Source organism: Alnus glutinosa, chromosome 2 (genome assembly GCF_958979055.1).
Source record: "Alnus glutinosa chromosome 2, dhAlnGlut1.1, whole genome shotgun sequence".
Lineage (NCBI taxonomy): Eukaryota > Viridiplantae > Streptophyta > Magnoliopsida > Fagales > Betulaceae > Alnus > Alnus glutinosa.
In genome coordinates, this window is record NC_084887.1 from 3699781 (window position 1) to 3843959 (window position 144179).

General features: G+C 34.3%; 9 protein-coding genes and 3 pseudogenes across 16 annotated transcripts in view; 11 read left to right on the forward strand and 1 right to left on the reverse strand.

Annotated features, from left to right (window-relative positions):
• The first annotated feature begins 269 nt into the window (after positions 1 to 269).
• LOC133861205 (protein DETOXIFICATION 40-like) lies at positions 270 to 5775 on the forward strand. The gene is given in 7 exon segments (XM_062296935.1): positions 270 to 509; positions 512 to 917; positions 1839 to 1895; positions 2165 to 2400; positions 3128 to 3246; positions 3879 to 3965; positions 5655 to 5775. Coding segments are annotated over 7 exon segments (1188 nt in total). The 5' UTR covers positions 270 to 292; the 3' UTR covers positions 5721 to 5775.
• Positions 5776 to 19523: 13748 nt separating this feature from the next.
• Positions 19524 to 37254, forward strand: LOC133860702 (uncharacterized GPI-anchored protein At1g61900-like; annotated as a pseudogene).
• Positions 24370 to 91440, forward strand: LOC133860698 (putative disease resistance protein RGA1). Of its 5 annotated transcripts, none has more exons than XM_062296273.1 (10): positions 24927 to 25567; positions 27707 to 28338; positions 30134 to 33340; positions 33443 to 33537; positions 87483 to 88072; positions 88258 to 88509; positions 88668 to 88679; positions 89303 to 89446; positions 89621 to 89665; positions 90641 to 91440. In XM_062296273.1, the coding sequence occupies exons 2-3, from the start codon at positions 28033 to 28035 to the stop codon at positions 33323 to 33325; spliced, it is 3498 nt and encodes a 1165-aa protein (XP_062152257.1). In that variant the 5' UTR covers positions 24927 to 25567; positions 27707 to 28032; the 3' UTR covers positions 33326 to 33340; positions 33443 to 33537; positions 87483 to 88072; positions 88258 to 88509; positions 88668 to 88679; positions 89303 to 89446; positions 89621 to 89665; positions 90641 to 91440. The 5 variants fall into 5 exon arrangements, with proteins under 5 accessions (XP_062152261.1, XP_062152257.1, XP_062152260.1 ...); XM_062296276.1 differs by having other exon boundaries at positions 90754 to 91440; XM_062296274.1 differs by having other exon boundaries at positions 87483 to 87916.
• On the forward strand, positions 41366 to 46742 carry LOC133861289 (protein DETOXIFICATION 40-like; annotated as a pseudogene).
• Positions 54294 to 60680, forward strand: LOC133860701 (putative disease resistance protein RGA1). Its single transcript, XM_062296280.1, has 3 exons — positions 54294 to 54676; positions 57615 to 60373; positions 60503 to 60680. The coding sequence occupies exons 1-2, from the start codon at positions 54374 to 54376 to the stop codon at positions 60309 to 60311; spliced, it is 3000 nt and encodes a 999-aa protein (XP_062152264.1). The 5' UTR covers positions 54294 to 54373; the 3' UTR covers positions 60312 to 60373; positions 60503 to 60680.
• Positions 63982 to 73235, forward strand: LOC133860699 (putative disease resistance protein RGA3). Its single transcript, XM_062296278.1, has 6 exons — positions 63982 to 64305; positions 66089 to 69156; positions 70107 to 70580; positions 71219 to 71366; positions 71543 to 71590; positions 72585 to 73235. The coding sequence occupies exons 1-2, from the start codon at positions 63997 to 63999 to the stop codon at positions 69092 to 69094; spliced, it is 3315 nt and encodes a 1104-aa protein (XP_062152262.1). The 5' UTR covers positions 63982 to 63996; the 3' UTR covers positions 69095 to 69156; positions 70107 to 70580; positions 71219 to 71366; positions 71543 to 71590; positions 72585 to 73235.
• Positions 81954 to 86593, forward strand: LOC133859534 (putative disease resistance protein RGA3). Its single transcript, XM_062294958.1, has 2 exons — positions 81954 to 82414; positions 83312 to 86593. The coding sequence occupies exons 1-2, from the start codon at positions 82109 to 82111 to the stop codon at positions 86576 to 86578; spliced, it is 3573 nt and encodes a 1190-aa protein (XP_062150942.1). The 5' UTR covers positions 81954 to 82108; the 3' UTR covers positions 86579 to 86593.
• Positions 91441 to 95606: 4166 nt separating the features above from the next.
• Positions 95607 to 103148, forward strand: LOC133861165 (protein DETOXIFICATION 40-like; annotated as a pseudogene).
• Positions 103149 to 109674: 6526 nt separating this feature from the next.
• On the forward strand, positions 109675 to 112168 carry LOC133861796 (high mobility group B protein 3-like). The gene is made up of 7 exons (XM_062297607.1): positions 109675 to 109802; positions 110438 to 110545; positions 110696 to 110753; positions 111069 to 111113; positions 111409 to 111489; positions 111633 to 111728; positions 111942 to 112168. Exons 1-6 carry the CDS (start codon positions 109753 to 109755, stop codon positions 111726 to 111728), a joined length of 438 nt encoding a protein of 145 aa, XP_062153591.1. The 5' UTR covers positions 109675 to 109752; the 3' UTR covers positions 111942 to 112168.
• Positions 112169 to 113620: 1452 nt separating this feature from the next.
• Positions 113621 to 119428, reverse strand: LOC133862074 (large ribosomal subunit protein uL6c). The gene is made up of 3 exons (XM_062297937.1): positions 119270 to 119428; positions 117331 to 117639; positions 113621 to 114094 (listed from the first exon to the last, which is right to left on the reverse strand). Exons 1-3 carry the CDS (start codon positions 119302 to 119304, stop codon positions 113758 to 113760), a joined length of 681 nt encoding a protein of 226 aa, XP_062153921.1. The 5' UTR covers positions 119305 to 119428; the 3' UTR covers positions 113621 to 113757.
• Positions 119429 to 121346: 1918 nt separating this feature from the next.
• Positions 121347 to 126818, forward strand: LOC133860703 (glutamate receptor 3.7). Its single transcript, XM_062296281.1, has 6 exons — positions 121347 to 122321; positions 122892 to 124240; positions 124638 to 124915; positions 125116 to 125147; positions 125627 to 126033; positions 126260 to 126818. Exons 1-6 carry the CDS (start codon positions 122066 to 122068, stop codon positions 126677 to 126679), a joined length of 2742 nt encoding a protein of 913 aa, XP_062152265.1. The 5' UTR covers positions 121347 to 122065; the 3' UTR covers positions 126680 to 126818.
• Positions 126819 to 137896: 11078 nt separating this feature from the next.
• Positions 137897 to 144179, forward strand: part of LOC133860782 (glutamate receptor 3.4) — a 6965-nt gene continuing 682 nt past the window's right edge. The window contains exons 1-7 of one of the 4 annotated variants that reach the window (XM_062296403.1): positions 137897 to 138095; positions 138875 to 139257; positions 140441 to 141780; positions 141991 to 142268; positions 142767 to 142798; positions 142924 to 143333; positions 144095 to 144179. The exon at positions 144095 to 144179 is cut by the window's right edge and continues 682 nt beyond it. In XM_062296403.1, the coding sequence (XP_062152387.1) occupies positions 138945 to 139257; positions 140441 to 141780; positions 141991 to 142268; positions 142767 to 142798; positions 142924 to 143333; positions 144095 to 144179 (2458 nt within the window). In that variant the 5' untranslated portion in view covers positions 137897 to 138095; positions 138875 to 138944. Of the gene's footprint in view, positions 138096 to 138456; positions 139258 to 140440; positions 141781 to 141990; positions 142269 to 142766; positions 142799 to 142923; positions 143334 to 144094 lie in introns of those variants that run through there. The other 3 variants (XM_062296405.1, XM_062296404.1, XM_062296406.1) reach the window with 3 other exon arrangements.

A 144179-nucleotide genomic window follows, 5' to 3' on the forward strand; every position in this document is an offset into this window, starting at 1 on the left:
GCTACATGGATCGAGCTCAAGCTCCTTTTCCACCTCGCTTCTCCGGCTGTTATTGTTTACACGATCAACTACCTCATGTCCATGTCCACCCAAATCTTTTCCGGCCACCTCGGTAACCTCGAGCTCGCCGCAGCTTCTCTCGGCAACACCGGCATCCAAGTCTTTGCCTACGGCCTCATGTTACCTAATTCAAAAACAGTAATTCTATTTAGCAGATGTGGGAGAAAAAAATCAAGTGTTTAATAAATTATATATATAAATTTTTTTTTTCAATTCTTTCAAACAGTTAGGAATGGGGAGTGCGGTGGAGACTCTATGTGGGCAGGCATATGGAGCCCAAAAGTACGAAATGCTAGGCGTATATTTGCAAAGATCAACCGTTCTCCTCACTTTAGTGGGTGTCCTCCTCAGCATCATATACATCTTCTCCAAGCCCATCCTGATATTTCTCGGCCAGTCGCCGGAAATTGCTTCTGCCGCCGCAGTTTTCGTCTACGGCCTAATCCCGCAAACTTCCCATACGCAGTAAACTTCCCCATCCAAAAATTTCTCCAGGCTCAAAGCATAGTGACGCCAAGCGCATATATATCAGCAGCCACGCTAGTCATACACCTTTTGCTAACCTGGGTGGCAGTTTATAAGATCCGGCTTGGCTTGTTGGGCGCATCGTTGGTGCTGAGCTTTTCATGGTGGATTATAGTGGCGGCACAGTTTGTGTATATAGTGAAAAGTGAGAGGTGTAAGAACACGTGGAGAGGGTTCTCTATCCAAGCTTTCTCGGGCTTGGGAGGGTTCTTCAGGTTGTCTGTGGCATCTGCTGTGATGCTTTGCCTGGAGACGTGGTACTTTCAGATTCTTGTTCTGCTGGCTGGTTTGCTACAGAACCCTGAGCTGGCTCTGGATTCTCTATCCATTTGGTAAGACAAGTTGCTTTCTTATTTTGTTTCTTTTAAGATGCATGCATGTATAGCTTCTTTTGTTTCTTTCTCTCTTTATCATCATCATCAGTAATGAGGTGAGCTGGCCACACTGATGTCCTACCCCTCAATTGATCTACTTGGGCTTACTTACCATATTGAGTCATTGAGTCGCAATCTTTTCATTTGGCATTTACCATTTCAGAAACCATTTGAAATTTGAACCCCCTCCATAGATGGGGATCCAAAAGAACAAAAAAATTTAATTGAATGTCACTTTCACCACTTGCCTCACCAACGCCACTCAGTTTCCCCACCACCTCGTCTCTGCCATCGAGTTCCTATCCCGTCGATCACCTCTCTCATCGGGTAGGGGTGGTTTGGCCACGTGCCCTCAACTGACTTTTGGAGTTGCTGAACAACCTCTAGTGACTAAAGGGGTGATCGACCACCATGCGCGCTATTGAAAGATGATGGGAGAGGCCAGGTGGCGGGATAAGAACTCGATAGTAGTGAAGAGGTAATGGAGGAGTTGAAAGAGAGGTAATGGTAATATTTGGAACCAGATTAAAGTTATTTCACCCCGTCAAATTAATGGTACTCATGTAAGTTTGACATGGCCTTATAATGATTTAATGGTTCTTGATTACTAACCATCGAAAATAAGATTTTATATAGAAAAGAACCATTTGAACAAACAAATTGATCGAAAACCTTTTAGGACAAGGATTTTTCTTTCTCCCATTTTTTGTTGGTGCATGGAATGCTGCTTGGGAAAAGTTGGGTAATTGGTTCTTTCATTGTCTGTGAAGGTCAAACATAATTTTTTTTCTTCAATAATTAGCAAAACTTTGCTTAGTTTTAGTTTTTTATTTTTTGTTTTCTTTAAATTTTTATTTTTTAATGGGTTGCTAATTGCAGCACAACAATATCTGGATGGATTTTCATGATCTCGGTTGGATTCAACGCAGCTGCAAGGTTAGTCTATTATATCTTCTATCATAATTTAAACGTCTTAGTTTTTTAGGACGTCTTAAAATGTATATTCACTTAATTAATAAAATTTCTTAGGCTAACTAACACAGTCTCTCACAAACAACTTCTCTTATATATATATATATTACTTAGCCCTCATAAACTTTAGCTAGAGTAATTAATGCTACATTGTATTACATCTCTATATCTCACTTGCAATATTTCACTAAAAACAATGTATATATTAATATTTCCTGGTTCATGACAAGCAGTGTGAGAGTGAGCAATGAGCTTGGAGCAAGAAATCCAAAGTCGGCAGCATTTTCTGTGGTGGTGGTGACAGTGATCTCTTTCATTATCTCTGTCATCGCAGCGTTAATTGTGCTTGCTTCGCGCGATGTCATAAGCTATGCCTTTACTGAAGGTGAAGTTGTGGCCACTGTCTCAGATCTCTGCCCACTTCTAGCCCTCACCCTCGTCCTCAATGGAGTTCAACCTGTCTTATCAGGTACATATATTGCATAATTATCACCGATTAATATTGAAACCGGTTTTTAATTAAGTATGAGTTATACTTGAGACTTATATCATTTGATATCGATCAAACTCGCCGTCACATCGAGTACGGAATTGAATGGGTTGTAACTTTGTAGCCGAGTCTCGGAATAGGCAACCTATAAACTAGATCAAAATTTCTTAGTACCATTTGTGAGTATACTAATAGGCGAGTGTAGTCGCCAAAAGAAAAGGTCTACCATCGGGTCAGTACCGATAGGATGGACAGCCGTGGATGTCGGCTGTGGAGCATAATAGTATATATGTTACGATCTTAAATGTCCTACATGGTTTAAGTACAATCTTAACCATATGTTTATAAGCTCTTGGTTGGGTACCTTCCACATGCAAGCCAAATTTTAAGGGTGAGTTCTAACTACTTAAGGCTTGTATCATTGCGACCACCCCCGATCGATGGCGATGAGTGCGGGAGTGGTGTGACTATACCCATGATTTTTTGGTATAATTTTTTAGAGCTATTATATTATTCAGAAGGAAAAACAGTAATTCCTCATTTTGAGAGCAATAATGGTACTTAACAACCAAATAACGAATTAGCTATTTCATAAAACATTGTATAATTACTTCTTATTTTTTTGTCCTAACTAGTGCGCGCAGAATAATCATTATTACTTATTAAAAGAAGGTCTAATTTGATAGTGATCAATGACATTTTGCAGGTGTAGCTGTTGGGTGTGGATGGCAAGCTTTTGTTGCGTACGTAAATATTGCATGTTATTACGGGGTTGGAGTACCCTTGGGTTCACTTTTCGGGTTTTACTTCAAACTTGGTGCTAAGGTGCTTCTGACTTTTTGTTGATTTAGTGCTCTTTAATTTGGGGCATAATTACATTTCTTCATTTTTTTTTTATTTTTTTTTATTTTTTAATTCAGTCTATTAAATTGATATATATTCTTAGAGCAAACAATTTTCATATATATTTTTAAATGCATGTAAGGCATACTTTATTAAAAAAATATGAGAATTACATGTTTTAAGACATGCAATTTAATAGACTTAGTTAGAAGAATTTCCTTTAACCTAGTTTGAAAGAAAATTTTGTCTTTCTTCAAGTCTAATAGCCCCTTTTCACCAAATATAATTAAAGACGATCTAGATCCTTATCAAACGTGAGAGTGTCTCTATGGGGCCTATTTGTCCGAGTAGACGGACGAGTTGCCTGAGATTTGTTTAGGTAAGTAGGTTCCGTAAAATCTCTCTCATATTTACTGTCTAAATTACTAACCATTCGAATGAAAAAATTGCTAAAAATATTTAATCAATTAAGGAAAAACCAAAAACCAATTCGTCAAATATATTAATTGTCCAAAATATTAACAGCTTGAATGAGAAAGAATGTTTGTTTGTTCTTAAAGAGGGCAGAGAAAATTGATGTGGTGGAGATTGATTGAGGTGCATGTATATTACAGGGGATATGGCTGGGAATGATTGGTGGCACGGTGGCGCAAACTCTCATTTTGATGTGGATAACGTTTCGGACGGACTGGAATAAAGAGGTAATTAATTAAGTCCCTTCAAAGTTCAAATCCTTCTCTCTCTCATTGATAAGTAAATGCAACAAGTTAATCTTATCATAGTATAAAGCTGTGCAAAATATTGTGATTTTGTGCTTTCCCATATAATTTTAAGAGTAATGCTCGGTATATATTCGACTTGATCTAGTCCTATTCTTATTTTATTGGGTTGATGTGGTACTAATCACTATCAATTTTTATCAAAAAAGAAACAAATTTAAAGGCTGATTATATTGGTACTGTCATATCAGCCCAATAAAATAAGAGTTGAATGAAAGTTGAGTATTTAGAACTACTCATCATATTAATTAGGCATATTTAAAATTGGGTTAGGTTGGATTTGGGTATAACTTCTCATATTGGGCGCTGATTGAGCAACAGAACCAGGAGCAACTCAACGGAAATTGAGGCTTAAAAAAAAAAAAGTTAAAACAAGGCCTTTTTAATTTTATAATAAATATTCAAAATTTATTTAAAAATCATTATTCTAGCTTTTTGAGAAGTAAAATTACTAATTAAATTTTCATATTCAAGTTTTGGTAATACATTTTTCTCAATAGATAATATGCCTAATCCATTTTTATCATTCTTATAAAATATTCTATTGTAACTAGGATTTAAGTGGTTGTATGCTAAAATCAAGGGCATGGTGATGATAAGTGATCAGAACGTAATCCCAACAATGATAAACTAAAATGAACGGCGTCTGACAATAAGTATAAAATATATATAAAAAAATAAAATCAATAATGAAACCATGCCTAATCCATTTTATCATTCTTATAAAATAGTCTCTTGTAACTAGGATTTAATTAGTTGTGTTAAAATCAAGGGTGTGCTGATGATAAGTGATCAGAACTCGAACAATGATAAACTAAAATCAACGGAGTTTGATAGCAAGTATAAAATATAATAAAATAAAATAAAGAATTTAGAATGAAGAAAGAAAAGATTAGAAGTGATTGAAGAAAATAAGAGAAAAAAGAAAATAGAGTCATGTCTTTGTTAAGATCTTTTAAGATTTTAAAAATCCGAAGTTTATTTATTTATTTACATTTTTTCCAAACCATTACAGCATGCATGTCAAATGCATTTCTCTCATTTTATTTTTCTTGAGGCCTTTCACCTTTTTTATTTTTTTTAGACAAATTTAATATAAAAGGCATTTTTTTGGGGGGGCCTTTTATAAACTAAGGGGCTTTAGGCATAGACTTATAATTTGTTCTACCTTTAAGACGACCCTAAATACAACAATGGACCAAAATTTCTTGTAATTGGCAATTTTTTTACAATTATCTGTCTCTTGCAATTGTGCACGCAATTGTAAGAGGCTCCCAATAGAGTTCGCCTGTCCAAACAAGTGTTTGGACAAGTAAGTCGTTCTAGACTCCATCGAAAGCCTCTTACAGTTAAAATCGAGCAAGCTACAATTTGATGAGAAAATTGTAGCCAATCCAATCCATACAACAATAGTCAACCAAAAAGATTGTGATGGTTAATTATTTGATTGGTGTCCACATATCTGAGAAAAATATTTTATAATTATAAGCAATCCTCTCCCTATCGGTGACTAATATATATATATATATATATATATATATATATATATATATCAGTGAGAGGCCATTTATTGTTTATATCAAAATAAATTCAATATATGTTAAGTTGCAGGTGGAAGAAGCTACCAAAAGGTTGAACAAGTGGGGAGGACAAGAAGGAACCACTTTGAAGAACTGAAACAAGTTTTGGAGTTAACCTGATCGATCTTGATCATTTGTGCAGCCTGATGAACGTACAGCGTTTGACTAAAATTATATATCTTGTACGTAGCTAGGCTCCCTCAAAGTATACTAAATTTTCTGGGATCCTTTTTGATCTATTAGATAACAAGTGCAATTTTTTTTTTCTATTTTTATTACCCATTTGGTAAAAAATTTAAGAGAGGTCTTGAATTTATAATAGGCTTAAACTCATGTCTTAAATTTATCAAATTAAAAACTGACGTCGTATTAATGTCAAAAATTATTCAAGAATTAAATTGAATCTTTTTTAAATTTTAAAGACAAAAATTGATCCCCATCCTAATTGAAGGGTTCATAGTTATATTTTTGCCAAAAAAATTTGAGTGAGTTTTTTTTATTATTATTGAAAATGTACGGATCAGCATCAAAGCTATATTTTAGCCAAAAATTGGTACTCTCATTTTTTGATGACGGGATGAGACCGTTGAGTAAACCAGGATCTTGTCAATGAACACAATTACGAACCAATCCAAACATATAGTTGCAAAATACCTAATTCATCAGGTTCATAAAGACCGACCAATCTAAACGGCATGACTAAGAACTTGTAGTGGTTGACTAGTCGTACTGGGTTTTGAAAGTTGTCTTCTACACAACTTCACTTCTTATCTTTAGCTGATGGTAACCTAACCAAATATTTATTTCGAAAAACATGCTAGCTCCTTGCAGCTGGTCAAATAAATTGTTGGTCCTTAGTAGGAAGTACTTGTTCTTTATTGTCACTATATATCTTCAGCTCCCAGTAATATATGCACAGGCTCTTCAGGCCGGAAAATGTTAAAATATTGATTAAATGATTAAATTTTTTTTCTTACTATTAGGTTAAGCTTTTAGGATAAGTGACGATTAATTTAATATGATATTAGAGCCAAAAGATGGCTTAACCAACGAAAGGTTCTCACTCTGTCCCCGACATTGTTCTCCGGCGATGCCCCTTGGGCATAAGGGGCCACCATTCTCTTTATTTCTTCAATCAAAGAATCTCTTGAATATCCGCAATGATAGATTGTTCTTTTGGGTAAGAAAATTCTGAATTTTAATCTTAACTCCTTTATTTACCTCTTATTTCAATTAAATATTTCGCGTGTCGGCGTCACTTATTAAAAAAGGAGTTTGAGCACATACTAGCGTGAATAAAGCCCATGTACAATATCCGATAAGGTGATTTGTGCACCAACGCAGTTCGTAGCACCAATTCGATGCAGAACTCAATCTCCCACTTAGGAGATAATCCTGGCAAGTCCTCAAGAAATAGGTCAGGATACTCCTCACTGGGATGTCCTGCTACTTTTCCTCTACTTCGGGCTTAATTAATTACAACGCAGGTTAGGAAAGCTTTAATTGGTCTCCATCTTCAATACGAACATACTGGCATATTTAAAAAATATTTTAAGTGAGATTTGATAGCGTTTTGCCATGATCACAACTTAATTACCAATTGGTATTATGGATAATTTTTTCTCATTCTGAGTGGCTTTAGAAATGCGCCTCAAAATATTTTGTCGCTGAATTATATATATGAATGTGTAGAAATTAATCATTAATTCAATATATATATACACACACACAAGGGACAGCCGTTGAATAAGCTCATACATGAAAAGTTCAATGAAGAATGTCATTAGGATACGAACAGAATAAAATATGGGAGGGAAATAAATTAAACTACCTACCATGTTTGATCAAGTCATTATATTTGAAGGAAAGTTATCAGAGACGTGTGGCTTGAAATTTCAACCAAACATGCACCTTGATCGTCAGGTATCTATGAAATCTTAGAAAGTATATATAAATGGTTTAACTTCAGCTAGCGCTAAGCAAGAAAACGAAATCCCACAAATGGCGAGAGATTTTGGTGCTCTACTTGGTGCCCATGTCGATGATGCAGGCATTGCGTTGGAGAGCTCAGGTGGCCTACTTTTGCTCGGCATGATTATCATGTCCCTCTCAATTATATCAATGGCCATCTTCGCTTGCAGTGATTATGACTCTAATACATCTCGCAAAAATAAAAGTGAAGCACCTCGCAAAAAGAAAAACCGTGACGGAGTCAACTGCGGTGATTGTGATTTTGTCAATTGTGGATGTGGTCCATGTGGAGGTGATGATGGCGGTGGCGGTGGTGATGGCGGTGGTGATGGTGGTGGCGGTGGTGGTTGCGGTGGCGGCGGTAGTTGAAAAGAATGGGATAATTCATTATTGCTTTTCATCTCCTATGACAAACATTGTATAAGTTCTCCCACATTTTTGCTAAGCATGTCTTCTGTCTTCTATTTGCTATTTGTAGCATAAAAAATAAGTTTTGATGATGCCATTTGTTTGATATCTCTCTCTGTTCCTTCCCTGCAAGAAAATGTTAACAAGATTATTTGACGTGTGCTGATCTCGGCAATTTCAACATAGGGACTCTTGAATATTCCCTTTTTATTTTATTCTACTTTTGAGGCCGGCCAAGCTTGAATATTGAATTCAAAGGTCCAAACTAACTTTTATGAATATATATCCATTTGAATATAATTCCTTTGACAATTGTTTGGTTATATTTTCACCAATCAATTCATGAAGCCGGCCTATGAAATGTATCAAATTTATAGAAGTGTGGAAGAATAGGCTCTCTATTCAAGTAGAGCCTATATCCAGGCAAAAGAAGGTTCGAATGGACCTCTTTACATTCCTCTACTCAATAACGGAATCAAAATTCTTATCAAGAGGGTCAAAGCATGAAGATAAAAACTTTGTAGCCTAGACCCTCACAGTAATACTCAACCTTTTTTTCTTTTCTAATATTTTTATAGTTTTTTTTTTCTTCTTCTTTTTTTTTTTTTTTTTTTTTTTGAAGTGTTTATCTGAGTTTTTTTTTTTCAATTTTTTTTTCTTTTTAATTTTCCCCAATTGTTGAGTAACAAAAATGAAGATATATATAATAACTAATGTTTTCAACATTGATGGCTTCCGTGCTTTTTTGGTCAACATAACGTACAAAACTCCGTTGTTGGTTTCTCTTTAGGCAACTTTCGCAATAATTAATGATAAATGGTAGTGCTTCTTTCGGTGTTTGTTTTTTAAGAGTTTTTTTATATTGACATGACACCATATTTTTAATAATAAAAAATTACAGTTTGATTTTATTTTCTTGTTTTTATTAAAAAAAATTGCATACAAACGTTTCAATTAAGATAAATGATAGAGTTCTTTCTAGTGTCCTTCTGTGGTCCTTTTATGCTGACATGACACCCTGTTTTTAATAAAAAAAAACTACAACTTAATTTCTCTCTCTTGTTTTAATTAAAAAATACAAGATGACATGCCAGTATAGAAGGATCCAAAAAAAACACTAGAAAGAGTTCTAACATTCCTCTCCAATTAAATTCCTTGTAATATTGATTTCATGGAAATCTCTTACAATTCATATTTATGGATTTTTTTTCTTTTTCTTTTTTCAGTTTTACCTGATCAGAGTTTTCAAAGAATTGAAGAAAGAAAATAGATAAGATTTTCTTTTAATCTAGTATATCAATTTTCTATTAAATTGATATGTGTATAAAATAACCATAATTTTTACACATATTTTTAATATATTTTGGACAACATGTCACCTTAATTGAACCATTCATCAACCTTTGCTTCAAACCAACCCACCATCTTTGTCTTCCCAATCATTCGCCACAACGCATCAATCAAGCGCCAAGCTCGAGAGCATATAGTTCAATACAACCTTATAAATTTTACATGAATATAAGATGTGGTATGCATGCGAATTGATTAAGATGTGGATAACGTTTCAACATGCATACCACATCTTTTAATTCTCATTTTGATGTGGATAACGTTTCGGACGAACTGGAATAAAGAGGCAATTAATTAAGTACCTTCAAAGTTCAAATCCTTCTCTCTCATTGATAAGTAAATGCAACAAGTTTATCTTATCATAGTGCAAAGCTGTGCAAAATATTGTGATTTTGTGCTTTCCCAAATTAAGCTACTTAAGCCTTAAAGCCCATATATTTTTAAGAGTAATGCTCCGTATATATTCAATTCTCATCTTATTCTTATCTTATTAAGTTGATGTGATAGTGACTATCAGTCTTTATCAAAAAAGGAACAAATTTAAAGATTGACTGTCACTATCATATTAGCTCAATAAAATAAGAGTGGGATGGAAGTTGGTATTTAGAATTACTGATCATATTAATTAGGCATATTTACTATTGGGTTAGGTTGGATTTGGTACTTCTCATATTGGGCTCTGATTGAGCAACATATAGAACCAGGGGCAACTCAATAAAAATTGAGGCTTAAGGAAAAAGTTAAAATAAGGCCTTTTTAATTTTAATAATAAATATTAAAATTTTATTTAAAAATTATTGTTCTAGCTTTTTGAAAAGTAGAATTACTAATTAAATTTTCATGTTCAAGTTTTGGTAATACACTATTCTCAATAGACAATATGCCTAATCCATTTTATTATTCTTATAAAACAGTCTATTGTAACTAGGATTTAAGTAGTTGTATGCTAAAAGCAAGGGCATGGTGATCATAAGTGATTAGAACTCATAACAATGATAAACTAAAATCAACTGTCTAATAGTAAGTATAATATATATATAAAAAAAATGAAATCAATAATGAAACCATGTCTAATTGATTTTATCATTCTTATAAAATAATTTACTGTAACTAGGATTTAATTAGTTGTGTTAAAATCAAGGGCACGGTGATGATAAGTGATCAGAACTCATGACAATGATAAACTAAAATCAACGGCGTCTGATAGCAAGTATAAAATATAAAATAAAATAAATAATGGTAGAACCAAGAAAGAAAATATTAGGAGTGGTGGAAAAAGAAAAAAGAGAAAAAAAAAATTGAGTCATGCTTTAGTTAAAATCTTTTAGGATTTTAAAAATCCTACGTTTATTTATTTATTTACATTTTTTCCAAACCCTTACAGCATGCATGTCAAATGCATTTATCTCATTTTATTTTTCTTAAGGCCTTTCACCTTTTTTTTTTTTTTTAGACAAATTAAGGAGCTTTAGGTGGAGACCTATAATTTGTTCTACCTTTGAAACGACCCTAAATACAACAATGGACCAACATTTTTAGTAATTGGCAATTCTTTTTACAATTGTCTATTCTTTACAATCGTGCACGCAATTGTAAGAGGCTCCCAATGGAGTTTGCCTGTCCAAATAGGTGTTCGGACAGGTAAGCTCTAGACTCCATCGAAAGCTTCTTACGGTTAAAATCGAGCAAGCTACATTAATTTGATGAAAAAATTGTATCCAATCCCAATCCATACATCAATATAAGATTGTGATGGTGATTTGATTGGTGTCCATATATCTGAGAAAAATATTTTATAATTATAAGCAATTCTCTCCCTATTGGTGACTAAAAAATAGAAAATAAAAATTTGATATGTATATCAGTGAGAGGCCATTTATTGTTTATATCAAAATAAATTCAATTAATATATGTTAAATTGCAGGTGGAAGAAGCAACCAAAAAGTTGAACAAGTGGGGAGGACAAGAAGGAACCACTTTGCAGAACTGAAACAAGTTACGGAGTTAACCTGATCGATCTTGATGAACGTACAGCGTTGACTAAAATTATATATCTTGACGTGTGGTGATCTCGGCAATTTCAACATAGCGACCCTTGAATATTCCCTTTTTATTTAATTTAATTTATTCTACTTTTGAGGCCGGCCAAGCTTTAATATTGAATTCAAAGGTCCAAACCAAAACCTTTATATATATATATATATATATATATATATATCCATATCCATTTCCATTTGAATATAATTCCTTTGACAATTGTTTGGTTATATTTTCACCAATCAATTGTAGCCTATGAAATGTATCAAATTTATAGAATTGTGGACTGGGACGAATCTAGAAGTTCTTATAGACAAGGGCTAGTGGCCAATTTTTTATTTTTTTTTATTTTTTTTTTGTACGGACTAGTAGACTAAATTTTTATTTTTTACCTTATAATTTTTAATTTTTTAGAAACTTTTTTTCCCACCTTATATTTTTTTTTTAGGAAATTAATGGGGGGAAGGAGGCATGGCCCCTGCTAGTCCCCTCTTCCCTCCGTCCTTGCTAAGGACAAAACTAGAAAGTGGATTTCAGGAGGGCAAGACTATAGTAAAATTATCTTCAGAGGCCAAAGTGGAAAAACAAGAACCAAAATATGTTTTCTTAATAAAATTAAAAGCTAAAAACGTGCATTTTTGACAATTTTATTTTTGCTAAAAGACTAGAGGGGGGCATGGCCTCCACAGCCCCCTTCTAGTTCCGTCACTGGACATCAGTTTGTAAATATAATAAATACTATAAACAATTTATATTATAATGACTAATTTGATAAATTTTACGTGAATTATTATATCAATTTGTACAGGGGTAGTAATAAAAACTATTTAGGCAAAAGTCAAGATATAATGGGATGAGTGCGTCGGATGACTTAAAAATTGACCACAGCTTTTGACAATATATAGAAAGTTTCAAGCAGCCTACCGAAAAGAAAAAGCAATGAATATATTTGACCACAGCTTTTGACATATTCCTAAGATTAATGACAATCAATCCAGGCAAACAAAAGTAAATTGTATATGTTATGAAGTTGGATAATCGATCGGCTAAAGCTAACGCGGCAAAGTTTTTCTCCAAATTGTCCATAGAAAATTCTTTTAATTTAGACTATTAAATTATTATTTACCTTTACAACACGAGATTTTTATGTGCATATTTTGTAATGCACGTGAGAAACTGAGAATCGTATGTTCTGTTAATCCTATTAAAGATGCACGTGAAATTATGAAAATATTGATACAAGAGTTACAAGAACTCAAGAGACAAGAGTTACAAGTACTTAAGAGACAAGAGTTACAAAATGATAAATTAGATTTATTGTTGTTAATATAAAAGTAGAAGAAACTTGTAACGTTCAGACTATTTTTTAATAAATAAAGTCTTGTATACAATTAAATAAAACAAGGAAAGATGTAGCCAACAAAAAAGCTTTGATGTGTAGATGTAAACCATAGGTCGAACCACTTTAATTATCAATGTCTCTCTTTCTTATTCTTAATTCTTCCCTAGATTATTTGTTCTTACAAAACATGATATACTTTAATAACATACATTAATTTAATAAACTGAATTCAAAAAAAATTTCCAACTCAATGTAAAAGAAAAGTTTGTTTATTTATAGCGTATTAGGGTGACCTATAATGAGAGTGGCATCCCAACATATTGTTAGGTGGGGTTAAACATCAATCCTATTGCTTTAAATCACGCAACAAATCACGTGAGAAATCTAATAGCAATGTCAAAGTTCACTTTCAAGAAGCACATGAGAAAGCTTGGGAGAGTGATGCCGTCCCTCCCACTGGATTCTTGAAAGTGATTTAAATTTGATGTTGTTGTTATTGCTGCAGTTGTTAGTAATCAAGGGGTGATGATATTTATTCAAACAATTTTTAGTAAAGTGGCATAAGCTTTTGTAAAAGTCTTTCAATTCATTCTCTCTTACAAAACATCAAATATCAAAGAAACTTGTCGAGGGTGCCAGTCGGACTCACTCCGATGCCTAAATTAGTATTTTTTTTTTGGAGAATTCAGATCAAGTCTGTATAATAATAAAATCCTTTGAAGAATACCTAGTGGTTTGTTTTTATTTATAGATGAGATTTCGACAATCCACTCCAGATTAGGTGTGCATTGATCTCTTAACTCTGAAATTCCTTCCTGTCACGCCCAGGATTCGGGCAATCCGAATATCCCGGAATTTGATGCTCTCGAGATAATTCTGACCTCTCGTGAAATTATTGATGAGCCTTAGCTTTTGTTTCTTGATGGGCCTAAGCCTTAACCTTCTAATGTAACTAATTTTTCAGGATTAATATAAGTAAATGGGCTTGTGATAATTAAATAAGCCCATTTACTAATTGTTGGGAATATTTCCTAACAATATTGATGCTGATTGTGCTGAAAGGATTAACTCCTTGGGCGTCAATTTTTGGTGAAGCAAAAGCTGCTATTCTTGCTGTGGGTCTAGCTTCTTATTTTGGTAGTTTTCCTCTTATCTTGGAGGGAGACTCTCTGGTTGTAATCACAGCTATTAAGAATCCAACCCTCATTGCTGATTGACAGATAGTTATTGTTGTTAAGGATATCTCTGCTGTCAGAGATGGGGTTAAAAATTTTAATCCGATTAATGGGTCAAGGTATGAATGAGAAATGTACGTATTAAGATAGGAGGATCAAAGTATGAATAAAGAATATATTAAAATTGAAGATTAAGGTAATATATATATATATATATATATATATATATAAAATTAGTATCCATTCAGTATTAACAAAAAGAAGCAAAAGAAAAGAAACAAAATAATTATTTCTTAATATATTTCAATTTTTAACTCAAACACCTATCAAAATGGAACCCGACGTTCTGTCACAGTTGTGCCACTTCAGCTTCTATGTTACTGGCCTTGTTGCGTTAAAAACTTTTTTAAGTTTCTCTTAGAGGCTATTGCTCATACCTAATTTTTTTAATGTCAAATTTGGGTTGTTGCTCACGATAAATTTGGGTAGAAAATGATTTTCATTATAATAGGGCCAAGGGATAAGCCATTTTTTCTTTTTTTTTCTTTTTTTGGGTGTGTGTGGACAGAGGCCAAGCTTGATTATTTGGGCCTAAATTTATAGATTTAGTTAATTATATAATATAGTAAATAAAATTTCAAAATTGTGGGGAGGGCCATGGTCAATATCTGTCCTCCCCTCCCTCCCTGCCTGCTGCTCTTTCTTCTCTGCCTGCTTGAGATGTTCAAAAAGTGTGAAGAAAAGCTACTCTATAGCCAAATGGCCTGCTACCCATAGTTTTTTTTTTTTTTAAATATTCCTTGTAATTTCCTTGCGTTTTCGAGGACCATTATATCTTTTTATTGCTTAGGAAGAAATAAAATAAGCAAACTCAAATAACACTATGTGACTCAAAAAGTTATCTCTTCGATCTTTTGGTGGGGATGGGCCGGATGTCAGCAAAATCTTGTCTAGATATTGTGTTTTAGTGCAAGATTAACAACTAAATTTCTGCAAACGATAAACAACTTTTAGGTTCACAATTTTGTAGTCCAATTCGAGAGACCATCCTTATTCCTGTAAATTATTGGAGATATGTTCAACAGTTTTTTTTTTTTTTTTGAAAAGAGCTTGTAATTCCATTGAAGAAGAAACGATTAACGCTCAGAAGATACAAGACTCAATATACAAGCAGGAAGATTACCAAACCAAACATGATTTCGAGGATGGAGAACAGCCAATTTGGCTAAGTTATGCGCCACCATATTCCCAGCCCTCCTCACGTGACTGACTGCCCAACAATCAAAACCTCTCAATATTTGACGCGCCTCCCCTATAAGATTGCCAAGATAACCATCCTCATCACCCTCCCTGGAAATAGCACGGACCACCTCCAAGGCGTCGCCTTCCAAAACCACGTTCTTCAAGCCCAAAAACAGACCGAATTCAGCACAAATTTTTGCTCCAAGAGCCTCTGCCACCGCAGGGTTCGAAATATACCGGTGAAAAGAGCATCTAGCCGCTAAGATCTTACCCTTGCAATCTCTGGCCACAATGCCCACCCCAATCAACCTCTGTTTTCTATCAACCGCAGCATCCCAATTCAGTTTGTAAACTCCTTGTGGAGGTTTAGACCACTGGTGAGATAAAGGGGCTGGATCAGGATGAGACAGAATAAAAGAAGAGTCACGAGCATTCTTGTAATCCTGAAGGGCTTCTACTGCTCCTCTGATCAGACAGTTGGGAGGGGTAAAAACTCCTTCAAAAACAAATCTATTACGCCTGGACCAAATCCTCTGAGCAACCATAGCAAATAGCTCCATGTCTTCTGCGTCCATCCTCCCATTCAAACTACCAAATAAAGTCAAGAAATCATCATTCCCCGAACTACTTTTTTGAATCCGAGGAGGACATTCGGACCAAACCGCCTTAGCAGCATCACAAAGCCACACAGCATGAGTACTGGATTCCGATTCTAAACCACACAGAGGGCAAAGCGGATTCTCGACTAGTCTCCTTTTCCATAATTTTTCTTTGGTAGGAAGGATATCGTTGCAGGCTCTCCAAAGAAAAAGTTGCACTGACCTAGGAATTTTCAAATTCCAAAGAAGTTTCCAGCACTCTTTGTTGTAAGAAGACCTCGAGCTATTGCCTAGATGCCTTGTCTCCCGCTCCAGATCAAGGAAATAAGCACTACGTACAGAAAATTGGCCATTCTTGTTTCCCACCCAGACCAAACGATCCTGCATCAACCGGGGGCTAATGGGAATGTTGCAAATCAGTTCCACCATATCAGCCAAGAAGATTTGTTCCAAGAGATGAACATTCCACCAGTTTGACTCAACATCAATTAACTCACAAACTCTGGCTTCCGGATTCAGATTCTGCACTTGAGCTTGAAACTGATATGGCTTAGGAGGTGGAATCCATTTGTCATCTTGAATTTTGATATTAGAGCCGTCTCCTATTCTCCACATTAGACCTTCCTTCAAGAGCGGAATGGCCTCCCATAAGCTCCTCCACGCGTAAGAGGGACGAGAGCCCAAAGAGGAATTCAAGAAATCCCCTGATGGTTAATACTTCTCCTGGAAAATTCTGCCAACAAGTGTATCGGGATTTTTGATGAGTCTCCATCCTTGTTTAGCCAAGAGAGCATTGTTGAAGCTTCTCAAATCCCGGTACCCTAGACCCCCTTCCATCTTATGTTTCCCCATTCCACCCCAGGCCATCCAAGCTATTTTAGAGTCCTTGTCCCTATGCCCCCACCAGAACCTCCCCATCAACGAATTTATCTCCCGACAAAGCCTTTTAGGAAGTCTGAATACACTCATCGTGTATGTAGGAATAGCTTGAATGACAGCCTTGATAAGGATCTCCTTTCCTGCATGAGACAAAAATCTTTCCTTCCACCCATTGATACGTTTCCAAATTCTCTCCTTGATCCCATTGAAAGTCGAAACTCTGGATCTACCGATCAAGCTAGGCAAACCAAGGTACTTCTCATAGTGAGCAGTGGAGCTGACTCCCAAACTTTGAGAGATTATGCTTCTGATGTCCGCCTTGGTGTTCCGGCTAAAGAAGAGACCAGTTTTCTCCCGATTTAACAACTGACCAGAAGCCTCCTCATACTTCCCAATTAGAGCTTGAATATGACTCCACTCCCTGATATTAGCCCGGCAGAAAAGAAGGCTATCGTCCGCAAACAACAAGTGGTTAATTCTAGTACCACCCCGAGATAAGGGCACTCCCAATATTCTACCCTCCCTGGCCGAAGACTGGAGCAATGAACTTAAAGCTTCCGCGCATAGAATGAAGAGGTAGGGGGAGAGGGGATCGCCTTGTCGAATTCCTCGGGACGGGGTTATAAGACCTTGAGGCTGACCATTGATAAGGATAGAATAGGTTACCGACCGAATACATGACATTAAGAGATCAACCCATCTGTTAGCAAACCCTAATTTTCGGAGTACACCCTCCACAAAGCTCCATTCAAGCCTGTCATAGGCTTTGCTCATATCCAGTTTTACAGCCATATAGCCCTCTTTTCCTTTCAACCGGGTGTCCATAGTATGGAGAGTTTCGAATGCCACCAATACATTGTCTATTATGAAATATATATATATATATATATATATATATATATATATATATATATATATATATATATATATATATATATATATAAACATTAAAATGTTCCAATTTAGGAGTGGATTAAGATCCTAACATTTGAAATGAACGACTTAAATTAAGCTATTATACCCTGTACAACACCCTAAATATTACACGCAATTTGGATCCTAGGCTGATATCTAGAGATTCTTGTGATTACCATGAGGATTTAACCATTTGCATTGATATTGGGTATCGATTGTTAAAGTATTGAGATAAATGGTAATTTATTATTTTTTTATAAGTTTAAGATTTTGAGATAAGTAATAATTTAATAGGTATCAAAGTCATAGGTCATTAGTTCTAACCCTGTCTCTGTTATTTACCTTACATTTTAATTTAATATTCCACGTATTGGACTTTACATATTAAAAGGATGTTTGAGCTCATATATGAGGGGGAGTATTAAAGTATTTAATTAAATGATTAAATTAATATTTTCAATAATAAGTTTGAGCTTTTGGGATTAAGTCACCTATTAAAAGGGGAGTAATGCTAGGAACCGTTATTTTATCATTTTTTTATTCTTTAAAATTGATGTAACTCTTAAAATTATCATTGGATTTAAGATGAATTACTAATCGTGAGTGAGAAAGGAATTGAGGCTAATATCTGATTTAATAATGACTTTAAAAGCTACATTAATTTTAAAAGGATAAAAAAATAATTTCTAACATTATTTAAATATTTAAGCACACACATAAGGGGTTAAAGTAATTTTAAGTAAGTAGTAAAATTTACTATTTTTAATACATTTAAATTTACAGAATAAATGATGATTTGACATTTATTTATACGGTCTGTTCTAATAATTAGACATCAAATCGTATCTCTATTGAGGTTAAAGATTTGAAGACACTGAGATTATTTTCTTTTATCTCTCACTTTGTAACCCCATAGGGATCCAAGTAGAAGAAAGAGATTTGGAGCTACTTTGTTTTATTCTTTTTAAATCTTACGTTTTTTTATTTTTATTTATTTTTTTAAAAATGGAGATTTGTTAAATATTTGGATAAGACAAAAAGATAAAAAAAAATAAATAAAATTTTAAAATCCTATTTAATGGCCCACAAATGTAGGACTCTCTCCCCGTTTCAAGTGGACTGAGAAGATCTATGTTATGGTTTAAGTAAAGATATTTAGTAGACAGCTATACAATTAAGATGATGTGGCAATAAAAAACAACATTTAAATTAACAAGAGCATATTAAAAGAAAAATCAAGAGTTGACCACATTATCCCAGTTGTCGTATAGTAATTTACTAAGGGTTTTTTTAAGTTTGTGATTTCAAAAAGTGTGATTTTAAAATATGCGATTTTAAAAAATAATTTTTAAAAAATACAATTAAGCGTTTGGCAAAATAGTAGGTTAGCTTTTAAAATTCTGCATTTTCAAAAAAGTACATCATTACCTGAGATTTGAAAAAAAAGTTTTCTACGTTTTAAATCGCAATTTTTTTAAAAACGCAATTTTTAAACGATTCATTTTATTTGATTTGGTTTAAAATTACATTTTTTGTTTACGAAATCGCAATCTCAAACGCCCTTTAAATATCATTATTCTTTACTATTATGATTTTCTTTTATTTTATTGCATAAAATGATGCACATGATGTTCAGTCATTTAAAATTTTAAATAATGTGTCAATATATATATATGTTATTAGATGTATAAAATATAATTCAGACCACGTTTTTCTTAGAGCATTTCTAGCAGCTTCCCTTCCCTTCCTATCTATTTTTTCTAAATGTAGAGAACAAAACTATTTTTTACTTTCCTATAAAAAAAAAAAATAAAATAAAATAAAATTCCACCCTTCCTTTTAGATTTCCCTATATCAATAAAATATTATTTTTTTTACTTTTAGTTTAATTATTTAATTATTTATTTTATTCTCTCTCTCTCTCTCTCTCTCGTCTTCTCCATCGCACAATGCAAAAACCCAAGCCCCTTTCCCCCCAGAAATTAGCCAAAGCTGGGTTTGACCAAAGGTGAATCAATCCTACGCGTCTTGCATCGAATCAATGGCTACAATCCTACGCATCTTGCATCGAATCAATGGCTACAATCCAAGATGACCTCTCACCTCTGCCTCTCCCCTTCCAATTCTTGTAATGTTATTAAGCTCAACCACGCAAAGCAACCGTGCACGTGCCTCCTCTCCAAGCTATCACGTGATTCACACGTGATCACCTCTGACATAAGGAGCCTCACGTGCTACCCTCCACACGTGTGAACTGCGAAGTTGGGAGCAGGTAGGAGCTAGATCTAGAAGAGCCTGAAACTCCCATTGCAAATTTGCAGCCACTCTCACTGTGACATTTGTTTTCACATTCTAAAGTTCTCAATGTTTTTCTCACATTGTTTTCTTCACCAATTCTATGGTCACATTTCTCTTTGGCAGTGACTAAGTATGGAGCAAAGGGTCTCTTGCAGTCTCACTCTTCAACTTGCTCTATTTCTTCTTCTCTGTAAGTTCTTCCATAGTTTATCTCTGAGTTTCCTTTACTGTTTTACTACTCCTACTCTGTGATTTATGTAAATTTTCTCTTGGGGTCTTCACGAAATTGCTATTCTTTGAGGGAAACTACTTGGTGCTTCTGGGTTATTTGCTGCATTGTGAATTTTTGCTTCTTTTTTTTTTTTTTAATTGTGTGGTTTCTGTTAAATTCTCAGTTGGGTCATCTTGGCATTGCTATGCCTAGGAGGGAAATATTGGGTGTTTATGGGCACGTTATATACATTGTGTATCAGGTACTGTAGATTGTGTGTATTTGCGTTTCTTGCCCAAGTCAGATATGGTTTGGATGTTCAATTTCAAGTGAGCCAAGATGCTATACTCTCATTTTTGCCTTTTTTTGTCAATTTGGTAAAAAGATTTTGTTTTGCATCTTTTTTTTATTTATTTATTTCTTTTTATGAATAAGAGTTTGTTTTGCATCTTTGTAGAAGTTAAAAAATAATGTGGGAGAATATGGTTAGTGTAAGTGTAAGTGTCATTGCATCGAACAAAAGAAAGCTCTTATACTACAGAGACTTTGTACTTTTCTTTTCCGGACTCTTATTCATTCAAAACACAGCCTTAAACACACATGTTTAAGTATATCATTGCATAAATCTGGCTAAATCAAGTACTTCTAATGAGGTAACGGAGTTGTTGGAACTACATACCTGAATGTTTATAGAAAATTCATAACCTCTAGCTTGATTTTGTTAGCTCTAAATATTAGGCTAAAACATGATCTTATATCTAGAAGTGTATCATCAATGTGGATGATGCTTAAAGGTAGTCACTTCTCCTACATTAGGAGATTTTTGAGTACTGAACTGAAAACATTTTCTGCATTAATGCGGCACTGATGAGCTGCCTACCATTTCTTCGTTTACAGCTATATTTTTTAATATCTGTAAAAGATATTAACCTCATTGATGAATGACTTATACTAAAAAGTGAGCTAAAAGAAAAGATTTGTAGGTTCATAATGTTGGGTACATGAACAGACGTAAGGGAAATCAGGAAACCAAATGAATTATCATTTTGATACATTTATTTACAAAAAGAAAAAAAAAGAAAAAAAAAAAAAAGAGAAGCATTTTGATAAGTATAGATTCTTTCTTACACCTATAGTTGATGTCCAATAACCTATTGGAAGGTATAACCGCATAACATTCTATACAAATGGATCATGAGTATCTGTGAACTTACATGCTACATGTCAATTTGGGCTGTTTATGGTGGCTTTATATGGACCCAAACGATTATGTTTCCGTTTGTATAATAAGTAAACCAAGAGACCAAACAGCAAAAATATGTGTAAAACATGAAAAATAGCTAAATGAGATATGCTATGCATTGATAGTATTTAAAAAGAAATGTCACATTGTGTAAATAATTAAAATATAATTATGAATTCTACCCTTAATTAAATGTGCACTCACAGTAAAAACTTTATTCCACTATGTCCTACCATACAAGGTTTCTTCTCACTAAGCGAGTTACTCACTGAGCTGTACATATACCTCTATGCAGGTCTGTGTGAGACCCATTCTGCCCCCTTTATTGATATAAAAGAGTCTCTTCTTATGGAAACAGAGGTCAATGCATTGGCTCCTGATATCTCTCCAAGTGCAGACTCTCAGCCCTTTCTTCCTCTGTTAGCTCCTTCACCATTGATACCATTCACAAATTCCACTGTGCCAAAATTATCAGGTTTGGTTTCTCTTCCCTTTATGGCTACTGCTAAACCTTATAATCTAATTCAACGTATTTTTGCTGTGGTTTCATGTACATGTCCTCAAACTAGTTTGTGACATGAAGAAGCTTTGACTTCCCCATGCATTTAAATTGGACCTTAGTTAATCTTCTCTATCTTGCCTTCCTAATTCTCTAAGGTGCATTTAACATCGAATATAATTTAAGTAGCTCCATTATGTTGTTTGTGTATCTTTATATGCACAGATCAATAATGTCATGGAAGAAAATGGAAGCAATCCTGAATATTAATGTGAAAAATTCAATGAATGATGTATCTATGAAACTGAAGCAATGCTATGATCCATTGTAGTCTTTTTGACCACATAGTGAAAACACAAATACCCAACTATGAAAGCCGGTACTGATGTCTGAACTCCAAAGCTCATGGTCCCATTTATATATCTAAGCGGTACCTTCTTATTCTATGTAAAGTTGAACCAGTTCATTTTTTTCATTGGATGCTTTTGAAGTTCTTCATCATAATGAAAATCCTTCCACTAGCTGTTCCATCAAAATGTTTAACTGGATGCTGCTGATTATCTTCCAGGACTCTGTGCATTAAATTTTTCGGCTTCTGAAAGTGTGATGAGCATAACAACAACTGACTGCTGGGCTTCATTTGCACCATATTTAGCCAATGTAGTATGTTGTCCTCAATTTGATGCAACAGTAGTGATTATTATTGGGCAGTCCAGTAAGTACTCTAGGATCCCTGCTCTGAACAAGCTAAGCACTGCCTCTCAGATGTTGAGAAGATCCTAGAGAGTCAAGGGGCAAATGATAATCTACAAAATATCTGTTCGTTTCACCCAGAGAACCTCACAGAATTCTCTTGCCCTGTTACGGATGTTGATGAGTTTGAGCGCACTATGGACTCCTCAAGACTTATGGTTGCTTGTGGAAGGATTGATCCTGTAAATGAGTGTTGTGACTAAGTTTGCCAAAATGCTATACTAGATGCTGCTAGAAAAATTGCCCTAAATGTTATGTCAAATACGGATGGGTTCCCTGTCTCACTTGAACACTCAACAAGGATTGATGATTGCAAGAATATTGTCCTCCGGTGGCTGGCCAGTAAACTTGATCCTTCTTCAGCAAATAGTGTTCTTAGAAGACTTTCAAATTGCAATGTAAATAAAGGTTAGCATGAAAATAATAAATAAAAAGCAAAAAGAAAGAACATGTATGTCTTAAAATTTGCCAAGACTTTGACAAAGGCCTCGTATTGATATGTTTTTTCATTATGATCTCGAAGAATCAATTAGGATTACTAAATTCTAACTTTGACTTGTTGATCTTCAATTTTGTTTTATTACTTGGTTCAGTCTGTCCATTGGTTTTTCCCAACATGACAAACATTTTGAAAGAATGTGGAAATGTGATAAATAGCCTAACAGCTTGCTGCAAAGCCATGGAGAGTTATGTGTCCCATTTGCAACGGCAAAGCTTCCTCACCACCTTGCAAGCCTTGAATTGTACTGCATCACTTGGCATGAGGTTACAGGAAGCTAATATTTCCTACAATGTTTATAATATTTGTCATATAAACCTCAAGGATTTCTCTCTTCAAGGTCAGTTGAACTCTATACCACTTAAATGAGCAAAAGCATTCCTATCTCAGCCTGGTAGAAAGAAATGATTCTAATAAGTTTTTTTTTTTTTTTTTTTTGTTGATTCGTTGTTGATGCTGGTGGAATCTACTAATGGGATATGCCAGTAGGATCACAAGGTAATGCACTTATTTTGAAAATGTTGTTTTCTAGCTATTTAAACATGCATCATAATCTTGGAGGTTTTAGTTTGATATTCCATGTGATTATTTTGCTTGCATCTCAAGATTTGTAGGAGAGGCATTTATTTGACTTCTTTGTGTAGGTTTGCATTTAGTGTCTCTTGATCTTCTTAGATGTGAATCTTTTACTTACTTTGATTACCTCATAAGATTGGTTTTCTGATAGTCTACATAAGAAAGTCTCTTTGAAAATCAAAGACGCGAAAATTTTCCTGGCCTTGCTACCTTCAGCTTCTGCTACACTGGAAACTTCTGTTAATAAATATGAGCATGGAATTGCATGTCCCCCATACTGCCCTGCAAAGAAAAGAAAAGAAAAAGTGTTGTTTAAATCATCTTAATGATAACATTGCAGCTAGCTCCTTGGCCCTCTAAATCTTATGCACCTGCTTCTACCTGCAATAAAAGTATGGCTCAAATGTTTAATCTTCTTTTTTCAATGGAATCTATTTTTGCTTACAAAGTTCTGCTTCCAGTTTTTACTCCACGTAACCCCACTTTCTTTCTTTCTTTCTTTCTTTCTTTTTTTTTTTAATTTTTTAATTTTATTTTATTAATTTGCTAGCTGTACATTTCTTGAGGACAACATATTGTTTTGCGTTTGCACAATAAGTCAAACTTGGCAATAGATTAATACTCTTGCATTCAAACTTGATGGCTCTCTCCATTTCTTTTTATTTTTTTATTTTTTTATTTTCTTTCTTCCTTGAATTTTTTAATATTTTCTTTATGGAATTTTTATGGGCATTTTGGTTCTATATATTTATGGCCATTGGCCATGTCCATCCGCCTCACTGCAAACACATCTCCCTTGTACGCTCCAACACCTCTCATCACTACAATTGACTCACAAACAACAAATTAATGGTTGAAGCAGTTCTCTTCGACACTGCTGCGAGTATCATTACGAGTTCGGCCTCTCTTGCTCTCCAAGAGATTGGACTGCTCTGGGGTTTCAAAGATGAGCTTAAAAAGCTCGGGAACACGGTTTCCACCATCCAAGCTGTGCTTTTGGATGCGGAGGAGAGGCAGGCCCACAACCATGTGGTCAAAGATTGGCTTGGGAAGCTCAAGGATGCCATGTACGAAGCCGACGACTTGCTGGATGATTACTCCACCGAACTTCTACGCCGACAAGTGATGACACAGGATAAGAAGGCTAAACGGGTAAATTCATAAATTTCCATGAATGATGGTGCGCGTGTCTGACACATATTTGTCACAGTCTGCATACAAATATTTATACTTTCCACTTTAAACTACACCAGTGGGAACAAATTTTTTAATATTTTTAAATTTATATTGATTAAACTAAAATTAAGGGTCCAATGATAGTAATTTTTTTTACAATTTATAAATTCATGCAATATTCTGTATGTGATTATGTCATTATGTTCAGTAATATATTGGGTACAACCTTTAGTATATGACCTTTTTTTTTTTTTTCTTTTTTCTTTTTTCTTTTTTAAAAAAAAGAGGTGTGATGGATTTTTACTTGCTTTTTATTTTTTAACTGATAATGAAAAGTACGATGGAGAGATGTCACTTAATAATCGGGCGGATTTTTAACTACCATCACGAGTCAAGTTTAAAGGACTGGGTTGTCAAACACACCGACTTATTTACAACCCTAGATCATACATAACCCAACAACCCCTCATTAACATAGACACAAACCGAATAGGCTTTGAAAATCAGACAAAGCCGAGACACCTTAATTAGTTAAAGTAGAAGCCTTTGGTCAAAAACAAATATGTCTTAGAATTGTCAGCGCATGTGATGATACTGTGAAGGCAAAATCAATCTCCAGCCTGAACCAGACTCGAAAAATTATTGCACATGTCCACAGAAAACAAAGAAAAAGGCTAGGACATAAAAATTGATGCCGAACAAAATATCAAATAGCATGAAGTTGCTATGTTAGGATACCTCCAGGGAGAAAGAGGGATCTTACATACACAGGTAAACTTGCATGAGCTTGTATAGCATTGTTTATATGAATGTGATGTTTTTATACTATGAGTTGTTTTGATAAACGTATTATTATACATAAGAATCTCAATGGGAAAGAACTTATGTATATCTCTATCAGATGGTTGTATGATTTAAATACTATTATTTCTAAGTCTCACTGAATCAAAAGTAATATAGTAGGTAAGGATGTATGTAGTTGTTTCCAACAATAGAGCTTCTACGTATAAGTCACAGCTGTATAGTATGCTTAAAATGTTTTCTATTAGTCAATGTTTGCTGTATCAACTACCGGGGGGGAGGGTTTCAAATAAAAGTTTATAAAATTGGTAGTTGTTATAGTGTACGCATGACTAAAAAGGAAAAATCGGTTCTTTGCGAAAACTCATTGAATAGTATACCTCTAAGGTCTCAATGTATTTATTTATGTAAAGATGGTGGACTCATAATTTCACCTGTAGAGATGTGGCAACCCCCGCATCCGTGCAGACTCTAATGTTGTGACTGCATGTACTCCGGTATAGTGGATGGTTTGGTAGCCGTGTACTTTGGATGTTATGACTAAAGCTTGCCGTGATGATCATAATTGCTGGACCACGGGTGTCCACTGTTTTGTAGGTTTTATTTATGGTTTGTGACGTTTGTATCACTTGTTATTATATAAATCATTTCTGTTGTGTAATTAATGTGTCTAATTTGAGGAAAGACTTAAATAGATAGATGTAATATGGTTCTTTGGTTATGATTAGATCGTAGTAGAGTTTATATTGTGATTTCCGCTATTCAGGTTTATGTTTTCAACTGCATAGTTAAATAGATGTTACTCTGATTTACCAGGTACATATTATGAGGTATGTATCATATGTTGGCTTTGCGACACATTGTCGTGCCACTGTGATGACTTGTTTATGTTTGTATAAAAAAAAAAATTAAAAAAAAAAACGGGTCGTCACACTTTCTCTTTTGCAGCAATTTTGAATTACTATCCAAATCTATATGCAAGCTTAAATAATGTGATTATTACTATATGCAAGCTTAAATATATTAAGATTTCACTTGTTATACAATTTAGGATTATCATCCATAGATGGTAATTGTTTCATAAAGTAATCGAGATTTTGATTATTCAAAGAAAAGAAAAGAAAAAAGAGTAAATATAATGTGGTATGACTTTAAGATGATAGCGAAAAAAATCTAACATAACTTAAAAATCCTAAATTTACCGAATTCAAAACGAAGTTTTAGTTAATTTAATTTTATATATATATATATATATATATATAAAGTGAATGTGAATGCAATTATTAATTGCATTTGCCTACCTTAAAACTGCATCCACATTTTGAAGCTCCAGAACTCGTGTTACAATTTTTATAATTATATTTCACTGGCAAAATAGCATGTTACCAAACAAAACCATCGGTCAAATTGGAGTAATACATTTTGTAACAATATTTACTCTGTTTATAGCCATATTTTAGTTTTTTTTTTCTTCCTTTTTTGCCTCTTAAAATTCTTTCTTCAGAAATGATGAAAAGAAAGAATTTATTGGTGATTCCTTTATTCTAATCTTATCATCTGAAACAAGGAGAATTTGCTTTAAAGCTTTTACAGCATAAAGTTTTCCTATATGCTGCATTTGTATCGATTTGATGTGAATTCATACACAGATCCAACTTCCAACATTCCATTCTTTAACTTGACATGTATTCCAAAGTACATAAACCTTCACCAAATTTGTGTGAAATGAATGTGCCAGTTTGTGCGATTGTCATTGCCAGTTTTCACACAAATTTCAACATGTAACACAAGTTCTGGAGCTTCAAATAGACTTCAATTACGATTTCTTTACAGCAACGTACAAACATAATTTCAAAAATAATTTTTTTTTAATATTCACAATTTTAAATTTAATAGAAAATAGTAAAATATTACAAAAAAATCACACGCCCAAAAAAGCTCTTAAGTTTTGAGTTGTTTGGTAATTTTATTTTTTAGAACAAAAAAGAAAAGAGAGAAATAAGAAAATTGAATCTGTTTACTTTTCTTATATATATATATATATATATATAGGAACTTTTTTTTTTTTTTATTTGTTTACTTTTCTTTTATTTCTCCGATCCTTATCAGTCAAGTGATTTGAGTTACTTATTTCTTTTGTTCTGCTCAACAATTCTGGAAAGCGATGCCACAAGCATTAGATTCTTGACACCACCAGAGGTAAAGGATCATATACGCTAATGCTTTGATTCCACGCATACTTTAACCTTTTTTTTCTTTTTTCTTTTTTCTTTTGTACTTGAAGAACTATTGAAGGTTCTCAAATATATATGAGGGATAAATGCAGCTATCAATAATACACCAAACACTTCTTCCTTAATTCTACGCTCCCAACACCTCTCATCACTACTTCGACAGCGGGTTTCAGCATCACTCGAATCACCACCACCAAACAAATGGCTGAGGCAGTCCTCTCCGACATTGCTGCGAGTGTAATTAAGAGCTTGGGATCTCTTGCTCTCGAAGAGATTGGACTGCTCTGGGGTTTCGAAGATGAGCTTAAAAAGCTCGGGAACACGGTTTCCACCATCCAAGCTGTGCTTTTGGATGCGGAGGAGAAGCAGGCCAAGAACCATGTGGTCAAAGATTGGCTTGGGAAGCTCAAGGATGCCATGTACGAAGCCGACGACTTGCTGGATGATTACTCCACCGAACTTCTACGCCGACAAGTGATGACACGGGATAAGATCAAGGCTAAACGGGTAAATTCATAAATGTCCATGCATGATGGCGTCCGTAACACATATTTATTACAGTCTGTATACAAATATTTATAATTTCCATTTTAAACTACACTTGTGGGAACAAAAATTTTAACAATTTTTAATTTATATCGATTAAACTAAAATTAAAGATCCTGTGATAGTAAAATTTTCCGTAATTTATAAATTCATGCAAAATGTACCGTGTGTGATTATGTCATTATATTCAGTAATATGCTGGGTACAACCTTTAGTATATATGTCTTTTATTTATTTTTTAAAAAAGAGGTGCGATGAATTTTTACATGCTTTTTTTTTTTTTTTTTTTTTTTTAACTGATAATGAAAAGTACGATGGAGAGGTGTCACATAATAATCGGGCGGATTTCTAGCTACCGTCACGAGTCGAGTTAAAACGACCGAGTTGTCAAACAGGCCAACTTATTTACAACCCTAGATCATAAAATAACCCAACAACCCCTCATTAACATAGACACAAACCAAATAGGCTTTAAAAATCAGATAAAGCCGAGACACCTTAGTTAAAGTAGAAGCCTTTAGTCAAATTTAAAACAAATGTCTTAGAATTGTCAGCGCATGTGATGATACGGTGAAGGCAAAATCAATCTCCAGCCTTAACCAAACACGAAAAATTGTTGCACATGTCCAAAGAAAACACAAACGAAGAAAAAGGGCATAAAAATTGATGCTGAACAAAATAGCAGATAGCATGAAGTTGCTATGTTAGGATACCTCCAGGGAAAATGAGGGATCTTACGTATGTCTACCGGTGCCTTAGACATGGAATACATATACTCTTATTTATAATTGGGCCAGATATTTGCTATTCTGGGATGATATTAACCGCATAATAACTAACAATTGTTAAAAACTGCTAATCGCCACGCCTTGGGGCAGTTAGTGGTTGGTAGAGGCAATTAATATATATAACCGCTAACTGTATACCATTTTATATATAAATATTAATATACAAAATGAAATTGTTTTGGTGCGTTTGATATAGAATTTTCGTATTGAGTTTAATGAAACTGATCTTTATTCATAAATAATAATAATAACAATAATAATAATAATAATATTCTTGAGGTTTGTTACATTTTTAAGCCTATTTCTAAAAAGTGGTTATGCGGTGCAAGTTATGAGTTTCAGTAACCACTAACCATTTAAGGTGATTACGGTTGGTGGTTAGAGGCAATAACTCTTAACTGCAATCGCTTGTACACCCCTAATTACCGTATTTATTCATCCCATCAAGAGATAAGATTCATAATAAAATCAATTCTAATTTTGGTTTCACAATTAATTTGTTATTTTGAATAAGTTAGCGAAGACCCTAAATTTGTGATTAATTAAACTACACTAAATACCATGTGGCATATGGCTACATTTTATTGGGAAATCTCTTACAAATATATCTACAACCTCAACAAAAGAATAAATCCAAATATTTAGGAAAGTCAACATCGTTATTAACTATCATTACATTGTTTAAAATACCTCAACAATATTTCCAAAGAATAAATCCACAAAAACAATTTGTCCGTTATGATGTTAAACCCAACTATCCATGCAAAATCTCCAACGGTAGGGCCGAAGGAGAATCCTAAAACTATCACAATGATGCGATTCGAAATTTCGAATGGGTGGTTGTAAATGAAAGCACAAGTACAAGCATTGTCAATCATGACCTTTATATTTTCCTTAATTCCACACACTTCCCAAAAAATGTTTAACTTTTTGGGATGGATCATACTAAATATTTGAAGGTATTACAGGTACGCATCTTTTTTTCCAAATCGAACCGGCTTGCATATGGCTTTAAAATGGGTCATAGGATCAAGGCACTTTGGAAGAGACTTGATAACATAGCAACTGATCAAATCAAATTTGGCTTCAATGAGCGCCCTATAGGGACACAGTTTGAGCATAGGAAGAGAGTAGATACACACTCTTTTGAACGTGCGAAAGAAGTCATTGGGAGAGAGGATGATATAAATGCTATTAAAGAGTTGTTATTGGATTCCGATGTGAAAGAGAACGTATCCATCATTCCAATAGTTGGGATTGGTGGACTAGGCAAGACCACACTTGCTCAATATGTGTACAACGACGAGGAGGTCCAAAAACATTTTGAGCTAAGTGTGTGGGTGTGCGTCTCTGATCCTTTTGATGTGAAAGCTATTGTTCAAAAGATTGTAGAATGTTCCACTGAAAGGAGACCCGAAAGCCTTGAGATGGATTTGTTGCAACGTCAGCTTCGAGCAAAGATTGATGGAAAACGATATTTACTCGTTTTAGACGATGTATGGAATGAGAATCGTGGTACATGGTTGGACTTGGAAAAACTGTTATCAGGTGGCCTCAAGGGAAGCAAAGTTTTGATTACTACACGTAGCAAAAGAGTTGCAGAGATTACAGGCACGGTACCATCGTATCTTCTAGAAGGTCTATCTGAAAGCAATTCTTGGGATTTATTTAAGAGAATGGCCTTTAAAGACGGGGAAGAACCAAATAATCCAAAGTTAGTAGAAATCGGAAGGGAGATCATTGAAAAGTGTGCACAAGTTCCACTTGCTATAAGGAGCATAGGGAGTCTATTATACTTAAAATACTCAGAAGCTGATTGGCTGTACTTTAAAAGTAATGAACTTTACAAAATAACTCAAGATGACAATAGTATTTTCCCAATACTTAAGTTGAGTTATGATCATCTCTCGCCACAATTGAAGCAATGTTTTGCTTTTTGTTCGTTGTTTCCAAAAGATCATGAAATTGAAGTGGAGGTGTTGATTCAGCTATGGACAGCTCAAGGCTTTATTCATTGGTCAGATAGAACCAGATGTCTTGAAGATGTTGGTCGTGAGTATTTTATGGATTTGCTTTGGAGGTCTTTTTTCCAAGACATACAAAGAGATGAATATGGTGATATAAAAAGATGCAAAATGCATGACCTTATTCATGATCTTGCACAATCAGTAGCAGGGTACGAGTGCATAATTTCAAATCCAAATGCTGAAAAAGTAGTTGAAAGAAATATCCATGTGGCATTTGATTCCTTAGATTCATTAAGGGATATTCCACCTCCCTTGCTCAAGGCCCACAAAATGAGATCGCTTTTTCTACATATTCCAAGTCTACCCTCTTGGACAACTCTCCAGGGGAATAAGTCAACATATGACACACTTATTTCAAGTTTTAAATGCTTGCGTGCCTTGAATTTTAGTTGCTTGAATATTCAAGAAGTGCCGGATTCCATTGGCAAGTTAAAGCACCTAAGATATCTTGATCTTTCTTGGAATGGTGATATAGAACTACTCCCCGCTTCTATAACTAAGTTGCTAAATTTGCAAACACTAAGACTTAATTGTTGTAGTGGGCTTAAAGAATTGCCAGAAGACCTTAAAAACTTGATCAGCCTTAGGCATCTTGATCTTTCTCAGTGTAATCGTATCGAACTACTCCCCGCTTCTATAACTAAGTTGCAAAATTTGCAAACACTAAGACTTTGGTATTGTTTAGGGCTTAAAGAATTGCCAGAAGACATTACAAACTTGATCAGCCTTAGGCATCTTGATCTCAAGGAGTGTCGGAGCTTGACTCATATGCCGCATGGGTTGGGAAAGTTGACCGCTCTCCAAACACTGTCGCAATACACTTTGGGGAAGGAGGGAAGTCGTATTCCAAAGCGAAAGGGTGGGCTAGCCGATCTGGAAAGTTTAGATGAGTTGAGAGGAGAATTAGATATCATTGGTTTAAAGCACTTGAGATCTTCTCCATTAGAAGCCAAGGCTGCAAACTTGGAGAGGAAGCAAAACCTTCGAACTTTGATATTAGAGTGGGCTGGCCCAAATTTTGATTACCATGATAGTGATAAGGCAATAGAAAATGATGAACAGCTGTTGCAAAACCTTCAGCCACACTTCAATTTGAAAAAATTAATTATAAATGGGTATGGAGGTTTGAGGTTATCGGGCTGGGTGTCCTCGCTCTCGAATTTGGTTGATATTAAGATATTCAATTGTAAATGGTGCCAACATATCCCTCCATTGGACCGATTACCTTCTCTCAAGAATCTTATTCTTCAAAATTTAAGTGCGCTGGAGTACATAAGCAATGATGGAAGTGACGTGTCCTCTTTATCTCTTGAAAGTCTCGAACTTAAGGATTTGCCTAAGTTGAGGGGATTGTGGAGGATGAGGGAAGCAGCAACAACAGAGCATGAGCCACATCATCATCTTCCATCATTTCCATCATTTCCATGCCTTTCTGATTTAATTATTAAGAAGTGTCCTATGTTGTCTCTAATGCCAGTAGTGGCACAAGGGAGCGAAACAGCACACTCCTCTTCCTCTCCCTTTTCGGATCTCTCCAAATTGAAGTTTCTTTCTCTTAAGGGATTAGAGCAACTTGAATCTCTGCCAGTGGAGTGGCTGCAAAACCTCACTTCTCTTGAGAGTCTGGATATTCGGAAGTGTTGTAAACTACGAATATTCATGTCTCCACTCTTTCAACATCTCTCCGCGCTTGAAGATCTAAGGATTTGTAAGTGTAGGGAACTTATCAGTCATGAGAATGAAGAGGGCACACAATGGGTTGGACCTACAATACTTCGTCGTCTATCTATAGAAAAGGTTCCAAACTTGGTGTCTCTCCCAAGGGAGCTTAGACATGTTACCACTTTGCAAGAGCTTTACATAATGGACTGCCCTGCACTGAACTCTTTACCGGAGTGGATAGGCGACCTCACTTCACTTGACGAGCTTTTGATCTGGTGGTGTCCCAATTTAATATCACTGCCTGAAGGTATGCGCCGCCTCACCTCTTTACGTCGGTTGATAATTCGGAATTGTCCTCGCTTGCAGAAAAGATGTGAACGAGGAACAGGAGGGGATTGGCCAAAGATTGCTCACGTCTCATACTATACGGATCGGGATTCCAACTTCTACCTTTCGTCTGAAGAGGATTGACCAATTATTCTTCAGGTTTTTAAGTCACCAATTAGACAGTAATTTTCTTCTTCTTATTGTTCGTCTTCGTTTTACTTTTTCAGGATTTTGATATATAATATTTGATTTCATATGCAGAACTAACTGTACCATGGAACAAACGAGGGTTTAAGAAAAGACATATTTTCAGACCTTGCCGACAATCAGATTTGCCCGAAGCTCTCAAATTTCCAGTATTGTTTCCTATCTTTCACTACAATGGCATTCCTGTATCAAATTTCCAGTATTGTTTCCATTTGAAATTTGATAGTATCCCGTATTGGGTAAAACACTTATGATAGACCAAGGACGTCACTCCAATCCCAAATTTTCATCAAAAAAAAAAACCTCAATAACTTTTTTGCATAATTAATTCTCTGTTTTCTCAAAATCAAATGTATGCAGATTTAGACAGATTCTTTTTATTGTTATAGTTACTGGAGTCTAACATCAACTCTCTCTGTTCGTGGATTGATTTTACCTTTTTACTGTTTTCATTGGAAAATTTTGAATCTATTATTTTGGTTTTTGATGGTCAGAGAGGCATTCATAGAAACGCATTAATTCATGAAATGGGTGTGAGAATCATTGAGGGATTTTTGCAATATGCTAGAATATGGAAGCAATCCTGAATATTAATGTGAAAAATTGAATGAATGATGTATCTATGAAACTGAAGCAATGCTATGATCCATCGTAGTCTTTTCTACCACATACTGAAAACACAAATACACAACTACAAAAGGTAGAACTGACGTCTGAACTCCAATTAAAGTTCATGGTCCCATTTTAACTAAGTGATACCTTCTTATTCTATGTCAAGTTGAACCACTTCATTTTTTTAATTGGAAATCCTTTCATATCTCTTCCATCAAAATGCTTAACTGGATGCTGCTGATTATCTTCCAGGACTTTGTACATTAAACATTTCAGCTTCTGAAAGTGTTATGAGCATAACAACAACTGAATGATGGGCTTCCTTTGCACCATTTTTAGCCAATGTAGCATGATGTTTTCAATTTGATGCAACGGTAGTGATTATTATTAGGCAGTCCAGCAAGTACTCCAGGAGACTTGCTCTGAACAAGACTCATGCTAAGCACTGGCTCTCTAATGTTGAGAAGATCCTAGAGAGTCAAGGGGCGAATGAAATATCTAAAAGATCTGTTCCTTTCACCCAGAGAACCTCACAGAATTCTCTTGCCCTGTTGTGGATGTTGATGAGTTTGAGCGCACTCGGGACTATTCAAGACTTATGGTTGTTTGTGAAAGGATTGATCCTGTCAATGAGTGTTGTGACCAAGTTTGCCAAAATGCTATATATACTAGATGCAGCTAGAAAAATTGGCCTAAATGGTATGTCAAATTCCGATGGTTTCCCTGTCTCACTTGAACACTCAACAAGGATTGATGATTGCAAAAATATTGTCCTCTGGTGGCTGTCCAGTAAACTTGATCCTTCTTCAGCAAATAATGTTCTTAGAAGACTTTCAAATTGCAATGTAAATAAAGGTTAGCATGAAAATAATAAATAAAAAGAAAAAAGAAAGAACATGCATGTCTTGAAAATTTGTCTAGGCTCTGACAAAGACCTCGTATTGATATGTTTTTTCATTATGATCTAGAAGAATCAATTAGGATTACTAAATTCTACCTCTGACTTGATGATCTTCAATTTTGTTTTATTACTTGGTTCAGTATGTCCATTGGTTTTTCCCAAAATGTGATAAATGACGAGACAGCTTGCTGCAAAGCCATGGAGAGTCACGTTCTCAATTGCAACAGCAGAGCTTCCTCACCAACTTGCAAGCCTTGAAAATTGTGCTGCATCAATTGGCATGAGGTTATAATCTTTCTCATATAAACCTCAAGGATTTCTCTCTTCAAGGTCAGTTGTACTCTATACAACTTAAATGAGCAAATGCATTCCTATCTCAGCCTGGTAGAAAGAAATGATTCTGATAAGTTTGTTTTTCTTTTTTCTTTTTTTCATCGTTGATGCTGGTGTAATTTACTAATGTGATATGCCAGTGGGATCACAAGGTAATACTTTTATTTTGAAAATGCTGTTTTCTAGCCATTTAAACATCATGATCTTGGAGGTTTTAGTTCGATGTTCCATGTGATTATCTTGCTTGCATCTGAAGATTTGTAGGGGAGGCCTTTATTTGACTCCTTTGTGTATGTTTGCTTTTAGTGTCTCCTGATCTTCTAGGACGTGAGTCTTTTACTCACTTTGATTACCTCATAAGATTGGTTTTCTGATAGTCTACATAAGAAATGGTTCTCTTTGAAAGCCAAAGGTGTGAAAAGTTTCCTGGCCTCGCTACCTTCAGCTTCTGCTACATTGGAAACTTATGTTAATAAATATGAGCTTGGAATTGCATGACCCCCCTACTGCCCTGCAAAAAAAAAAAAAAAAAAAGAAGAAAAAAGTGTTCTTTAAATCATGCTGAAACTTGAATGGAGTTAGGTTCTATGAGATGTGGCATACACTTATTCTTAAATTTTATTTATAAAAAAAAATGATTTGCTCACTATAGCTAATTACACCAAGCCACACACTACAAAATGTAGCTGTTGATAGTAATCTAATTGTTACATTTAAAATGTTTCTGGAAATTCCCTTCTTTATTCTTCAGTGAGAATTCTGAATAACTTTGTTTCATTCCTCTTAAATCTTTTCTTTAGAGTCTGGCTGCCTTTTACGAAGTGTTGGAATACGGGTCTCATATTTTCTTGGGCATAGAAAATAATACGAGACTTGCCTTCAAATGCAACTTATGATAAAACTTCAGGGGTCGGCTTCATTTGTGATCTTAATGATAACATTGCAGTTCCTTGGCCCTCTAAATCTTATGTACCTGCTTCTACGTGCAATAAAAGTATGGCTTAAATCTTCATTTTTCAATGGAATCTAATTTTGCTTACAAAGTTCTACTTCCACTTTTTACCGCACCCTCCCACTTAGCCATTTTCTCCCTCCTACTTTTTTGTTTTTTTGGATGAATCCCTCCTACTTTTTTATTGATTTCTTCTTGGACTTTATGGAATTGCAGCTACCAAACTTCCAACACTCCCCACAGCAACATCTGCCCAAAGTGGTAAGGGACTTAGACCTATATTGTTACACAAAAACAAGTCAGTTTTCTAATATGTCAGGCTTCTAGCTGCTGGCTGAACTCTATTTACTTCCGCATATCAACTGGTAGGACATGCACTATAAATGTCATCTGCTAGAAAATTCATTCCAAAGTAAACTCATGCTAATAATTGTAGTTATAGAATTGGAGTTCTCATAATTCGTTAGAATCTCACTCAGTTAAATAAGGGCCTTGTCTTTTTGTTTTAAATCTCTTTGAAGCCTAATAATCCTCCTGTTTATACTAGCTTCCTCTAGGTGCTCATGGCAAGTTTTGATGCATTATTGCTTCCCTTGTTGTGTTAAATAACTCACTTCCTTTGGATTTTCTTACATTGCTCAGTTACAAGATTTTCTAGTAGCTATAGAAAAAAGCTGACCCTAGTGGAGTTAGAATCTTATCTTTTATAATTTTTAGCGACTCTACTAATCGTCGTTTCTCCATTAAGTAATAGCTTCACTCAGATCCTTCACTCATATATTGCAGGTTGATACACCGACAACTTGATATTTCCCCTGCTTGTGAGCTCATTACTGCTTCCCAACATGCTTCTTTGATATTCCTTTTCACTGTTACTTGGTTTTTTTGGCCACAAACAGAAGCTGCTCTTTCTGCAACAAACAGCTTCATAAATCTTGACAACTGGTATACATGTGGAGAGAATGAGAGTGGGAGGGGGTTAGGGGTATGCTAGTTGCAATCACATGTAATTAGTTTTTTTTTTTTTTTGGTTATATAATGAAATATAAATGAAGATAAATTTTTATCCTGCCTATACACTACACTGTAAGTTAAGAGTGCACATGTTATATTTCCTTCTTTCTCTTTGTTATTTCTTTATAATTAAGAGGCAAAACTTTAAATTTCTTATAAGAGCTCTAATCTATTATTGCTACTTCCTTACCTAGAGAGATTATTTAATATCTTGAAGAAAGTGATTAGTTATGGTTTTAGTTAAATCACAAATTCTCATATTCTCATACTTCTTTGGGATATATGATACGTGCCATTTGATATATATAAGCATGTCTCCATTATCAAAGTCATTTACACACTCAGATTTTGACATGGATAAAGTTTTATCTCAAACTTGGTTGGAAGAATTTCATCCAACTTATAGCCTATTCCAGCCAAAATGCGCTTGATTTTTACTTACAGTTTTTATTTGATTGGTATGTTTTTATATGCATTTTTAAAACTGTACATGAAAACTATATTCATTTTGGACATAAATTAATTTAATAGTATGAGTTTAAAGAATTTTTCTCTTACACAACAATCTGAAGTAAAATTTAGTTATGAGAATTAGTGGACAAAAACATTATTATCAGCCTCTAACTCTGATCACGAACTGATCTTGGCATTTTCTTTTGTTTTTGGATATCACTAGTATTCTTTATGTTTTGCTTTTTTTAGGGTGGACTTTGTATTCGGCGACGAATGAAATTACGTTTTCAAATTCGATTGGTGCATACATAATTACAAAATGAAAGAAAAATGTTGCAAAGCCATAATTGTATAATTGTAGGATGTTCAAATTTTTTCTCCAAATTAGGTTGGATGAATTAAGTTTTTCTAACCTAATTTATTAAGTTGACTTCTCTCTTTAGAACAAACGATTTTTACATGAATTTTTAAAAATGTATTTGTGAATCAAATGTTTTGTTAATTAAATAAATAGAAGATGTCAGTTTAATCAATTAGGTTGAAGGAAATTCTTCTAATTTGTTGGGAAAATTGTTACTCCCACAACCCATACAAGCCCACGACTGGGTCTGTGGCCTCATTCGGTCCATCAAGCCCAACAAGGAGTCATACTTTGTCAGATGTCCATGAAGTTTTAGTCGGTTATAAATGCTTCGGATCTAGCCCATAAGGACCTCGAATAAGGAAGCCTCGGATGCTCCTTACTTAGAGAATCTCATGAACAATACTCAATCAAGGACTCCTGAATGCGAATATCCATCGATTGGCAAGACTAGGGATAAATATAGTCAATAAGTCTCAGGACATCACTGTCCCTGGAACATGAAAAGAAATTCATACGGAATGCCCATATCCAGATGATTCTGGGACCGGATTTCTTGGGACTACCATAAAGTGATTGTGATGAAAAATACAGGGATCCTTATCCCGGTATTATAGCAAGGAGTTATGGGGAAGATTTGACTCATAATCTTTGGAAGGGTGCTGGAAAGTTTCAATCCCGGATCCTCCCAGATTACCTCTTATCCCACACGATACGAGATATATAAGGGACTTATTTGAATTCAATTATGAAGCAATCTTGGCCGAACAAGATTTCTAGCTGGACGAGCTCTAACTCTACACGATTTGGAATTAGAGTCCTAGTTGGATTCTAAGGAGAATATTCTCAATACATAAAAACTATATGCCTATAAATAGGCCCCTACATAGGTATCAAATTTATCTGATTTTTTCTGTGCTCTCACATTCTTCATATTTTGTCTACAAGAATCTGATTTAGGCATCGGAGTGAGACCTCGTCAGCACACCCGACAAGCTTATTTGTTTAATTTTTTTGTCTTGTAGGTTGCATGAAGAGCGCATTCCGAGACGGCGCGTCACCAGACTGAAAACTGTACCAACATAACTTAACTTAAAAGGAAAAATTTGTTCGAATTAAAATTCCGCCAACCCAATTTGAAATCAAACTTTGTGCAAAGGATAAAATTAATTCAGAAGTTTGGTGTTGAATTGTAAACAAAGCAAAAGAAAATTTCAATTTGGCTTGTAGCACATAAATATACATTATGGAGTGCTGAGTTGGCCGGACAGATTGTAATTATTTACATTTATATCAATATATATGGGATGTGATATATATATATTTGGAAAGAAACTTTGGCCTTTGATATCTCTCTTCCCTGCAAGAAAATATGTTTACAAAATTTGACGCGTGTCGCCTCCTATGCGTCTTGGGCATCTCGGCAATATATATGGGATGTGATATATTCGAATATTCTTTTTTTAATGTTATTCTACTTTTGAGGCCAATATAGCTTAGATATTGAATTGAAAGGTCCAAACTAAAACTTTTATCTATTTGAATATAATTCCTTTGACGATTGTTTGGGTTATTCACCAATCAATTGATGCTTAATTGCCTATGAAATGTATCAACTTCATAGAAGTGTGGAAGAATATGGGCGGATCAGAATATCTTACAATTTTTTTTAAAAAAAATTATAAATTTTTAAATTATATGAATTTATTTCGTTTCATACTTCGAACGATATGAAAGATACTAAATATTAAAAATGTGACATTTAACAATTAGAATTGAGTATAATTTACCAGGTTCTTACATTGCTTTGGGCAAAAAATTGTGTTTTGGTTTAGTAAAGAAGAAACGTCTCTTTAAAAGTAAAGAAAAAGCCATTTCATTTTTTTTTTTGGCTATCTCAATAACATGTTATATCTTTAATATGTAGTATTTTTCATGTTGTTCGATGTAAAGAACGGCCTGAATTCATATAATTTGATAATCTAAAATTTCTTTGAAATTGTAAAGAATCCTAATCCTGTGACTAAATCAACTAAAATAATATAACAGTATAATTATTGATAAATGATTGGCTCTAACACCAAAAAGTTTAATTACTAACCTCACATTCGCTACCATTAACAACGAGGGATGGTGATTTCTTCTAAATTTTTTTAATAGGTGGCATTTTTCAAATATTTTGATGCTTAAAAACGGACTAAATCGTGTAATTTGAGAATTTATAAATTTTTTAAAATTGTAAAAAATCCTGATCTATCAGCCCCTCGCATACTGTCAAAAAATCAGATCCCCAATATTGAGTAACAAAAATGAAGCTATATTAATCATTAAACATTTTCAACATTGATGGCTTCGTTGTTGGCTTCCTTTTTGGCAACTTTCACATTAATGCGCGCTTCACCTTCCAATTAAATTCCTTGTAATATTCATTTCGTGGAAATCTCTTACAATTCATATTCATGAGATAAATCTACAAATAATAATAATAATAATAATAAAATAGATAAAAAAATAGATAAAACTTTCATTCGAACTGGGTTGAAAAAATTTACTCTAACCTAGTTTATTAAATTGATAATGAGTCCAAAATATCTGAAATTTTCACATATTTTTATTATATTTTAGACAACATGTCAGCTTAATAAAATTTAAGCAAAAACTGTCCAATAAAAAAAAATAGTCATTTTTTACGCATGTTTGTTTTGACTTTTTGTCAACCTTAGATGGCAAAATACGAAGTTGTTGGTCAACCTTACATAGTAAAATATCTATGTGTTTATTTATTTTTTTCTAAAATTTTATTAAAATTTTTGAAGATTTAGTTATAGGTATTTTTGTAAATTTCGTTTAATTCTAACTAATACTTAAATTTTAGCAATTTTTTTTTTCTTTTTCCTAAAAATAAGAATGTGTATTTTGAGAATTTTAATAGGATTTAATGAAAAATCCTAATGTAGGACCCCTAATTGATACTTTCTAAAAATTAGATACTTAAATTGAGACGTTTTGAGGTTCAGATACCTTCTCTAAAAAATTGTAAAATTTCATTACCTTAAAAAGTAAAGTTCTCCCGATAATTTAATTTAAACAACAATTGTGACGTTAACATGACAAAAGTCGTCATTTCTACCTTAAAATGCACGCTTCCAAGCAGCTACATCCATTCCATTCTCTCCTTAAATTCGTTCTCCACTGCCAGTTTCAGACACTGTGGGGCCCACCCCATGTGAGGGGCTATTGTACCATTATTGTGTGGGTGTAGTATAAATAGCATTTTCCTTCAGATATACATACATATATATACACCACCCCAAGCCCCAGAAGCTCTCATCTCTAGCTAACTCAATCCACATGGGGTCTTCAGAAAACAACATCCATCAACCTTTGCTTCAAACCAACTCGCAATCTCTCTCATCCCAATCATCCGCCACAAAGGATCAATCAAGCGGCGAGCTCGAGAGCATATTGTCCGACACTACCCTGCCCTTCTTGCAGCGTCTCTGGCCCGCTACATGGATCGAACTCAAGCTCTTTTTCCACCTCGCCGCTCTGGCTGTTATTGTTTACATGATCAACTACCTCATGTCCATGTCCACCCAAATCTTTTCCGGCCATCTCGGTAACCTCGAGCTTGCGGCCGCCTCTCTCGGCAACACCGGCATCCAAGTCTTTGCCTACGGCCTCATGGTACGTAATTCAAAAACAGTAATTCTATTTAGTAGATGTGGGACAAAAAAATCAAGTGTTTGATAATTTTTGTTTTTTTTTTCAATTCTTTCAAATAGTTAGGAATGGGGAGTGCTGTGGAGACTCTATGTGGGCAGGCATATGGAGCCCAAAAATACGAAATGCTAGGCGTATATTTGCAAAGATCAACCGTTCTCCTCACTTTAGCGGGTGTCCTCCTCAGCATCATATACATTTTCTCCAAGCCCATCCTAATATTTCTCGGCCAGTCGCCTGAAATTGCTTCTGCCGCCGCAGTTTTCGTCTACGGCCTAATCCCACAAATCTTCGCATACGCAGTAAACTTCCCCATCCAAAAATTTCTCCAGGCTCAAAGCATAGTGACGCCAAGCGCATATATATCAGCAGCCACGCTAGTTATACACCTTTTGCTAACCTGGGTGGCAGTTTATAAGATCCAGCTTGGCTTGTTGGGCGCGTCGTTGGTGCTGAGCTTTTCATGGTGGATTATAGTGGCGGCACAGTTTGTGTATATAGTGAAAAGTGAGAGGTGCAAGTACACGTGGAGAGGGTTCTCTATCCAAGCTTTCTCGGGCTTGGGAGGGTTCTTCAGGTTGTCTGTGGCGTCTGCTGTGATGCTGTGCTTAGAGACGTGGTACTTTCAGATTCTTGTTCTGCTGGCTGGGTTGCTAGAGAACCCTGAGCTGGCTCTGGATTCTCTATCCATTTGGTAAGACAAGTTGCTTTCCTATTTTGTTTCTTTTAAGGTGCATGTATAGCTTCTTGTTTTGTTTCTTTCTCTCTTATCATCATCATCAGTAATGAGGCGAGCTGGCCACACAGATGTACGTCCTACCCCTCAATTCATCTACTTGGGCTTACTTACCATATTGAGTCATTGAGTCACAATCTTTCATTTGGCATTTACCATTTCAGAAACCATTTGAAATTGGAACTCCTCCATAGATGGGGATCCCAAAAAACAAAACAAAAAAAAAAATAATTGAATGTCACTTTCACCAATTGCCTCACAATTCACAAACGCCTCTCCTCAGTCCCCTGCCACCTCCTCTCCTCCGGCCATAGAGTTCCTATCCGGTCACCTCTCTCGTCGGGCAGGGGTGGTTTTGGCCACGTGCCCTCAACTGACTTTTGGGGTTGCCGAACAACCTCTAGCTAGAAACTAAAGGAGTGGTCGACCACCATACGCACTATTGAAAGATGATGGGAGAGGTAGCGGGATAAGAACTCGATATAGTAGTGAAGAGGTAATGGAGGAGTTGAAAGAGAGGTAATGGTAATATTTGGAACCAGATTAAAGTTATTTCACCCCGTCAAATGGTACTCATGTAAGTTTGACATGGCCTTATAATGATTTAATGGTTCTTAATTACTAACCATCGAAAATAAGATTTTATATAGAAAAGAACCATTTGAACAAACAAATTGATCGAAAACCTTTTAGGACAAGGATTTTTCTTTCTCCCATTTTTTGTTGGTGCATGGAATGCTGCTTGGGAAAAGTTGGGTAAATTGGTTCTTTCATAGTCTGTGAAGGTCAAACATAATTTTTTTTCTTCAATAATTAGCAAAACTTTGCTTAGTTTTAGTTTTTCATTTTTTGTTTTCTTTTAATTTTTATTTTTTAATGGGTTGCTAATTGCAGCACAACAATATCTGGATGGGTTTTCATGATCTCGGTTGGGTTCAATGCAGCTGCAAGGTCAGTCTATTATATCCTCTATCATAATTTAAATGTCTTAATTTTTTAGGACGTCTTAAAATGTATATTCACTTAATTAATAAAATTTCTTAGGCTAACACACACATTCTCCCACAAACAACTTCTCTTATATATATATATATATATATATATATATATATATATATATATATATATATATATATTACTTAGCCCTCATAAACTTTAGCTAGACTAATTAATGCTACATAGTATTACATCTCTATATCTCACTTCCAATATTTTACTAAAAACAATGTATATACTAATATTTCCTAGTTCATGACAAGCAGTGTGAGAGTGAGCAATGAGCTTGGAGCAAGAAATCCAAAGTCGGCAGCATTTTCTGTGGTGGTGGTGACAGTGATCTCTTTCATTATCTCTGTCATCGCAGCGTTAGTTGTGCTTGCTTTGCGCGATATCATAAGCTATGCCTTTACTGAAGGTGAAGTTGTGGCCGCTGCTGTCTCAGATCTCTGCCCACTTCTAGCCCTCACCCTCGTCCTCAATGGAGTTCAACCTGTCTTATCAGCTACATATATTGCATAATTATCACCGATTGAAACCGGTTTTTAATTATGAGTTATACTTGAGACTTGTATCATTTGATATCGATCAAAGTCGTTGTCACATCCAGTATGGAATTGAATGGGTTGTAACTTTGTAGCCAAGTCTCGGGATAGGCAACCTATAAACTAGATTAAAATTTCTTAGTACCATATGTGAGTATACTAATAGGCGAGTGTAGTCGCCAAAAGAAAAGGTCTACCATTGAGTCAGTACCGATAGGATGGACAGTCGTGGATGTCGGCTGTGGAGCATAATAGTATATATATATATATGTTACGATCATAAATGTCCTACATGGTTTAAGTACAATCTTAACTATATGTTTATAAGCTCTTGGTTGGGTACCTTCCACATGTAAGCCAAATTTTAAGGGTGAGTTCTAACTACTTAAGGCTTAGCTTGTATCATCGCGACCACCCCTTATTGATGGCGATTAGTGCGGGAGTGGTGTGACTATCCCCATGATTTTTTGGTATAATTTTTTAGAGCTATTATATTATTCAGAAGGAAAAACAGTAATTCGTCATTTTGAGAGCAATAATAGTACTCAACAACCAAATAACGAATTAGTTATTTCATAAAACATTGTGTAATTACTTCTTATTTTTTTGTCCTAACTAGTGCGTGCAGAATAATCATTATTACTTATTAAAAGAAGGTCTAATTTGATAGTGATCAATGACATTTTGCAGGTGTAGCTGTTGGGTGTGGATGGCAAGCTTTTGTTGCGTACGTAAATATTGCATGTTATTACGGGGTTGGAGTACCCTTGGGTTCACTTCTCGGGTTTTACTTCAAACTTGGTGCTAAGGTGCTTCCAACTTTTTGTGGATTTAGTGCTCTTTAATTTGGAGCATAATTACATTTCTTCATTTTTTTTTATTTTATTTTTTTAATTCAGTCTATTAAATTGATATATATTCTTAGAGCAAGCAATTTTCATATATATTCTTAATGCATGTAAGACATACTTTATTAAAAAATATGAGAATTACATGTTTTAAGACATGTAATTTAATAGACTGAGTTAGAAGAATTTCTTTTAACTTAATTTGAAAGAAAATTTTGTCTATCATCAAGTCTAATAGCCCCTTTTCACCAAATATAATTAAAGACGATCTAGATCCTCATCAAACGTGAGAGGGTCTATGAGGCCTATTTGTCCGAGTAGACGGACAAGTTGCCTGAAATTTGTTTGGGTAGGTAGGTTCCGTAAAATCTCTCTCATATTTACTGTCTAAATTACTAACCATTCGAATGAAAAAATTGCTAAAAATATTTAATCAATTAAAGAAAAACCAAAAACCAATTCGTCAAATATATTAATTGTCCAAAATATTAACAGCTTGAATGAGAAAGAATGTTTGTTTGTTCTTAATGAGGGCAGAGAAAATTGATGTGGTGGAGATTGATTGAGGTGCATGTATATTACAGGGGATATGGCTGGGAATGATTGGTGGCACGGTGGCGCAAACTCTCATTTTGATGTGGATAACGTTTCGGACAAACTGGAATAAAGAGGTAATTAATTAAGTCCCTTCAAAGTTCAAATCCTTCTCTCTCTCATTGATAAGTAAATGCAACAAGTTTATCTCATCATAGTGCAAAATATTGTGATTTTGTGCTTTCCCAAAGCTGCTTAGGCCTTAGAGCCCATATAATTTTAAGAGTAATGCTTGGTATATATTCGACTCAATCTAGTCCTATTCTTATTTTATTGGGTTGACGTGGTACTGATTATCACTATCAATTTTTATCAAAAAAGAAACAAATTTAAAGGCTGATTATATTGGTACTGTCATATCAGCCCAATAAAATAACAGTTGAATGAAAGTTGAGTATTTAGAACTACTCATCATATTAATTAGGCATATTTAAAATTGGGTTAGGTTGGATTTGGGTACTTCTCATATTGGGCGCTGATTGAGCAATAGAACTAGGCCGGAGCAACTCAACGGAAATTGAGGCTTAAAAAAAAAAAAAGTTAAAACAAGGCCTTTTTAATTTTAATAATAAATATTCAAAATTTATTTAAAAATCATTATTCTAGCTTTTTGAGAAGTAAAATTACTAATTAAATTTTCATATTCAAGTTTTGGTAATACATTTTTCTCAATAGATAATATGCCTAATCCATTTTTATCATTCTTATAAAATAGTCTATTGTAACTAGGATTTAAGTGGTTGTATGCTAAAATCAAGGGCATGGTGATTATAAGTGATCAGAACTCCCAACAATGATAAACTAAAATGAACTGCGTCTGACAATAAGTATAAAATATATATATATATATATATATATATATATATATATATATATATATATATATATATATATATATATATATATATATATATATATAAAAATCAATAATGAAACCATGCCTAATCCATTTTATCATTCTTATAAAATAGTCTCTTGTAACTAGGATTTAATTAGTTGTGTGTTAAAATCAAGGGCGTGCCGATGATAAGTGATCAGAACTCGAACAATGATAAACTAAAATCAACATCGTTTGATAGCAAGTATAAAATATAATAAAATAAAATAAAGAAAGAAAAGATTAGAAGTGATTGAAGAAAATAAGAGAAAAAAAAAAAAAAAAACAGAGTCATGTCTTTATTGTTTATATCAAAATAAATTCAAAATATGTTAAATTGCAGGTGGAAGAAGCTACCAAAAGGTTGAACAAGTGGGGAGGACAAGAAGGAACCACTTTGAAGAGCTGAAACAAGTTACGAAGTTAACCTGATCGATCTTGATCATTTGTGCAGCCTGATGAACGTACAGCGTTTGACTAAAATTATATATCTTGTACGTAGCTAGGCTCCCTCAAAGTATTCTAAATTTTCTGGGATCCTTTTCGATCTATTAGATAATAAGTGCTATTTTTTTCTACGTACTTTTATTACCCATTTGGCAAAAAATTTAACAGAGGTCTTGAATTTAATTAGAACAGGCTTAAACTCATGTCTTAAACTTATCAAATTAAAAACTGACGTCGTATTAATGTCAAAAATTATTCAAGAATTAAATTGAATCTTTTTTAAATTTTAAAGACAAAAATTGATCCCCATCCTAATTGAAGGGTTCAAAGTTATATTTTTGCCAAAAAAAAATTTGAGTGAGTTTTAATTTTTTTCATTGAAGGTGTATGGATCAGCATCCAAGCTATATTTTAGCCAAAAATTGGTACTCGCATTTTTTATGACTGGTTGAGACCGTTGAGTAAACCAAAATCTTGTCAATGAACACGAGTACAAACCAATGTCGCAAAATACCTAATTCATCAGGTTCATAAAGACCGACCAATCTTAACGGCATGACTAAGAACTTGTAGTGGTCGTATTGAGTTCTGAAAGTTGTCTTCGCACGTCTTTACTTCTTATCTTTAGCTGATGGTAGCCTAACCAAAGATTTATTTCGAAAAATACGCTAGCTCCTTGCAGCTAGTCTAATAGATTGTTGATCCTTAGTAGGGAGTACAGAGTACCTATTCTTTATTGTCACCATCTTCGGTTCCCAGTAATATATGCACATCCGCATAGTCAACTATGGCTCCTCAGGCTAGAGGATGTTAAAGTATTAATTTAATAATTAAATTCCTTCTTATTATTAACTTAAACTTTTAGGACAAGCGGTGATTAATTTAACATGATATTAGATCCATATGAGTGCTTAGCCAACGCTCGCCTTGTCCCCAACATTGTTCTCCGGCAATGCCTTTTGGGCGATAGGGGCCACCATTCTCTTTCTTTCGTCAATCAAAGAATCTCTTGAATATATGCAACAATAGAGATTGTTCTTTTGGGTAAGAAAATTATGAATTTTAATTTTGATTTCGTTATTTACCTTTTATTTCAATTAAATATTTCACGTGTCGGTGTCATCTATTAAAAATAGAGTTTGAGCACATACTAGTGCGAATAAAGCCCATGAAATCGATAATAGTTATTTTTTTCCAAGTAGTTGATTGGAAACTAATGTATATGTCTAATTGATAATAGTTTCATTATTGATGAATGATGATAGTTTCAAAATTTGATAGCAGAGCTTTGTGAAATTTAAGATAAGGGCATGCCTCTTTAGTCTAGGGAGAGAAAAAGGAAACAAATACTGACAGAAATATCCTCTTCTTTTTTCTTTGTTCTTTTTTTTTTTTTTTTTTCCCCAAGAACCGTAACTATTTAGCAAATTGATTTATTGTTTTGGTTTGATTAACAGATAATACTAGCATGGCGTTTGGTTCACAAGCTACAAGGGAGTACACCCGTGGGTCTCCACCAGAGCTGTTGCATATGCAGGTTGGTGGTGGTTTCGAGAGAAGAATATTGTCTATGAAATCGTCATTCATGCCCCCCTAAAAAAAAATGTAGTCCTTAATTAATTGGTAATAAAAGCATTAAGGGGCAATGCTTACTCATTTAGTGGTTGTCACAAATGTATTCCAACATGTTAAATTAAAAAGAGGTACATCAGCTATAGAGTTGTGGAATTGTTGTCTATAAGATTGATTTGGTAGCGTTCATGTATAGGTTATTAGGACCGTTGAAAGGGAAATATAAAAATAGATATGCTATTATGGTGATAATTCATACATGATGCTTTTTAAGGTCCATTATGCATTATAATGAAGAAACATTTGATAGAATTACAATTGTATATATGTACCTTTTGGTTTGAAGTAACGTATGTGTGCTATCTAAATTAACTCTCTTCGGTTTTCTTTTGGTATATCACATTTACTCAATTTTATAATTTTACAATTTTACTTTTTTTTGTTCAGAAAACTCAATGTATATTTATTTAATAATCTAGATATTAAATCTATTCTATAATATATGTATGATATTAAAATTATAAGGTTAATGATTATAGTGATACATAACAATGAGAACCAAGCACTTGTATTGCATGTGCCATCCAACTAGTATATATATATACATACACGGGTAGAGCTCTGGATACAAGGGACAGACGTTGAATAAGCTCTTACATGAAATTAAAGTTCAATGAAGAATGTCATTAATTAGGACACGAACAGAATAAAATATGGGAGGGAAATAAATTAAACTACCTACCTTGTTTGATCAAGTCATTATATTTGAAGGAAAGTTATCAGACAGACGTGTGGCTTGAAATTTCAACCAAACATGCACGTTAATCGTCAAGTAGTACACGTTTTTAAACTTGGATCAATAACGTTGAGGCGCATGCTATTGACCTATGAAATCTTAGAAAGTATATATATATATATATATATATATATATATATATATATATATATATGGTTTAACTTGATCAGCGCTAAGCAAGAGAACGACTTAAATCCCACAAATGGCGAGAGATTTTGGTGCTCTAGTTGGTGCCCATGCCAATGATGCAGGTATTGCGTTGGAGAGCTCAAGTGGCGTACTTTAGCTCGGCATGATTATCATGTCCCTCTCAATTATATCAATGACCATCTTTGCTTGCAGTGATTATAACTCTAATACACCTTACAAAAACAAAAGTGGATAACACCTCACAAAAAGAAAAGCGGTGATGGAGGCGACTCTGATGATTGCGATTTTGTCAATTGCGAATGTGGTCCATGTGGAGGTGGTGGAGGCGGCGGCGGCGGTGGTGGTGGCGGTAGAGGTTGTTAAAAATTCAACTTACAACAATAATGACAAGCATTTCAATGAAAACAATGAAGAGTTATTCATAATTGAAGATAATAATAACCAAAGAGTTGAAAAGATCTCACGTTGCATTGAATACAAAGCGTTAAAAGATATATAATAATAGTAAGATATATATATATATGAGGTGATCAATAGTTGTAATCATTCATAATTGTAATAGAAATTAAATGGTTAAGTAGTTGTTATAAATATCAATACAACGATCCCATAATATTCATGAGAAGAAATATGTAATTTCAAAAAATATGGGATAATTCATTATTGCTTTTCATCTCCCGTGACAAACGTTCTTTATGGAAGTGTGGAAGAATAGGGATATGACTAAATCATCTAAAATAATATATCATTATCATTATTGATAAATGACTCCATATATACCCCCAAAGCTCGATAAGTGATTTTATTTTTTTTGGTTGAGGGGAGGAGAATTGTACTTTCTATGAGATAGGGTTCTCTATTCGAGCATAACCTATGTCTAGGCAAAAAAAGGTTCCACCAAGCCTCTTAACATTTCTCACAATAACCTGCCTAATTTCTCTCAAATTCAGGAAAATTAATAGTTGTAGAGGATCCTAATTAATCCACATTCGCTACCATCAACAATGAGGGATGGAGATTTTCTGTAATTTCTTTTAATAGGTAGCATTTTTCAAACGTTTCAATGTCTAAAAACAGTTTAAATTGTGTAATTTGAAAATTTATAATTTTTTTTTAAAATTGTAGAAAATCCTTATCCTTTGGCCCCTCGCATACTGTTGAAATTTTTGGAGATCCCCAATTGAGTAACAAAAATGAAGTTATAATCACTAAGGCTGTGTTTGGGATTGCGATTTCATAAAGAAAAAGTGTGATTTAAAACCAAATCACAGAAAATGAACCGTTTGGAAATTGCACTTTTAAAAAATTGCGATTTGAAAACGCAGAAAAGTGCTTATTCAAATCGCAGGCAATGAGGTGATTTTTTTGAAAACGCAGTATTTTAAAAGGCTAACCTGCGATTTTAAAGGCCAAACTACGATTTTGCCAAACACTTAACTGTGTTTTTAAAAATCGCTATTTTTAAATCGCACTTTTTGAAATTGCAAACTCAAACGGACTCTAAACATTTTCAACATTGATGGCTTTGTTGTTGGCTTCCTTTTTGGCAACTTTCACATTAATGCGCACTTCACCCTCCAATTAAATTCCTTGAATTTTTCATTTTGTGAAAATCACTTGGAAAAAATATAATTTAGCCCCAAAAACTATGTTCTTTCTTTAGATGGCTCCTCAAACTACCAAGGTTTGCACTTTGACCCCCCAAACTACCAAATCTTTGAAAAAAAGGCTCTTTTTTAGTGAAATATCTCCATAATACCCTTGGCACGTGTCATTTTTCAATTAAAAAATAATCAAAAAAATTAAAAAAATTAAAAAAAAAAACTAAAATTTTATTTCTTAATTTTTTTTTTAATTTCTTTTTTTTTTTAAAAAAAAGATGAGTGTTTGGGGTGGCATTATTTTCCAACCGCGACCCGATCTTCCCGACACCCCTCCGATCACTGTCCATTTTTCCATCAGAAACTGATCAAGGTCTTCGAAAGATCAATTTTATAGACATCGAATGATAGAAAATTAGCCATGTCCGCATTCGGAGAGGCAGTGACGAGTTTGCCTAGTTGCAAATGTGCATCATGCCTAACGACGATGCTGAAAAGAAGCAGTACGTCCTCCGATTAATCACAATATTTTTTTTTAAAAAAAATAAAAAATTAGTTTTTAATTTTTATAGTATTTTTTTTTAATTTTTTTCAATTTTTTTGAAATTTTTTTATTTTTTTTTTTTGAATTTTTCTTATTGAAAAATGACACGTGACAAGGGTATTATGGGGATATTTCATCAAAATTGGTCTTTTTCAAAGGTTTTAATAATTTTGAGGGTCAGAGTACATCTAAAAAAAGAGTGATAGTTTGGCTGGTGGCTAAATTGTATTTTTTTTTCCAAATCTTTTACAATTCATATTCATGAGATAAATCTACAAAATAATAATAATAATAATAATAAAAATAATAAAATAAAAATAAAGAAAATAGATAAAACTTGCATTCGAAATGGGTTAAATGAATTTACTCTAACCTAGTTTAAAAAAAATTTAAAGCTGTCCAATAAAAAAAATATAGTCCCAATTAGTTGTTTTTTGACGCATGTTTGTTTTGACTTTTGGTCAACCTTAGTTAGCAAATACTAACTTGTTGGCTACTTGGCTTCATTTTTATTTGTCATGGTTGGCTTGTTTGTTTCTCAAATTGCTAGTATATATATATATGGATTGTCTAGCCACTTATTGAGATACGTGAATCATAACATGTCATGCGATCATATCATAGGTATGTTGTTTCCCATACTCTTATTGAAAAATATTTCACATCACTCAATATACTTAATATTAAAATATGTTTGAGAGTGAAAATAATCAATCAAAATATGTAAATGCTAATGAAACAAATCAAACTCTTCAATTATGTAAAATGAGATCTTTTCCTTTTATAAACTCTAAAAAAGTTTTATACATGTTTAGTTGAATAAATGATGTTATGATCCATTTTAATTATGTCAATGATTATAATCATAGATATTAATTATATTTTGAAATTGAACAATATTACGTGAATGACCATGTACGGATGTAGAAGGGCTTGTCTCTATATTCTATAGTTTCCAATTTTAACTTATAGCGTGATTGGCACGACAGTATATGATTGGTAACCACTTCATGGGATGTGTTTGCTGTGAAGCGGATGGTAGGAAAATGGCCTTTTTATTCATAGGGAATAATTCTAAAATTAAGACCGTTGTCTTCCTTCTACTATTCGTCAGTCAGATTTGATGTGACAATGTGCGGTTGTCTCAAATTTCAGTTCTTAAATCTTATCAATTATCATCTTAGGGAAATGCTAGAGTTTCCACCCCTATCCCACTCCCATCCCACCAAATGTGAACTGATAGCCCAGTCGTGGTCATCACGCGGTGTTGGAATAATTAAGATAGGTATATTTCATCAACCAAGGTCCAACATGGGCTTACAATTTCCTTTCACTTTCTTGGAAGAAACGCCAGAATTGGAAGATAACATATATATAAATTAATGCTTAAAACAAAAAAAGTTCAAATAGAATCTTTTTTTTTTTTTTTTTTTTTTATAGTTATTTTATTTTATTTTTATAAAATAATATAATAGTTTATTATTTAATCAAGTTTTGTATTTAACTTTTGCTAATATACTATTTTCAATAAATAATAAAACTTACGTATCTAATCCATCTTGTAACATTGTCTATTTGGAAAAGTTTTGTTTTGGTTAAACCACCTCAAATAAAAAATTAGGTGGGCAAAATCACCTTATAAAGCCACTTCATATGACTTGTTTGTGAAGGGGGGAGGGGGGCAACCACTTCCAAAGTCCATGGGAGTGGTTCAGGCACCCCAGGCCGGCCGTATGACCAACCCAAAGCAAAATGGAAGTAGTTGAGCCACCCTTCTCTTTTTTTCTTTTTTTTCTTTTTTTTTTTTAAAAAAAAAATTATTATTTTTAAATTTTATGTATTTTTCTAATTTTTATTTTTAACGAGCCATAGTGACACTTGTCAGTTTTTGACGGGTATTGTAGTGGACTTCCGTCAATTTATGAATGAAGATACCATATCCATTCTTAACTATAAGTAAGATACCATCTACGATACAAAGTAAAATTTAGATAGAAAAAAAATAAAGTTGTTAAGCCACATGAGGCAAAAAGGTAATTAACCCTATATTATATTTACTAAATTCACCAAAACGACGTCATTTTGGTGCTTAATACCAAAATGACTTGTTTGGGGATTATGTAGATGTTCATTATAAGATCTGTTTCGTATGGTTCTTAAAATATGTCCTAATAGAGATTCAAAAATTGTCTAAAAGACTAAAATAAGCTCAAAATGCATGTGGATAACAGATAATAACCGAACATATGTGGTTAGTAAAAAACATGAAGTAGATATATAAATATCTAAAAATGATATTCACATTTTGTGAATGCAACTACAAATATTACAAATAACAACATTTACATCATCTACTATACGTCTACATGTACACCTGACCTCCTTCTACGCTCCATGGCATGAAAAAAAAAATCATCATCATTGGACTTACAAAATGATGAAATGACCGTAAGACGCATTTTCCAATTTTTTTTTTTTTTTTAATATAATGTGTGAATGTTAAATATATATTGAACTATACAAAATAATTATGTTCTTTTTAAAATATATGCATTACTTGAAGTGTATTGTTAACAATACTACTAATAATAATAATGTTCTTTTTCAAATTTATTTATATAAAGTGATCTTCCAAGAAGGCGAAAGGAAGTTGTTAGCACATTGATGTTTGGTCAATTGAGTCGGATTGAATGGCTGATGAAACTTCAATTCATCATTAAAAGTTCAATTCCGGTGGCTAACCTGTCCTTTTGTTGAGACAAATGCACATGGCCGGCCTCATTCATTGGACTTTCTTTAAAGCTGTGCCCATCAGCTTGTCCATCTGCTTTACAACAAACACATCTTCCTTCTAATTCTACTCTCCCAACTACTCTCATCACTACTTCAACAGCGGGTTTCAGCATCACTCGATTCACCGTCGACAACAAATGGCTGAGGCAGTTCTCTTCAACGTTGCAGCGAGTGTCATTACGAGTTCGGCCTCTCTTGCTGGCCAACAGATTGGACTACTCTGGGGCTTCAAAGATGAGCTTAAAAAGCTCGGGAACACGGTTTCCACCATCCAAGCTGTGCTTTTGGATGCGGAGGAGCAGCAGGCCCACAACCATGCGGTCAAAGATTGGCTTGGGAAGCTCAAGGATGCCATGTACGAAGCCAACGACTTGCTGGATGATTACTCCACCGAACTTCTACGGCGACAAATGATGACACGGGATAAGAAGGCAAAACGGGTAAGTTCATAAATGTCCATGCAGGATAGCGTGTGTAACACATATTTGATATTTATCACAACACACAAGTGAGAGCTAAATCTTTAAAGAGAATGGCTAAAATTGAGACAAATGGCATTTTAAGGTGTTTCAAATTGTGAAACAGTGATATATAAATGTCTAAACTTAAGTGAAAATCATATATAATAGCCAAATCTCTCAAGAGAATTAATTAATTAGAATTGCGACAGTGTCCATTTTGAGTATATATATATATGCTTTATGGTTTAATATGTATTTAATATGTTTGATATTACTTCTCTCTCTCCAATGTCCAAAAGTAACAAAAACATAATCTATTGGCCTAAGAATTCAACCCCCGGATAATCCTTTCTTCTTGACCTATGAAATTTCAGGCATTTTTTTTAAAGTGATTTTCCTGCTTTTGAAAGTAAAAGAAGGAAAAAATTTATTTGATTATTGTGTAGAAAAGGAACATAAACTCTTTTTTTTTGCTTTGTATTTTTTTTTCTTCGAATGTTCATAATTATATATGAATTTATTTGTGTTGAAATATAATAGATATCACACCAACAATATTAGAGATTCTTGCTAATTTTCTATTAATGCTTAGATAATCAGAATCCAGGTTTTTCTTGCAATTTTTTTTTTCTTCTTTATACTTCTTTTCATTTAAAATTACTCCTATGGAAAATAAAGATTTTAACATATTTTAATTTATATGGATTAAACTAAAATTAATGATCTTATGTTTTAATTCATATGAACGTTTTGTGTGATCTTTTGTTTGTTTATATGATTTACTTGAATTTTCAAGCAATTTTTGGAAATGTTTTTTCTGCTTTTGAAAATAAAAGAAATACAAGAATTAATTTGATTGTTGTGTATAAAAGAAACATAAATGCTTTCGAAACACCAAACAGATTATTAAGCATTGAACTTGAGGTGAGGAGTTTTTTTTTATTGCATTAAATGTTGAGTGAATGATTTTTTAATTTTATTTTGGACATAAATTTCCTACAAACTGATTTGTAGGAAATTTCATACAACCCACATGTAAGAGTGACATATATCCTTTAAACATGTGAGAAGCACATGTGTTTTTTTTAATGCTATTAAAAAAGCATGTGAGAAGTACATACTATTAAAACAACATGTGTTTCTTACATGCCAAGAAACACATGTCAATTTTATATGTGAGTTGTATGAATTTTCTGCAAACCGGTTTGTAGGAAATTTTTGTCATTTTATTTTTATATTCATATATATATATATATTGTTTATTTTGCAATGTATTTTTTTTCCAAAAATTCAGAATTATATGGGTTTAATAATTTGTATTGAAATATAATAGGCGTGCCGGATAGCGGTTGGTGGAGGCGGTTAATAACCGCTAACAGCCTACCTTTATATATACAAAACGACGTCGTTTTGGTGTGTTTGATATAGAATTTTCATTTTGTGTTTAATGAAATTAATCTTTATTCATAAATAATAATAATAATCTTGAGCTTCGCTACATTTTGAAGCCTTCTAATTATTTAAAAAGGCTCAAAATGATTTAAAATAAGCCCTAAAAGAAGGTTCAAGGTGGGCCAAAAACACCAGAGTAGGCCCAAAATGCCTATTTCTAAAAAGCGGTTATGCGGTACGGTTATAAATTTCAATAACCACTAATCGCCTAAGACAGTTGCAGTTAGCGGATATTGTCAAAGACCCTAAATTTGTGATTAATTAAACTACATTAAATATCATGTGACATATGGCCACATTTTATTGGGAAATCTCTTACAAATATATCTACAACCTCAACAAAAGAATAAATCCAAAGATTTACGAAAGTCAATGTCGTTATTAACTATCATTACATTGTTTAAAATACCTCAATAACATTTTGAAAGAATAAATCCACTATAACAATTTGTCCGTTATAATGTTAATTTATTTTTCATGTCTTTTGTAGATTTTGATCGCCAATTGTAATGGTATTTGCTTGATCCGAGCTTAATTACTGTGTTTTATGATTACATGTCTTTGTTTTGTAGTGGACTTGTTAGTTGTTGTAGATCTGTTCTCCCTTTTTTTTTTTTTTTTTTTTTTTTTTGGTATTTAGGTTTTTGATCTAAATTTGGACAATTGATTATTGTTTTCTGCTTGTTGTGGATCTAAGCTTTGGATTAATTGATTGATAAATAAGATCGTAATAGCTATTAATTGTGGTTAAATCTCCGTGTTGTTTGATTCCGATGATTTGAACTTTTGGATTCTGTGTGGTAATCGCTATTCATGGTTCAGATTTTTTATTTCTTAAACAAAGCTCTTCCTCTGATCTATTACTTCAATGCTTGATTTTTTGCTTTTCAAACAGTGGGTTCCGAGGTTATTCTTTGGTTATTGTTTTTGCCCTCCTTTTTTTATTTATTTTTTTTATGGTGATGAACAACGGTTGATTTACATGAGAAGGGTTTGTATTGGAAAACTGGAAGAACAAAATGTTGTGGGTGTGTTGAAACAGAGAACACCTACAACTTTCCTCAAGTGTTTGAAGCGGCATTGTGGGTGTTCTTTGTTATGAAAACCCACGGGAATCCCCACCCGCCCCGTGTGGGTGCATGGGGTTTTTTGCGGGGTGCGGGTTCCTTTTGGGGAACCCGCACCTCTACTGGGCGGGGTCAAAAAATCTCCATCCCTGCCCCATGCTCAGCCCTAAACCCAACTATTGATGTAAAATCTCCAATGGTAGGGCTGAAGGGGAATTCTAAAACTATCACAATGATCGGATTCAAAATTTCGAATGGGTGGTTGCAAAGGAAAGCACAGCATGCAAGTACAAGCATTGTCAATCATGACCTTCATATTTTCCTTAATTCCACACACATACCAAAAAAATGTTTAACTTTTCGGAATGGACCATACTAAATATTTGAGAGTATTACAGGTACACATCTTTTTTTCCAAATTGAACCAGCTTGCATATGGCTTTAAAATGGGTCATCGGATCAAGGCAGTTCGGGAGAGACTGGATGAAATCGCAGCTAATAGAATCAAATTTAGCTTCATTGAGCTCCGTACAATGGCACAATTTGAGCATAGGAAGAGAGAAGATACACACTCTTTTGTACGTGGGAAAGAAGTCATTGGGAGAGAGGATGATATGAAGGCTGTTAAAGAGTTGTTATTGGATTCTGATGTGCAAGAGAACGTTTCCATCATTCCAATAATTGGGATTGGTGGACTAGGCAAGACCACACTTGCTCAATATGTGCACAATGACGAGGAAGTCAAAAAACATTTTGAGCTAAGACTCTGGGTATGTGTCTCTGATCCTTTTGATGTGAAAACTATCGTTGCAAAGCTCATAGAATCTGCAACTAAGAAGAGACCAGAAAGCCTTGAGATGGATTTGTTGCAAAGTCAGCTTCGAGCAAAAATTGATGGAAAGCGATATTTACTCGTTCTAGACGATGTATGGAATGAGAATCGTGGTACATGGTTGGACTTGGAAAAATTGTTATCGGGTGGCCTCAAAGGAAGCAAAGTTTTGATTACAACACGTAGCAAAAGAGTTGCAGAGATTACATGCACATTGCCATCATATCTTTTGGGAGGTCTATCCGAAAGCAATTCTTGGGATTTATTTAAGAGAATGGCATTCAAAGACGGGGAAGAGCCAAAGAATCCAAAGTTAGTAGAAATCGGAAGGGAGATTATTAAAAAGTGTGCACAAGTTCCTCTTGCTATAAGGAGCATAGGGAGTCTATTATTCTTTAAAAACTCTGAACCTGATTGGCTCTACTTTAAAGATAATAAACTTTACAAAATAACTCAACAAGACAATAGTGTTTTCCCAATACTTAAGTTGAGTTATGATCATCTTCCGTCACAATTGAAGCAATGTTTTGCTTTTTGTTCGTTGTTTCCAAAAGATCATGAAATTGAAGTGGATGTGTTGATTCAGCTATGGACAGCTCACGGCTTTATTCATTGGTCAGATAAAACTAAATGTCTTGAAGATGTTGGTCGTGAGTATTTTATGGATTTGCTTTGGAGGTCTTTTTTCCAAGACATACAAAGAGATGAATATGGTGATATAGAAAGATGCAAAATGCACGACCTTATTCATGATCTTGCACAATTAGTAGCGGGGGATGAGTGCATAATTTCAAATCCAGATGCAAAAAACATAGTTGAAAGAACTCGCCACGTGGCATTTTATTCCTTAAATTTATTAAGGGATACTCCAACTCCCTTACTCAAGGCACACAAAATGAGAACGCTTTTTCTACCAATTCCAGGTCCTTTCTTCTTTGGCCAAGTACTTCAGGGGAATAAGTCAGCATATGATACACTTATTTCAAGCTTTAAATGCTTGCGTGCCTTAAATTTGAGTAGCTCAAATATTAAAAAAGTGCCGAATTCCATTGGCAAGTTAAAGCATCTAAGATTTCTTGATCTTTCTAGGAACCCTAATATCAAACTACTTCCTAATTCTATAACTAAGTTGCAAAATTTGCAAACACTGAGACTTGAGCATTGTGTTTGGCTTGAAGAATTGCCAGAAGACATTACAAACTTGATCAACCTTAGGCATCTTGTGCTTTATGGGTGTGACAACTTGACGTATATGCCGCATGGATTGGAAAAGTTGACCGCTCTCCAAACACTGACGCAATACACTTTGGGGAAGAAGGGAAGTTGTGTTCCAAAGCGAAAGGGTGGGCTAGCCGATCTGGAAAGTTTAGATGAGTTGAGAGGAGAATTACATATCATTGGTTTAAAGCACTTGAGATCTTCTCCATTAGAAGCCAAGGCTGCAATCTTGGAGAGGAAGCAATACCTTTTAACGTTGAGATTAGAGTTTGATGATCAGGATAGTGATCGGGCAATTGAAAACGATGAGCAGCTGTTGCAAAACCTTCAGCCACACCTAAATTTGAAAGAATTAAATATAGAAGGGTATGCAGGCGTGAGGTTACCGGGATGGGTGTCCTCGCTCTCGAATTTGGTTTCAATTAGCATAAGCAATTGTAAATGGTGCCAACATATCCCACCATTGGACCGATTCCCTTTTCTCAAGAGTCTTTGGCTTGACAACTTGCGTGCACTGGAGTACATAAGCAATGATGCCAATGACGTGTCCTCTTCATCTCTTGAGACTCTGCATATTTTGTGGTGTTATGAACTGCGAATATCTCTGTCTTCACTCTTTCAACATCACACCTCTCTTAAAGATCTGAGGATTGTTGACTGTAGGGAACTTATCAGTAATGAGGATGAAGAGGGCACACAATGGGTTGGACCTACAACACTTCGTCTTCTATCTATAGAAGATGTTCCAAACTTGGTGTCTCTCCCAAGGGAGCTTAGACATGTTACCACTTTGCAAGAGCTTGAGATAAGGAACTGCCCTGCACTGAAGTCTTTACCGGAGTGGATAGGTGACCTCACTTCACTTCAGAAGCTTCAGATTGGGAATTGTCCCAATTTAATATCACTGCCTGAAGGTATGCGCCGCCTCACCTCTTTATGTGTTTTGAGAATTGTGGAGTGTCCTCGCTTGGAGAAAAGATGTGAACGAGGAACAGGAGAGGATTGGCCAAAGATTGCTCACGTCTCTGACTTTTGGAGTTACTAGTTCGTCTACTAATCGTGAGCAGAGGATCCGTTCCATAGCCTAATGCGCCAATTATTCTTCAGGTATTTTAGTCGCCAATTATTCTTCAGGTATTTTAGTCACCAATTAGACAGTAATTTTCTTCTTCTTATTGTTCATCTTCGTTTTACTTTTTCAGGATTTTGATATATAATATTTGATTTCATATGCAGAATCAACTGTAGCATGGAACAAACAAGGGTTTAAGAATAGACATATTTTCAGACCTTGCCGACAATCAAATTTGCCCAAAGCTCTCAAATTTCCAGTAGTGTTTCCTATCTTTCACTACAATGGCATTCCTGTATTGTTTCCATTTGAAATTTGATAGTAAAACACTTATGATAGACCAAGGACGTCACTCCAATCCCAAATTTTCATAAAAATAAAAAAAGCTCAATAACTTTTTTGTATAATTAGTTCTCTGTTTTCTCATAATCAAATGTAAGCAGATTTAGACAGATTCTTTTTATTGTTATAGTTACTGAAGTCTAACATCAACTCTCTCTGTTCGTAGATTGATTTTACCTTTTTACTATTTTCATTGAAAAATTTTGAATCTATTATTTTGGTTTTTGATGGTTAGAGAGGCATTCAAAGAAAAGCATCAATTCATGAAATGTGTGCAAGAATCATTGAGGGATTTTTAATTTTTTGCAATATGCTAGAATATGGAAGCAATCCTGAATATTAATGTGAAAAATTGAATGAATGATGTATCTATGAAACATTCATCACTTACCAATTTTGATCCTTCTTCAGCAAATAATGTTCTTAGAAGACTTTCAAATTGCAATGTAAATAACGGTTAGCATGAAAATAATAAATAAAAAGCAAAAAGAAAGAACATAAATGTCTTGAAAATTTGGCTAGACTCTGATATGTTTTTTTGGGTTATATAATGAAATATAAATGAAGATAAATTTTTGTTCCTGCCAATACACTACACAGTGTAAGTTAAGAGTGCACATGCTACATTTCCTTCTTTTTCTTCTTTCTTCCCTTTGTTATTTTCTTTATAATTAAGAAGCAAAATGTTAAATTTCTTAGAAGAGCTCTAATCTATTATTGGGACTTCCTTACCTAGAGAGAATATTTAGTTTCTTTAAGAAGTGATTATGATTTTAGTTAAATCACAAATCCTCATTTTCTCATACTTCTTTAGGATGGCAAGTGCCTATTTGAAATCAAAAACTGTAAACAATGTCCAAAATGCATGTTTTTTTTTTTCAAACATAGTCTATTGAGCTGACATGTGTTCAAAATGCATGTTATTCTTACTTGTAATTTTTTTTTTTTTTTTATTGATAAGTTTTTATGTGCATTTTTTAACTTGCATTTTTTTTTTTATTGATAAGTTTTTATATGCATTTTAAAAAATGCACATGTGAATCACATACCCTATTAAAAACGCATGTGAAAATTAAAAATGCATGCAAAAATTAAATACATTCTAAATATATATTTCTAGTGCGGCACATGTTGTAAACTGCAGCCCCGAAAGCATATATTTCAGCACTTTTTTCGTCCACTCCCACTTCCCTATATGAAAAATCTCATCCCAACAAATAGGAGAGCCTCCAAATCACACAACTCCAATAAATCCTTCCAAATTCTACCGCTAAAACTATAATTAAAAAACAAATGGTCACGAAACTTAATACCATTTCTGTAGAAATTAAAAAGGCAATTAGTCTTCCTTTACAAGCCCTATCTAAGTAGTGGTAACTGCATCCTTCGTAGTTAACCTGTCTTTTTACTGTAGAAAGGTAAGATTTAAAATAACTAAAATATGAGACAGACGCACATTGCCGCGTCAAACCAGACGGAAAATTTATGCTGAGATCCATCCACTGAAAATTTACTTTTACTGTCACTTTTTTCACCTGTCCTTAACTTTTACTTTTTCTTTTTCGGCTTAATAACCTGTCCTTGAAGTACTGAAGGTTATAAAATATGAGCGACGGCATAAGGTCGACACTTGCCCTGTTGGCCATGTTCATGGTTAGCTTAAGCTGCATTTTTTATTTTGCAAGGTTTCTATAATTTTTTTTTTTGTGTCATTGTTTTGCATTAGATAATTTCGTTTAATTTTTATTCTTTTTATAGTTAAATAACTGATTATTCTTAGTTGAGTTTGCATAGGAGACAATGTCAGTTGATTGACTGGTGGGTGTTCCTATTTTTGGTTTTTGCTTTTGAATTTTTTAGCTAACTCGAGACCATATATATTTAGCCTTTTTACAGGAATAAAAAATAAAAAATAAATAAAAGATTTTTTTTTAATTCAACATAAACAGATTACAACAAGTATTTTTTGTTTACAGAAACGTTCTCCTTTCATTTTTCAAACAATTTTTCTACTCTCTTCTAAAATTGTCAACTTTATTTTTTCATGTTACACAACTTTTTTTTTTCCCTTTAAAAAAAATCAAATTCATTTTTTCACGTTAACGTACTTTTTTTCACTTTGCTTCCATAAACAATTCAAAGCCCCTTCACAGTACATGAATCAAACTGTTCTTTCGTAATTATTCAGAAAACTGGGGTTAAAGTTATTTTATTTTTCCTACTTTTTATTAAAGTTAAAGTAAAAAAATAATATTTTAATAATATATAAAAAAAATAAAAAGAAATTACTTTGAAATTTTTTTATAAAAAAGTAAAAAGTAATTTTGTTTCTTTATATTTAGTGAAAATAATTAAAAATTGCTAGAAATGCTCTTAGGCGAGACATGATTCATGCATAACCCATATTGCATACCTATTCCACAACAAAGACGAATGAGTTGGAACCCATGCATGTGGGTCCCACATGTAAGTCACTCAATATATCTTAGAATTGTGAGATAGTTGTACAAGGATTATAATTTTATCATTTCTTTACAAATGCAGATATATGGTATTCACATTTATTTTGTGAATACAACTATAAATATTTATAAATAACTACATTTACAGCATCTACGTTTCCATGTGTTTGTCTCATATTTTAGTTATTTTAAATCTTAACTTTCTATAAGTAGAAAGGCAGGTTAACTACGAAGGGTGCTCTTTATATGCGGGGACCGGTTAATTAAAAAGACAGCAAAATGATAAACGCACATGGCAGGCCTCATTGGACTTTCCTTAAGCAGTGCCCATTTGGCTTGTCCATCTGCTTTACAGCAAACACATATTCCTTAAGTCTGAGAGTCTGTCATGACCATAGGATGCATTTTCCAATTTTTTTTTTTTTTTAAATATAATGTGTGAATGTTAAATATATATTGAACTATTCAAAATAATTATGTTCTTTTTTAAATATATGCATTACTTGTAGCATATTCTTTTTCAAATTTATTTATATAAAGTGATCTTCCAATTGGGGCGTTTCTTCCAAGGTGAAAGGAAGTTGTCAGCACATTCATGTTTAGTCAATTGAGTCGGATTGAATGGCTGATGAAACTTCAATTCATCATTAAAACTTCATCACACCTGTCCTTCTCTTGAGACAAACGCACATGGCTGGTGGCCTCATTCATTGGACTTTCTTTAAGCAGTGCCCATTGGCTTGTGCATCTGCTTTATAGCAAACTCATCTTCCTTATAATTCTACGCTCCCAACAACTCTCATCACTACTTCAACAGTGGGTTTCAGCATCACTCGATTCACCGTCGACAACAAATGGCTGAGACAGTTCTCTTCAACGTTGCAGCGAGTGTCATTACGAGTTCGGCCTCTCTTGCTAGCCAACAAATTGGACTGCTTTGGGGTTACAAAGATGAGCTTAAAAAGCTCGAGAACACGGTTTCCACCATCCAAGCTGTGCTTTTGGATGCGGAGGAGCGCGCGCAGCAGGACAAGAATCATGCGGTCAAAGATTGGCTTGGGAAGCTCAAGGATGCCATGTACGAAGCCGACGATTTGCTGGATGATTACTCCACCGAACTTCTACGCCGACAAGTGATGACACGGGATAAGAAGGCAAAACGGGTAAATTCATAAATGTCCATGCATGATGGCGTCTCCAACACATATTTATCAGAGTCTGCATACAAATATTTATACTTTTCCATTTTAAACTACACCGGTGGGAACAAAAATTTTAACATTTTTTAATTTATATTGATTAAACTAAAATTAAGGTCATATGATAGTAAATTTTTTTGTAATTTATAAATTCATGCAATATTCTGTGTGATTATGTCATTATGTTCAGTAATATACTGGGTACAACCTTTGGTATATGTCTTTCTTTATTTTTAAAAAAAGAGGCGCGATGGATTTTTACTTGCCTTTTTTTTTTTTTTTTTTTAACTGATGATGAAAAGTACGATAGAGATGTGTCACATAATAATCGGACAGATTTCTAGCTACCGTTACAAGTCGAATTTAAACAACCGAGTTGTCAAACAGACCGACTTATTTACAACCCTAGATCATACAGTAACCCAACAACCCCTCATTAACATAGACATAAACCAAATAGGCTTTAAAAATCAGACAAAGCCGAGACACCTTAGTTAAAGTAAAAGCCTTTAGTCAAAAACAAATATGTCTTAGAATTGTCAGCGCATGTGATGATACGGTGAAGGCAAAATCAATCTCCAACCTTAACCAGACACGAAAAATTGTTGCACATGTCCAGAGAAAACACAAACGAAGAAAAAGGGCATAAAAATTGATGCAGAACAAAATAGCAAATAACATGAAGTTGCTATGTTAGGATACCTCCAGGGAGAAAGAGGGATCTTACATATGTTTACTGGTGCCTTAGGCATGGAATACATATACTCTTATTTATAGTTGTGCCAGATATCCGCTATTCTTGGATGATATTAACCGCATAACAACTGACAACTATTAAAAACTGCTAACCGCCACGCCTTGGGGCAATTAGTGGTAGGTGGAGGCGGTTAATATATATAACCGCTAATTGTATACCCTTTTATATATAAATATAAATATTGCATACCCTTTTATATATAAATATGATATAGAATTTTCGTTTTGAGTTTAATGAAACTAATCTTTATTCATAAATAATAATAATAATAACAATAATAACAATAATATTCTTGAGGTTTGTTACATTTTTAAGCCTATTTTTAAAAAGTGATTATGCGGTGCGGGTTATGAGTTTCAATAACCACTAACTATTTAAGGCGATTACGGTTGGTGGTTAGAGGCAATAACTGTTAACTGCAATCGCTTGTACACCCCTAATTACTGTATTTATTCATCCCATCAAGAAATAAGATTCATAATAAAATCAATTCTAATTTTGGTTTCACAATTAATTTGTTATTTTGAATAAATTACCGATGGCCCTAAATTTGTGATTAATTAAACTACACTAAATACCCTGTGGCATATGGCCACATTTTATTGGGAAATCTCTTACAAATATATCTACAACCTCAACAAAGGAATAAATCCAAATATTTAGGAAGGTCAACATCGTTATTAACTATCATTACATTGTTTAAAATACCTCAACAATATTTCCGAAGAATAAATCCACAAAAAACAATTTGTCCGTTATAATGTTAAACCCAACTATCCATGCAAAATCTCCAATGGTAGGGCAGAAGGAGAATCCTAAAACTATCACAATGATGCGATTTGAAATTTCGAATGGGTGGTTGTAAATGAAAGCACAACAAGTACAAGCATTGTCGATCATGACCTTCATATTTTCCTTAATTCCACACACTTTCCAAAAAATGTTTAACTTTTTAGAATGGACCATACTAAATATTTGAAGGTATAACAGGTACGCATCTTTTTTTCTGAATCAAACCAGCTTAAATATGGCATTAAAATGGGTCATCAGATCAAGGCAGTTAGGGAGAGACTTGATAACATGGCAGCTGATCAAATCAAATTTGGCTTCATTGAGCGCCCTATAGGGACACAATTTGAGCATAGGAAGAGAAAAGATACACACTCTTTTGTACCTGAGGAAGAAGTCATTGGAAGAGAGGATGAAAGGAAGGCAATTAAAGAGTTGTTATTGGATTCCGATGTGAAAGAGAACGTTTCCATCATTCCCATAGTTGGGATTGGTGGACTAGGCAAGACCATGCTTGCTCAATATGTGTACAACGATGAGGAGGTCAAAAAACATTTTAAGCTAAGAGTGTGGGTGTGCGTCTCTGATCCTTTTGATGTGAAAACTATTGTTCAAAAGATCGTAGAATGTGTAATTGGAAGGAGACCCAAAAGCCTTGAGATGGATTTCTTGCAATGTCAGCTTCGAGCAAAAATTGATGGAAAGCGATATTTACTCGTTTTAGACGATGTATGGAATGAGAATCGTGGTACATGGTTGGACTTGGAAAAATTGTTATCAGGTGGCCTTAAGGGAAGCAAAGTCTTGATTACTACACGTAGCAAAAGAGTTGCAGAGATTACATGCACATTGCCACCATATCTTTTGGGAGGTCTATCCGAAAGCAATTCTTGGAATTTATTTAAGAGAATGGCATTTAAAGACGGGGAAGAGCTAGAGAATCCAAAGTTGGTAGAAATTGGAAGGGAGATCATTAAAAAGTGTGCACAAGTTCCTCTTGCTATAAGGAGCATAGGGAGTCTACTATACTTCAAAAACTCAGAAGCTGATTGGCTGTACTTTAAAAACAATGAACTTTACAAATTAACTCAAGATGACAATAGTATTTTCCCAATACTTAAGTTGAGTTATGATCAACTCCCGTCACAATTGAAGCAATGTTTTACTTTTTGTTCGGTGTTTCCAAAAGATTATGAAATTGAAGTGAAGTTGTTGATTCAGCTATGGACAGCTCAAGGCTTTATTCATTGGTCAGACAAAACCAAATGTCTTGAAGATGTTGGTCGTGAGTATTTTACGGATTTGCTTTGGAGGTCTTTTTTCCAAGATATACAAAGAGATAAACATGGTGATATAGAAGTATGCAAAATACATGACCTTTTTCATGATCTTGCACAATCAGTAGCGGGAGACGAGTGCATAATTTTAAATCAAAATGCAGAAAAAGTAGTTGAAAGAAATATCCATGTGGCATTTGATTCCTTATATTCCTTAAGTGATATTCCAACTCCCTTGTTCAAGGCACAAAAAATGCGAACGCTTTTACAGCTAGATTCATGGTCGCTTTGTCATTTGTCAAGGGCAGTCTATGATACACTTATTTCAAGTTTTAAATGCTTGCGTGCCTTGAATCTCAGTTACTTGAGAATTCAAGAAGTGCCGGATTCCATTGGCAAGTTAAAGCACCTAAGATTTCTTGATCTTTCTTACAGTAAGCATATCAAACTACTCCCCGCTTCTATAACTAAGTTGCAAAATTTGCAAACATTAAGACTTGACTATTGTCAGAAGCTTAAAGAATTGCCGGAAGACATTGCAAACTTGATCAACCTTAGGCATCTTGCGATTTATGGGTGTCTCAGCTTGACTCATATGCCGCATGGATTGGGAAATTTGAGCGCCCTCCAAACATTGACGCAGTACACTTTGGGGAAGAAGGGAAGTTGTGTTGGAAAACGAAAGGGCGGGCTAGCCGATCTGGAAAGTTTAGATGAGTTAAGAGGAGAATTACATATCATTGGTTTAAAGCACTTAAGATCTTCTCCATTAGAAGCCAAGGCTGCAAACTTGGAGAGGAAGCAATACTTTCGAATGTTGACATTACAGTGGGACCCAGATTTTGATGATCATGATAGTGATAAGGCAATAGAAAATGACGAACAGCTGTTGCATAACCTTCAGCCACACTTAAATTTGAAAAAATTAATTATAAATGGGTATGCAGGTTTGAGGTTATCGGGCTGGGTGTCGTCGCTCTTGAATTTGGTTGATATTGAAATATACGATTGTAAATGGTGCCAACATATCCCTCCATTGGACCGATTACCTTCTCTCAAGAATCTTAGTCTTCGAAACTTACGTGCGCTGGAGTACATAAGCAATGATGGCAGTGACGTGTCCTCTTTATCTCTTGAACGTCTCGTACTTGATCGTTTGCCTAAGTTGAGGGGATGGTGGAGGATGAGGGAAGCAGCAACAACAGAGCATGAGAGTCATGAGACACATCATCGTCTTCCATTATATCCATCATTTCCATGCCTTTCTCATTTAATTATTAGTAGGTGTCCTATGTTGTCTCTAATGCCAGTAGGGGCACAAGGGAGCGAAAAAGCACACTCCCCTTCCTCTCCCTTTTCGGATCTCTCCAAATTGAAGTTTCTTTCTCTTGAGGGATTAGAGCAGCTTGAATCTCTGCCAGAGGAGTGGCTGCAAAACCTCACTTCTCTTGAGAAACTAGATATTCGGAAGTGTTGTAAACTACGAATATTCATGTCTCCACTCTTTCAACATCTCTCCGCGCTTGAACATCTAGTGATTACTAACTGTAGGGAACTTATCAGTAATGAGGATGAAGAGGGCACACACTGGCTTGGACCTACAACACTTCGTCATCTATCTATACAAGTTCCAAACTTGGTGTCTCTCCCAAGGGAGCTTAGACAGGTTACCACTTTGGAAGAGCTTTACATAAAGTACTGCCCCACACTCAACTCTTTACCGGAGTGGATAGGCGACCTCACTTCACTCAAGGAGCTTCAGATCTGGAAGTGTCCCAATTTAATATCACTGCCTGAAGGTATGCGCCGCCTCACCTCTTTACGTCGGTTGATAATTAGGGACTGTCCTCGCTTGAAGAAAAGATGTGAACAAGGAACAGGGGAGGATTGGCCAAAGATTGCTCACGTCTCAAACTTTACGAGTTATTAGTCCGTCTACTAATCGTGGGTAGAGGATCCGTTCCGTAGCCTAATGCGCCAATTATTCTTCAGGTATTTAAGTCACCAAGTAGACAGTAATTTTCTTCTTCTTGTTATTCATCTTCGTTTTACTTTTTCAGGATTTTGATATATAATATTTGATTTCATATGCAGAACTAACTGTAGCACGGAACAAACAATCTAGTGTTTAAGAATAGACATATTTTCAGACCTTGCCCACAATCAGATTTCCCGAAGCTCTCAAATTTCCAGTATTGTTTCCTATCTTTCACTACAATGGCATTCCTGTATCAAATTTCCAGTATTGTTTCCGTTTGAAATTTGATAGTATCCCGTATTAGGTAAAACACTTATGATAGACCAAGGACGTCACTCCAATCCCAAATTTTCATTAAAAAAAAAATACCTCAATAACTTTTTTGCATAATTAATTCTCTGTTTTCTCATAATCAAATGTATGCAGATACCTATAAAAAATAATCAAATGTATGCAGATTTAGACAGATTCATTTTATTGTTATAGTTACTGGAGTCTAACATCAACTCTCTCTGTTGTGGATTGATTTTTACCTTTTTACTGTTTTCATTGGAAAATTTTGAATCTATTATTTTGGTTTTTGATGGTCAGAGAGGCATTCATAGAAAAGCATTAATTCTTGAAATGGGTGTGAGAATCGTTGAGGGATTTTTGTAATATGCTTAGAATATGGAAGCAATCCTGAATATTAATGTGAAAAATTGAATGAATGAAGTATCTATGAAACTGAAGCAATGCTATGATCCATCGTAGTCTTTTCTACCACATAATGAAAACACAAATACACAACTACATAAGGTAGAACTGACGACTGAACTCCAATTAAAGTTCATGGTCCCATTTACAACTAAGTGATACCTTCTTATTCTATGTCAAGTTGAACCACTTCATTTTTTTTAATTGGAAATCCTTTCATAGCTCTTCCATCAAAATTCTTAACTGGATGCTGCTGGTTATCTTCTAGGACTTTGTACATTAAACATTTCAGCTTCTGAAAGTGTTATGAGCATAACAACAACTGACTCCTGGGCTTCCTTTGCACCATATTTTGCCAATGCAGTATGTTGTCCTCAATTTGATGCAACAGTAGTGATTATTATTGGGCAGTCCACAAAGTACTCCAAGAGCCTTGCTTTGAACAAGACTCATGCTAAGCACTTCCTCCGAGATGTTGAGAAGATCCTAGAAAGTCTAGGGGCAAATGAGAATCTACAAAAGATCTGTTCATTTCACACAGAGAACTTCACAGAATTCTCTTGCCCTTCTACGGATGTTAATGAGTTTGACTGTTTGAGCACACTGCGTACTTTTCAAGACTTATGGTTGCTTGTGGAAGGATTGATCCTGTCAATGAGTGTTGTGACGAAGTTTGCCAAAATGCTATACAAGATGCTGCTAGAAAAATTGCCCTAATGGGATATTCTAGTGGGATCACGAGGTAATGCTTTTATTTTGAAAATGTTGTTTTCTAGCCATTTAAACATCATAATCTTGGAGGTTTTAGTTTGATGTTCCATGTGATTATCTTTCTTGCATATCAAGATTTATAGGAGCGGCCTTTATTTGACTCCTTTGTGTAGGTTTGATTCTAGTGCATGTCTCCTGATCTTCTAGGATGTGTCTTTTACTCACTTTGATTACCTCATAAGATTGGTTTTCTGATAGTCTACAGAAGAAATAGTCTCTTTGAAAACCAAAGGTGTGAAAAGTTTCCTGGCCTAGCTACCTTCAGCTTCTGCTACATTGGAAACTTCTGTTAATAAATATGAGCTTGGAATTGAATGCCCCCCCTACTGCCTTGAAAAAAGAGAAGAAAAAAAGGGTTGTTTAAATCATGCTGAAACTTGAATGGAGTTAGGTTCTATGAGTTGTGGCATACACTTATTCCTAAATTTTATTTATAAAAAGAAAAAAAAAATTGCTGACTATAACTAATTATACTAAGCCAGACACTACAAAATGTAACTGTTGATAGTAATCTAATTGTTATATTTAAAATGTTTCTAGAAATTCCCTTCTTTACTCTTCAGTGAGTATTCTGAAAAGTTAACTTTGTTTCATTCGTCTTTTCTATAGAGTCTGGCTACCTTTTACCAAGCTTGCCTTCAGATGCAACATATGATTGATAGAACTTCAGGGGTCGGCTTCCTTTGCGATCTTAGTGATAACATTGCAGCTCCTTGGTCCTGTAAATCTTATGTACCTGCTTCTACCTGGAATAAAAGTATGGCTCAAATGTTAAATCTTCATTTTTCAATGGAATCTATTTTTGCTTACAAAGTTCTGCTTCCACTTTTTACTGCACCCCCACTTTCCCTTTTTCTCCCTCCCACTTTTTTTTTTGGGATGAATCCCTCCCACCTTTTTATTGATTTCTTCTTGGACTGTATGGAATTGCAGCTACCAAACTTCTCCAGCACTCCCCCCCAGCAACATCTGCACGAAGTGGTAAGGGACTTAGACATATTTATATTGTTACATAAAAACAAGTCAGTTTTCTAATTTGTGCAGCAAGACACGTCTTTACTCAACTCATTTAACCTCTAATCACCCCCTGAAATTGGGGCTGCATGGATCCTTTTAGGAGATTATACAAATAAAATGAAAACGTTATTTGGCAATGATATGAAAGTCGGAAACCTGTGTCTTACATGTCAAGCTTCTAGCTGCTTGCTGAATTCTATAATTTTATTCAGTTCAGCATATCAACTGGTAGGACGTGCACTATAAAAATCATCTGCTAGATAATTCATTCTAAAGTAGACTCATGCTAATAATTGTCCTCTAGTATGGCACTAAAAGAAAATTGTTGATGAACGAATTGGTGTTCTCATATTAGAATCTCACTCACTCAAAAGCATTATTGCTTCTCTTGTTATTTTGAAGTCTAATAACTCATTCCCTTTGAATGGCGCTTTTATGATGCTTTCTGGTTAGTGTTTCAGATTTCATTAGATGCCATGCATTCTGGTACCTTTTAGAAAACTTGATGGAAGACATGATAACACAACGAAGCCGAGCCACCCTATCTTGGATCTCTTGGGGCTATAAGCCTATATCACCAGCCATTGTGAGCCTTATTATGCTCTAATACCAACATCATGGGAAGAATTTACTGTCAATCTTTCCGCCTTTCATTATGGCCCTAGATTCTCTAGCACCTATATATGCTCAGCCACAACCAACAGCACACACAATGAAGGGAATGAATAACCAGCTTATATTATTTGAAAAAAGCTTAGAAGAGATAAACGTGCTTATGCACAAGGAATTTCTTTCGTTGCTCAGTTACAAGATTTTCTATTTTAGTAGCTATAGAAAAATGCTGACCCTATAGTGGGAGTCAGAAGCTGATCTTTTACTTTTACAATTTTTAGCTATTATACTAAATACCAATCGTTTCTCCATTATTTTAAGTAATAGCTTCACTCATACATTGTAGGTCGATACACCAACAACTTGATGTTTCCCCTGCTTGTGACCTCATTACTGCTTCCCAACATGCTTCTTTGACATTCGTATTCACTGTTACTTGGTTCTTTTGGCCACAAACAGAAGCTGCTCTTTCTGCAAAACAGCTTCATAAATCTTGATTGCTGGTATATATATGTAGCGTAAGTGACTTGAGTTTCTCAAGTCTTACCGTGAGGCCCATACTCACTTCTTGTTGCTTGCTGTCCACACACGTGGATGTCTCTCTTTTAGTTGAGTTGAAAAGCGTCCTTTGGAAGCTAAAAAAAGGCATAAGCCTTTTGGTTGCTAAACCGAAAGACATTCGGTCCTTCAGAGCAGTGTGCGAAAAAGAAAAGAAGAGGAGAAGAGATCCAAGCAGCAGTGATCGGCAGCACATTTGGGAGAGAGATAAGTCATCTTTGTCTCACTTGTATTTTTCTTGTGTGCCAAGAGATAAGGGAACTAAGAGAGGTTTTCTCTTTCGGATTTAGTCATCCTTGTGAGCAGATAAGGGAGTATTGTGCGGTTGGGTTTGAATGGTTTTCTTTGTACTGTACTATGTACTTCACCTCTTTATAGTGAATTTCTTTTGGATCGTCTCCGTTAGTAAACGTAGACTTGTTAAGTCGAACCACTTAAATCTTAGTATTTCATGTGATGTGTTATTTTTTATTCTACAATTTTTCTGCTTCTTTGGTGACAGAGCATCCCAGCAAGCTCTGTTATTTTAATTTTCTTCCTTTAGGCTCCTCCTCCTATTATTAAAAAAATGTGAGGCCAATATAGCTTGAATATTGAATTGAAAGGTCCAAACTAAAACTTTTATCCATTTGAATATAATTCCTTTGACAATTGTTTGGGTTATTCACCAATCAATTGAAGCCTATGAAATGTATCAACTTCATAGAAGTGTGGAAGAATAGGGATATGACTAAATCAACTAAAATAATATAACACTATCATTATTGTAAATGATTGGCTTTATTCTTTAACACCAAAAACTTCAATTACTAACCTCACATTTGCTACCACTAACAATGGGGATGGAGATTTTACGTAATTTTTTTTTTTTTTCATAGGTGGTATTTTTCAAATGTTTTGATGTTTATAAATGATTTAAATTATGTAATTTAAGAATTTACATTTCTTTAAAATTGTAGAAAATTTTGATCCATTGCCCACTCGCATACTGTCGAAATTTTTTGAAATCCCAATTGAGTAAATAAAATGAAGCTATAATCACTATACATTTTCAACATTAATGGCTCCATTGTTGGCTTCCTTTTTGGCAACTTTCACATTAACGCACACTTCACCTTCCAATTAAATTCCTTGTAATATTCATTTCATGGAAATCTCTTACAATTCATATTCATGAGATAAATCTACAAAAAAAATTAAAAAATTAAAGAAAACAGATAAAACTTTCATTCGAAATGGGTTAAAAGAATTTACTCTGACCTAGTTTATTAAATTGATACGTACCCAACATATCTGTAACTTTCACATATTATTATTATATTTTAGACAATATGTCAGCTTAATAAAATTTAAAGCTGTCCAAAAAAAATATATATATAGTCCCAATAGTTATTTTTTACGCATGTTTATTTTGACTTTTGATCAACCTTAGATAGCAAATGCTAACTTGTTGGCTTCATTTTTATTTGTCATGGTTGGATTGTTTGTTTCTCAAATTGCTAGGATATATATGGATTGTTTAGCACTTATTGGGATAAGATGAATATTATATAATTTTTTTGGAAAAATTTTACTTACTACCTTTAATTTTTCATTATTTTCGCAATCATATCTTTAAACTTTAAAATGTGTCTATTTAGTGTATCTATCTTTCAATTTTTTTCAATTTCACCAATCCGTTAGGATTTTCCGTTAAATTATATCAAAATTCTCAAAATACCAATTTTTTAAACAAAAAAAATATATATATATATAATTTTTTTTTCATGAAGATTTAGGTATAAATATTTTCAAATATTCTGTTAAATCCTAACCAACACCTAAACCCTTTAATTATCTTTGTAAATAATTGGTCTATATGCCGGATATTATGACAATATGTCAGCTTAGAACCTCGAGGCATGTTGTTTCCCAAGCTCTTTTGACTAAAAATGAGCTATTGTGAGAAATAGTTCACATGACTCCGTATACATAATATTAGAATATGATTTTTTTTTTTTTCGTAGTTTCGTAAAGTTAAGATGTCTGAGAGTAAAGATAATCGATCAAGATATGTAAATGCTTATAAAACACATCAAACTCTTTAATTATGCAAGATGCGATATTTTTCTTTTATAAACTATAAAATAAATTTTTATATATTGTTTAGTTGAATAAATGATGTTATGATCCATTTTAATTATGTCAATGATTATAATCATAAATGTTAATTATATTTTGAATCTTATCATCTTATCATCCAAGGGACGCAAAGGTAAAAAATGTGGGCTTATAGCTGGTCATCATGCGGTCTTGAAACAATTAAGATAGTTATATTTCATTAACCAATTAAGGTTCAACATGTGCTTACAATTTCCTTTCCCTTTCTTGTAAGAAAAGCTAGAATTGAAAGATAACCTATATATAAATTAATGCTAAACCATTTCTTGAGACAAACGCACATGACCGGCCTCATTGGACTTTCTTTAAAGCAGTGCCCATTGGCTTGTCCATCTGCTTTACAGCAAACTCATCTTCCTTAAATTCCTTAGTAATATTCATTTCGTGGAAATCTCTTACCATTCATACTCATGAGATAAATTTTTTAAAAAAAATAAAAAATTAGAAAATAGAAAAAACTTTCATTTGAAATGGGTTAAAAGAATTTACTCTAACTTAGTTTATTAAAATGATATGTATCCAAAATATCTGTAATTTTTATATATTTTTATTATATTTTAGACAATATGTCGGCTTAATAAAATTTAAAGATGTCCAATAAAAAAAATATAGTCCCAGTAGTTATTTTTTACGCATTTTTGTTTTGACTTTTGGTCAACCTTAGATAGCAAATATGCCAAATACTAACTTGTTAGCTACTTGGCTTCATTTTTATTTGTCTTTGTTAGATTGTTTCTCAAATTGCTGGTATATATATGGATTATCTAGCCACTTATTCAGATAGATGAATAATACATAAATATTTTGGAAAAACTTTACTTATTATCGTTAATTTTTCAGTACTTTTATAACCATATTTTTAAACTTTAAAAAGTGTTCATTTAGTGTATCAATCTTTCAATTTTTTTCAATTTCATAAATCCGTTAAGATTTTTCGTAAAATTCTATCAAAATTATTATTTTTTAAACAGAAAAAAAAACATTTAATTTATTTTTTCATGAAAATTTAGAGATAAATATTTTTACATATTCTATTAAATCGTAACCGATGCCTAAATCCTTTAATTATCTTTGTAAATAATTGGTCTATATGCTGAATATTATGACAATATGTCAGCTTCCTCCTCTTCTTTTTACACCCCCCTCCCCAAACTTTCCTGTCAACCTAACACAATTGACCAAAAAGTCAAAAGACAATGCTTGTATTAATTGGACTTACTGTTGCTGATATTGCACCAGAAGAAGTAGAAGTGTGGTACCATCTACTATACAAAGTACAACTAATTAGGTGGGAAAAAAATAAAGTTGTTAAGCCACATGAGGCAAAAATGTAATTAATCCTATATTATATTTACTAAATTCACCCAAATGACACTTTTGGGGATTAAATATAAGTTATATTTACATTGTTTTAAGTTCTTTTTTTTTTTTTTTAACAATTCACTCATTCACTTCACCAATTCACCGTGATGCCGCTAGAGCCCAAAGCCACCATCTTCTTCTTCTCGCATCTCATATTTGATTCTTTCATATGATTCTCATAGACTCTCAAATTGTGTAATGTGTATCTTTTTGTCCAAAACTATTATTTGGTGTTTGATATATACATGTTTATAGTTCAAATATATGTTTATATCTCCTAGTGGCAATATTGTTGTGCAAATATATGTAGATGTTCATTGTAAGATCTGTTTCGTATAGTTCATTAACTATTATTTTAAAATCGTTTAAAATATGTTTTAATAGAAATTCAAAAATTGTCTATAAGTCTAAAATAAGCTTAAATATATATATATATATATATATATATATATATATATATATATATATATATATATATATATATATATATATATGATTAATAAAAAACATGATGCAAATGCAGAAAAGAATAAGATCTGACCTCCTCCTTTTACGCTCCATGGCATGGAAAAAGAATAAGATCGTCATTGGATTTACAAAATGATCAAATGAACATAAGATACATTTTCCAATTTTTTTTTTTTTTAAATAATGTGTGAATGTTAAAATATATATTGAACTATACAAAATAATTATATTCTTTTTTAACTATATGCATTACTTGTAGTATATGCTTTTTCAAATTTATTTATATAAAGTGATCTTCCAATTGGGGCGTTTCTTCCAAGAAGGTGAAAGGAAGTTGTGATTACCCCATTCATTGTCATCCCCCACTTTAACGTGTCCTTTACTTTTGCTTTTTGTGTTTTCTTCACTTCCTGTGGCTAACCTGTCCCTTTCTTGAGACAAACGCACATGGCCGGCCTCATTGGATTTTCTTTAAAGCAGTGCCCATTGTCTTGTCCATCTGCCTTACAAGCAAACACATCTTCCTTCAATTTCTTGTAATATTCATTTCGTGGAAATCTCTTACAATTCATATTCATGAAATAAATCTACAAAAAAAAAAAAATAAATAAAACTTTCATTCGAAATGGGTTAAAAGAATTTACTCTAACTTAATTTATTAAATTGTTGCGTGTCCAAAATATCTGTAATTTTTACATATTTTTATTATATTTTAGACAATATGTCAGCTTAATAAAATTTATAGATGTCCAATAAAAAAAATATAGTCCCAATAGTTATTTTTTACGCATTTTTGTTTGAGAGGTGATTCCCGTACATCGCATGTACAACAAGGGTACAACACCCCTCTCACATGAGGTGGACCCCACAGTGTGTGGAGCCCACCCCATGTGAGAGGAGTGTTGTACCCTTGTTGTAAATGCGATGTACATTTATCATTTTCCTTTTTGTTTTGACTTTCGGTCAACGTTAGATAGCAAATACTAACTTGTTGGCTACTTGGCTTCATTTTTATTTGTCATGGTTGGATTGTTTGTTTCTCAAATTGCTGGTATATATATGGATTACCTAGCCACTTATTTAGATAGATGAATATAATATAAACTTTTTTTGGAAAAAAATTACTTATTACCTTTAATTTTTCATTACTTTTGTAATCATATTTTTAAACTTTAAAAAGTGTTTATTTAGTGTATCAATCTTTCAATTTTCTTTAATTTCATCAATTCGTTAGAGCATTCACATCGGAGTCGCTACTTTCTCCATTTAGCTAGAATAGCTCAAGTTTTACTTAAAACTCACCTCCATCCGGTTATCTACTCACAATCTAAAATAGATTTGTCTTCCATTGGTGAACAGTATAACGCCCCATCTGGCGTTACACTGTTCACAAATGGATTCGTTTTTTAATCTTTCTTTCTCTCTCACTCTCTCACAGTTCCTTCCCAACACGACAACTGCCATGCTCTCCCGCCTCTCTCTCTCTCTCTCTCTCTCTCTCTCTCTGTGAGTTCGTCGTCTTCGGCATTCTCTCTCTCAGTCGGTCTTGCTGAACCTCTCTCATTTTCTCTCAATCGATCTCGTCTGGTGATGGATTTGGATTTGGGTTTTCCTTTGAGTTGTTTCTGCAATTACTGGGAGGATGGGTATGGGATTTGGTCAGTGAGTCACAACACACGACACCAGCTCACCGTCGTGCTGCTCGGCAACATGGGTATAGGTTGTCCTTTTCATTTTCCTGCTGAAATTGATGGTTTTGGTGTTTGGGGTTGGGGTTTTGATTTTCTTGGCTCAGTACCGGCGGAGTGACTTGTGGTGTTGGTGGGGTGCTCAAACAAGACTTTGGAAAGCATGGCGTCCTCGCCGCGAGCGTTGTAGTGTCTTCGCGTGCGTGATGAACCGGCCTTGGAATACACCACTAGGAGGGGTGATTTTCACCGATGGGTCGGCATGGACGTAGATGTTGTAGAGGTAACGGTTGCCATAGAAGAATTTCTCGAGAAAGGGAGCGAAAGAGAGGTCGGAGTTTGTGAGGAAGAGGAAGGCAATCTTGGGCCTGGGATTGGTGGCAGTGCCCAAGTGGGAATGCGTGGAGTGCGTGCACACGGAGGAAAGGCGGGTGGCTTTTCTTCCCGGACCACTGGGTGGCCTCACTTGAGGAGGCCGGCTGGGTGTCCACCATCGTTCGGCTCCTGGTAGGGATTTGTGAATTCTTGGCAGTTGGTCCTGTCTTCAAAAATGATTATTTTAATAAAGTAGAGGAAATTTTAGATAAGCCGATGGATGAGGTTCTGAAAATTGATTAGCTAAGATAGCAAAAAGAGGTTTTGCTTATCTATTTTGGCTCAAAATTCCCATAAGCCGCTGTGAATGCTCTTAGAATTTTTCGTTACATTCTATCAAAATTCTCATTTTTTAAACAAAAAAAAACATATAATTTATTTTTTTATGAAAATTTAGAGATGAATATTTTTACATATTCTGTTAAATTGTAACTGACGCCTAAATCATTTAATTATCTTTGTAAATATTTGGTCTATATGCCGGATATTATGACAATATGTCACCTTCTTCCTCTTCTTTCCCCCCGCCCCCCAAAACTTTCATGTGAATCTAACACAATTGACCAAAAAGTCAAAAGAAAGCTTGTATTAATTGGACTTACTGTTGCTGATATTGCACTGGAAGAACTAGAAGTGCCACAAAAAAATTCTCTTAAGGTTTCGATCTGCCCCTTTTTTTTTTCTTTTTTTTTTCTAATTAATCTGCTTCCTTACCAAGCTTAACAAGTGAGAGATTTTTGTTAGAATATAAGATATGGTTCCATAATAGGTGATTATTCATTATAGGATAATTACTTTATAGGATTATTATAATTTATAACAAGGTTTGTTATTATAACCGAGTCTAATTGATTTGATTATCATACTTATTTTTAGTTTTATTTTAAAAATCTCATTTCTCTTATAAACATGGGTATTTTATTTTGTAAATTTTATAAAATAATAAGAGTAAGATGTACTCTTTTAAGCTTTAATACTAAATAGCAATACTTTATCCGAAAAGGGTGCTACTCCGCGGCGAATTAAATTACAAATGTGCGGTAGTCTCAAATTTCAGTTGTTAAATCATCATCTAATTAAGTGACGGAAAGGTCAAAAATGTGGGCTGATAGTGATAGCCCAGTCGTGGTCATGATCACGCGGTGTTGAAATAATTAAGATAGGTACATTTCATCAACCAATTGTCCAACATCTACTTACAATTTCCTTTCACTTTCTTGGAAGAAACGCCAGAATTGGAAGATAACCTATATATAAATTAATGCTTAAAGCAAAATGTTCAAACATAATCTTTTTATTTTATATTCTTTTTATACAATACTATAATAGTTTATTATTTAATCAAGTTTTGTATTTAACTTTTGTTAATATACTATTTTCAATAAAAAAAAAATATAACTTATGCACCTAATCCATCGGGTAACATTGTCTATTTAAGAAAGGGAAAAAATTATTTACATATTATGGACACAATAGGGGCACAACAGCCTCTCATATGGGGTGGGCCCACACACTAGGACCCACCCCCATATGAAAGGCTATTGTGCTATTGTTGTGCTCCTGATGTGTAAGTAACAAGCCCTCTAAGAAAATTTTGTTTTGGCCAAACCATCCCAAATAAAAAATTACACGGCCGAATCACCTTTGAAAGTCAGTACTCAATATATATGACCTTTTTTTTTTTAGGGGGGGAGGAGGGGAATGGGAATGGTTCAAGCACCTCCAGACCGGCTGTATGACTAACCCAAGGCGAAACTAGAGTAGCCGAGCCACTTTTTTTTTTAAATTTATTTTTATATTTTATGTATTTTTTTAGTTTTCTATTTTTTTTTAATTTATTTTATATTTTATGTCTTTTTTTTAGTTTTCTATTTTTTATTTTTAATGAGCCATAGTGACATTTGTCAGTTTTTGACGAGTATTGTAGTGAAGTTCCATCAATTTATAAATGAAAGTACCATATCCATTTTCAGCCATAAGTGAGGTATCATCTATAATACAAAGTAAAACTTAGGTGAGAAAAAAATAAAGTTGTTAAGTCAAATGAGGCAAATTCACTAAATTCACCAAAACAACATCATTTTAGTGTTTAATACCAAAATGACTTATTTGTAGATTAAGTATAAGTTATGTTTACATTGTTTTGAGTTCCTTTTTTTTTTTTTTTTCACAATTCACTCATTAACTTCACTAGTTCACCGTGATGCCGCCGGAGCTTAAAGCCGGCCACCATCTTCTTCCACTCGCCTCTCATCTCTGATTCTTTCATATCTCAAAAACTCTCAAATTGTGTAATGTGTATCTTTTTGTCCAAAACTATTATTTTGTGTTTGATATATGTTTATAGTTCAAATATATGTTTATATCTCCTAGTGGCAGTGTTGTGCAAATATATATGTAGATGTTCATAATTTTAAGATCTGTTTCGTATACTTCATTACTATTATTTTTAAAATCGTTTAAAATTCAAAAATTGTCTAAAAGATTAAAATAGGCTCAAAATGCATGCGGATAACAGATAATAACCATAATAACCGCGCATATGTGGTTAGTAAAAAACATGATACAAATGCAAAGATATAAATATTTAAAAATGGTATTCACATTTTGTGAATGCAACTAAAAATATTATAAATAACAACATTTACAGCATCTACGTCTCCATGCATGTACAACTGACCTCCTTCTACGCTTCATGGCATGGAAAAAAAAGAAAGAAAAAAGATCGTCATTGGACTCACAAAACGATCAAATGACCATAGATGCATTTTCCAAACTTTTTTTGAATATAATATGTTAATGTTAAGTATATATTGAACCATACAAAACAATTATGTTATTTCTCAAATATATGCATTACTTGTAGTATATTGTTAACAATACTACTAATAATAATAATGTTCTTTTTCAAATTTATTTATATAAAGTGATCTTCCAAGAAGGTGAAAGGAAGTTGTTAGCACATTCATGTTTGGTCAATTGAGTCGGATTGAATGGCTGATGAAACTTCTAAGTCTGTCATCCCCCACTTGAACGTGTCCTTTACTTTTGCTTTTTTGTATTTTTTCACTTTCTGTCCATTTCTTGAGACAAACGCACATGGCCGGCCTCATTGGCTTTCTTTAAAGCAGTGTCCATTGGCTTGTCCATCTGCTTTACAGCAAACACATCTTCCTTATAATTCTACGCTCCCAACAACTCCCATCACTACTTCAACAGCGGGTTTCAACATATCAATTGATTCACCACCTACAAACAAATGGCGGAGGCAGTTCTCTACGACGTTGCTGCGAGTATCATTACGAGTTCGGGCTCTCTTGCTCTCCAACAGATTGGACTGCTCTGGGATTTCAAAGATGAGCTTAAAAAGCTCGAGAACACGGTTTCCACTATCCAAGCTGTGCTTTTGGATGCGGAGGAGAAGCAGGCCAAGAGCCATCTGGTCAAAAATTGGCTTGGAAAGCTCAAGGATGCCATGTACGAAGCCGATGACTTGCTGGATGATTACTCCACCGAACTTCTACGCCGACAAGTGATGACACAGGATAAGATCAAGGCAAAACCGGTAAATTCATAAATGTCCATGCATACATGATAACGTGTGTAACACATATTTATCACAGTCTGCATACAAATATTTATCACAACACAGGCCAGAGCCAATCATATATATATATATATATAATCTAAATCTTTAAAGAGAATAGCTTAAATTGAGACAAATAGCATTTTAAGGTGTTTCAAATTGTGAAATAGTGATAAATGTCTAAACTTAAGTGAAAATCATACATTCTCAAGAGAATTAATTAGAATTGCGACGGTGTCCATTTTGAGTAAATATATATGGTTTATGGTTTAATATGTATTTAATATGTTTAATATTACGTCTCTCTCTCTCTCTCTCCAATGTCCAAAAGTAACACAAACAGAATCTATTGGCCTAAGAATTCAACCCCCGGATAAGGACAAAAATTAGCTATATATCGGTTTGGAGTCAAAAGTTACAAATTGGTTTAATAAGTTGACAAATATCTTAAGACATATGAGAGAGACATGTTACTTTTAATAGATTTTAACGGTGTTAACTTTTCGTATATTTATTTATTATTATTATTATTATTATTAACCTTTCTTCTTCTAACCTAATCTCTCTCTCAAATAAACCTGATATTTAATTCTTCTAATCCCCTTCTTATTCATTTTTTTTTCCACTTTCTTCTATTTTTTTTTTCTAACCCTTCTTCTTTGTATTTTTAAATCACGATAGCTCTTTCAGCCATGAAGTTTCTAAAACTATCACAATGATCGGATTCGAAATTTCGAATGTGTGGTTGTAAATGAAAGCACAACAAGTACAAGCATTGTCAATCATGACCTTCATATTTTCGTTCATTCCACACACATCCTAAAAAATGTTCAACTTTTCGAAATGGACCATACTAAATATTTGAGGGTATTACAGGTACGCGTCTTTTTTTCCAAATGGAACCAGCTTAAATATGGCATTAAAATGGGTCATAGGATCAAGGCAGTTAGGGAGAGACTTGATAACATGGCAGCTGATCAAATCAAATTTGGCTTCACTGAGCGTCCTATAGGGACACAGTTTGAGCATAGGAAGAGAGAAGATACACACTCTTTTGTACGTGAGAAAGAAGTCATTGGGAGAGAGGATGAAAGGAAGGTTGTTAAAAAGTTGTTATTGGATTCCGAAGTGAAAGAGAACGTTTCCATCATTCCCATAGTTGGGATAGGTGGACTAGGCAAGACCACGCTTGCTCAATATGTGTACAACGACGAGGAAGTCAAAAAACATTTTGAGCTAAGAGTGTGGGTGTGCGTCTCAGATCCTTTTGATGTGGAAATTGTTGTTCAAAAGATCGTAGAATGTTCGATTGAAAGGAGACCGATGGATTGGTTGCAACGTCAACTTCGAGCAAAAATTGATGGAAAGCGATATTTACTTGTTTTAGATGATGTATGGAATGAGAATCGTGATACATGGTTGAGGTTGGAAACACTGTTATTGGGTGGTCTGAGGGGAAGTAAAGTTTTGATTACTACACGTAGCACAAAAGTTGCTGAGATTACAGGCACGGTGCCATCGTATCTTCTAGGAGGTTTATCTGAAAGCAATTCTTGGGATTTATTTAAGAAAATGGTTTTTAAAGACGGGGAAGAGGCAAAGAATCCAAAGTTAGTAGAAATCGGAAGGGAAATCATTAAAAAGTGTGCACAAGTTCCTCTTGCTATAAGGAGCATAGGGAGTCTATTATACTTCAAAAACTCAGAAGCTGATTGGCTGCACTTTAAAAACTTTGAACTTTACAAAATAAATCAAGAGGCCAATAGTATTTTTCCAATACTTAAGTTGAGTTATGATCATCTCCCGTCACAATTGAAGCAATGTTTTGCATTCTGTTCGTTGTTTCCAAAAGATCATGCAATTGAAGTGGAGGTGTTGATTCAGCTATGGACAGCTCAAAGCTTTATTCATTGGTCAGATAGAACCAGATGTCTTGAAGATATTGGTCGTGAGTATTTTATGGATTTGCTTTGGAGGTCTTTTTTTCAAGACATACAAAGAGATGAATATGGTAATATAGAAAGATGCAAAATGCATGACCTTATTCATGATCTTGCACAATCAGTAGCGGGGGACGAGTGCATAATTTCAAATCCAAGTGCGGAAAAAGTAGTTGAAAGAAATATCCATGTGGCATTTGATTCCTTATATTCATTAAGTGATATTCCAACTCCTTTGCTCAAGGCACAAAAAATGCGAACGCTTTTTCTACATATTCCGAGTAACAAGTCAGGATATAGTAGACTTATTTTAAGTTTTAAATGCTTGCGTACCTTGAAATTGGCTGGATCGGGTTGTAAAAAAGTGCCGAATTCCATTGGCAAGTTAAAGCACCTACGATATCTTGATCTTTCTTGGAACTGGCTTATCAAACTACTTCCCGCTTCTATAACTAAGTTGCTAAATTTGCGAACACTAAGACTTGAGGGTTGTGGTGGGCTTAAAGAATTGCCAGAAGACCTTAAAAACTTGATCAGCCTTAGGCATCTTGATCTTTCTCACAGTAAGCGTATCGAACTACTCCCCGCTTCTATAACTAAGTTGCAAAATTTGCAAACACTAAGACTTACGTATTGTCTGAAGCTTAAAGAATTGCCAGAAGACATTACAAACTTGATCAGCCTTAGGCATCTTGATCTTTCTTGCAATAAGGATATCAAACTACTCCCCGCTTCTATAACTAAGTTGCAAAATTTGCAAACACTAAGACTTGAGGGTTGTAGTGGGCTTAAAGAATTGCCAGAAGACATTACAAACTTGATCAGCCTTAGGCATCTTGTGCTTGATGGGTGTCACAGCTTGACTCATATGCCGCATGGATTGGGAAAGTTGACCGCTCTCCAAGCACTGATGCAATACACTTTGGGGGAGAAGGGAAGTTGTGTTCTGAAGCGAAAGGGTGGGCTAGCCGATCTGGAAAGTTTAGATGAGTTGAGAGGAGAATTACATATCATTGGTTTAAAGCACTTGAGATCTTCTCCATTAGAAGCCAAGGCTGCAAACTTGGAGAGGAAGCAATACTTTCGAAAGTTGACATTAGAGTGGGGCCCAGATTTTGATGATCATGATAGGGATAAGGCAATAGAAAATGATGAACAGCTGTTGCAAAACCTTCAGCCACACTTAAATTTGGAAGCATTAATTATAAATGGGTATGCAGGTTTGAGGTTATCGGGCTGGGTGTCCTCGCTCTCGAATTTGGTTGATATTCAGATATTCAATTGTAAATGGTTCCAACATATCCCTCCGTTGGACCTTTTTCCTTCTCTCAAGAACCTTAGTCTTCGAAACTTAAGTGCGCTGGAGTACATAAGCAATGATGGCAGTGACGTGTCCTCTTTATCTCTTGAAAGTCTCGTACTTGAGGATTTGCCTAAGTTGAGGGGATGGTGGAGGTTGAGGGAAGCAGCAACAACAGAGCATGAGCCACATCATCATCTTCCATTATTTCCATCATTTCCATGCCTTTCTTATTTAATTATTAGAAAGTGTCCTATGTTGTCTCTAATGCCAGTAGTGGCACAAGGGAGCGAAACAGCACACTCCTCTTCTTCTCCCTTTTCGGATCTCTCCAAATTGAAGTCTCTTTTTCTTGAGAAATTAGAGCAACTTGAATCTCTGCCAGGGGAGTGGCTGCAAAACCTCACTTCTCTTGAGACTCTAGATATTCGGAAGTGTTGTAAACTACGAATATTCATGTCTCAACTCTTTCAACATCTCTCCGCGCTTGAACGTCTGGTGATTTATAAGTGTAGGGAACTTATCAGTAATGAGAATGAAGAGGGCACACAATGGCTTGGATCTACAACACTTCGTTATCTATTTATAGAAGATGTTCCAAACTTGGTGTCTCTCCCAAGGGAGCTTAGACATGTTACCACTTTGCAAGAGCTTTACATAAATAAATGCCCTACACTGAACTCTTTACCGGAGTGGATAGGCGACCTCACTTCACTCCAGCATCTTCAGATCTGGAAGTGTCCCAATTTAACATCACTGCCTGAAGGTATGCGCCGCCTCACCTCTTTACATCGGTTGATAATTGGGGATTGTCCTCGCTTGGAGAAAAGATGTAAACAAGGAACAGGGGAGGATTGGCCAAACATTGCTCACGTCTCAAACTTTTCGACTGGAGGGGATTAGTGGCCTAATGCGCCAATTATTCTTCAGGTTTTTAAGTCACCAATTTGACAGTAATTTTCTTCTTCTTGTTGTTCATCTTCATTTTACTTTTTGCAGGATTTCGATATATAATATTTGATTTCATATGCAGAACTAACTGTAGCATATGAAATCAGATTTGCCCGAAGCTCTCAAAATTTCCAGTATTGTTTCCTATCTTTCACTGCAATGGCATTCCTGTATCAAATTTCCAGTATTGTTTCCATTTGAAATTTGATAGTATCCCGTATTGGGTAAAACACTTATGATAGACCAAGGACGTCACTCCAATCCCAAATTTTCATTAAAAAAAAAAAAAAAAACCTCAATAACTTTTTTGCATAATTAATTCTCTGTTTTCTCATTGTCAAATGTATGCAGATTTAGACAGATTCTTTTTATTGTTATAGTTACTGGAGTCTAACATCAACTCTCTCTGTTCGTGGATTGATTTTACCTTTTTACTATTTTCATTGGAAAACTTTGATTCTATTATTTTGGTTTTTGATGGTCAGAGAGGCATTCATAGAAAATCATCAATTCATGAAATGGGTGTGAGAATCATTGAGGGATTTTTGCAATATGCTAGAATATGGAAGCAATCCTGAATATTAATGTGAAAAATTGAATGAATGATGTCTCTATAAAACTGAAGCAATGCTATGATCCATCGTAGGGTTTTCTACCACATAATAAAAACACAAATACACAACTACAAAAGGTAGAACTGACGTCTGATCACCAATTAAAGTTCATGGTCCCATTTATAACTAAGTGATACCTTCTTATTCTACGTAAATTTGAACCATTTCATTTTTTTAATTGAAAATACTTTCATAGCTCTTCTATCAAAATGCTTAATTGGATGCTGCTAATTATTTTCCAGGACTCTTAAATATTTCATCTGAAAGCGTGATAAGCATGAAAGCAACCGATTGCTGGGCTTCTTTTGCACCATTTTGAGCCAATGTAGCATGTTGTTTTCAATTTGATGCAACAATAGTGATTATTATTGGGCAGTCCATTAAGTACTCCAAGAGACTTGTTCTGAACAAGAATCATGCTAAGCACTGCCTCTTAGACGTTGAGAAAATCCTAGAGAGTCAAGGGCCAAATGAAATCTCTAGAAGATCTATTCCTTTCAACCAGAGAACCTCACAGAATTCTCTTGCCCTGTTATGGATGTTGATGAGTTTAAGCGCACTCTGGACTATTCAAGACTTATGGTCCTTTGTGGAAGGATTGATCCTGTCAATGAGTGTTGTGACCAAGTTTGCCAAAATGCTATACTAGATGCTGCTAGAAAGATTGGCCTAAATGGTATGTCAAATATGGATGGGTGCCCTGTCTCACTTGAACACTCAACAAGGATGGACGATTGCAAAAATATTGTCGTCCGGTGGCTGTCCAGTAAACTTGATCCTTCTTCAGCAAATAATGTTCTAAGAAGACTTTCAAATTGCAATGTAAATAAAGGTTAGCATGAAAATAATAAATAAAAAGTAAAAGAAAGAACATGTATGTCTTGAAAATTTGTCTAGGCTCTGACAAAGACCTCGTATTGATATGTTTTTTCATTATGATCTAGAAGAATCAATTAGGATTACTAAATTCTACCTCTGACTTGCTGATCTTCAATTTTGTTTTATTACTTGGTTCAGTATGTCTATTGGTTTTTCCCAACATGACAAAACATTATGAAAGAATGTGGAAATGTGATAAATGACGAGACAGCTTGCTGCAAAGCCATGGAGAGTTACGTACGTGTCTCAATTGCAACAGCAGAGCTTCCTCACCAACTTGCAAGACTTGAAAATTGTGCTGCATCAATTGGCACAAGGTTGCAGGAAGCTAATGTTTCCTACTTGTTTATAATCTTTGTCATATAAACCTCAAGGATTTCTCTCTTTAAGGTCAGTTGTACTATATACCACTTAAATGAGCAAAAGCATTCCTATCTCAGCCTGGTAGAAAGAAATGATTCTAACAAGTATTTTTTTTTTTGTGTGTGTGTGTGTGTGTGTGTGATTTGTTGTTGATGCTGGTGGAATCTACTAATGGGATATGCCAGTGGGATCACAAGGTAATGCACTTATTTTGAAAATGCTGTTTTCTAGCTATTTAAACATCATGATCTTGGAGTTTTTAGTTTGATGTTCCATGTGATTATATTGCTTGTATCTCAAGATTTGTAGGAGAGGCCTTTATTTGACTTGTTTGTGTAGGTTTGCTTTTAGTGTCTCTTGATCTTCTAGGATGTGAGTCTTTTACTTGCTTTGATTAGCTCATAAGATTGGCTTCTACATAAGAAATAGTTCTCTTTGAAAGCCAAAGGTGAGAAAAGTTTCCTGGCCTAGCTACCTTTAGCTTCTGCTACATTGGAATCTTCTGTTAATAAATATGAGCATGGAATTGCATGTCGCCCCTACTACCCTACAAAAAAGAAAAAAGAAAAAAAATGTTTTTTAAATCATGCTGAAACTTTGAATGGAGTTAAGTACTAGGAGTTGTGGCATATACTTAATCCTAAATTTTATTTATAAGAAAAATTATTTGTTTACTATAACTAATTATACCATGCCAGACACTACAAAATGTAGTTGTTGATAGTAATTGTTACATTTAAAATGTTTCTGGAAATTCCGTTCTTTATTCTTCAGTGAGAATTCTGAAAAGTTAACTTTATTTCATCCGTCTTTTCTTTAGAGTCTGGCTACCTTTTACCAAGCTTGTCTTCATATGCAACATATGATAGAACTTCAGGGTCAGCTTCGTTTGCGATCTTAGTGATAACATTGCAGCTCCTTGGCCCTCTAAATCTTATGTACCTGCTTCTACCCACAATAAAAAGTATGTCTCAAATGTTAAATCTTCATTTTTCAATGGAATCTATTTTTGCTTACAAAGTTTTGCTTCCACTTTTTACTGCACCCCCACTTTCCCTTTTTCTCCCTCCCACTTTTTTTTTTGGATGAATCCCTCCCACTTTTTTATTAATTTCTTCTGGATTTTATGGAATTGCAGCTACCAAACTTCCAGCACTCCCCACAGCAACATCTGCACAAAGTGGTAAGGGACTTAGACTTATTTATATTGTTACATAAAACAAGTCAGTTTTCTAATTTGTGCAGCACGACACGTCTCAACTCATTTAACCTTTAATCACCCCACTAAATTGAAATTGGGGCTGCATGGATCATTTTAGGAGATTATACAAATAAAATGAAAACGTTTGGCAATGATATGAAAGTCGGAAACCTATGTCTAAATTCTATTCTGTTCGACATATCAACTGGTAGGACGTGCACTATAAAAATCATTTGCTAGATAATTCATTCTAAAGTAAACTCATGCTAATAACTGTCTTCTAGTATGGCACTAAAGAAAATTGTTGATGAACGAATTGGTGTTCTCATATTAGAATCTCAATCACTCAAATAAGGGTATTATATATAAATCCTCCTGTTTAGAGTAGCTTCCCCTAGGTGCTCATGGCAAATTTTGATACATTATTGCTTCCCTTGTTATTTTGAAGTCTAATAACTCATTCCCTTTGAATGGCGCTTTTATGATGCTTTCTGGTTAGTGTTTCAGATTTCATTAGATGCCATTCTGGTACCTTTTAGAAAACTTGATGGAAAACATGATAACACAATTAGGCAGCCGAGCCACCCTATCTTGGATCTCTTGGGGCTATATCACCAGCCATTGTGAGCCTTGTTATGCTCTAATACCAACATCAATGGGGCAGAATTTACTGTCAATCTTTCCGCCTTTCGTGATGGCCCTAGAGTCTCTAGCACCTATGCTCAGCCACAACCATCAGCACACACGATGTGAATGAATAATCTGCTTATATTACTTGAAAAAAGCTTAGAAGAGATAAAAGTGCTTATGCACAAGGAATTTTCTTTCATTGCTTAGTTACAAGATTTTCTATTTTAGTAGCTATAGAAAAAAGCTGACCCTATAGTGGGAGTCAGAAGCTACTCTACTAATTGTTTCTCCATTATTTTAAGTAATAGCTTCACTCATACATTGCAGGTCGATACACCGACAACTTGATGTTTCCCCTGCTTGTGACCTCATTACTGCCTTTCAACATGTTTCTTTGATATTCGTTTTCACTGTTACTTGGTTCTTTTGGCCACAAACAGAAGCTACTCTTGTATGCTCAGAAACTTGGGATGCAATATGGATAAAGGCGCCTCCAGTGAATTGGTGGAAAATGGTGTGGAACCCGGTGGCTATAACTTGACATTCCTTCCTTTTGTGGCTTGTTTTCAGAGATGCTTTGATTACTAAGGAAAGGATGTGTGGATGGGGTTTTCTAGGGGATTGCTTATGCTCGTTTTGCCGGGGAAGGATTGAGAATAGAGAGCACATATTCTTCCAATGTGGCTTCAGCAATCGCATATGGAAGGAATTGATGGCGATGGCTCTCTGTTTGGTGAGGCAGCCGAGGGACTCTTAGGATGATATTGAAAAATGGAGCATGAAGGAATTAAGGTCAGATTGCCTGAAGGCTAGACTATGCATTCTATGCTTAGGTGCTGCTATCTACCACCTAGACATAATACATGGGAACATCCTTAGTTCTGAGGAGCATATTGTGGAAAAAATTAAATGGGATGTTCGTGCTCGAATCATGAGTAAAGGACCTTACAAGAAGTCTAAGGAGAATCTTCAACTTGCAAGCTTGTGGAATCTTTACAAAGTTTTTCAATAGATTCTGTTTGTGTAGTTGTTCTGGTTGTTGGTGTACTCGGCTCTGTTTTGTTTGGTTGTATCTTGTTTAGCTGTTGAGCTGTGTGAGATAGTTCTGCAGAATTTATTCTGCTTTAGTTTCAGTTGTAGGGCTGTGAGAGTGGTCTGTTGCTCTCTTGCCCTTTGTGTAGTTTGAACCGGTATACTGGTGTGTATGTTTTGTGGTGTTTGGTTCTATAAAAGTTTCCTTTCATGAAAAAAGAAAAAAAAAATTGGACATAAATTAATTTTATCGTCTAAGTTTAAAGAATTTGTTATGAGAAATAGTGGACATAAACTTTATTAATTATCAGCCTCTTAACTCTGACCACAAACTGATCTTGGCCTTTTCTTTCGTTTTTGGACATCACTGCTACTCTTTAGGGTGGACTTTGTATGCGGCGATGAATGAAATTACGTTTTCAAATTCGATTGGTGCATAAATAATTACAAAATAAAAGAAAAATGTTGCAAAGCCATATATAATTGTATAATTGTAGGATGTTCAATTTTCTTTTTCCAAACTAGGTTGGCTGAATTAAGTTTTTCTAACCTAATTTATTAAGTTGACATCTCTCTTTAGAACAAACGATATTTACATGAATATTTTAAAATGTATTTGTGAATCAAAAGCTCTGTTAATTTAATAAATAGAAGATGTCAGTTTAATCGATTATGTTGAAGGAAATTCTTCTAACTTGTTGGGAAAATTGTTACTCCCATAACCCATACAAGCCCACGACTGGGTCTGTGGGCCCATCCGGTCCATCAAGCCCAACAAGGAGTCATACTTCGTCAGATAACCAGGAAGTTTTGGTCGGTTATAAATGCTTCTGATCTGTCCCATAGGGACCTCGAATAGAGGAAGCCTCAAATGCTCCTTACTTAGAGAATCTCAGGAACATTGAACAATACTCAATCAATGACTCCTGAATGCAAATATCCCTTGATTGGTAGGACCGGGGATAAATATAGTCAATAAGTCTCGGGACATCATTGTCCTGGGAACACGAAAAGAAATCCATACAGAATGCCCATATCCAGATGATTCCAGGACTGAATTTCTCGGGACTACCACGAGTCCACGAGGTGATTGTGATGAAAGATACATAGATCCGTATCCCAGTATAATAGCAGGGAGTTACGGGAAAAACCTGACCCATAATCTTTGGAAGGGTGCTGGAAGGTCTCAATACCAGATTCTCTCATATTACCTCTTATCCCACACGATACGGGATATATAGGAGACTTATTTGAATTCAATTATGAAGCAATCTTTACCGAACAAGATTTTTAGCTGGACGAGCTCTAACTCCACACGATTTGGAATTAGAGTCCTAGTTGGATTCTAAGGAGAACATTTTCAATACATCAAAACTACATGCCTATAAATAGGCCTCTATCACAATTCATAGGTATCAAATCTATCTGATTTTTCCCATGCTCTCACATTACTCGTATTTTTGTTTACAAGAATTTGACTTAGGCATCGGAGTGAGACCTCGTCGGCACACCCGACAAGCTCATTTGTTTAATCTTTTTCATTTTGCAGGTTGCGGGAAAAGCGTATTCCAAGACGACACGTCACAAAACCGAAAACTGTACCAACATAACTTAATTTAAAGGAAAAATTTGTTCGAATTAAAATTCTGCCAACTCAATTTGAAATAAAACTTTGCCTCAATTTGAAATAAAACTTTGTGGAAACGATAAAATTAATTCAGAAGTTGAGTACTAAATTGTAAACAAAGCAAAAGAAAATTTCAATTTGGCTTGTAGTACATAAGTATACATTATGGAGTGCTGAGTTGGCCAGACAGATTGTATATATATATATATATATATATATATGGAAAGAAACTTTGGACTTTGCAATCTCTTCCCTGCGAGAAAATATGTTCTCAAATTTGACGTGTGTGATAATCTCATTATACTAGTCGCCTCCTTTGCGTATTGGGCATCTCGGCAATTTCAATTTTCAACATAGCAATTTCAATTCTTTGGGTTATTCACCAATCAATTGAAGCCTATGAAATGTATCAACTTCATAGAAGTGTACGTGAAAGAATAGGGATAAATGATTGGCTCTAATACCAAAAATTTCACTTACTAACCTCACATTCACTACCATTAACAACGAGGGATGGAGATTTTTTGTATTTTTTTTAAATAGGTGACATTTTTTAAATGTTTCAATTCTTAAAAAGGTTTAAATTGTGTAATTTGAGAATTTATAATTTCTTTAAAATTGTAAAAAAATCTTGATCTATCGACCCCCTCGCATTCCCTTACTCAATACCAACATGGATCAGGATTTCCTCCAATTTTTTAAAAATTGTAGATTCTCAAATTATGTGAATGTAGGCCGTTTCATGTACTGAACGGTATGAAAAATGCTACATATTAAAAATGTGACATGTTAATGATGAGAATTTATGTCGTATAAAAATTTGAGCAAAAAACTATTTTTTTGTTTAGTAAAGAAGAATCGTCTCTTCAAAAGTGAAGAAAAAACTTTTTGAAATAATTTTTTTTCTTTGTTACCTCGATAACATGTCATATTTTTAATATGTAGCATTTTTTTTTTATACTGTTTGATATATAAACAGCCTGAATTTACATAATTTGAAAATCTAAAATTTCTTTAAAATTATAAAGGATTTTAATCCTAACATCATTATGTAGAAATTTTTCGAGATCGCCAATTGAGTAACAAAAATGAAGTTATAATCACTAAACATTTTCAACATTGATGGCTTCGTTGTTGGCTTCCATTTTGGCAACTTTCACATTAATGCGCACTTCACCTTCCAATTAAATTCCTTGTAATATTCATTTCGTGGAAATCTCTTACAATTCATATTCATGAGATAAATCTTCAAAAAATTAAAGAAAATAGATAAAATTTTCATCCCAACGTACTGAGTCGGAAAAATTTATTTTAACCTAGCTTATTAAATTGATACGTATCCAAAATATTTGTAATTTTCACATATTTTTATTATATTTTAGACAACAGGTCAGCTTAATAAAATTTAAAGAAAAACTGTCCAATAAAAAAAATATAGTCCCAACAGTTATTTTTTAGGCATGTTTGTTTTGACTTTTGGTCAACCTTAAATAGCAAAATGAGGATGGCCGGCTAAAAGCTCATTCTAGTATTTTTCTTGTCGGTGTCAATCTGAAAGGACATAAATATAATAAAAAAATTTTAAAAATTGCATCTATGTTATCCAGAAGAACATAGATATAATTTTTTTAATATATTTATGTCCTTCCATATGGACACCAGAATAACACTAGAAGGAATTATAACATTCTTCTAGCAAAATAGCCTAGTATAAATTTTTTTTAAAGATTTAAGCATAGGTATTTTTGTAAATTCCATTAAATTCTAACCAACATCTAAATCCTAGCAATTTTTTTTCTTAAAAAAAACGGTATTTTATAAATTTTTATAGGATTCAACGGAAAATCCTAATGGAAAACTCCTAATTGAGACATTCCAAAAAATGAATACCTTAAATTGAGACATTTTAAAGTTTAGATACATTCTCTAAAAAAATGGGGAAAGTTTGATACCCTGGTGGCCTGGTCTGTTTGGTTCGAATATTATTCAATATTCGAATCGGGTTTTATTAAAAAACCCGGAAACCCACATCCAACCTAAATAAAAACCCGAATAAAACCCGGATTTAAATATTTAAATATTCAAATGTCAATATTCAAATGCCATGATTATTTCAATCATTATCAACATTAATTTTTATAACATCAATCATTATACACAACTTTTCATACAATACAATTATTTCCTACCATTAAAAAACATTTTTTTTCCAATCTCAAAAATTTAACACCAATCATTATACACAATTTTTAATACAATCAAATCATTTTCAATCACTTTCTACCATTAAAAAACATTTTTTTCCAATCTAGAAAAAAATTCAACACCCAAACACAAATTCAAAAAAATCTAAATTCTATTCAATGTCCAAACACATTTTTATTATCTTAAAATCTACAAATAAATTCAAAATGTTATTCTTATTCAAAAAATTCAACACCCAAACGGACTTTTAAGAAGTTCCTCCAATAATTTAATTTAAATAACAAATTGCGAGGTTAACATGACAAAAGTCGTCACTTCTACCTTAAATTGCACGCTTCCCAAGCAGCCACATCCATTCCAATTCTCTCCTTAAATTCATCCTCCACCGCCACTTTCAGATATACATACATATATATATACCACCCCAAGCCCCACAGGCTCTCGTCTCTGACTCCACATGGGGTCTTCAGAAAACAACATCCATCAACCTTTGCTTCAAACCAACCCACCATCTCTGTCATCCCGATCATCCGCCACAGAGCATCAATCAAGCGGCGAGCTCGAGAGCATATTGTCCGACACTACCCTGCCCTTCTTGCAGCGTCTCCGACCCGCTACATGGATCGAGCTCAAGCTCGTTTTCCACCTCGCTGCTCCGGCTGTTATTGTTTACATGATCAACTACCTGATGTCCATGTCCACCCAAATCTTTTCCGGCCACCTCGGTAACCTCGAGCTTGCTGCCGCCTCTCTCGGCAACACCGGCATCCAAGTCTTTGCCTACGGCCTCATGGTACGTAATTCAAAAACAGTAATTCAATTTAGTAGATGTGGGACAAAAAAATCAAGTGTTTGATAATTTTTGTTTTTTTTTTCAATTCTTTCAAACAGTTAGGAATGGGAGTGCCGTGGAGACTCTATGTGGGCAGGCATATGGAGCCCAAAAGTACGAAATGCTAGGCGTATATTTGCAAAGATCAACCGTTCTCCTCACTTTAGCGGGTGTCCTCCTCAGCATCATATACATCTTCTCCAAGCCCATCCTAATATTTCTCGGCCAGTCGCCGGAAATTGCTTCAGCCGCCGCAGTTTTCGTCTACGGCCTAATCCCACAAATCTTCGCATACGCAGTAAACTTCCCCATCCAAAAATTTCTCCAGGCTCAAAGCATAGTGACGCCAAGCGCATATATATCAGCAGCCACGCTAGTTATACACCTTTTGCTAACCTGGGTGGCAGTTTATAAGATCCAGCTTGGCTTGTTGGGCGGGTCGTTGGTGCTGAGCTTTTCATGGTGGATTATAGTGGCGGCACAGTTTGTGTATATAGTGAAAAGTGAGAGGTGCAAGTACACGTGGAGAGGGTTCTCTATCCAAGCTTTCTCGGGCTTGGGAGGGTTCTTCAGGTTGTCTGTGGCGTCTGCTGTGATGCTGTGCTTAGAGACGTGGTACTTTCAGATTCTTGTTCTGCTGGCTGGGTTGCTAGAGAACCCTGAGCTGGCTCTGGATTCTCTATCCATTTGGTAAGACAAGTTGCTTTCTTATTTTGTTTCTTTTAAGGTGCATGTATAGCTTCTTGTTTTGTTTCTTTCTCTCTTATCATCGTCATCAGTACTGAGGCGAGCTGGCCACACAGATGTCCTACCCCTCAATTCATCTACTTGGGCTTACTTACCATATTGAGTCATTGAGTCACAATCTTTCATTTGGCATTTACCATTTCAGAAACCATTTGAAATTGGAACTCCTCCATAGATGGGGATCCCAAAAAGCAAAAAAAAAAAAATTAATTGAAGGTCACTTTCACCGGTTGCCTCACAAACGCCTCTCTTCCGGCCATCGAGTTCCTATCCGGTCACCTCTCTCGTCGGGCAGGGGTTGTTTGGCCACGTGCCCTCAACTGACTTTTGGGGTTGCCGAACAACCTCTAGCTAGTAACTAAAGGAGTGGTCGACCACCATGCGCGCTATTGAAAGATGATGCGAGAGGTGGCGGGATAAGAACTCGATAGTAGTGAAGAGGTAATGGAGGAGTTGAAAGAGAGGTAATGGTAATATTTGGAACCAGATTAAAGTTATTTCACCCCGTCAAATGGTACTCATGTAAGTTTGACATGGCCTTATAATGATTTAATGGTTCTTCATTACTAACCATCGAAAATAAGATTTTATATAGAAAAGAACCATTTGAACAAACAAAATATTGATCGAAAACCTTTTAGGACAAGGATTTTTCTTTCTTCCATTTTTTGTTGGTGGAATGTTGTGTGGGAAAAGTTGGATAATTGGTTCTTTCGTAGTCTGTGAAGGTCAAACATAATTTTTTTTTTTCAATAATTAGCAAAACTTTGCTTAGTTTTAGGCTTTTTTTTTTCTTTTCTATTTTTTAATGGGTTGCTAATTGCAGCACAACAATATCTGGATGGGTTTTCATGATCTCGGTTGGGTTCAACGCAGCTGCAAGGTCAGTCTATTATATCCTCTATCATAATTTAAATGTCTTAGTTTTTTTAGGACGTCTTAAAATATATATTCACTTAATTAATAAAAATTCTTAGGCTAACTAACACATTCTCCCACAAACAACTACACTTGTATATATTACTTACCCCTCATAAACTTTAGCTAGAGTAATTAATTAATGCTACATAGTATTACATCTCTATATCTCACTTCCAATATTTCACTAAAAACAATGTATATATTAATATTTCCTGGTTCATGACAAGCAGTGTGAGAGTGAGCAATGAGCTTGGAGCAAAAAATCCAAAGTCAACAGCATTTTCTGTGGTGGTGGTGACAATGATTTCTTTCATTATCTCTGTCATCGCAGCGTTGATTGTGCTTGCTTTGCGCGACGTCATAAGCTATGCCTTCACTAAAGGTGAAGCTGTGGCAGCTGCTGTCTCGGATCTCTGCCCACTTATAGCCCTCACCCTCATCCTCAATGGAGTTCAACCCGTCTTATCAGGTATATATATTGCATAATTATCACCGATTGAAACCGGTTTTTAAGTATGAGTTATACTTGAGACTTATATTTGATATCAAAGTCACCGTCACATCGAGTATAGAATATATTGAATGGGTTGTGGCTTTGTGGCCGAGTCTCGCAATGGTCGACCATAAACTGGATTAAAATTTCTTAGTGTCATATGTGAGTATATTAATAGGCGAGTGTAGTCGCCAAAAGAAAAGGTTTACCATCGGGTCAATGCCGATAGGATGGACCACCGTGGATGGCAGTTGCTATGGAGCATGGTAGTATATATGTTACGATCCTAAATGTACTACATGGTTTAAGTACAATCTTAATTGTATGTATATAAGCTCTTGGTTGAGTACCTTCCACATGTAAGCCAAATTTTGAAGGTGAGTTCTAGCTACTTAAGGCTTGTATCATCGCAACCACCCCCGATCGATGGCGATGAGTGCGGGACTGGTGCGACTACCCCCATTATTTTTTGGGATAAATTTTAGAGCTATTATATTTTTTTTGGAGAAGCTATTCTAAAGGAAAAACAATTATTCCTTATTTTGAGAGCAATAATAGTAATTAACAATCAAATAACGAAATAGCTATTTCATAAAATATTGTATAATTACTTCTTCTTTTTCCTAACTAGTGCAGAATAATCATTATTACTTATTAAAAGAAGGTCTAATTTGATACTTATCATTGTGATCAATGGCATTTTGCAGGTGTAGCTGTTGGGTGTGGATGGCAAGCTTTTGTTGCATACGTAAATATTGCATGTTATTACGGGGTTGGAGTACCCTTGGGTTCACTTCTCGGGTTTTACTTCAAACTTGGTGCTAAGGTACTTCCAACTTTTTGTTGATTTACTGCTCTTTGGAGCATAATTACATTTCTTCAAATTTATTTATTTATTTATTTTTTAATCAAGTATATTAAATTAATATATATTCTGAGAGCAAGCGATTTTCATATATATTTTTAAATGCATGTAGGGATGTAATCGAGCCGAGTCGAGTTGAGTTTTAAGATTTCAAGACTGGCTCGTTTATTAGTCGAGCTCGAATTCGAGCCGAGCTATAAAATGTGTGTTCAAGCTCGGCTCGTTTAAAACTTAGGCGAGCTCGAGCTCAAGTTTGAGTTCGTTGAGAATGACATTCGAGCTGAGCTGAGTTACTCGACAAGCTCGGCTCAAATAGAGCTCGATGTAGGCTATTAAATTTTTCAATGTGTGATCAAAGCGGAGTTCAAGCCCGAATTTGTGAACAATCTCCATACTAACTATTAATAACTTAATATGTTAGTTTAACATACTAAATTCTATTATCAAAGTATTATAAGTAATATATAATACAATATTTACTTAGCTAGTATACTATATGGTTATTTAGTATATATATATATATAATGTACAAAAAAATATCGAGTAACATATAGTTAATTACATTTACTTAGTATATGTTAACAAACTAGATAATATGTTAGTTTATTAACTAACTAGTTAGTATGTTAACTAATACATACACATATAAATATTAAGTAACATATATAACATATATTACTTAATTACTAATATACATGCTTAAATTTATATAACTCACTTTTAGTAATATAAAAGAGATATGAACAAGTTAACGAGTCGAATTAACAAGCCGGGCGAGCGATCCGGTCGAGCTTGAAACGAGCTGAGCTCGCGAGCTCCTATTGAGTTTTGTCGAGCGAGTCGGGTATGTATCACTTACTAATCGAGCGAGTTTCTACAATATCGAGCTCAAGTTCGGATCGGACTAAACCGAGCGGGTTGTCGAACGGACTAATTTATTTACATCCCTAAATGCAGGTAAGACATACTTTATTAAAAAAAATACAAGAATTACATGTTTTAAGATATGTCAATTTAATAGACTGAGTTAGATGAATTTAACTGAGTTTGAAAGAAAATTTTGTCTATCATCGAGTCTAATGGCCCTTTTTCACCAAATATAATTAAAGACGATCCAGATCTTCATCAAACATGAGAGGGTCTTTATAGAGTCAATCTGTCGTAGTAGACGGACAGGTTGCCTGAGATTTGTTTGGGTAGGTAAATTCCGTAGAATCTCTCTCATATTTACTGTCTAAATTCCTAACCATTCCAATGAAAAAATTACTAAAAATATTTATTCAATTAAAGAAAACCCAAAAACCAATTCGTCAAATATATTGCATGTCCAAAATATTAACAGCTTGGAAATGAGAAAGAATATCGTTTGTTTGCATGTGGTGGAGATTGATCGAGGTGCATGTATATTAATTACAGGGGATATGGCTGGGAATGATTGGTGGCACAGTGGCGCAAACTCTCATTTTGATGTGGATAACATACCGGACGGACTGGAATAAAGAGGTAATTAATTAAGTCCCTTCAAAGTTCAAATCCTTTTCTCATTGATAAGTAAATGCAACAAGTTTATCTTATCATAGTGCAAAGCTTTGCAAAATATTTTGATTTTGTGCTTTCCCAAAGCTGCTTAGGCCTTAGAGCCCATATAATTTTAAGAGTAATGCTCGGTATATATTCGACTTGATTTAGTCCTATATATTCTTATTTTATTGAGTTGACGTGATAGTGACTGTCAGTTTTTATCAAAAAAGAAACAAATTTAAAGGTTGATTATATTGGTACTGTCATATTAGCCCAATAAAATAAGAGTTGAATGAAAGTTGAGTATTTAGAATTACTCGTCATATTAATTAGGCATATTTACAATTGGGTTAGCCGGTTAGGTTGGATTTGGGTACTTCTCATATTGGGCGCTGACTGAGCAACAAAACCAGGGGCAGCTCAATTGAAATTGAGGCTTAAGGAAAAAGTTAAAATAAGGCCTTTTTAATTTTAATAATAAATATTAAAATTTTATTTAAAAATCATTATTCTAGCTTTTTGAGAAGTAAAATTACTAATTAAATTTTCATATTCAAGTTTTGGTAATACATTATTCTCAATAGAGAATATGCCTAATCCATTCTATCATTCTTATAAAATAGTCTATTGTAACTGAAGTAGTTCTATGCTAAAATCAAGGGCACAGTGATGATAAGTGATCAGAACTTGTAACAATGATAAACTAAAATCAACGGCCTCTGACAATAAGTATAAAATATATATATATATAAAAAATAAAATCAATAATGAAGCCATGCCTAATCCATTTTATCATTCTTATAAAATAGTCTATTGTAACTAGGATTTAATTAGTTATATGTTAAAATCAAGGGCGTGCTGATGATAAGTGATCAGAACTCGTAACAATGATAAACTAAAATGAACGGCGTCTGATAGCAAGTATGAAATATAAAAATAAAAAATAAAAAATGATAGAACGAAGAAAGAAAAGATTAGAAGTGATGGAAGAAAATAAGAGAAAAAAGAAATAGTCCTATTCTTATTTTATTGGGTTCACGTGGTAGTTATGACTATCAGTTTTTATCAAAAAGAAACAAATTTAAAGGTTGATTATATTGATACTGTCATATCAGTCCAATAAAATAAAAGTGAAATCGAAGTTGAGTATTTAGAATTATTCATCATATTAATTAGGCATATATATTTACAATTGGGTTAGGTTGGATTTGGGTACTTCTCATATTGGGCGCTGATTGAGCAACAGAACAAGGGCAGCTCAATGGAAATTGAGGCTTAAGGAAAAAGTTAAAATAAGGCCTTTTTAATTTTAATAATAAATATTAAAATTTTATTTAAAAATCATTATTCTAGCTTTTTGAGAAGTAAAATTACTAATTAAATTTTCATACTCAAGTTTTGGTAATACATTATTCTCAATAGATAACATGCCTAATCCATTTTATCAATTCTTATAAAGTAGTCTATTGTAACTAGGATTTAAGTTGTATGCTAAAATCAAGAGCATGGTAATGGTAAGTGATCAAAACTCGTAATAATGATAAACTAAAATCAACGGCGTTTGATCGTAAGTATAAAATATATATAAAAAAATAAAATCAATAGTGAAACCATGCCTAATCCATTTTATCATTCTTATTAAATAGTCTATTGTAACTAGGATTTAATTAGTTGTATGTTAAAATCAAGGCCACGGTGATGATAAGTGATTAGAACTCGTAACAATGATAAACTAAAATCAATGGCGTCTGATAGCAAGTATAAAATATAAAAAAATAAAATAAAGAATGATAGAACCATGAAAGAAAAGATTAGAAGTGATGGAAGAAAATAAGAGAAAAAAGAAATTGAGTTGTGCTTTAGTTAAAATCTTTTAAGATTTTTTAAAAATCCTACGTCTATTTATTTATTTACATTTTTTTCAAACCCTTACAGCATGCATGTCAATTGCATTTATCTCATTTTATTTTTCTTGAGGCCTTTCACCTTCTTTTTTTAATATATTTTTTTTAGACAAATTTAATATAAAATGTATTTTTTTGGGGGGGCCTTTTATAAATTAAGGGGCTTTAATTTGCCAGAGACCTATAATTTGTTCTACCTTTGAGACAACCATAAATACAACAATAGACCGAAATTTCTTGTAATTGGCAATTCTTTTTACAATTGTTTGTCCCTTGCAATCGTGCACGTAATTGTAAGAGGCTCCTGATGGAGTTTGCCTGCCAAACAGGTGTTCGGACAGGTAGGCTTCAGACTCCTGTCCGAACACCTGCAATTTATTTTGATATATATCTATATATCAGTGAGAGGCCATTTATTGTTTATATCAAAATAAATTCAATATATGTTAAATTGCAGGTGGAAGAAGCTACCAAAAGGTTGAACAAGTGGGGAGGACAAGAAGGAACCACTTTGAAGAACTGAAACAAGTTTTGTGACCCTTTTCCTTATTTAATTAGAAAAAGAAAAGAGAGAGAGAGAGAGAGAGAGAGAGAGAGAGAGAGAGAGAGAGAGAGAGAGAGAGAGAGAGAGAGAGAGAGAGAGAGAGAGAGAGAGAGAGAGAGAAACAAGTTTTGGAACCTGATCGATCTTGATTTGTGCAGCCTGATGAACAGCGCTTAACTAAAATTATATACTAAATTTTCTGGGATCCTTTTCTATTAGATAACAAGCACAAAGTTTCTATTTTATCTATTTTTATTACCCATTTGGCAAAAAATTTAAGAGAGGTCTTGAATTTAGAATAGGCTTAAACTCATGTCTTAAATTTATCAAATTAAAAAGTGACGTCGTATTAATGTCAAAAATTATTCAAGAATTAAATTGGATCTTTTTTAAATTTTAAAGACAAAAATTGATCCCTATCGATCCTAATTGAAGGGTTCAAAGTTATATTTTTGCCAGAAAAAATTTGAGTGAGCTTTTTTATTGAAGATGTACAGATCAGCATCAAAGCTATATTTTAGCCAAAAATTGGTACTCGCACTTTTTTATGACTGGTTGAGACTGTTGAGTAAACCAAAATCTTGTCAATGAACATGATTACGAACCAATGTTGCAAATTACCTAATTCATCAGGTCATAAAGACCGACCAATCTAAACGGCATGACTAAAAACTTGTAGTGGTCGTACTAGGTTCTGAAAGTTGTCTTCTGCACGTCTTCACTTTCTATCTTTAGCTGATGGTAGTCTAACCAAAGATTTATTTTTATTTTGAAAAACTCGCTAGCTCCTTTCAGCTGATCAAATAGATTGTTGATCATTAGTAGGGAGTACTTGTTCTTTATTCAGTTTATTATCACTATCTTCGGTTCTCAGTAATATATGTACATCCGCATATATGTTGATCACTATGGCTCCTCAGGCCAAAAAATGTTAAAGTATTGATTAAATGATTAAATTTCTTCTTACTATTAGCTTAAAATTTTAGGACACGTGGTGATTAATTTAACATGATATTAGAGCCAAAAGATGGCGTAACCAACAAAAGGTTCTCACCCTGTTCCCAACATTATTCTCCGGCGATACCCCTTGGGCGAAAGGGGCCACCATTCTCTTTCTTTCTTCAATCAAAGAATCTCTTGAATATCAGCAGCGATAGAGATTGTTCTTTTGGGTAAGAAAATCCTGAATTATAATCTTGATTATGTCAATTACCTCTTATTCAATTAAATATTTCACGTGTTAACATCACTTATTAAAAAAGGAGTTTGAGCACAAACGAGCACGAATAAAGCCCGTGTCCAATATCTGATAAGGTGATTTTGATGCAGAACTCGATCTCCTGCTCAGGTGATAATCCCGGCAAGTCCTCAAGAAATACGCGTACGTCAGTATATTCCTCACTGGGATCGATGTCCTGCAACTTTTCTCTACTTTGGGCTTAATTAATTACAACGCAGGTTAGGAAAGCTTTAATTGGTCTCCATCTTCAATACGTACATACTGGCATATTTAAAAAATATTTTGAGTGAGATTTGATAGCATTTTGCCATGATCAAAGCTTAATTACAAATTGGTATTATGGATAATTTTTTTTTGTCGCTGAATTATATGTGTAGAAATTAATCATTAATTCAATATATATATATATATAAGGGACAGCAGTTGAATAAGCTCTTACATGAAAAGTTCAATGAAGAATGTCAATATATAGGACATGCACGAACAGAATAAAATATGGGAGGGAAATAATTAAACTACCTACCTTGTTTGATCAAGTCATTATATTTGAAGGAAAGTTAGCAGAGACGTGTGGCTTGAAATTTCAACCAAACATGCACCTTGATCGTCAGGTATCTATGAAATCTTAGAAAGTATATATAAATGGTTTAACTTCAGCTAGCGCTAAGCAATAGAACGAAATCCCACAAATGGCGAGAGATTTTAGTGCTCTACTTGGTGCCCATGTCGATGATGCCGGAATTGCGTTGGAGAGCTCAAGTGGCCTACTTTTGCTTGGCATGATTATCATATCCCTTTCAATTATATCAATGGCCATCTTCGCTTGCAGTGATTATAACTCTAGTACACCTCGCAAAAGGAAAAGTGGAACACCTCGCAAAAAGAAAAACCGTGACGGAGTCGACTGCGGTGATTGTGATTTTGTCAATTGTGGATGTGGCCCATTTGGAGGTGATGATGGCGGTGGCGGTGGTGATGGTGGTGGCGGTGGTGGTTGTGGTGGCGGCGGTAGTTGAAAAGAATGGGATAATTCATTATTGCTTTTCATCTCCTGTGACGAACATTGTATAAGTTCTCCCACATTTTTGCTAAGCATGTCTTCTGTCTTCGATCTGTCTTCTATTTGCCATTTGTAGCATAAAAAATAAGGTTTTGATGATGCCATTTGTTTAATATCTCTCTCTGTTCCTCCCCTACAAGAAAATGTTAACAAGATTATTTGACGTGTGCTGATCTCAGCAATTTCAACATAGCAAACCTTGAATATTCCCTTTTTATTTTATTCTACTTTTGAGGCCGGCCAAGCTTGAATATTGAATTCAAAGGTCCGAACTAAAACTTTTATGAATATATATATATATATATATATATATATATATATATATATATATATATATATCCATTTGAATATAATTCCTTTGACAATTGTTTGGTTATATTTTCACCAATCAATTCGTGAAGCCGGCCTACGAAATGTATCAAATTTATAGAAGTGTGGAAGAATAGGGATATGACTAAATTAATCATCTAAAATAATATAACATTATCATTATTGATAAATGGACTCTATACCCTCACAGGTTGATAACTGATTTTATTTATTTATTTCTTATCGAGAGGATTAAACTATAAAGATAATAACTTTGTAGCCTAGAGCCTTACAGTAATACTCAACCTTCTTTTCTTTTCTAATATTTCTATAGTTTTTTTTTTTTTTTTTGAAGTGTTTATCTGAGTTTTTTTTTTTTTTTTCAAATTGTTTTTTTTTCTTTTTAATTTTCCCCAATTGTTGAGTAACAAAAATGAAGATATATATAATCACTAGTGTTTTCAACATTGATGGCTTCCGTACGTTTTTGGTCAACATAACAAAACTACGTTGTTCGCTTCGTTTTAGGCAACTTTCGCATTAATTAATGATAAATATTAAAATTCTTCGTGTTTTTTTAGGATTTTTTTATATTGATATGTCACTTTATTTTTAATAAAAAAAAACTATATCTTAATTTCTTTCTCTCTCTTTTTTATTAAAAAATACAAAGTGTCATACTAATATACAAAAATCATAAAAAAAAAAAACATTAAAATAAGCTCTAACATTCATCTTCAGTTAAATTCCTTATAATATTCATTTCATGGAATTTCCTACAATTCATATTCATGGATTTTTTCTTTTTCTATTTTCAGTTTTAACCGATTAGAGTTTTCAAATAATTGAAGAAAGAAAATAGATAAAATTTTCTTTTAATCTATTACATCAATTTTTTATTAAATTGATATGTGTCTAAAATAACCATAATTTTTACATATATTTTGGACAACATATCACCTTAATAGAACCATCCATCAAGCTTTGCTTCAAACCAACCCACCATCTTTGTCATCCCAATCTTTCACCACAGAGCACCAATCAAGCGGCGAGCTTGAGAGCATATTGTCCGACACAACCCCGCGGTCCTTCTTGTAGCATCTCCGTCCCGCTACACGGATCTAGTTCAAGCTCTTTTTCCTGGCCACCTTTCTGCTTCGGCTGTTATTGTTTACATGATTATCTACGTTATGTCGATGTCCATGTCCACACAAATCTTCTCCGATTCGGACACCTCGGTAATTAACGTCAAGCTTGCCGCTGCCTCTTTTGGCAACACCACCATCCAAGTCTTTGCCTACGGCCTCATGGGACGTAATTCTTGATCTGCAATAATTTGTAGTGTATATATGAGATATGGATGTTACAAATTTTCAAACTTTGAGGTTTTGATTGCAAAATCGATTATATTTGAAGAGTCTATGTGAAGCTTTTCCTCTGGTTTTTTTTATTTTTCTTTTTTTTAAGCCTTATGAATTTCCATCTTGGTAAGTGTTCGAAGTTTCCAAATCATGAGCGCGCATGGTTTACGTATCAGCCTATATAGGCATATCATGTCGATCTTTCCTTAATTTTGTTTGCAATTTAATTGGCAGCTTATGGGTGAAATGACCGTATTGTTTCATTTTAAATTATTCAAGAATTAAATTGAATCTTTTTTTAAAATAAGAAGAAATTTAAATGAGAGTATAACAGGTTTTGCAATATTGTTACCACCAAATTATCAAAAGTTGATGTGGGCATTTCATTTTCAAATCCTTTTTAATTCTTCTCTTATGTTAGGATTTTATGTTAAATCCTAATAAAGGACGTCAAAATAATCAAAATATTCTCTTTTTTTTTTTTAAAAAAAAAAAAAAAGAAAAAGAAGGAAAAAGTGAAAAACTATCGGCGGTCTAGACTGACCACGGTCGATCAGCTAGCTAGGGGACTGGACTGACCCACGGGCCATGACATGGCCGAAGGGTCTTTTTTAAAAAAAAATTAATTAATTAATTTTTTTAATTAAGGGTAAATTTATATTTTTATAAATTTTACATGAGCATAAGATGATTTTCACTTGTTAGACGTTTAAGTTAACGCAAAATCTTAAGATTGAGTAGGGGAGACTGAAAGGGGCTGCGTGCAAAATAAAACACTAACATTGCAACTTTTGATAATTTAGCAGTAACAGTACAAAACTCCTGCCACTTCGAGGAGGTAACTGAAGTTCCCTAATGACAAAAATTGATCCTCATCCTAATTGAAGGGATCAAAGCTGTATTTTTTAGCTAAAAAAAAATATTCTGTAACATTGAATAAGAGAAAATTTCAATAGGTCAATTTTTCTTGGTATAACGTGTGTTGGTATTTCTTTTTTTCTTTTTTTTTTTTTTTTTTTTAAGATAACCTTCAACTGACTTACCCATATTAGATTCTAAATAATCCATCCTTTCAAAGTAGAAAAATGTTTTATTTTTTCAATTGTCTTAAATATATGTCATAACATTCAATTCAACTACTCATATTAACTTTGTATTTGGGCTGGCCTATTTTCAAATTTGAACACCTTTCATGACTCACCTAAGGATATTTTATTAAAATAATTATATTAGTTTTGTTTATTAAAATGCATACTGTTTATAAACTTTCATTTACCTTAAAAAAAATTATGCTCCGTTTGTTTCGGTATAAAATGATTTTTGTCGTAAAATATTTTTTGGGAAGTTATTTTTTAAGAAAATATTTTGCGTCGAAAATATTTTTCGGTGTTTGACACGTACAGAAAATTACAAATATTTTTTATATTTTCATTCAATCATGTGAAATTATAAAAATCAATTTTTATTCACAACATAAAATATTAAAAAAAAAACTAAAAAATTATGTTTAATTAAGAAATACACATTGACTAAGAATAATTATATTTTTTAAAATTGGGATTTTTTTTTAAAATATTATTTTTAAAGTGGCCGGCCATTTGTGCTTGCTGGAATTCGACCATTTGTGCCGGATCCCGGCCAGAACAGCCATTCTGGCAAGATCCCGGTTGGCCAAATTCCGGTCAGTTTGACAAGAATCTGGCACAGTATCGTCGGAATCCCGCAATTGTGGCAGGATTATGGTAGAAATTTTCAGATTCCGGCATCGGCCGGATTCTGACCAGTGCTGGAATCTGAATCTGGCTTGTCGGAATCCGGCGATGGTCGATTGCTAAAGTATGAAGGTCGACTGTGTTGTTTAAAAAAGGGTCGACTACCTCTGTCGTCTGAGCTGAAATTTACTAAGCATTTTTTGTCAAACAAAAATCATTTTACAGTTGATTATTATTTTCACCCCCACCAAACACCAAAAAAAATTAAAATCATTTTTTCAGAAATCATTTTACACCGAAACAAACGGTGGATTAGTAAAATTTAATTCCCCATGCGTTGACATATTGCATTAACAATTTTGGGTGAGATTTTCTGTTTATGCACTGCACGGGTTGCAATAGCTTTAATCGGATTATTCATTCAAAATAAACGATTTAAAAACTGCCATGTCATCCAAAACATTTTAGATCTCATTTTTACTATTTGCTTCACATCTTCACCCACCTTTGAATCTCCATCAGTTCTTCTGCCACCTTCACACCACAGTCGAGCTCTTATCTACCCAACTTCCTTATCTCGTCCCATCATATGGGGTGTACGTCCAAACCATCTACAAAGAGATTGGTTCGGCTACTCCAACTGACTGAAATATAACGACACCGTTTAAAATGCACAACTGACACCTGAAAGAATTTTAAAGGGTAAATTGGCGGAACTAAGCCGCCCACTCACGCCCTTTGCACGCACCGAGCCTCTAAACGGTCTCACACGGACCCAATCATACGCATACTCACAGAAATTCACAAACGCGTCCAAACTAAAGAGACCAAATTACCCCCCCACGACACTTGTCATCTCCAGACAGCCAGGTTTTCTTATCTCTACAGCCGCGCGAGTATCGCTGCTTATTCCTTCCCGCTAAAATACCAAGTTCGAATCTCAATTTGACATTCATTTCATGTACATTTCCAATTCATTTCAACACCACTTCCTATAAATACCTTTCTTCTTGTTCTCACTCGCACGCAGAAAAAGTCTCTTTCATTTTTCCCAAAAAAGCACACCATGAGAGCTCCTAAAACCGCTGCGATTGCTCACAAGAAGCCTCTCGCCGAGTAAGTTCTTGACTGCTCTCTCTGCTGTGCAACTCTACGTTGTAGTTTAGCTTTCTGTGTTTTCGATTCTGAAAATCGTTTCGTCCTGTGAATGCCTCCTATGTCTTTGTAACTGTGTGTTTTTGCTGTGTTTCTATGATTTTTTGCTTCGTGAATTGCTTTTTGGCTTTGTAACTTCGTGCTCCGTTTTCTTTTTCAAAATCGTTTTGTGCTAGGTGTTTTTTTATGCTTCGAGAAGAATCGAGATAGCGTGTTTTTGCTCCGATTATATTGATCAGCTGATTTTAGCTGCTGTGAATGTGCTTCTGCTTTGTATCTCTACGTACGTTCCGATTAAGCTTTGTGTCTCTGTGTTTTCGCCTTTGATTTTGAATTCTCGCATTATGTTCGTCCGCTTCGTTGTTAGAATACTCATTAAACTATGACTCTTCTCTGCTTCGTCAAATCGTTTTGTTTAAGCCTTTTGTGTTGGTGTTTAAAACTGCTTTTTCAATCAATTATTTTTGTTATGATTCAACGACCTCGTCTTTTCGTGTCGTTTTCTTTGCGAATTGCGATTGCTCTCTCTGCTTTGTGATTTTGCTTTCTTAGTTTCGATCTCACATTTGCTTTCTCCGCCTCGTGTACTTCTGAAGGATACTGAAGAAAGGCAAGGCTGAGACGAACACGAAGAAGGACAAGGCCAGGAATAAGAAGGATCCCGATGCTCCGAAGCGTCCCTCCAGTGCGTTCTTCGTCTTCATGTGAGTCCGTTTTCTATAACTTCTCATTTATTGTGCTTCAATTCGTACAGCAACGTTTCTACTATTTCACAGTTTTCATTACTTTTTTATTCTCTTTGTTTTTGAAAAAGTAATTCTGAGATGTGTTTTCTGCCTTTAAATGAATGACAGGGAGGATTTCAGAAAGTCCTTCAAGGAGAACAATCCTGATCAGAAGTCTTGTTCAGCTGTGAGATCAAAACTTCATTCGCTTACCTTTCTATAACTTTTTTTTTTTCGAATTACAATATGTTCTCACCTTCTGTTTGGATCCTGAGAAAACGGAGGAGAAAACGGAGGAAAATAGAAGAAAAACATCTTTCATTACAAAGAATAAACTGAAAACCTTGAAGTCAATCAGTTTTAGTTGAGCTATCAGTTCTTTTAGCTGCAATTTGAATAAACGCATAATTTTAGATTCTCCTTTTCCCTCGGTTTCCTGGCAACGAAACAGGAACTGTTTCATTATGGAAAAATTGTTATTCTGAGAAATGCTAATGTGCAGGTTGGGAAAGCCGGAGGTGAGAAATGGAAATCAATGACTGATGCTGTAAGATCTCCAATCTCTTTGCCACTTCAAAGCAGAAAGTCCTATAAATTTCAAAACAAATAGAAAAAAAAAAAAAAAAAAAATCGAATGGCGTTAGATCTCTGAAATCATATTTTTTTGACATTACTTTACATATATATCTGTATCTCACTTTGTAAATTGCGACGGAAAACATAAAATGTGGTTTGTCTAAGTTATTTTAGGAAACAATTAAATCTATCTTTGCCTTTTGAAATCAACGGCTGAGAAACTGCTTAGATGTTATTGGATTGCGGTATTTGTAATTTCTTCATAGGAGAAAGCTCCCTATGCTGAGAAAGCCTTGAAGAGGAAGGCTGAGTATGAAAAAGCCGTCCAAGCATACAAGATTAAGCTCGTAATTTTGCTTTCTCATTCAGATTTTTTTCCTTTTCATTCACTGATTTTAAGAAATTATAAATTCCACCTAGTTTCTTCTCTTTGTTGCTTACAGTGATTCTCTCTCTTTTTCGTTTTACTTTTTATTTGCGGGATTGTCAGACTCAGAATGGCGATGGATGCAATGAACTGCCAGAGGAATCTACGACATCGACTTCTGAGGTCCACGACGAGGCAGACCAGGAAGCTAGCTCTTAGGTATACACTACACCTTTCCCAGCTAAAGCTATTTCTAGAGAAAGTGAATACAAGTTGTATGAGTGGTCTCAGTCATTGAATTGAAACCAGCACCTGGTTCTACATGTTTACTGACTACCATCTTGTACATCTTGTAGCTCAGATTTTAAGTTACAGAAGTGAAGTACTGGTTGAAAAGGGCTTGACATTGGTTGTTTGGTATAATCCTTGCAGAGATTGTCCATGGGAGCTGCGAATTTGTACAGAGCCGCGAGAAAAGTTTGGAGGTTCTCGTTTGTTTCTAGCTTTTATGTACTGCCACTAGTTTTAGTTTTTACTACTACTTCAGAGTTGGTATTGGTAACCCCACCCTACTGGGTGCTGGGTTGAGATCCCTCCAACCAATCCTTGCGTGCTATGCCTCATAGAGTGTTATGTTTGTGGTTTTCTAAGTAGCTATGGACTTTTGCTGTCAATAACGCCTTTTAGGTGGCTTCTGTTCCCACTATTGCCGTTGTTTCCTTTTCTTTTTTGGTAATGAAGCAACTTTGGTGCACCGTTTTGGCTGACGTGTTTTGTATTGAACTGAGGGACTAAGAAACCAACGTGTGCGGTTAAAGAGGGTTAATTACAGTGAAATTTTGCTTGGGCTTATCAATTAAGAGACATAATCGCTATTTGGGCTTAAGAGGACCTAATCAATTTGATGAAATACAGTTCTCTAAAACTGACTTAAAATATGACGAGAACTGGGGTATGACTAGGAGCAACCTTTTATCAATTAGAAGAAACCTAGCTTCAGATTTTTATGTGTTCTAAAATTTAGTCAGAATTCTCTAGTTGAGATATTTAGCTTTAACTTGCCAAGCTGTAATGCAAGTTTGAAGGCAAATTCATTTGGCCACATCAATCTCAGTGATTGAAAGCGTACAAAGCATGGAACCTCAGAATCTTATAGTAACATCCTCGCGGTTCCATCAACCTTTGTGTCATGTTTTCACGGTCCATTCAATTTGCCGAGGGCGGAAGAGGATTTAGACACCCACTATGACTAGTATGGCCTTTTTGGGTTGTAAAACTGCAAGGCATTTAGCATTACTTCCATTTATGGTAAAATTCCATAGAATTTGACGTTTGGAAAAGAAGGAAAAGCCATGGCATCCAACCAGAAACCTAGAGATATATATGCTCTTTCTTTCTTTCTATCTTTCTTTCTTTAATGGGCTTCCAAAATAATGACAGCCATAATTTACACAAAATAGAAAAAAAAAAAAAAGATGAAAACTATGTCTGAGAATAGAGAAATGTTATACACACTCCCACTTTCAAGTACACGGAGTGTGTAGCGTTTCTCATGAGAATAAGATGTAATAATGTATGGGAAAAGAAGAAAATTAAGAATATTACAAGTCCTTTATACGCTACAGACAGTCGTGGATTGAAACTACAAGTACTAACTGAAAAAATTGAAAGAAAAAAAATACTAATTGAAATTATTCTCGCATGATTACTGTTAAGAGTACAACGGTCTTTACTACAAGTCGATTACAAACTGACAGTCTACGTGACACTACATGACCACTAAACAATTAAATTCACCTATCAAATTTTGTTTAATTTTTTTCACCCATACTATGCCATGTGACATTCATGTAGACCGTCACGTGAGTGTGTAAACAAATTGGAGCAAAAGTTGTAGCGCCCCAAGCATTTTCCTACTTACATCCACTTTCCAATTCCAAATTAGGGTATTGACAGTTTTCACTCATCCTTATGACCGGCCGTGGTTATCTTCTGGTCTTATCCCATACATGCGAGAGTATCACACTTACACCCCCTAACCTCATCTTGGACCTCACAAACTACAATAATATCTCACAATACCATAAAAACTCAAGACAAAAAATAGTAAATGGAGAAAAAAAAAATCAGCTAGATGTTAATTGCAATGATATGCCTTTACTGTAACTACATCCACAATTGCCAATGCACATTTGAAATGAACAATGAGATAACAAGAAAGAAAGAAACAAGTAAACTGAAACCTCTATTACTTCTTCTTTCCTGCTTTCCCTTCCTTTCGTCTAACAATTTCATCAGCATATTTGACACCCTTACCTTTGTACGGTTCCGGGGGTCTCCATCGCCTAATAGAAGCAGCAAACTGACCGATAGCGCATTTGTCATATCCGCTAACAGTAATTCTGGTGTTGTCTTCCACCTTCACTTTTATGCCATCTGGGATTGCCATCCTAACTGGATGAGAGAATCCCAGATTTAGTACCAAGTCTTTTCCTTCTAGCGTTGCACGATACCCAACACCGATCAATTGAAGTTTCTTCTCAAAACCTTTAGATACTCCCACCACCATATTGTCGGTAAGTGTCCTAAGCAAATATTTGATTAAGAATCAAAAGATTAGTTAAGAAGAGTACAACTGAACTGTAGACGTCACGGGGGAGGGAGAGGGGGAGGGGGGAGGTGATGAATATACATTGGAGTATACAAAAGAAACACCCACTTAGGGAGAAGCCATTAGATAGCTAATTCTAGAACATCAAAGAAGGGTTAACATTAACAATATGTGGGTGTCAAATATGCATCAAGGAGTGCAATTCATCTATTGCCCCTCTCTTACAACTGAAAACTAAACTTTGTGTTGATGCACAATAATGGCGTCAGTTTCCAGAAAGCATAGGTTATTACTGATGTTCTATGCAAGACAAAATGGCCAACATTGAATAGTCGGTTCACTCATTCAACACAAAACCTTTTCATAACTATTCCAAAAGTCATAACAAATTTAATTTTTCCAACAATGGTTTAAGTAGTAGTTTTTTACCACATTAAGGCTACGTTTGGTATATTGGAATGCTGATTCTTTGGGAATAGGAATCTGTATTACTATGAATACCTTATAACAGTTACTCAAGAATGGAATAACCATTCCAACTCTTTTGTTTGTTGACAACACATGAATAAGTAGAAAACTGAAATTGAATAAAATAAACTAAAATATCCTAGCTCTAGAAATTATTTCCCAATATTCTTTTTACACCCCAATTTTTTTATTAAAAAAAAATTCAACCAACCACCCCATTTTTTTTTTCAAGAAAATTGGGTTTAAAGAAAAAAAAAATAATAATGGGCTTTTTTTAAAAAATAAAAAATAAAAAATGATATTCTAATCCCGAAGGAATGGCTATTCCTCTCATTTTTTAGAGGAATAGTTATTTCTCATTTTAAGGGAACAAGTAATTCATGGCAATAGCTATTCCTAGTAAGAGCATCCTTATTTTTAGCTCAAAAATCTACTTTTTTGATTTTATCTATCACTTTTAAAAAGCTTCCTATATCAAACTCTCCAAATCTTTCTCTATTTCAACTAAATATTTATTTTTTTTATTGGTTTTAAGCAATCACTCCTAACAAATGAAGAGAGAGGAATGTGAAAAGTGAAGTAAAATGAGAGAGAAATGATAAAATATTCAATAGCTCATAAAATTTGTGAGCCAAATTTGGAGTGAAATTCTGACAAAAGCTAAAATAGAGAATTTGTTGAAATAGACTATTTTGAGTTTTTCACTAAATTTTGGTGAAAATTTTGAAATTATAGAGATGCTCTTGAACATAAAAAATTAAAGGGGATCGATTCCCCTTGCAAAGGATTTAGCGAGAAACTAAAAGAAAATAATTAAAAAATGAATAGAGAAAGGATTTGGGGGTTTAAATATAGAGAGAGTTTTTGCCATTCACCATTTTAAAGAAACTTTAAAGAATTTGATGCATGGGGTATTTTGATTACTTTCACTAAAATTTAGTGAAATTTTTGAAGTAGAGAGTCCATTGAAGATGCTCTAATAATGCCCAACAAAACAAATGAACAGCTATTCCATTCCTATCTGCCAAATGTAATCGAACTTTTACCTCAAATCCAGTAAATTCCACATGAAACATTGAGATGATAGATGAGTAGATGTTAATCAGATAAGTGATTACAGTAGCTTTATGGTCAACAAGCCAAATCATAATTGGTACAATAAGCCTGTTTCCGAAGACTTCAGTATAGCTATGTGCATGTGTGCGTCTCTATGTGCGAACTTCACCTATTATGTTCTAAAATCAAATGCTTTAAATTTCAAATATTGAGTTTTAATGTATACAGTGAAAACTTTCCACAATGAATAACAATAGAAGTGCTCAATGAGACTAAGAAAGCTAAGTACTAAAAACAACTCATAAAAGCACTAGCAGCAGCTTCCCTTCAACTTTTCCTTAATTTAGAGAATTAAACCACTTTTTAGTTCTCTATTTAAATGCACTCTGCAATAGCTTCCCTTATAATTTTCCTATACCATTTAAATGTTCTTTAAATTAAATGCTAAAAGAAAGAGAGATGAAAGAGAAATCATTTAAATATTGTTTCAAATAAATGTTAGAGACTTAGAGGAATGAAAGAGGAAAGAGAAGTTTTATATAAAAATAATGCTAAGGGAACACTTTTGCTTCCCTAAATGTAGGGTACAAGAGCATTCCTAGCAGCTTTCCAATCATTTTCCCTAAATATAGGGAACAAAACTAATTTTTACTTCTCTATCAAAAAACACCCCACAGCAGCTTCCATATCATTAAAATATTATTTTTTACTTTTACTTTAATTAAAAGTAGGAAAAAGAAGATAAAGTAGGAGAGAGATAATATATTTTTTACCTTTACTTTAATTAAAAGTAGGAAAGAGAAATAAAGTAGGAGAGAGATAATATATTTTGTGAATAAACAATTGAATGGGAAGTGAATAGTGTTTCTCAATGCATTGGGAAGCACTATTCACTTCCTAAGGAAACGAAAATTTTAGGGAAGCTACTATGGAGGGAATTTTGTAACTTTCTTGAAATTTTCTCAAAAACTTAAGAAACAGACCCCCTTTAGGGAAGCTGCTATGAATGCTCTTACTTGGTGTTTTCTTAGTTTAGGGAACAACAAGGGAATCTGATTAAATAAATTTTTTAGAAGTTTTTCCTACATGTATAGGGAAGGGAATGATTTAGGGAAGCTGCTGCTAGTGCTCTAAAGATAAACTGCACACAACCAGAGAGAGAGAGAGAGAGAGCACCAAATAATGGTTCCAGTCAATATGTTATAGCATCCTTTCTTCAAACATAACTTTAAACTTTTGATCATTCCCAAGAGTTTCCAAGCACTGAATGATGGTCTCCAAATTCTCAAATTAGATGGCATTCTAGATTTCTAATCCATTTGATTTGATTACAAGAAGGAACACAATTAAATAATCCATGATCAAATACTTTTACCCCTTGCAGATAACACCAAAACATCAAGTAGAAAGTACAAAAAATAACTGCTAATGGTACAATTATAACCAAAAAGCTTTTGGAACACTTTCATTAAATTTTTTTTTTTTCAAGCAAATTTTCTTTCCTTCCCCCTCTCCACAATAATAAAGACACATTAAGAGAAGAGCCGTGAAGAATTAAAAATAAAGCCAAGAAAACATTAAAAAATAAAAGCAAATAAGTAATTCAAGGAAAGGATCAAATGAAATCATATTAAGATAATAAAAGGAAGGAAAAAAGTGTTATTGCCAAAGGATAGAAGAATTTACCTAAAAAGACCATGCATTTGGTTGGCCCTTCTAGTTTCCATCGCCTTGCTGACCCTTAGAATGCCAGACTCATCCCTCTCAACCTTCACTTCTCGTGGATAGCTCTGTGAAAGTTCCCCTAGAGGACCCTTTACTTTTAAACCTTGGCCTTCCAAAGTGATTGTCACAGTGGATGGCACTTGAATTGGCTGTTTTCCTATCCGTGATTCCTTACACACCACAGTTTTCCTCAAGAAACCAACACGATCTAAATGAACACTGGAAATACAAATTCCATTTCTCTCGCCCAAAAATACAGACCTCAAATTGCTGAAACATGAAAGGAAAGTTGTCTCAAATATCAGAATATTCAGTGCTTAAGTAACAAGTTTACCATCAAGCCAAATAATTCCACTACTACAGAAATCATCTTCTTCTTTTTGTCCAGGATTACTAAAGATTCCCAAACATGCCACCTGCTTATACACCAATGCATAACTCTCTGTTTGGTTGCTGATAAAATGTAGGAAGGAAATGAATATCAATTGAAATCTTGAAGTGACGCCGAGGAAAACCAACATCTTCACTCTGTTAAGTCTAAAGACTGCTATTTGAAGTAGTTGAATTGAGTTTCTTAATATGTTTCGGATAAAAAACAACAGAAACATAAGATTCATAGTTACCTTTTCCTTTTCCTACATTCTTTCCGAAAGGATCAAAACAACGAAGGGGAAACAAATAGTAATCATACCCCTGAATCATATTAACTATACTTCTTCTAAAATCATGTAGACAGGAAACTTGTTATACATGCTCTTATTATTAATCCACTGAACCTGTTCATACAAGTCTATATTTCAAGCTACCTTGGAAGCTGAAAACCAACGACTGGACTCTTGTGCTGTTGTGCAAAGGAACTGACTTTTGGCACAAACACGTCACATTTTAGGGAAAAAAGAAAGAGAGAGAGAGAGAGAGAGAGAGAGAGAGAGAGAAGAAAATCAAGAAGTTCCACAATAGAGAAAGAGAAAAAAGTAGGCAAACATATTAAATCACCACTTGTCCTAAAAGCTTTAGCTGATAGTAAGAGGTAAATTTAATCATTTAATCAATACTTTAAAACACTCTCTCACGTGTGGATTCAAACTCTTTTTTAATAGGTAAGGCTCAACACATAGAGTATTTAATTGAAATAGAAGGTGAACGATAGAGACAGGGTTCGAACTCAAGACCTCTACTCTGATATCATGTTAAATCACTGCTTGTCCCAAAAGCTTAATAAGCTGATAGGAAGATGAAAATTTAAATCCAAGAGTTAATAATTCAAGTTTTAGTAGAAAACTCATAAAATTTGCTTGCAATTACTAATGCATATCTGAGGGTGCTGTGGTTGAACCAGGAAAAAACCAATGTAAGAAATCATACTAGCTGCAGTTTAGAGCTACTACTATTACTTTTGAAAGGGATAGTTTTCTTTAACACTTACACACAAATCGCAAGGAATATGCTTCCAAAGAGAACCATAGCGATTCAACTATCCAATTCTCAGATATAATGGGACAAAAAATTCTGTCATATCCAGCACTCGAATTTGAATCAAGAAGACCTATCTGAGACACCTAATATTCAATGACTCAAATAAATCAAGTACATTAATAATAATAATAATAATAATAATAATAATAATAATAATATTGATGCAATCTTGAAGTAGCTGAAACCCATTTCATGATAAAAAAATAAAAATAAAAAAAGATTCCAACTTTACCATAAAATTCAAGCTACCCAGAAGCCTATAGTGGAACTTAAGTGCACCCACAATGTTTTATACACACACAACCCGCAATTTTCAAAAAATAAAAATATAAAAATAAAACCCATTAAAGTACAAGTATAGACTTGATCAAACAAGTACATGATATAGAAAGAGACGCATTAGTGTTAGAGTTAGGGTTCTGACCTTGTTTGGAAAGACGAGGTGAGGGAGGAAGCCATTGTTAAGAGCTTGTGAGCATCAGCTTTTAGAATGTGAAAGAACTTTCGTGGCTTTCATGAAGAGGAAGAAGAGGCTATCCAAATCGACTGTGTTATCCACAGTGAGCAGTCCACTAAATGACGCAAATATCCCTCCTGAGAGAAGGAAACATCGTGTTACCCTTGTTTTTTAAGCCCAATAAACGAGGATTAGGCCCGGCCCACCCGCCCATAAGCCCAGTAAGCGCATTTCTCATACAATAGTACAATACAAGTAGATAAGGGTGTATATGCGGAGTGGTTATTAACTAGAAATAACCAATAACCGTTAATAATTACCAATAACCACTAATCGAGAAAATTGAAAATAACTGCAATCGGATAATTTGGTAACTGAGTACCTGCGGTTGCAGTTACCAGTTTTTACATTCTGAAAACTGGTTAATAACCGGATAACTACAATTGGTTTTGATTATATATATATATATATATATATATATATATATATATATATATATATATATATAATAACCGGACAAATCTCAATCAAAAGGTCGATTGTTCGCGTTCAGGGACGGAGCCAGAAGTTCTTATGGGCAGGAGACAACGGGAAAAAAAAAAAATTGGTAGGGGTCAAATAAACTAAATTTTTATTTTTACCTTATATTTTTTAATTTTTTAGAAAAAAATATTTTTCCACCCCCTCCCTCCGTCTTTGTTTGCGTCCCAACTGTGTCAAGATTGACATTTTTTGGCCATGATGCGTAACACCTTCAGATTTGTCATCTAATTTATATATATATATATATATATATATATATATATATAGCTTTTGATTTGATTGACATTTTAATGAGCCACTAAACATATTCTTTGTGACTGTCTCTATTAAAATGTCTATTACTTTCCAAATCAGTGGCCAGAGTTGCTGCTTTTCGAGTATACAAATCTACTTCTTTTCCTTTTGGGGGTCAGGGTCTTGTTATTAAAGAGATTTTTCTAGGAAAATACTGAGGAAGCTTCAAGAGCCATAGAAATCTGTTTCTTTTCATTTTTATGTTTTACTTTCTTTTCTTTTCTTTTCTTTTCTTGTTTTGCCAATTTTCCAAAAGATGATTCATGATTGGTAATTTGGTATTTCATGTTTTGGTACACTACGAACATTTAGGACAGAAAATGATGTAATTGAATGCAAATATTGAATTTTTTAAAAAAAATTAAAAAATTCAATATATATGAAAACCGGTTATTTAGTTAATAACCGGTTTAAAATAACCCGATAATCGGCGATTAATAAAAACTACAACCGGTTACAGTTGCGGTTATAAGCAAATAATTATTACCGCAGCCGATTGTACACACCTGCAAGTAGCTAGCTGCCTCATTCTTATCCCCAAAGATGCTCCCCTATTGGACAAAAGGAGTTGATGCTTATTGGACATGGATTTGCTTTTCATTTGGGTCACATTCCTATATGCTATGCTTTATATTGTCATTGGCTGGGCCTGGCAGAGGTGATTTAGACTTCATATCATGGATGAGTATGATAAAGACAACTTTTTCTGTTTGTTTTCAAATTGGGTTTGCCATTACGAATTGTAGGCACGTGATATGGTCTTTGTAGAGCACCTTGTCGGTGGTTAAATTTCAAGTCTAGAGTAATATTAAAAATTACACTTTTTATCTTATTGTTATCCTATTCAGTTGAAGTGGAAACACAAATTAGTCAAATTTTTTTCTTTTTCAACAAGGTTGATTTAATGGCTAAACATCACTGTCATATCAACATGAAAAAATAATAGTGAAATAAAAGTATAGTTTTTTTTAGAATTACTCTTTGTATATTTGTACGTATGACAACTTAGGCTTGCATTCAATTTTTTATTTTTGGCTTAAAAAGAGTTTCTAATTTGTGAAAAATAATTATTGAAAAAAATGGGGGGAAATGTCAAATTGGACGATAAAATGTTATCTCCAAATGATCATATGAACCTCGTATGTGAAACGGCAATTTTAAATTGCACTTTTACGAAGATAAACGTAGCTAAAGATGGCGGGTTTTAGCATAAGAAGAAATGGAGGGAAGATAGGCTCTATGTATTCTATGGTGGTCGCTTGTATTGCTTGGCGCCATTGATAATTTGATGATGCCTCTTTGATTAGAATAGAGGGGTATGTGGGCAACATCGGAAGAAGTGAGGTGCTGAAAAGTCGTTCGTCAAAGGGAACCCATCCATCTAAGAACTCAGTGGATTGGTGGCAGGGGCACTGATGCCTTTCTTTCTCTTCAATTTTGCCTTTCATGCAAAGAAAGGCAAACGAGCAATTCCTTTTGAATCCCTTTTGTTTCGTCATAAATGATTCTCTCTCTCCCAAAATGTGATTTCTCATTTTTACATGGTGGGACATGTTTCCACAAAATATCAAATTCAACATTACTATCCCTTCTTGCGCTTTCCTTCATTTTTCCTTACCAAACACATGCTCCACAGTTCCTTTTTTTGGTGGCTCAATTTTCCAGTCTTTTCCTTCTACTATTACAGGTTTTTTCCACACGAGTTTATCAGACAAGAAATGGGTTGCTCTCTGACCATGAAGTAGTGGTCAGGTACGTGCTCGTTAGTTTCTGGGGATACCCTTTCATTTTTAGGCCACCATGTTTGTACTTAACCCTTCTGGTCTCTTAAACTCATCTGGGTATCCAGATTTTGAAGCCTGTGCAAGCTTAGTTTGAGAAAAGTTGGAGTCTTTATTGTGAAGAATTGGTTTTGTGGTGGCAAGTATGAAACAGTTTGTGGTTCTGCCTCTTACAATTTTGATATGGGTATTCCTTACCGGTTCTGTGTACTGCCAGAGTCCTGCGGTTGTGAACATTGGTGCAGTTTTTACTTTTAATTCGGTTATTGGTAGAGTCGCCAGGGTGGCGATGGAAGCAGCCGTCTCTGATGTCAATGCGGATCCAAGAATTCTCAACGAGACAAAGCTCAATTTGATCCAGAAGGAAGCAAATTGTAGTGCCTTCTTGGGGTCCATTGGAGGTACCAAGGAATTGTCCATTTTATATTCTCTTTGAAATATAATTTAGTTCGTTCTGTAATATTATCGGTGTAGAGCTCTTGACAGGAATAGCAATCCCTTTATGGTTCACAGGGATTTTAATAAATGATTAGAAGATAATCCAAAGGTTATATACTAAATTGTTTAAAATTCCTTTTGAGTGATTTCTGTCCTCTCCATTCCTTGAAGTGTTCAAAGCAAAATTTACTAAATGGTTGAAAGGGATTTTTTTTTTTTTTTTTTTTTTTTTCATTTCATCATAATTTTTACTTGTGAATTGATCTTCCGCCAAAATTTCTCTTCTATTATACGTTTTCTTTTCTTTTTCTTTTTTTCTTTATTATTTTTTTTTAACCATCTCCAGTTTTGATATGCAAAGATTTACATTTCCATGCCACATTTATCTGATAATGGAATTCCTCTCAATTTAAGCCCTTCATGAGCTCTTCTCTGTCTTTTCTGTCTATTCTGATTACAGCCTTTAAGTTCTAAACTCTGAAATAGAGTTCTTGCTACATATATCATCTTGATTGCACCTTTTTCTTGGGCAGCTTTTCAGGTACTTGAGAAAGGGGTAGTGGCCATAATTGGTCCACAGTCCTCTGCTATAGCTCGTATGATTTCTGAGATTGCTAATGGTCTCGAAGTGCCTCTTATCTCATATGCTGCTACTGATCCAACTCTTTCTGCTCTCCAATTCCCATTCTTTCTTCGAACCGCACAAAGTGATTCCTATCAAATGGCTGCTATGGCTGATTTAATTGACTTTTATGAATGGAAAGAGGTCATTGCCATCTTTGTGGATGATGATTACGGCAGGAATGGGATATCTGCTTTAGATGATGAACTTGATAAGAAGAAATTGAAGATCGCTTATAGATTGGCTTTGCCTATCCAGTTTGATCTAAACAACATCACTGATATACTCAATAAATCTAAATCGCTTAGTCCTCGTGTTTATGTTGTTCATGTTGATCCTGATCCCAAATTGAGAATATTCACCATAGCTCAGAAACTACAAATGATGACCAGTGACTTTGTATGGCTTGCGACAGATTGGCTTTCTGCTACCTTAGACTCATTATCTCCAATGAATCAAACTTCACTCCATATTGTCCAAGGGGTAGTTGCGCTTCGTCAACATACTCTAGAATCCAGCCGGAAGAGGGATTTTGTATCACGATGGAGAAAAATGCTAGAAAATGGTTTAGCAAGTTCTGAGTTGAATACCTATGGACTCATTGCTTATGATACAGTTTGGGCAGTAGCACGTTCAATTGATGAGTTTGTAAAGGAACACAGAAATATCACATTCTCTTTCAATGATAAGTTACTCAAAATGAAATCGGCTGAATTTCAACTGGGGACGCTCAAAGCCTTTGATGGTGGATCTCTTCTGCTTAAGAAATTATTGCAGACAAACTTCACTGGTTTAAGTGGTAAAATCCAATTTAACCAAGATGATCAAAACATTGTGAACGGTGGTTATGATGTCATCAATATTGACCAGATGGCAGTTCATACAGTTGGTTATTGGACTAATGCTTCAGGCTTTTCAGTTTTACCCCCAGAAAATCTTAAAAGGGAACAAAATAGCTATTCCCGCCCAGATCAGAAGCTTAACAGTGTTACTTGGCCCGGCGGAAAAAAAGATAGGCCACGTGGTTGGATGATTGCAACCAATGAGAGACCACTGAGGATTGGAGTGCCAAATAGAGCAAGTTTTGTTGAATTTGCCACTGAACAGCCCAACAGCCATACAATGCATGGGTACTGTATTGATGTCTTCGTTGAAGCATTGAAGTTAGTCCCATATTATGTTCCTTACAGATTTGAGCCTTTTGGGAATGGCAGCTCTAATCCTAGTTACGATGGGCTTGTACAGATGGTTGCAGACGAGGTAAGTAAATCATATTGTTTTTTAAGTGGTAAGAACAAAAGAAGTATAAAATGTAATAATCTTTTGTTGGGTAAGGATGACCTACGAATACATGGTAAACATGCTGATGCATGAGTTACCTTATAGAGGCTTGCCTTGAAGATCCTAATTGCCAAATGTGAGTAATGAATTCAAAATGATGACATTAACCATTTCACTAATACCTTGTGAAATGGAGTAGGAAAGTTTGACCAGTTACATGCTTATGATAATCGTTTTTTTTGTTAGCTATTTACGGGTGAAATCCATATATACTGGTGGTTCTCACTCAACCTTTCTTTTTTATGTGGGGTACATGTGCTAGCAGATTGAAACTTTGTTGGGCACGTCTTGTTTATTACTGAACTTTTGGTGTCAGGTGTTCTATGCTGCTGTAGGGGACATTGCAATTGTGACAAACAGGACAAAGCTCGTGGATTTTTCACAGCCTTATGCTACTACTGGTCTTGTCATAGTGGCTCCAGTCCGGGATTCAAAATCAAGTGCTTGGGTGTTTCTTCAACCATTTACAGTAGAGATGTGGTGTGCTACTGGAGCTTCTTTTGTAATGATTGCAGTAGTTATTTGGATTCTTGAGCATCGAGTCAACAATGATTTCCGCGGTCCCCCTAAGAGGCAGATTATTACAATGTTTCTGTAAGATTTTTTTTATGTTGTAATGTAGTACATTACTAGTTTTCCCTCAAATTTATCCTTTCAAGTGGTGGTATTTTTACAGCATGTCTGTTTTTGTACTTGTTTTTAATAAAGAATTTGATATGGCATTACATGAACCCAATATACACCTTAATACCTAAGATATTAGCCTCTACTCATTCAATTCTTTCATGTTGCAGGTTCAGTTTCTCGACATTGTTCAAGACAAATCGTAAGGAAACCTGCTAGCTTTTACCTATTAGTTTCTGTATATTTCATTATTTCTTAAAGCCACTTATATACCATTAAAAATGGTGGTGGGCTTAAGGGAACCTTTGTGCTTGATACATCAAGTCACTAAAGCCAATCGCTGGAATGTTACCTCAATTAGATGAATAAACAAAACCCTTGTGGCACACTAAACAGTAAAGCATATCAACTTGTGCAGTTGCAAATGGAAGCTGTTATATTCCAAGCAAAGATCTGAACTCATTAGTAGCTGTCCTCATTGTTACATGCTCTTGAATAATTCAGTAAAATTTTGTATCTTATCTGTTTCTAATAAATATTTCAAGTAAAGAAATGAAAGAAAAAAGCTATTACTATGTTTGTTCTATTTTCACTTTGATTATGGAACTGAAACTCTGACAATATTGAGATAAACATAATATTTGAATTTGATAAGTTTTTTACTTTGTTATTAAATAACAGAGGAAAGTACAGTAAGCCCACTTGGACGGATGGTGATGGTTGTATGGCTTTTCCTATTAATGGTGATCACAGCAAGCTATACAGCGAGCTTGACTTCAATCCTCACAGTTCAGCAGCTTTCATCGCCCATCACAGGAATCGATAGCTTGATTTCAAGTAACTGGCCTATTGGATACCAAGTAGGTTCGTTTGCTTATAGCTATCTGGCAGACGGTCTTTACATACCTAGGTCAAGACTCAAGTCTCTAGGCTCCCCAGAAGAGTACGAGAGAGCACTTCGACAAGGGCCAGACAATGGAGGGGTGGCAGCTATCATAGATGAGCTGACATATGTGGAGTTATTTCTGTCAAAGCAAACTGAATTTGGGATTATTGGGCAACCATTTACCAAGAGTGGATGGGGATTTGTGAGTAGAATTTGTCTACAAGAAACTGCATGCATTCATACATGTAGACATCTGTGCATGACATATTCAAGATTGCTGGCAACTCAGCATCAAACTTTGGATGAACATGCTGTTTTTTTTTTTTACTATGCATTATCTTTTTTCTTTCTTTCTTTCCTTCTTAGATGTACAAGCTGAAACATCTCCTGGTTATGATGATCTTTATTTGTTCACTGCTATAATCTAGGCTTTCAAGAGAGGTTCCCCACTCGCAGTTGACATCTCTACGGCAGTCTTGAAACTTGCTGAGAATGGATCACTTCAGAAGATCCACGAGAGGTGGTTCTGTAAGATGGGTTGTCCTGGAGAGAACAGACACAAAGATGAGCCTAACCGACTCCACATGATCAGCTTTTGGGGTCTATATTTACTATGCGGTATCGTCACTCTCGGCTCCCTTCTGGTGTTTTTTCTGCGAATGGTTCGCCAATTTTTGCGGTACAAACGACAACAAAGGGAGTCGGAGTCCTCTCTTCAATCTCCAGTGTCATCAGAGGTCCACTGTTCTCAGGTCATTTACAGCTTTTTTGACTTCATTGATGAGAAGGAAGAAGCAATCAAGAAGATATTTACTCAACGTGACAATCCTCAAGGTCAGAATAGCTAATTGTATGTAATGTTCTGATATTGAAGAAGAACAAGTTTTTGTAGTCGATTCACTTGCTACATTGCAACCAAACTTCATAGGGCATGTATATATCAATTTCCCTTGTATAGTAATAAATATATGGTATTGCTTTTCTAAATGCCTAAAATGGCACTATGATCAGTGTCTTCATTCAGTTGCATTGTCAATATAAAGTCTTGTTGAAGCAGTGGAATGTTTAGGGTAACAAGGAACTACACACAATAACTCCAAGAGTTTGGAATCTCCCAGGGGGATTTGGAATCAAGCAATAAGATAGAAAACTCTCATAGAAGAAAACTGATATTTTATTCAAGAAACGATGATTGGCAACAATGAAAACAAAGTACATAGCATGCTTATTTATAGGCTGCAAGCAAAAAAGAAACTCTAGTACTAAATTATGACCAAAACACTCTTATAAACATCCTAAACTGACTAAAAACTGGAAAAGAAGCGGTAAGTTCTTGTCGGTTGCTACATTCGAGTAGATCGAGAGTATTCCCGTTTGAATGAGCTTCATCGATCGATCCAATTTCGATCCACGCTTCTATTTTCTTGAATTGCAGGGATTACTTGTTCTGGGCCATTCGAACGGTATGGAAGTCTGTTTGAACGGGTTATTGCAGAGTCATTTTCTCTTCTAAACTTTCCTGAATTGTAGGGGTTACTTGTTCTGCATCACTTGTTTGGTAAGGAAGATGTGTTCTTGTTCTTGTTATTGTTATTGGTTGTTGCTGCTTCTTCTGCTAAGCTCAAGAAATTGCAGCAACAATGATCATGTGATTTGCTGCCATTTTGTGGTCATTACATTACAATTGAAAGAATTCTACTAAGCTTAAAAAAAAACCAAAAAAATAAATAAAAATAAATATCTACTAAACTTCTTTTAAGCCTGTTTGGTAAAATTTTCAAAAGTTTTTTTTCCTTCTCAAACGCTTAAAACTTTTTTCCAATATGTATTAGTTAACCAAACGGATTTTCAAATGTGGCCCTCATTACTAACACACTTTTTAAAACAAACTATAAAACATTTCTCAAAAAAATTAAAAATACAAAACATTTCTAAAAAAAATCATCAATATTATTTTATTTTATTTTTTTCAGGTCAGAGATTGTTCATGTGCATTTTTTTTTTTTTTTCACACTTAGGGATACTGATCACATGTATAACAATAAAATCAATAAAAACATTTTTTTTAAAAAGTTGGGTAGTGTTGTGGCCGCCGAACATATCTAACAGCTCAACGATGGCGGCCAAATCAACACCATGGTGGGGACCTGACGGCGGCTGCCTCCACCATGGAGCAACAACACTCATTTTTTATTTTTTTTAAAAAAATGTATAATAATAATTTTTTTAAAATATTTCTTTTATTTTGTAAAAATGTTTTATCATTTTCTGGTTTTTCAAAATTTTAGCAAACTAATTTTCATTTCTGGACCTCAGAATACTTTTTTCAAGCTTATCCTCTCAATTTTTATATTTTTCAAAACTCAAAACACTTATCAAATATCTACTTTGGAAGTATTTGCATATGGTTGTACTCTGAAATTAAATGCCCTGTTGTCCTATGCATTGATTTTTCTAACCATACGATGGACAAGCCAACTTCAATTTGTTGTGGATGGGATCAGCATGAGTTAGGATTAGAAGTGGTGTTAAATTAAGATTTTATTTAATAAAGATTAGGTTATTCTGAGATTACATGAATTCAGAGAATTATTTTCTCAAACTCATATTTGAAGGAGACCAAGTTTTCTCTTAAGAAACTACCCTAATATATCATGTTACACACTAAAAAAAATCAATCGAGCACGTAATACAATAACGCCCCTGCCGAGCAACCGAAAAGGACCGAAATCTCTACAATTGAAACGTTCGAATTGCACTATTGCAATTCAAGCAGCCCATAAAGAAAAAAGTTGTAGAACCGATTAATCTCGGACAAATAAATTTTACATCTTAAACTGTTCAAAACAGGTAATTAAACTTTGTAATCTCCGAACGATGAAGAGTCAATTGTAGGAAGATATTATGTTGACAGGTAAATTAGGACTTATCCACCTAACCAGTCATTGACGTTGAATCTTGTTGTATTCTTCATTGATGTGTGGACAGGCAGGTTTCTTCTTCAACGGGGGGTTGTCGCTACCACTCTTATCATCCATTTAAGAGGCTTAGGACCATGTGCATCTCCCATTCCATCTGACAATGAGATAATTAATATCTTCAACGAAAAAAAAAGTATGGTTTTATATTTATTTTAAAAAAAATATATGTTTTAATGCGACGTAAATGTAAAAATAATTTTAAATATTTTGTAAGTGTTTCTTGTTTTATAATTTTCTTATAAATTTGTATATTGCGTGGTGCCATATAAATAAATAAAAAAACTTTAACAACAAAATTAAATAAATAATAGTAGTATTAAAAAAAAAATGCATATGGGTTTTAATTAGGGTTGACAATTTTTTACACGAAATTAAAGGGTTAGGGTTGAGGAGTGAGGAATCCGTTTAATTAAATTGGTACGATCCGAACCCGATAAACGACACAATAGCAGACAATTTTTTACATGACCCGCAAATTCAATATAAAATTAGAAGGTTAGAGTTGAAAGGTTTGACTCGTTTAATTAAATATGTCAAATTATGATTAACATATATAATTATATAACCATATCTCGATACGATCTGAATCCAAACACGAATTTTCATCCCAAACTTCAAAAGAAAGACGGAGAAGGTAAAGGAGACGAAAAAGTAGGAGAGAGGGAAAACCGTACCTCATATCATACAGAGAAACACTTTGGGGGTTGGAAAAAATCAAAGCACAGAGGACAAAAAAACAGTCACCACCACAAGCCTGAATCTTAACAACAACCAATCTGGGAAAAGAGGTGGAAACCTTTGCTTTTGCTTTGGTGTTCCTGGGCCATGTGGTCGAGGGAATCTTTGAAGATGCCAACAAGAAGTCATTTCTGGTGAAAGCTCTCAGGTTTCTGGTTGTAATGTGAAACCAAACCAAACGCATCCCCAACAATGAATCTAGTTCTGTTCTGTGCATAATAACCACCACAAATTGTTGTTATTCTGCTTTCAAGATTCCATTTTGAACCAAAAGTAGATTTTTTTTTTTTTTAAAAAAAAAAAATATATACAAATTCTATTCAAACTACTACTCAATTGTCAATGTGTTCCTTAAACTATCAATTGTATCAATGTCATCCTTAAACTACCAAACAATGTTAATAATGCCCCTCTTAATGACAAAAATATCATTCCTAATGACAAAAATTCTCTTTAATTTTATGTTCTGATTTGGACAATCAATTTAAAATGGACGGTCTCGATTTGTATAAGTTCATTTAATAAACAAGCCGAGTTTGGACGATAATTATCGCTCAAATAATTGATAAACCCATTTAAAGCTCGTATGCATGTACATATATAAATAAATATATTATATATACATACATACTAAACTATAATTTAATAAAAAAAATACTAGCATAATCATAACTAAAATATGTTAGTGTACACCTATATACAAACAAAATAATATATATTTATATGTATTACATATGTATATTTATGTATACCAATACATATATAATAACATTATACCACTTTATTAGCATATACATATACATAATTAAAATGTGTTAGTGTGTGTGTGTATATATATATCGACACACAGTAACATATTTATTAACATTTTAACATCTAGTAACAAATATGTTTAGGAGATATTTTAGTTGTAGATAGATATGTCTTTGTACGTGTTCATATTATGTTAGCCTAAAATTGACTAATTTAAATCACCTAATTAAGTTGATTTACTTTGTGACTGATCTTATCATCAGAGAACTTTTTTCTTTGGGGGGGTGGTGGGGTTGTGAAATATGGCTATGAGTCTTATGACTTGACTATATGTTGAGTGGGTAACACTACTAATTCAAGTCCCAACAGAAAAGGTCTATCATGCCATCCAGCCAGGACCCTTGTTAAGACCAAGCTTAGTAATAGTTTTAAAAATAATAATAAAAAAAAAAAAAAAAAAAAAATTCCTTCTCATCAGGAATTAAGCACAAACCAGCATTCTCTTCCTCAGTAATCACTTTCTCCACCAAATCAAATAGATTATCATCAAGAATAGGATTAAAATGTTCCATAAAAAAAAGGAACCAATATTATGTCTACCACAAATCAGAGGGCCATTAGAATCTTTTAAACAAGAAATAGAATTATACCTTGGACGACACACTGTTGAGACATGAAAAAAATTTGTATTGAGGTAGGTCAGTACAAGTGAGTCATAACTCGAGATTTCTGCTTCCATAAGATTTCCTTTAGCAATTGTTATTGTAAAGAAGCTTGAAGAATAACCTCCGTATCAGCATTAACAAAGGAATGTGGACCAGATTGAATAATATTAATATCCGCCATAAAGGATTTGATTCTAGAGTGTATGTGCTCAAAGTGATTCTGATTCCAATCCTTCAAGGCCCTTTTAGTGTTCTTTCACTTTCTGCTAAGAGAGAAAGCTGGAGAACCACCCACCTCACCTAACCAAGCCTCCCCAACAACTCCATGATTGGACTTGTCCCTTGGCCAGAACACTTCAAAATGGAAAGGTTTTGGAAGATTTAGATACATACCAGTTGTAGACAACAAAATAAGAAATCACACTTGATTAATTCGCTGAAGCTTTAATTTTCTCCGTGTGGAACTTTTCTAAGTTAGTTTCTGGTGTTAATTTAGGTTTATCTTCCTTTCAAAGTTGGAATACTTTGAAAGTATCTCGTTGTGCAAATAATTGCTTTAGTTAAATGAGTCGCACACTTCGATCTTATCTTATTTTTGGAAGCATTCTTATAGGTTCTCTTATTTTCTCTTCCATCCGGATCAAGAATAGGAAAAATCCTCCCCAATAACTCTTTTTCTTACTCAATTGAAAGAAAAAAGAAAGATTGAATCAAGCTAACATAACAATCCTTTGTCATTATCACTTTCAAAGATGCCTTAACTGTCTTATTTTCTTTTTTTTTTCTTCCCCCCTTTTTCTTTGTCAAAATCGATAGATCTGTCAATATTATAATCCACAACTTTATTCAATGTACCTCAAATAACGTTTTTGTTTCCCTTTCAATCTTTTCCGTCCTCCTAAACAGTGTTTGGTTAGTGGACTCACTATAGTTTAATATATTAAATCGATCATATCTTTATATGCGAGATTGAGTACAATAATCATTAAGGATACTCTCTGACTTTATTAGTAACCGGCTGTGACCAAATTTATATCCAAAATTGAATTAATTTGGCATACATTTGGTTGTGAATGGAATATTATGACTCTGTTTGTCAAAATTTGTTTTCTTACTTTTATTTTTTCTTGTTCAAAATACATTTAACCCCCTTAAAAATACACGTTTTTGTAATTTCGCCTTCAATGTTTAAAAAGTGGCAATAGATTCTTCCGAAATTTCTAACTTTTGCATTGTTGCTCATCTATTAGCATTTTCGTCTTCTCTAATTAAAAATGACTTGTCCCCAAGGGGTAGCTCAATCGGTTGGAGACCACGCCTCATGAAGTGGAGGTCACTAGTTCGAATTTTTCTTCCCTCTCTTGTGTGGGCATGTTAAAAAAAAAAAGGAAAATGAACTACGTGCGTTGCACATGAGTTCTTAGTGAATGAAAAGTCTAAAACAATGCCTTTATTTTCCTGATAAAAATGAAAAATAAAAATAAAAATTGAGGGTGGCTGGCCAAAGGGGTGGCCAAAACCACCTTCAAAGGGCTTGGAGGTGGTTCGGCAACCCCCGTCTGGGGAAGGGGGTGGCGGAGCCACCCCAATCTTGCCATAATAGGGGTGACGATGGGGTGATTCGGACACCTCCAATTTTTTTTTCTTTTTAGGAAAAATGTGGGCATTTTGAACTTTTCATCCACTTAAAACGTTCGCGTGCAATATACATGGGTCATTTTTTGTCAGATAAGCAAAAATAGATAACAAATGGACAACATTGCAAAAGATATTAACTTTGAGGGGGCTATTTTCACTTTTTAAACATTCGAGGCAAGGTCGAAAAAGCTTATATACTTTGGGGGATAGATTTCCTTCTATCTATAAAGATATCATGTGTCTATTTTACATACGAGAAGCACTTGCTTTTTACATAGTAAAAACAAAGTTAGAAAAGATATTTTTTTAACTAAAATTTCTTTTAACGTTGTCCTTGCTACTTAAAAAATATGTGTTTCTCACATATAAAAAAGATACATGACATTTTTATAGATTGAATTGGACGAACTTTCATCAACCCAGTTTAAAGGAAAACCATGTCATTCAGGGGGAGTTAAATGCAATTTTTTCCTTTTTATTCTTAAACACAAATGACGTGTCAAAAATTTGGTCCTCAAATAATATGTTACAATTTCATGTGATTTATCATTTTATAAAATGTATTACAATCTCATAAAATTATGGCACATTATTTAAAGATCAAATCTTTTTTTAAAAAAAATAAAAAATTAAAAAAAATTAAAAACTCTAGCATTACTCATAATCCCAAACCCAATACGAGCTGTCCAAGTACTTTCTACTTGGTATAATAATGCAATTGAAAATTAAAAAATAAAAGAAAATTTTAAAAAAATAATAATAATAATAATTCAATTGAAAGCGGCAAATAACAAATCAGCTTTCTCCACTGGCTTAGAATATGATGATGCCCAACACTTTTTTATTTCTTTATGTCAACGTCAGCATAACATTGAAGGGACTGTTAAACCAACAAGCCTTCTATTTTTACTATCTCTATTAGTCTTCCGTCAAAAAATAGAAAAAAAAAAAAAGAAAATTACTGATTGCCCCGTCACCGCCAATTAAATTCCCCGCGGGCATATATATATATATATATATATATATATATATATATGTTTATAAAACTATTAACAATTTTTTTTTTTCCAAATCAATAATTAGATATGTAAGACTCACATATAGGAAAACATGTCTAATAATTAGTTTGAAAAACAAAATTATTAGAGTTGTACAATAGTTATGTTAAGAGTTGTGCAACAATTATTTCTCAATTTAGTTATAATTATCATATCAAATATACTTTAGGTGAGAGTCACTTCAGACACGCACAAAAAAAAAAGGAAAAAAGAAGAAGAAGAGGATATATATATATATATATAGATTTTTTTTGAAAATGTGAAAAATGAGAAGTGTTTTTGTAGGAACCACATTTGAAAAAGTATAATTTGTAAGTTTAGTTTTACTTTTACATAAGGAAATTCATTTAGTAAATTAAAAAAGTGTTTTTGTAGGAACCACATTTAAAAAAGTATAATTTGTAAGTTTAGTTTTACATAAGGAAATTCATTTAGTAAATTAAAAAAGTATTTTTGAAAAGTAAAAAATTGAGAAGTATTTGCAAAACACACACACACACATTATATATATATATATATATATATATATATATATATATATATATATATATATATATATATATATATGAACATGGTCAAAGTTCATATATAAGTGTTTTCAAACTTGGGGCGAATAAACACACACACATATATGAACACGGTCAAAGTTCATATATAAGTGTTTTCAAACTTGGGGCGAATGACCCATCCAATGCTCCTGCGAGAGCGCGCGGAAGAGGTGGGTCTCCATCTTGTCTCTTATTTAGAAGTAGATGATCCACCTTGTGCCTCCATGAGAGGTTTGAAGGGGTGGGTTTCCCACCTCTAGTCAAGGACTAGTACTGAAAGTATAATCTTCGTTCAATACTGGGATGTCGAGCATACAAACCCCACTCAACCTTGAGCATTGAGTGATTAATCCCCGCTCGATTTGGGTTGGTTGAGCGTACACATCCGCCCACCCTCAAGCATCGAGTGTTTAGCCCTACCCAAATTGGGTTTGTTGAGCATACACACCCTACTCAATCTTAAGCATCAAGTGTTTAACCCCACTTGAATTGGATCTGTTCACTTATTGGATTTTCCTTTTTAAAACCTTTTATCGTAAATTGCTTAAAACTTTGATTTTAAAGCTAATCTTAAAACTGAATTTAAAACTCTTATCTAAAACTAAGCTCAAAACTTCTACATTAAAATTGAACTTTCTTACCAATCTTGAAACATTAGGATATATATATATATATGCATATGGTATGAAAAAATGGGCTCATATCATAATAAAACTATGCCATGCCTTTTCTAATACGTACATGTACGTACCAAAACACATTTTCATGTGAAGTTAACTTATAACTCTTGAAAGATAATTTACTTACAGTCGATAGCTTAAATTCCTCGTCATTGTGCTTTCGTAGTGCCTTGTTCATTGCCTGTGATTATATTGTATCATTAGTCGTGGTTTAATTTCCGAACCCTAAACCCTATTTTATAGCTAACCATTCACTATTAACTCACATGTAGCATTTCTCACTTATCTTGAAACTCGGCAAGATTCCATTAAACTTCTTGGTCATTAACCTATGAAAGTTTTCTCGATTAAAAACCTCTTTCAATTTTATGTCAGTTGGGGTTCCAAATTATCAATACCTTAGGTTTTACTTTACTCCTAAGTCTCTTTGCAACCTCTTTGCGAAACCCATCTCATCAAAATCTCTAAAACCTTCTCTCTCATTTGAAAAAAAAAAAAAAAAAACAATTTTCCAACTCTAGGCAACTTCGTTTGATTGGGCTACGAACTCGGGTTTGAACAATGTCTTCTTCTATGATGATCTCATTCGAACGACTTGCAATCAAGATATTTGAGATAATTTTCTTTCAAATGGCCTACACTCGACATTGCAATTAATGTAATTCTCGTTTGAAGATCCCACGATTGATATCCTAATCCAAAGAATTCTAGAAATGACTTGGACATTTTGTGACATCTTTTTTTCAACGGACTTCGATCGCGATTACGATTAAGGCGTTTGGGGGCTAACTTGTTTGAACGGAAACCCTAACTTTGGGTTTATGGTCAAACGAAAACTGACTGAAACTACACTTCACAAAAAACTTGTTCAAAATCAAATCTCAGCAACACCATTCCCTTTCTCATACCCCACAACACTAAAACAACCATAAACATAATCTTTGTTTGAATAGGACATTTGGTGCGTTTGAATTTGGTCATCCAAGATTGATTCTAGCCGACCATTCATTCCTGTACGCGAGCCATCGTGACACGTGGAGATTCTGCCTTGTTCGAACGCACCCAATTTCATTAAATCCTAATCTATATTTTCTTTAAGCATTTATTCATCCCAAAAAGTGTTATAAAACATATGCTTAATTAACTTTTGCAAAGATATGAGATAATTTATTATTTAGAAGAAAAAAACAAAAAAAAAAAAAAAAAACGCTTAGAGTAGTAGTGTGGCCGCACCAAGTGGAGGAGAAGTGGTCACGCCGTCACCCTTAGTGGCCACATGGCCATTTTAATTTTTAATTTTTAATTTTTTAATAAACAAGGTTCTACATTTGTTTAAACTTTTTTCGAAATAAACATACATAGTCCATAAAAAACTTCTTCTCAAATATAAACCCCACTAAAGCATACTCCTAAAAATCACTGCTTTGTCATATCAAAAACATTTTGTAGAGAGAACTTCTATTTGTCCTTTTTTTTCATACAATTTTTTTAAAAAATTAGTCATTAAATTTATAAGATTCACACCTTCATCTATGTGGGCCGTATAAATTTAATGGTCAGCTCTTAAAAAAGTTGTATCAGAGAAATACGTAAAATTAACGTTTAGACTTTCTTTTTGTAGAACTAAAAACATAAGAACAAGTCTAAACGTCTTTATCTTGGCATTTTTTCTCATACAATCTTAAAAAAATCAGCTATTAAATTTGTAAGACCCACATAAATAAAGGTGTGTGAGTCGCTTAATCCTATAAATTCAATGGCTAGTTTTTAAAAATATTGTATGAAAAAAGGACAAAAAAAAAAGAAAAGAAAAAGAAATAAGGAAGAATTTTGAAGTCAACCAACGCCTTCTTAGAATTTCCAAGTCAAGACTCAAGACTTTAAAATTTAAATGTGAACGTGTTTCACGAGTTAAGTGAATTAAGTCTATGGCCAAATAGTGGGACAGACTTCCTGAGGGTTTGGGCCCACGTTTTATTCATTTATTAATTGATTTGTCATAGAAAAGAATGGGGACCCCATTTGATGATGAGATGTGCTGCCCAATCACCACAGGTTTGGGTCTTGTGACCCTGTCTACCACAATTTTTAAAATTATTTTTAACAATATTGTATTTTTTTTTTTTTTTTTTTTTTTAAATTTTTTATCATTTGAAGAATATTATAATTTTTTAATAGCTTGCAAAAACATTGATGTAATTTTTAGTCTAGTAAGTCCATAAGAACACTACAGATTAAGAATTTGTTTGAATTTGAAATTTTAAAAAGTGAGATTTAAAAATATGTAATTTGAAAATGTGATTTTTAAAAATGCAGTTAAATGTTTGGCAAAATCGCAGTTTGCCCTTTAAAATTGTAAATTAACCTTTAAAATTCTGCGTTTTAAAAAAACCACCATCTTTCCAAAGATTTGAAAAGGCAAATTTCTACTATTTCAAATCAAAATTTTTTAAAAACGTAATTCTCAAATGATTTATTTTTTGTGATTTAATTTAGAATCGTTTTTTTTTTTTTTTGTCTACAAAATTGCAATCTCAAACGCATCCTAAGTGTTAATTTAAGTGGGTATATGTATTTTTTTCCAAATTTTTTTTTAATAAACTAATGTAAGAGGTTAATTAGAAAAATGCATGAATTTTCTATAAACTAATTTGTAGGAAACTCATACGAATTATTCTCTAAAAGCGACACGGGCCTTTTAAGCTATTAAAAAAAAACATGTACTTCTCATATACAATAAATACATTTCACTATTAGAAGTTGGTTTGTATAAAATTTCATACAAACCCGTTTATAAAATAAATATTAGGAATGTATGATTTGTAAATCAAATTCTAATTAATTAAATTTATAAATTTATTTTTTATTTTAATCATTTTATCAATTAATTATCACGTCTAAAGGCCTTATATAACAAAAACAACAGTTCGTACAGCAAGACTCCTGTAACTGTAAAAAAAGAAAAAGATATAACTACACCTTTTATTCTGGGAAGGACGATTAGACAAATAATTGTACAGTAAATTTCTTAAAGAGAGAAAAAGAGAGAGAGAGAATGATTCTTTGCTTGAGCTTGCTGAACTGTTAGGAGCTTTGGGGCTGGCTCCCTTTGAGTTTTTGGTTCTGTTCTGTGTGCATAACCATACATGTATATATGGAGTTTGGCGGTACCCAAATATGGAGTTTGAGGTAATCTGGAAATGGTAATCACCAACCCAACTTCTTCTTGATATCTCTCTTTCAATATTAATATTGCTTTCTGGTCATTGTTTTGTTCATGCATGTGGGTTCAATTCAGTACACTCAAGTATTGGACCATTGTTTCGCAAACCTGTTTATATAACATATTATATTCAATTCAGTACAAAGTTTTCTGTTTTCTTTTGGTTTGGCAATGATAGTACACTAATGGCCATATAATATATAGGCAGCGTTGAATATACCCATGTTTAGTATATATATATATTTTTTTTCGCTTCTTTAATGCTGGTTTCTCATGTGGGTATTAATTTTTAGTATCCAAGTTGGTCTAGCGGGCTTAGAGCTTAGAAACAGGATTTTAGTTCCATGTTATTGAATCTTACATTTTTTTCTGAGCTTTTTTTGTTTTTGTCTTTGTTTTTTCTGAGCGGTGCTGAATCTTACATAGTGATGGAGATTGGGTGCTGAGCCATCTTGGCACTTGGGTGCTGTGAAATTTTGGACCTTTTGTGGCGGGGAATGGAAAAATTATATCAACTTTGATATTAGAATATATGTTAAATGATTATATTATAATTTTTTATCAGCTTTATCTTAAGAGTAATTGGTGATTTTAACAGTGTATAAAAAAAAAAAAAAAAAAAAAAAAAAAAAATCTTTTGTCTCCTCTCAGTTTAAGCTTTTTGGATAATGGGTATTTAAGAGTTAGATTTTGATTCTTCAAACTCTGTGATCACTGGGTCCCTGTGGTGGTTCTTATTCATACTGACATTCGTGACAGGTGCTTGAAGTAATGCTGGCCAGATCTTCAGAACAAGAACCAATCTATTAGTTGCAAAGCTTTATTGGATATGGAGAACCTCCAAACTCCTAGGCCTGATTCCATACTCATGAAAAGAACAATGCTTTTAGTGATTTTTTGTATGTGGGTTCCTATGAGTGTCGTTGGTAGTTCTGGGAGTGCCAATGTTTCTTCTTCGAAACCGAGTGTTTTGAATATTGGCACTCTGTTTACTTTTGATTCGGTTATTGGAAGGTCAGCAAAACCAGCAATTCAAGCTGCAATTGATGATGTCAATTCTGATTCGAGTGTTCTTCCAGGAACAAGATTGAACCTCATATCACACGATACGAATTGCAGTGGATTTCTTGGAACTGTGGAAGGTATTTCGTGAAGCTCAACACTTTTAGAGTAGATGTAGAACTGTTCTTTTCACAGGCTGCCGAATTTTTCATTGATCTATTTAGAGGGGAATCTTTTGCCTTTGAATTTAGGGTCTCTCTTGTTTATCATATTAGTTACCATCTCCTTGTTCAAATTTACTTTTGTATTTATTGCCTTCGAACAGTTCAGAATCCCAGGCATCTTGTGCCTTGATGGGAAGGGACTATATCTTGATTGCCTTACATCATAGTCTAGATGTGCTTTTCTCTAGCTTAACTGCTAAACAACACTATGGCTGGGAAATTATGTGTTAACGACACAAAAGCAAAACTTTGTGAAAGAGAAGTCACATGATATCTAACTTTTCCCCCCTATCTTGGGGTAGAGTACGGTTGTGCTTGTTTTACAGTTCATTTCGTTTCTAAAGACCTTCCTGCTTTGAGTACCTTTGTACATATATGCTTTAGTTTCTCATCATAAATTCTCTATGCTGGTGGTGCTCTCATTTTATGGCTGAAAAATTGTTACGGTATTGCCAATGAGTTCCAACTCAAATGGCACTTCCTCTCCTCTTAAGACGGGGGTAGAGGGTAAAGTTGTGACTGTGAGGCTATTGGACGCATTTGTAAGTTATCAATGAAAAAGAAATGGTTATCTTATTTGTTAGAATATAAATTGATGATGAAATTCATTTCTTTCTATCAACTAAAACTTTTAAGATAAATGATGATTTAACATAGTATTAAAGCTAGAGATAATGACTTCCAACCTTCTCTTCATCATTTATCTCTCATTTCAATTAAATATTCTACGTATTGTGCCTCAATAAATAAAGTAAAGTTTGAGCCCACACATGAGAGAGAGTGTTAGAATATAAATTAATGATTAAATTCATTTTTTCTTATCAGCTTAAGATTTTAGAATAAGTGGTGATTTAACATCAAAATGAGGTAAAACAGATTAAAAGTTGAGTCATCTAATGGGTAGAACAATTATTTGAGGTCAACTTCTTGTTGCTATTTAACAACCATATGTGATCATCAGCACTTTTCTAAAATGGAGTCTTAAGCAAGCTAAGCATTAACTAGTATTATGTGTATGATAATTATTTTGCCGTGTGCCTCTCGCCTGAGAAAGGGGAAAAAAATAACAAAACTTTGATGTGTGTCTTTAACAATGTAGCTTTGCAGCTGATGAATGACGATGTAGTTGCTGCAATTGGCCCACAATCATCTGGTATAGCTCATGTCATCTCCCATGTTGTTAATGAACTCCATGTGCCACTTCTGTCATTTGGAGCAACAGACCCGACTCTTGCTGCACTGCAATACCCATATTTTGTCCGCACTACACAGAGTGATTATTTCCAAATGTATGCAATAGCTGATTTTGTTGAATATTGGGGATGGAGGGAGGTGATTGCCATCTTTGTAGACGATGATTATGGCAGAGGTGGAATTTCTGTATTGGGTGATGCCCTGGCAAAGAAACGTGCCAAGATATCTTACAAAGCTGCCTTTCCTCCTCATGCCCCCCAAAGTAAAATTAATGACTTGCTGGTTGGAGTAAACCTCATGGAATCACGGGTGTACATCGTGCATGTAAATCCGGACTCTGGTTTGACAGTATTCTTTGTCGCTAAGTCTCTTGGGATGATGACTGGTGGCTATGTTTGGATCGCAACAGATTGGCTTCCTTCCCTCCTAGATTCATCAAAAACAGATGACCCTGACACAATGAATCTCTTACAAGGGGTCATTTCTCTTCGCCATCACACCCCAGATACTGATCTCAAAAAGAAATTTATTTCTAGGTGGAAGAACCTAAAAGATAATGAGAGTGCAAGCTTCAATTCTTATGCGCTCTATGCATATGATTCTGTTTGGTTAGCAGCCCGTGCACTTGATGTTTATTTGAAAGAAGGTGGAAAGATATCTTTCTCTAATGACCCAAGGTTGCGTGAAACAAATGGAAGCAAACTGCAGTTAACATCACTCCGTATTTTTGATGGAGGCCAACAATTTCTCCAGACAATTCTAAGGATGAACTTCACAGGTGTAAGCGGTCAGATTCAATTTGATCCAGAGAAAAATTTAGTTCATCCAGCATATGATATTCTGAACATTGGTGGGACTGGCTCTCGTAGGGTTGGCTTTTGGTCAAATTATTCTCAGCTCTCAATCATTTCTCCAGAGATCTTATATACTAAGCCTCCTAATACTTCGTCCAGTAATCAACGTCTTTACAGTGTAATATGGCCTGGTGAAACTACAGCAAGACCTCGGGGATGGGTATTCCCAAACAATGGGAATCCACTGCGAATAGCAGTGCCAAACCGAGTAGATTACAAAGAATATGTGGCCAAAGACAAGGGCCCTCCAGGGGTGAAAGGTTACTGTATCGATGTCTTTGAAGCTGCCATAAACTTGTTGGCTTATCCTGTCCCCCACACATATATCTTATATGGAGAAGGTAAAAGAAATCCTGTTTACAACGAGCTTGTATATCATGTTGCAGAAAATGTGAGTATTGGGGTTTCATTTGTAACTTCAATTTTTTGATCAATTTTCTGAATATATAAGTTTTTTTTAGCTATAATATGGATGTCAACTTGTGCATGCGTACTCTTCTTATTACTCCTTTTGAGGACTTTCTGAACTAGATTATGTGATTATTTGATGAAAAGTGGTGTTTGAATCATAATAGTTATTTTGACCTACTTCCTTCTTCAGAAATATGATGCAGCTGTTGGGGACATTGCAATTGTTACAAATAGGACAAGAATTGTGGATTTCACACAGCCTTACATGGAATCAGGACTTGTTGTTGTTGCTCCTGTTAAACAGCAAAAGTCAAGTCCTTGGGCTTTCCTCAAGCCATTTACCATTGAAATGTGGTGTGTCACTGGTGCCTTCTTTCTTTTAGTTGGAGTCGTTGTTTGGATTCTTGAGCACCGGATTAATCAGGAGTTCCGTGGTCCACCGAGCCAACAACTTATGACAATTTTTTGGTCAGTATGTTTCTAACTCATTTAATGTCATTATCATTTTTGGCAGAGATGGAAGCCCTCTAGTTTGTATAAAACTACAGGATATGTCTCTGTAAAATGACGTCAAAGCCCTTTGGCAATGGAACTGACTATTGCCTGGGTGTCAATGAAATTATTTGGTTACGCATGAGACATAATGTACAAAAATATTGCAGACACTGAAGATCATGACTGCAACATATGCCTGTTATTGCATGTTAGAGATGAAGTTGTCGTGAGGGTATACAATGGTCTATTCGAGAGTGGTAATAGACCATGATAAAAGTAGACATATATATCAGTTCTACCTTTTCCCATGAAAATATTTCCATCATATGCACTTTGCTAGCTGTATGCCTAGCTTAAAAGTCCTGCCCAAGCAGGGTCCTCCAGATGCTTGCTATTAGATCTGCTTACCATGCGTGCTTTGCTTTATTTTATCTTAGAAAATTTCTACTGAAATTGCTTCTCACCTTGCAGGTTTAGTTTCTCAACAATGTTTTTCTCACACAGTACGTATTTCAAGCCTAATATCTTGTGCTTTTGACAATAACTCTATGACATAATCCTTCTAGTGTTGATAGGGAATACCAATTTGAAACTCCTAATATCCCTTTGCTGCTTGGATCTGGCACAGGAGAAAACACTATGAGCACTCTTGGACGATTGGTGCTGATTGTATGGCTATTTGTAGTGTTAATTATAAATTCAAGCTATACTGCTAGTTTGACGTCAATCCTCACAGTGCAGCAGTTGACATCACGGATTGAAGGAATTGACACCTTGATAGCAAGTACTGAGCCAATTGGGATTCAAGATGGGTCCTTTGCATGGAATTATCTAGTTGATGAGCTCAACATAGCAGAATCTAGGCTCGTTAAGTTGAAAAGCGAGGAAGAATATGTTGATTTTCTTCGGCGTGGACCAAGAAATGGTGGTGTAGCTGCCATTGTTGATGAGCTTCCTTACATTGAACTCTTCTTGTCCAGAACCAATTGTGAATTTAGGACTGTTGGGCCAGAGTTTACAAAAAGCGGATGGGGTTTTGTAAGTATCTATTATTGTTAGTCTAAGCCTGAATAAGTCATTACTGTGGCAAAGACTTTGGTTAGCTAGATTCAAAATACTGAATACTGATATGAAACGAAGCATTTACGGGATGGTGCAAGTTTAACTGCCTTACGCTAAATGTGATCTTGATCTTAATTCACATGTTGGGAGTTGGAAATTGAAATCTCCAGCTCCAGCATTTTAAGTGAATTACGTCAGAATTTCATACTCCTTACTGAAGAAGTATATCATTCTATCTATATCTAGATAAATGCCTTAATATGCTAGATATTGCACATAATAGTAGTCTCCTGTTAGACCTCTTATATTCCATCTTCTGTATCAATAAGCTACATGTTTTATGTAAAATATTCCTAGTAATGTTAATATTCTGAATTCTGATATATAATTAAATCATCAAATGACTTGTTTTTCTATATATTTACTTTAGCTCCTTCTATTTATTCTTTTTGTTTCTAGGTTCAAGTCTTGTTAATGACTTTCTGTTGTATTTAAAACATATCAAGGCATTTAAATTATTTTATAATTTTATAATTAAGTTTTAGATGCCAAAAAAAGGGACAAAAAATATCGATTTACACCTGATTCCCTTGTAAAACACAGCCTAGGTTCTAATCTTAATGAAAACTCTAGTTTACCCAAATGATTTCAGGGTCTCTTTCTTAAGATAGGAATTCATAAGACGTGCACAATGGTTGGATATCTTTCTAATATTCAATTTTTTTTCCTTGTCTCAGGCATTTCAAAGGGACTCTCCTCTTGCAGTTGACTTGTCAACTGCCATTCTTCAGCTCTCAGAGAATGGTGATCTCCAAAAGATCC

What these genes read in the sequence shown, in the direction of transcription:
- LOC133860698 (XM_062296273.1), top strand. Translation starts at nt 28,033, where the DNA reads ATGGCTGAGGCAGTCCTCTCCGACATTGCTGCGAGTGTAATTAAGAGC. An exon ending in ATAAGATCAAGGCTAAACGG is followed by an intron (nt 28,339 to 30,133) that starts GTAAATTCATAA and finishes AAGGTATTACAG; the next exon opens with GTACGCATCTTTTTTTCCAA.
- LOC133860701 (XM_062296280.1), top strand. Translation starts at nt 54,374, where the DNA reads ATGGCTGAGGCAGTTCTCTTCAACGTTGCAGCGAGTGTCATTACGAGT. An exon ending in GGGATAAGAAGGCAAAACGG is followed by an intron (nt 54,677 to 57,614) that starts GTAAGTTCATAA and finishes AGAGTATTACAG; the next exon opens with GTACACATCTTTTTTTCCAA.
- LOC133860699 (XM_062296278.1), top strand. Translation starts at nt 63,997, where the DNA reads ATGGCTGAGACAGTTCTCTTCAACGTTGCAGCGAGTGTCATTACGAGT. An exon ending in GGGATAAGAAGGCAAAACGG is followed by an intron (nt 64,306 to 66,088) that starts GTAAATTCATAA and finishes AAGGTATAACAG; the next exon opens with GTACGCATCTTTTTTTCTGA.
- LOC133859534 (XM_062294958.1), top strand. Translation starts at nt 82,109, where the DNA reads ATGGCGGAGGCAGTTCTCTACGACGTTGCTGCGAGTATCATTACGAGT. An exon ending in ATAAGATCAAGGCAAAACCG is followed by an intron (nt 82,415 to 83,311) that starts GTAAATTCATAA and finishes AGGGTATTACAG; the next exon opens with GTACGCGTCTTTTTTTCCAA.
- LOC133861796 (XM_062297607.1), top strand. Translation starts at nt 109,753, where the DNA reads ATGAGAGCTCCTAAAACCGCTGCGATTGCTCACAAGAAGCCTCTCGCC. An exon ending in ATCAGAAGTCTTGTTCAGCT is followed by an intron (nt 110,754 to 111,068) that starts GTGAGATCAAAA and finishes GCTAATGTGCAG; the next exon opens with GTTGGGAAAGCCGGAGGTGA. An exon ending in AAGCATACAAGATTAAGCTC is followed by an intron (nt 111,490 to 111,632) that starts GTAATTTTGCTT and finishes CGGGATTGTCAG; the next exon opens with ACTCAGAATGGCGATGGATG.
- LOC133862074 (XM_062297937.1), bottom strand. Translation starts at nt 119,304, where the DNA reads ATGGCTTCCTCCCTCACCTCGTCTTTCCAAACAAG. An exon ending in ACCTCGTCTTTCCAAACAAG is followed by an intron (nt 117,640 to 119,269) that starts GTCAGAACCCTA and finishes TTCATGTTTCAG; the next exon opens with CAATTTGAGGTCTGTATTTT. An exon ending in CAAATGCATGGTCTTTTTAG is followed by an intron (nt 114,095 to 117,330) that starts GTAAATTCTTCT and finishes ATATTTGCTTAG; the next exon opens with GACACTTACCGACAATATGG.
- LOC133860703 (XM_062296281.1), top strand. Translation starts at nt 122,066, where the DNA reads ATGAAACAGTTTGTGGTTCTGCCTCTTACAATTTTGATATGGGTATTC. An exon ending in TACAGATGGTTGCAGACGAG is followed by an intron (nt 124,241 to 124,637) that starts GTAAGTAAATCA and finishes TTTTGGTGTCAG; the next exon opens with GTGTTCTATGCTGCTGTAGG. An exon ending in GACATTGTTCAAGACAAATC is followed by an intron (nt 125,148 to 125,626) that starts GTAAGGAAACCT and finishes ATTAAATAACAG; the next exon opens with AGGAAAGTACAGTAAGCCCA.